The sequence below is a fragment of the Xiphophorus maculatus genome, chromosome 19, assembly GCF_002775205.1.
Source record: "Xiphophorus maculatus strain JP 163 A chromosome 19, X_maculatus-5.0-male, whole genome shotgun sequence".
In the NCBI taxonomy this organism is placed as follows: Eukaryota; Metazoa; Chordata; class Actinopteri; order Cyprinodontiformes; family Poeciliidae; genus Xiphophorus; species Xiphophorus maculatus.
Window position 1 is genome coordinate 10,328,500 of NC_036461.1, and position 114,169 is coordinate 10,442,668.

The 114,169-nt window shown below is 37.8% G+C and overlaps 4 protein-coding genes and 2 pseudogenes across 12 annotated transcripts; 5 read left to right on the forward strand and 1 right to left on the reverse strand.

Annotated features, from left to right (window-relative positions):
• The first annotated feature begins 14,097 nt into the window (after window positions 1-14,097).
• Window positions 14,098-16,842, forward strand: LOC102227350 (annotated as a pseudogene).
• A 1,229-nt stretch (window positions 16,843-18,071) lies between these two features.
• Window positions 18,072-18,662, forward strand: LOC102233513 (annotated as a pseudogene).
• A 25,053-nt stretch (window positions 18,663-43,715) lies between these two features.
• On the forward strand, window positions 43,716-47,356 carry gchfr (GTP cyclohydrolase I feedback regulator). The gene is made up of 3 exons (XM_005806149.3): window positions 43,716-43,874; window positions 46,166-46,260; window positions 46,819-47,356. The coding sequence occupies exons 1-3, from the start codon at window positions 43,839-43,841 to the stop codon at window positions 46,946-46,948; spliced, it is 261 nt and encodes an 86-aa protein (XP_005806206.2). The 5' UTR covers window positions 43,716-43,838; the 3' UTR covers window positions 46,949-47,356.
• On the reverse strand, window positions 46,919-89,198 carry dnajc17 (DnaJ heat shock protein family (Hsp40) member C17). Of its 2 annotated transcripts, none has more exons than XM_023352764.1 (11): window positions 88,973-89,198; window positions 81,484-81,553; window positions 79,110-79,168; window positions 78,927-79,014; window positions 78,724-78,800; window positions 77,222-77,339; window positions 76,417-76,460; window positions 73,199-73,276; window positions 71,461-71,541; window positions 70,029-70,148; window positions 46,919-47,958 (listed from the first exon to the last, which is right to left on the reverse strand). In XM_023352764.1, exons 1-11 carry the CDS (start codon window positions 89,051-89,053, stop codon window positions 47,893-47,895), a joined length of 882 nt encoding a protein of 293 aa, XP_023208532.1. In that variant the 5' UTR covers window positions 89,054-89,198; the 3' UTR covers window positions 46,919-47,892. The 2 variants fall into 2 exon arrangements, with proteins under 2 accessions (XP_023208532.1, XP_005806205.1); XM_005806148.3 differs by lacking the exon at window positions 46,919-47,958 and adding an exon at window positions 53,158-53,367.
• On the forward strand, window positions 60,497-66,347 carry LOC106699842 (cdc42 effector protein 3-like). 2 transcript variants are annotated; one of them, XM_023352765.1, is made up of 2 exons: window positions 60,497-61,389; window positions 63,556-66,347. In XM_023352765.1, exon 2 carries the CDS (start codon window positions 63,634-63,636, stop codon window positions 64,231-64,233), a length of 600 nt encoding a protein of 199 aa, XP_023208533.1. In that variant the 5' UTR covers window positions 60,497-61,389; window positions 63,556-63,633; the 3' UTR covers window positions 64,234-66,347. The 2 variants fall into 2 exon arrangements, with proteins under 2 accessions (XP_023208533.1, XP_023208534.1); XM_023352766.1 differs by lacking the exon at window positions 60,497-61,389 and adding an exon at window positions 61,423-61,650.
• Window positions 89,199-92,964: 3,766 nt separating the features above from the next.
• Window positions 92,965-113,823, forward strand: inf2 (inverted formin, FH2 and WH2 domain containing). Of its 7 annotated transcripts, XM_005806172.3 has the most exons (23): window positions 92,965-93,183; window positions 99,324-99,734; window positions 101,184-101,299; window positions 101,396-101,555; window positions 102,134-102,167; window positions 102,842-102,983; window positions 103,919-104,051; window positions 104,234-104,773; window positions 106,007-106,152; window positions 106,253-106,314; window positions 106,419-106,521; window positions 106,618-106,703; window positions 107,410-107,510; window positions 107,594-107,664; window positions 107,749-107,856; window positions 107,951-108,021; window positions 109,013-109,133; window positions 109,235-109,399; window positions 109,661-109,763; window positions 110,525-110,677; window positions 111,440-112,261; window positions 112,523-112,585; window positions 113,226-113,823. In XM_005806172.3, the coding sequence occupies exons 2-22, from the start codon at window positions 99,338-99,340 to the stop codon at window positions 112,582-112,584; spliced, it is 3,696 nt and encodes a 1,231-aa protein (XP_005806229.3). In that variant the 5' UTR covers window positions 92,965-93,183; window positions 99,324-99,337; the 3' UTR covers window position 112,585; window positions 113,226-113,823. The 7 variants fall into 7 exon arrangements, 6 of the variants coding, with proteins under 6 accessions (XP_005806229.3, XP_023208884.1, XP_023208883.1 ...); XR_002754506.1 differs by having other exon boundaries at window positions 111,440-112,585; window positions 113,226-113,262; XM_023353116.1 differs by lacking the exon at window positions 112,523-112,585.
• The last annotated feature ends 346 nt before the right edge of the window (window positions 113,824-114,169 follow it).

The following is a 114,169-nucleotide window of genomic DNA, read 5'->3' on the forward strand; positions in this document are numbered from 1 at the left end:
CACTGCACTTTGTTTGCTTGCATCGACCGAGCTGTTCAAGCCTTTCAACTTCACACTCATTTTCCTCACAGAAATGATGCAGACTTTCCCACAATGATAAAGAGTTTCTTGCTTGTTGACATGATGAAGCAAAATACGATAAAATCCTGGCCCTTGTTTTGTTATGTAAGTAGTGTGCACAAAAGCAATATTTATGAAGCATTTAGGCTTATTAGGACAACAGCCATTTTATCGACTGGTAATGGGGCTGGGCACTGATAAAATATTTTATAATTCGCAATCATTTAAAATAATTTGGGTAGTTTAAAATTGAATCTACTTTTATGTAACTATCAAAAACATTTTCCTCTCATTTCTTATTTCATAAAATAATAATAATCAAAGAAGGAATTGGTTTGAGATTAGGGCTTGAAATGTGATCAAAATGGTAAAAAATGTTTCCTATGCTTTTAAAAGATGTTATTTAAGCTATTTTCCCTTACAACCATGATTTGCTGTCCATGGATCAAAATACGTGTCTCAAACAGCAGTATTTTTAGGGATAAAAGCATGTGTAGCAGGACAGCACAGCAGTTCATCCATCACTTTCTTTGCTTCACCACAGAAAAATGCTTCAAATAATCCCAATGTTTCAGAACTGCATATCCAGCCTGCTTACTTTATATAACTTTGTTTCTGATGTGTTGTTGGAAACAAAGTTTGCTATTATATGCACCTTTGCTAAAAGGATGTGACATCAGTGCATTTTTGATCCACTGGCAAGAAAGGCTCAGTATTAAGACGTTCCACTTGCTTGCAAGTTTACTTTAGCATTACTGCTGCTAAACTGCTTAAACCAAGTAAATGCTAAATTCTTCATTTAACCAAGTGTTCTCATCAATAAGTCATTGGACAGTTCTTAATTTTTGCTATGTTGAGATATTATTTCATAATTTACCCTATTCAAACATATTACTCTTACCATTTTCCTGAGTAAAAAAGTATCTTTAATTTTTCACATGAGCAGAAAATAATCCATTCATGATTTAAGAGCTACTTGCATGTCTTTTGTCTCCTGGCAATATGTCCATAATGTATTTAAGTCAAAACCTAAGCCCTAGAGGTTTCATTTCATGTCAGCTATTCTTTTGCACAAACATATTAAATTTCTTCTGTTTTTTTTCAACTTGGACCCTGTAATGATCCAACAGTGATTCTCATTACACAACCAAGGGCGAGAGTATATTCTGTAAATAAATGAACTAAGATCACACAAGGAGATAAATACGGAAAGCATCCAGTCTCGTGCCAATCCCAATCAGCTCTTGTTTGCGTTTGTGTGTTTGCATTTAAGTTAGTGGCAGTTTAATGTGAGGGACCACCGGAATAGTTTGTTTCCCGGAACTGTTGTTTCTTTTATTTTATTTTTTTTCATCGTCTACAAGACTAATTTTTTTAATGTCTCTTATTTGTCATTTAAGGCAGTCTCAGTGCATAAGGATGTGGCGTTTCGAAGTAATTGTACAGTCACAGTATGTGGTCCAGGTCTTTTACAAAATGTCTTGTACAAACCACAGGATTAAAGCTTGATGAGTGTTCATTTAAAGCAAATAAATCTTCGGAACATGCTTCTTTGAAATTTGCGTTTTCATTGCATTCAATCTCAGATGCATTTTGTCCCATGAAGCAATGTGGGATAAAATGCCGTGAATGCCATGATATGAAGCAATTTAATCAATTACTTTTATATAATATGAAAAATTCACTTCTCTATGCTCAGAATCCAGGTTGGGGGTATTCCTTTTTTCGGAAAATCCCTGTTGAGCCTAGTGTTTCTGTTTACAAGATCTAAAGCATGACTTCCAGCTTCCAGAGCCAAACTGCTTCAAGTGATTCCATGTCAGGAGAGGTACTGACTGAAGTCATGTCAGAGGTTAATCTGCAACATACTTTTGATTATATGGGGTTGTGTTATTCTGCTTTCCTAACACTCTGATTTATGGGCCTCATCTTGCTGCTGGTCGCTGTAGCTGCTGCAGCTGAATCAGATGCTTCTCAATGTGCAACTGGGACTTTAACTGGTGCACGTGTTAAAAATCACCCAGGTAAATAATAATGAGGAAAGAAAACTTGCATGTGAATGCACTAAACTGTCTCACTTGGGAATTAGCTACTCGGATGGTAATAATTACACTCTTTTTTTTTCAAGGTGTAGGACCCTGAGTTAAAACTAAAACTTCAAATTTAAAGATTTATTCTAATTATCTGCACCACTGCAAAAACACAAAGTCTGAACAAATATTTGTTCTCTAGTTTCCAGTACAAATAAAACAAAACTATCTGACACATAACGTTTCATCAAGAAATGTGAGCTTCTTTTAGGCCAGTTATTTAAGAATGTTTTTTATTGGTATGCAATAGTCTAATCTTAAATGTCTTCTTGTTATTAGCTGTAAGTAGAAAATAACAAGAAACAGAATGAAACCATTAAAACATCGGTTTGTGTTTCACATAGTGAATTCAGTCCCTGAAAAATAAATTACCTTTTCAATAATATTCATATATTGTTGATGATAACTGTATGATGAACAACATTTTGAATGTGCTGGACAGCCCAGTAAATTCTAAGGACTGCACCCTGCTTTGTGAAAGCATTTTTTATTTCGTTTTTTTTTTTTTTTTTTTTCAGAACGGTTTACACTTTTTCTCCCATTACCTTTTTTACCATGATGTGCGGTGACGTCAGTATTTGTGTGAGAATTTGTTGAATAACATCAGTCTGAACAAGTGGCCTCTCCAAACACTGGCACAATCCTCTTGCACCTCTTTCTCCAGTGCGGTTTGAGATACAATAAACTCTGAATGAACCATCTTTAGATCCCGATCCGCAGCAATTACAGTTGGGCATGCTCGACTTCACTTTATGTCAGCCACGTATTCAAAGTGTCCCCATTCTTTCACTTCTAGACACCAGCTAACTCTGCTATGCACTTTTGCCATTACTGCATCTGAAGATCGCCCCTTTAGCAGTGCAGTAAAATTTGCCTTTCACACAGGCAGCTGGCCAAAGCAAATAAACCAGCCACATGCCAGCAAACGAGGGCATGAATGGGGTCAGAGGGGGCCTTGTCGAGAGGTGCCAGAAGTGACAGAGGGAGGGATATGGTCACGCAAAGAAAACAAGCTCAGCAAGAGCGAGGGCAGCTTTCTCACGCAGGGGCCCAGACATGTGTCTTGTCATGCAACAGCCACCCCGTCAACCCAAATTAGGGCTGATGGAGATAATAAACCGAGGGGGTGAAAGGAAAGGAGGGTTTCCCTGCGTGTCTTTCGAGAAAATAAAAATAAGAGGAAGGATGTGGTGGTCACCTTTTAGAGGGCTCATTACCCTCATTACAACACTGATGACCTCAGTATGCCAGAGATTATCATGCTCTCTGTAAGGTGAAACCAAATCTTCAGCTCATGCTGCCTAAAAACCTAAGAGCTTCTGATGATTTTTGGTGTAAAGTATTATAGAGGCAAATAAATCCACAAATAAATAAAATACAAAAGTCTTATGTAAGCATAAATACAACAATAAAAATTTAATTAATTTAAATGAATTTCCAGTTGATAGATATAAAAGCTCATGTCCACCCTACTCTTGACATTTTTGCTGTTGGATTGATCTGTTTCAGCCAGCTAAATCAGATGATGCAAAAATTAACTAAATTTCTTAATGACACGGAAATGTGCACACAAAAACTGTGGAGGTTCCTGACATCTGCAACATGGCTCAACAACCAGGGTGCCATTTTGCGGCGCCCCAAATTACTTTTCTATTGATTTTCTAGTTCTCTATTTTTAGTTTAGTATGAACTGGACACCATCATATGCTTAGCATAGCTTAGGTCAGCGGTTCCCAAAGATTTTCTGGGCTCCCCTATGGATTACAATAAAATCCCCCCCAAAAAATAAAAAATAAAAATCAACTGTTCACATTGTTCAACCAGACATAAACCTATACACATATTTTTTTTTTTCAAACTCCACTGAAGTTTATTTCACACTTCAGGTTGCAACCAAACACACTACAAACCATCTTTACAGTGAAACACTTTTCTGTAACTGTTTTTTTTTTTTTCATTCATCCATACCACTTCCTGCGACCCCCCCCCCCCTCCCCCCACTTGCAATGGCACTGCGCCCCCCCTACAGGGCGCGCTCCACACTTTGGGAACCACTGGCTTAGGCTTTGGCAGAAAACAATTAAGCTACATAGGCTATTAAATGAAGTTAGTTTCCAGTTAGCTGCTCCTGATTTGGTGCTAAAACTAAAGGGCTACTTTACTGTTTATAAGAACCTTGGACAGTCTTTTTTAATTTTCTCTAGTTTAAAATCTAAATGCTTAAAGATCTATTGCATATATGTATTCTGCATGGATCATATATTCTTTAAAGCACATGTTAGTAATAATTATATTAGATTTGCCATGTTAAATAAAAATATCTTAAAGTTTTATTCACCTAACCTGTAGTGTAAAGTTAATGTTTTTTTGTGTGTATAAACTTGCTCTGTTCACTCTGGAACCTTTTGCTTACATCCCCCACTTTTTATTCTCTTATGCAACTTACAGACATTTACAGATGGGCTACAACCTTCAGTATTCATTTCATAATCTTTACCTAATTAATCAAGTGCAAGAATATGACATTTACCCCATTGAAAGCTATGTTAGATCAAGAGATTCACAGTATTTTTGTGATCTGGGATTAAAAGACGAAAATAAATGATAGATACTCAATAAGGACATAATGTCAGTGTAGACATTCCTTCTTGCTGCTTGGCTTACAACTTTGTGTTTAACTTGTTCCCAAAATAACTATAGGACGCCAAGGAACGTACCTTATATAGACAAAACCCTCTGAGAGCAGCATTCAAGCAGTGCCAAGATTAAAATTACAGCACATTCATTTTCCTAACGTGACATGCCTTGTTGGCCCACCGTACACTGAAGGAGAAGCATGATGATAAGCCACTCAGTCAGACGGACAGAGCTCGTTATTTCTGTGATTGACAGCCTTAAAGCATCCTTATGTCTGCTTACTTTGCAACTAAAGATCCAGTATACACGAGAATGTTGGACTTGTCAAACAGATGGATTGTTTTTGGTTATTTCCACATTTGTTCAGCCTGACAGAGAGGATGAGGCTAAACCCAGAACAGCTGGGCCCTGCACATATGCCAAAGTGAAATAAAGTCTGGAAACTAAAAGATAATTTGTAAGAAATGATGTTACATGATTAGCTTTTAATGAGTGAACAGTTCTCTTCTCTGGCTCAGACTTGCACTTATTCTGTCCAATATTAATATTCAGATGTCAGTCCTTATTTCTCCTCATGAGTTAAACAAAGTGGCAAAAAATATCTGAGTGGAGACTTCAAGGTTGTAACAATGATGTCAACATTACCTCTAGACTGATTTCCAAATGCCTGCAAGAGAGGCACCAAAACAGGGCAGAGTAGTGAAAGCAATGTGGATTCATTTGTTTGAAAAGAGCAAGATTGGGTTTAGAAGTATATGTAGTCAACATGCGGGAATCACACAGAACTGTTTCATGAAACTAATAGGTGAACATCTGCAAGAGTGAGGACGCTATTGTGATCTGTCTCCTTCAGGGTACAATGTGGGTCTTTGTATTATTCATTAGCAGAATAATACAATCAGTCAAAACCACAAAGTCCATCTCCAGCCAGCTCCAAGGTGAGCCAGGCTAAGACAAAAATAATTAGACTACAAATAAATAACATCTTGTGAGAAGATAAAATTACTGTACATTCATTTTCCTAAGGCAGGGGTGTCAAACTCCAGTCCTCAAGGGCCGGTGTCCTGCAACTTTTAGATGTGCCTCTGCTGCACCACACCTGAATGGAATAATTAGGTCATTAGCATTCAACTTGTGTAGAACAGTTCTAGAGAACTGATCTACACAAGGAGGAGGTAATTAAGCCATTTCATTCCAGTGTTTTGTACCTGTGGCACATCTAAAAACTGCATGACACCGGCCCTTGACTGGAGGACTGGAGTTTGACACCTGTGTCCTAAGGTGATATTCCAACACAAACTGGAAGAAAGATTCTACACTGGTTGTAAATTTCAACCACATAAAATTCAGACAAAAGCTCAAGCTGATCAGGGAGACTGAATGCAGACTCTAAAAGGTTTACTGAAGGATTGGCCCTTTTTTTTTAGCTGAATCTACCTTCCTCCTCTTCCACTCCTTCTTAAAAAGCATACCCACAGCATGATACTGTCACCACCATGTTTCACCAAGGACTCAGTGTGCTCAGGCAAAACATGACGTTTTGTGTGTACTGGCCTCATATTACCATATCTGATTCTCTAACATAGTAACATGTTTGCTATGTTACTTTTTAATGAATTTTGGCAAGACATAGGGGATTTATTTTATTTTATTTAAAGAATAGTTTTCTTTCTTCAACGTGTCGTTGAAAAGATCACAAAAAAGAAAAATGTCAATGTTACAATTTCAACTGACTTTTGATTACTGGCTCATTATTCAATGTTTTCTGAAAAACTGGTGTTATTCTTTTTTGAATTTTCTTCACATGCAATTTATAAAATAATTAGTGAAAACAAATGAAAAGAATGAGGGGTCCTTTAATCTGAATACAGAAGCATTTTAAAGCTTTGAGGCATTTGTTAATGTTAATGAAAAACACATTCCAAAAGCACAAAGACGAGGCCTTGATGTCAACAGAACGTTTCTGTGAAAGAAGTCCCGACAGAAAAGGAATGCCAGCAGTCACAATTTTAAGGAAGTCAAGTGAATTCACAGCTCATGCTGAAGTTTCTGCTTGACAGTAATTACTTCAGCCATTTACAACCCCAGATACACAGAGCTGTGGTGTACAAATTGTGTGAGTGGTCTCAGGGCCACCCACAATCACATAATTAACTCAAAGCTTTGCATGCTCAGACATTCAATTCATTTGTAAATATCTTCATCATTCTTGTATATCCTGTTCTACTTTCACTTCACCGTATATGGTAGCAAACAAGATGGGCATACATTAATATTTCTCTCTTTTCTGAAAAGTTTCCAAGTCTTACAGGTCCCAGCTTGATCTCATCTGCACAAATGATGGAACAATATGTCACTTAGCCTCATTTTCAGGATTCTCAAACTACAATAGGCAGCCCAAGCAAAGTCTCAAACACAGAAGAGTGCTGCAAATTCACACAATGAGAAATGTCCATACTACATGTATTCTGTGAGCTGGTTGCTGTCTTGGATGATAATAATAATATAGTTTAAATGTAACTGTTCAGGCTGTGGGTGTTACATAAGATTTGAAAAAGAAAAAAACTAAATTAATCAGAGTGGGGCACATAATCCTAGACAAATTAGTGCATGTCTTTGCTAAATCCTACTCATTTAAATAATTGGAACAATATGTAAAAAGTAACCACTACATCTCAAATAGACTCAGAATGAAAACTTACTTTGTCAGTTCTAAACACGTTCTTTTAATAGATACCATGCAAAATATGCAATTTATTAGACAACTCCTGTTCTACTCATCGAGTTGTTCACATTCAGCTTCACTCCAAACTGTTCTGTTCATTACTTTTACCATATTTGAATTACTCTGCTAAGGCTTCGATTCAACACTGATAAATGCTCTTTATCTTCTTCATGTGCCGATAACAGAGAACATATAAATTCATAATTTTAAAACATAAAAATCTTGAACTAACCAATAAGTTGATCTTTGCACGTCATAAATATTGTAGCAAAGCTACAGAAACAGCTGTGTGTATCTGCTGTTTGTCAAATAAAAATAAACTATTGGGTTGACATTTTGCCGTATTTTCTGCAATACTAAAGAAAGTTCAGAAAACAATCATTAGCTGTTATCAGGAAACCTTTCCATCTGATAGGATTTATTATTTGAAACAAAGTCGCACCAATTTCCATCAAATGAATCAAGTCAAAATCTATTTTCAAGTCGGATAGTAGCTACTGATAGTTGTTTTGAAACAATTCCAACGTAACCAGTGAGGATTGTTAACTATGTGTATATGTGTATTGTCCAATTAATGTTGGGGTAAATTTGATTTATACAATCTAATTTGCTGAATTTATTTTTGTTTTACTAATATATATATATATATATATATATATATATATATATATATATATATATATATATATATATATATATATATATATATATATACTGTCTAGAAAAACTACTCTGGGTTTTGGTCTTCAGTTACATGAAATGAACAACAGGAAAATGTCCAAATGAGGACCGTTAACCATGTTGTAGTAAACTTGGGTTTACTTGAGGCAGGCTGATAAATATGCTAAAGCAGTTCTTATAAGGAGGTGGGAAATGTGCAACGAACCATGTCTTTAACCATGTCTTTAGCCTGTCATTGCTAAGCTCACAAATCCTGGCTCATATGGAAGTTATTTGGACTTGTGCGTTCCCCCTCGTCTCATTTTAATCACTCCCTGCAGCCTCACACCTCCTCCTCCCACCCCTTGTCCCTGCTCAACAGGGAAGCCAGAGTTCAGTGACCAACCTCCGTGCACGCTATGCCGGCATGGCACGCAAGCTCATCACCACACTGCTCCCCCTCTTGCACACGGAGTCTAATGGATTATAAATAAAATCCTTTTGCTGTACAATTTACAGTGCTCTTGTTCTGGAGCCAGTATACAGTAATGATCTGTTGGTTAGCCTTAAAGAACGGAGAAATAGTCCAATTAGCATAGAGTGCTTTCAAAGAAGAAAATGATTATATACAATTTCCAAATTAAACATTTTTAATAATTTACAGAATTTACTTTATGAGTTATGATGCAAAACAAAACACCTAAAATAAGTACTTAAAGAGCACTGCCAATTAAAACTATACTTATTTTAAGTCTCATAACACCTTTCTGCTGATTACTTATTCTGACTAAGGCATATTTAGACAATTACTACTGCTGAAATTAAATTAATGTGGCAGCAGGGAAGGAATTTCAATACATTTTTAATCAGCCACTAGTCAAGTGTTTAAAACTATTCAAAATAAGATCCAATAAAAACCATTACCTTAGAAAGTCTTCTGTTAAGGCTAAGCACTTTAAAACATGTTCCAGAAAACCAGTATCCAAATATTGCCCATACAAGTCATATTTGGACATGTTGGACACGTTGAACGATATAAAACAGTGGACATTTTTAAAATTGTAACTAATGTCAAGAAGTTAAAAGTAAACCAGTCAAATACTCCTAACAATGGTTGTAAATGGCATAATGGAGAAACACTGTCATGACACACTGAACGTAAAGTGTCGCAAAGAGTAGGAGCTATTTAAAGAGACAGAAGCATTAAATACAAAGTCAAATTTAAAATTTTTGTTATATATAACAACTGAAGGTAACATTAATACATTAATATGTCCATGGAAAGTACATCTCACCCCTTTAATAGTTTCTTGTTCCTCCATTGATGTAATTATTCACATTCATTCACCAACACATCTTTTGCATTGCTCTATTGTCAAGTAATTAAAATACTTATATCTTTCTAAAGCAGTATATTTAGAAAACCACTGACATCTACAACGACTACCTAATTAAAAGCTGCATGAATGCAATAGAAAATTGTACTTTCAGTCCAGGCTATCATTAAGTCTTTGAAAACGTAAAAAAAGACAGCAAAAAGCAACTTATTTTCTCCTGATCCATCAATATAGCATGATAAATCCCAATACATATATTATATATAAAACTTACTGTATGTGCCATCCAGCACATACTTCATGTGGTATGAAGTACGTTTTGAACATGATTTTTAGTGCCCTGTAAGGCACGCCATAATGAACAACATAAAAGAAACAAAAACAAGAAAGAGTAAAGAAATAATCAACCCCAACTTAGGTAATATGTCTGAGGCATTCGGCCGAATTATTTTATTCTTCTCTGTACTGTGTGCTCCTACTGAGGCACTCAAACCGCATGTCTCACAGGGACTTCCGTTGGCATGTCAGTACAGAAATTAATTCTGACTTTGTTGTTGTTTTTTCTCAAACTGTTTACACGCGAACAACAAGCAACTCAGACAGTGACAGTTTTCAAGTATCTCTATTTCCTCATCCTGTGGTCTGGCGCGAGAAAATGCTGTCTCTGAAACATTGCTGTCTCTAACTAGCTATGTCCGGTGGTTACCCCCCTGGCAGCTTGGGATGGAGATAGCTGAGGGGATGTTTTTGTTGGTGTGTTAACTGGTATATCTAAATTGTTCTTCGCTGCTGAAATTTTTCAGGTTCAGATCACCTTTGCTTTCTATATTCTAAAACATCCACTTTGCTTCTCTTTCTAAGTTCCAGTCGTTTCCCAATTGCCTTTTCGACCCCTGGCTTTCCTCTTCCCACTGCCTTACTTTATGTCCATAAACTCCAAACTTTACCCCCCACTCCCCCTTTCTGCCTCCCTCTTGGTGCTGTGCGTGACAGTAGCTCACTGAGAAGTGGAAATGAGACTAGTAAACAATGATTAGCTCCAGAGACGGGGCAGGCTGGTCTGCCATTGGTCCTGTCTCCACACAGTGAGCTCGCCCACCCGCCAGCACATGACATAAGGGCCTCATCTCTCATCCCCCCACCTCCCCTACAAGCCCCTTCACCTCCCTACCCTCCCGCTCAGTCAGAGTCAACACAGGGTCAGGGCTAACCTTTCACAGCCAGGTTATGGGGGGGTAATTACAGGCAAACACGGCAACCACACGCAAACTGCACACACGACACTCCCAACATCAATCCCATATGCACATACACACACAGACTTCCACCTTGCCACCCAAGTACCCCCTTCCTTTCCCACAAACCTGGCTCGAATTAGCATGACAGGGATGCAAGTAGCCACATGTGCATGATGAGGATTTGGTGGTGAGGCTTGTGGAGGTGGGGGTGATACTCGCTACAGAAACAAGGCAGAAATGAACAGTGATACATAGTGTAGCAGTGCATTCAGAGACATTACTATGTGTCTGGTTAACCAAGAAATCATTCTAGGAGCTTTGCTTCTCTGCCACATCGCATTGCTCAAGACAAACAGCTCTGGGGCAGAGCTTTGAAAAGCCTCAACATCTGTGAAGGGCTGATTTGGAGCTATTGTTAAGAAAGAAAAGCACACAACATGCAATTTAGTTGTGCCTTTATTATTTTAAACCTTATATTTTTGGGGGGCTTTTTTTACAGTTTATTTGACCTAATAATGGCACTCATCAAAATGTAATGTTTGTTACTGGTGGGTGATTGTATGATGTTTTTTATAACTTTGTATTTTTTGTTTTTATTATGTAAAGCACTTTGAGCTGCCTTGTTGCTGAAATGTGGTGTACAAATAAACTATGCAAATAAACTTGATTGATTGATGATATATAAAAAAATGTATGCCATAGATGGTAAATATGAAATAAATGTGCTGCATAAATACTGACGTGGTGGGATAGTATGCACACATATCGTCTCATGCTATTATTCCAAACCCATTGTCTTTGTCATATTAGTCATGCTACAACCGCCAACATTAATGCATTTCATCATAATTGTATGTGACATTCCAACACAAAGTAGAAACAAATGCATGTTTTTCTTTGTCTAATAAAATAATGAAAATTGTTCACTCTGATATAAAGTCAAATGCAACTAAATGTGTTCAGAATATATTTAATTAGTAAAAAAAAAAAGATCCACTTGTGTGCAAATTAGACTCTTGCTGAAAAAAATTTTATTTGTCTAATTTTAAGTGTACAAAGATATTTTCACTAGAAATCTTTCCTTTAGGAGGACATTGATTCCTTTCAGAATTGGTCAGACCACAAGGTGGATGGAGTTAACTACAAGGAAGTCCTTTAAAAGAATCTGTTAATGGATACAAAAAGAAATAGACTGGATTAAAGTTCACTGTCTAACAAAACAATTAGACTAAACATAAGCGCGAGTTACAATAGAATGGCTTAGATTACAACATATTTGTATGATAGAATGGCCCAGGTAAAATCCATACCTATAGCCACCTGAGAATATGTTGCAAGAGTTGTAAAGGAACATTCACAGATTCACAGTTAATTTATGCAAGTCACTGTTCAGCTGCAGCTGAAGCATTGATTTTTGTTAGGCAGACCTGTGAGGACACTGTTGCAGTAATCAATGCAACTAAATGTAAACATATGAGTTTGGATAAGTTTCATTTTTTTTAACAGTGGGTTTCCCTAATTTTTCTCTCTCTTTTTTGCTTTCATTCTAAGATCAAAAGTTGTTTCACATCACTTTGATAAGATCTAATATCTGCTACTACAAAAGTTTCCCACATATCAAGAGTTTTTTGTCCCATCTGAATTCTAACTTTCAACTTCGGAAATGTCTCACTGCCTTAAATTAGGGTCATTACCTCCTTGAAAAAATAAACCTTACAGTTGGTGGGAAAACAAGAACTACTTTTGTCATTCGCTGCAGGATAAAGAAAGTGTCATTGAATTGATGGGATTTTTATAGATCTTAAGTTAGGATGAACAATAAAAATATATACTGACAAAAATCTGAACTATGCATTTGTGTATGACAAAAACAGTTGAAGTGAAGCAAGATTTTTTTTTCTCATCAGAGTTGGAAATGGGGAACCTAAAGTTTGTTTTGAGCAGTGAGGTAATGCTGAGCTTCCTGCAGAACCACAGTTTATTTGTTGGCAAAAACAACATACAAGTATCAATAATTGATGGTTTGTCTGCTCTGAAGTATTTGTTACATAAACGTTCAGTCAACATAGTCTGGATTTTTTTTTTTTTTTAGGAAAATTGAATAAGGGTATTGAGTGGAAGAAGAAGAGGGAAATGGAAAAAGAGATGTAAATTCATATTTCTGAAAGTTCCCTGGAAGAGAATATTATCCATCCATCCATCCATCCATCCATCCATCCATCCATCCATCCCACCTCATTCATCCAAGGCTGGTGACTGTTTCAAGAAATGCTGGACAGGTTGTTAGTCCATAACAGTGCAGGGATTATTATGAAGAAAAAAATTCTAAAATTTTAATAGGTGAATTATGTTGGGGGAAAATATAAACATACAAAATGCTTTAGTGTATGCATTCATAGGGATGCTAATATATCAATAAAGGCATATCAATGAACCTTGATCTGGCCAAGGCCATTATAACTGGGAACCACTAAAGGCCCCCTAGAACACAAAGCATTTCGATAATTTATTGCAGTGGATCCCAAACATTTTAGCCTCTGACCCATAAAAATAGAGAAATAGAAAAACAAAGAGAATTGAGGCCCATTGAGCACCTCTGGCAAGTTTGAATTACTTTCCTTAAACCCAAAACATTTTCTGATGGGAATGTAAAATAAGTATATAATTTGAAATAATAAAAAAAAATTATATAGTTTTGCCTCATTCTACCTCGGCTGGTCTTACAAATAATAATAATAATTACTACAACCATTATATACTGCAACACAAAGCTGAATGGGAATTTTCTGTCTAAATATATCAGACTGAAAAATCTTGACATCTTCATATTTCAAGTAACTTAAATTACAATCCATTCAAAGTGTATTAATTTTTGAAAAAAAGCATAAAAAATCTTACTAAAATCTCTTGTGAGTGACTCAAACCTTTTCCAAATAGATCGAAATGTATTTATTTTGTGGTAAAGGACGCCCGCTGCGTCTTCTGTAACCAGGAAATCAATCATTTTATACGGATTTTAAATGTTCAAATTCTGCTAATCCTCAGTTTACGTGGATAAATTCATCCGACAGGACTGCATCTCAGTCTGCCACCGGCCCCTGAGAGTTTTTTCTCCCTCTCTGTGTAGCGCTGACGGCGGTCGGTCACGCTCCTCGCTCACAGAGTCCCCCGACGCTCCGTACTGCGCGCCTCTCTGAGCGACCAACAGCAGAGAGATAATGCGCTGCAGCGGTGTCTACACTGCTACCACAATGGGAGGAGTGTGAAAGTTATCCCGAGCCCTGCCCACTTACTGTACAGCATTTAAGAAGCTGGAGAGCAGCAAAACAGGCACTTAAGCCTTAAATCTTTATGATAGACTATCTGATTAGCAAAAAAAAAAAAAAAAAACTGTGATGTTTGTTTTACTGGACTTTGATTAGCAGTTTCATACTTGATATGGATCCATAGGGTGTTTTTTCTTCACAAACAAACATTATAAAAATACTTTGTTAAAAGGAAAAGAGACAGCTGATACCTTGAAACAATGGCAATTGACAGTGAGTTTGGTGTGAAGAGCAGCAGCATCATCAAGGAATGGAGCGGACAGGTCCACCCTGCCCTGGTTGCCTCTTTCGTTTTCCTCTTCTTCCTGGAAGCCTGCCTGTGGGTCAGAAACCTCAGGCTCAAGAGAAGACTGCCAGGACCCTTCGCCTGGCCTGTGGTGGGCAACGCCATGCAGCTGGGTCAGATGCCTCACATCACTCTGGCCAAGCTTGCCAAGAAGTACGGCAATGTGTACCAGATAAGACTGGGCTGCAGCGACGTGGTGGTCCTCAACGGAGACCAGGCGATACATCAGGCACTGATTCAACACAGCACAGAGTTCGCAGGCAGACCAAACTTTGTTTCTTTCCAGATGATCTCTGGAGGCAGGAGCTTGACGTTCACTAATTACAGCAAACAGTGGAAAGCACACAGGAAAGTTGCCCAGTCGACTCTCAGAGCGTTTTCTTCTGCAAACAGTCAGACCAAAAAAGCCTTTGAGCAGCATGTGCTGGCAGAGGCCACAGAACTGGTGCAGACATTCCTACGTCAGAGTACTAATGGACAGTATTTTTATCCAGCTTATGAGTTTACAGTAGCTGCTGCTAACATTATGTGTGCTCTTTGCTTTGGAAAGAGGTATGGACATGATGACCAAGAGTTCAGAACCTTGTTGCAGAGAGTAGACAAGTTTGGGGAGACAGTTGGGGCAGGTAGCTTGGTAGATGTCATGCCCTGGCTACAGTCCTTCCCTAATCCAGTCAGAAATGTCTATGAAACCTTTAAAGTCATCAACAGTGAGTTTTTTTCTTATGTTAAAGATAAAGTCATACAGCACAGAGAGTCCTTTAATCCTGAGGTGACCAGGGACATGAGTGATGCCTTCATTAAAGCGATTGAGCACGGAGAGGAGAGCAAGTTGGAAAGGGAGTTTGTTGAAGCAACTGTCACTGATCTGATTGGAGCAGGTCAAGATACTATGTCGACAGTCATGCAATGGATTCTTCTCTTGCTGGTCAAATACCCAGACTACCAAGCTAAACTGCAGCAGCTCATTGACAAAGTGGTAGGCCAAGACCGGCTGCCGTCAGTCGAGGACAGAAGCAATCTGGCTCTCCTGGACGCCTTCATCTATGAGACTATGCGCTTCACCAGCTTTGTCCCCTTCACAATCCCACACTCGACTACGGCAGATGTCACCATCGAAAGCCTCCACATTCCCAAGGACACGGTTGTCTTCATCAATCAGTGGTCTGTCAACCATGACCCCCAGAAATGGAAGGACCCCCATGTGTTTGATCCCAAGCGTTTCATAGACGAGAATGGAGCCCTCGACAGAGACAGAACCAGTAGCGTGATGATTTTCTCAACAGGTAAGAGACGCTGCATCGGCTCTCAGATTGCCAAAGTGCAGGTGTTTCTGTTTGCAGCGGTCCTGCTGCATCAGCTCACCTTTGAGAGCGATTCATCCACGTCTCCTACTCTGGACTGCGCCTACGGCCTCACGCTGAAGCCCCTTCACTTTAATGTGAGAGCGAAGCTCAGGGGAAAGTTGCTTGGTGTGGTTTCTCCAGCATAAACACAATGTCCTGACGCCGTGACTGTTAAACACATTTTTTCACCAGTGACATTCATTAGTGAGTATAATTATACTTGCACAAAATTGTTTTGATATATAACAAGAATATTTAATTCATGTATTAGATTTGCTGTTAGTGCCTAACTAAAACAGTAATTTCAAAGATGTCTGCAGCAAATGAAACAAATTCATGAACTGTTAAGATAAATGAAATATCTGCTTCTCTGAATGCTCTACACTTAACAAGATTTATCTTAGAAATATGTGCTTATTTGTTATCTATGGAGCATTAATATGTGTGCAGAAGTGACATTTAAACTACAGATGTATATTAAATACTTGTGAATCTTATGACACTTGAAGGCCCACTGTTCTCAACTGTTGTATGCAAAAATGTATTGTAACTTTGCCACATAATTCATATTTAATGCAAAAATTGTGTAAATGTAATCACTATCTACTGTATTTAAAGCATAAAAGCAAAACATAAAAGGGCAATGAGCTTGTCTGAGAAATCAGACATGAGAAAGGAATCTTTCATCTGGAAGGATCCACAGCTTTTACGAGGAGATGGATGAGACATCACTGGGGACCGCAAGCAATAACAGACTGTCTGCATCAAAGCTTCACTTTCACTGTACAAGCACTGCAGCTACAACTATGCCAAGCCCCCCTTTTTTCCCCAGTACAACAAAACACATGTGCAAGACATGTCTCTCACTCGTGAGGCATTCTTAAAACCATGTTTGTTTATGGTACAGTTTTTCAAAGCTACACGAATGTCAGGCTCCCTTTAAGCCTCTGTGTTCAAGAACTGATGTCGTAATGCCCGACGGACACTTTCTGCCTGTGTCAAGGTAAAAAATTAACACCGGTCGGCCTCACATGATGAAGCTTCCAATCTGGTACTGCTCTGACTTTTGAGGCCTACTGAGCCTTTATATATTGGAAAAAATAAGCTGTATTTAAAATAAATCAAGTGAATTGTAAATTGTTGGTGTGCCTGACTTATTTGACCTTAAATGGAAGGATGGAAGAAAGCATCTCAGTACGAAACTTGGCAAAAGAAAGGGTGCTTCTCTGACTGCAACATAAAACCACCCAAAAAAATAAAAATAAAGCCTGTTAATAGTTCCAGATTAATGAGATTAGTGGATTATTTGATTAATTAAAAACATTTTTATGTCACACAAGCATATTGATCAGTCACAAATATTTTCTGAATTCTGCTGAATTTAAATGAAAGCAGTAGAAATGAGTCTGAGATGGGACATTTTTTCTGCAGGAACACTTCATTTATGCAGTTAAAAGAGCAAACAAATGATCTTTTTTTCTTAGAGTTTAGATATCAAAATCAATTGTTAAAAACAAATAAATTGCATAACAAATTTAACACCAAATGTTTTCACATTTTGTCACATAATTACAAACTTCAGTATATTTATTGTGTAGGGAATATTTAATAAAAACAACATGAATCATTATTAAATTGTGTTGGAATATTGCAGTGCAGTTCATTGCTTTTTCCTTGAAAATAAAAAGCTCCCTTTTCATTGTGTATAATACATTTTATATAAATCTTATTTGTACTTGGTACTAAGGATAAAGTTATCACTAGTGATTCTGTAATACATATTTTTCATATAGCACATGTTATATTAACTTTCATAGTCTCTGGAGCTCTACATTTGCTATTTTGTGACACAATGAGTAATTTAGCTCCCTGCTCTGCCTTCCTTTTCCCACGCTTAACAAACACTGCTAGAGGGACTAAGGTTGGCAGGCAAAAGGTCAAAATAGGAGTGGGCAGATAGAGAAAGAGTCCCTAACCATTCCCATCAAACTGACACATATAAGTGAGGTGTTATGTGTTGAATATGTGTTTCTATAATGAGGTGAAGACAAAAGCTGCAATACTGCAGTCTTTTTAAGAAACTGGTTCTTCTTTACCAGTTTCTGAGGAGAAACGGTGGGAGAACTTTGAGCACTGCTTGGAGAGCTTTTTTTGTAGCATTCTAATTTGATATATTAATGAATAAATACTGTATATTTCAATCAGCTAAAGAGTATATTTTTACTTCACTAAGCATAATGCAGAGTTTGATTTAAAGAGCAGTGGCATCATCAGGCTTTGCAGCGGACATGTCCAGCATGCTCTCATCGCCTCAGTTGTTTTTTCTTCTCTGTCTGGAAGCCTGTCTCTAGGTCAGGAACCTTAAAATGAAGAGGAGACTGCTGGGACCTTTTGCCTGGCCAGTGGTCGGTAACGCCCTGCAGCTGGGCCAGATGCCTCATATCGCCTTCACCTAGCTTGCTAAGAAATACAGGGATGTGTATAAGATCCGCCTGGGCTGCAGCAATATCGTGGTCCTGAACGGAGCCTATGTGATCCGAGAGGCCCTGATACAGCACAGCACAGAGTCTGCAGAGAGGCCAAACTTTGTGTCCTTTCAGGCTGTATCAGGGGGGAAGAGTCTGACTTTAACTAATTACAGCAAACAGTGGAGGATACACAGGAAAATAGATCAAACCACAATCAGTGCATTCCCATCTTCCGATAGTCATACCAAAAAAGCTTTTGAGCATCAAAATGTGGCTGAGAAATTTTCCTCAAACTCAGCAGTCAGGACAAGTATTTCAACCTGAGTTGACTATAGCTGCTGCTGATGTGATTTGTGCCCAGTGCTTTAGAAAACGTCACGGACATGATGACGTGGAGTTTAGATCCTTGTTGCATCACATAGATTAGTTTGGGCAGATGGTGGGGGTGGAAGTTTGGTTGATGTCATGCCGTGGCTTCAGTCTTTCTAATCTTTTCAGCAGGGAAGAGGAGATGTATCGGGGATCAGGTTGCAAAGGTTGAGATCTTTTGTTTTTTGCAATTTTGCTTCATCAATGTAGCTTCGAAAGATGCCCAAATGAGGATTTTTCACTCAAGGGCAGGTTTCAACACTGAAGCCTTCCGATTACAAAATCACTGCCAAACTTAGAGAATTACTAAAAAAAAAACAAGTAAAAATTCTTTTAAAAAAATATGTAAACTTTGTTTTTAGGATAACGTTTTACAAACTTCGCTTTAACTAACCTTCTGAAATTAAACAGTTAAAACTGCTAGTTTAGTGACAGCTAATTTAGATTATGTGTAAACAAATTAAACAATTCAATACTCAACTCTGGAGTTAAATGTAAGTTGTAGAAAATTTCTAAAAACTCGTGTTTTCCTAATTTAATTCATGTAGCTTGTGAAAAAGCCTCTAGTTAGTGCATACTTCATCTCGTCCTTTTTAATAATGTTATTATAGTATTGAACAAATAACTGGTCAACAGAGCTAATAAATATTTGTAATAAAAACCCTAAAAAAGAGTGAGAAAATCTAAATGTGCTGTGATAAACATGATTCATTGTTTATTATCATCTTTTGTCAGCAGCAGCGACTAAATTAATATTTTGGCCTATGTTTTTGTAATTGCTTTTAAACAAATGACCCTTGTGTACTCAGTTATGGTACTTTCTTTTTTTTTAATAAATCTAACAATGTAAATCGTTTTTTTTTTGTTGTTTTTTTTAATGTCATGGGCCTTTGAAGAATACCGCAAGAACAAAGGACATTATTCTTTATTCTTTTATGAAAGGTAGGAAGAACAAGACTAAAGTTTTTATTGGCCAGAACATTTCATACTTCATAAGAACTGGAGTGCAGAACTTGTTGGAAGTCTCCACATGTCCCTTCCTCTTCAGCAAACCAGAGTTGCAAAAGTAGAAATATTTCAGTTTTGTTCTTGCAATCCCTCTGAGAAAGAATACATTCTCTCTTCTTGTAGAACATGTATCTACCTTTTTTCTATAGAAACAGTCTGAACTAAAGTATGTAAAGAGTTAAGTAAAAATCAACAAATCTGCAAATTTCTTTATTTATTTATTTATTTATTTTAACAAAATTTGGTAAACTTCAGTGAAAATTCTAATAAACCCTTTTACTAACACAGTGACTATTGTGTTTATTAAAGCTCACAAATACATATGTATTTAAAATATTATTTCAAAACTCTTAATTTGAGCTTCTTTAATAAACATCATCTGTTCTGACTGGTCAGGAAGTGAACCTTATTTTCTGCTAAATAAAGATTAAAAACTGAATGAAAGCCAATCTTTCTGGCCTGAATAGCTTTTTTTTTTTATTTAGACATAAATCATCTGGATTTACAGTTTCGGATACATAAAACAGGATTCTAAAGAGATGCTCAGGGTTTTTGAAGTGTGGTTTGGTTAAAAGATTATAAGCAGTTAATATAATCACTGCTATAGATAACTTTCTTGCTATATTCATTCAATATAAATTAAGGTTAGTTGGTTCCAGAGGCTGAAGCCAATGGACTGAGAGGGGCCAAGAACAAAATGGAGTTTCACCATTTTAAAACAACTCTAATATATAAACAATGGTAGCAGTTTATGTAAAAGTTACTTTATGAGCCTTTAAACCATCATCCCATTTGTATTGGAGAGTTTTCTTTTCTAGGAAAGCTATTTATGATTCACATGAGGTATGGAAGTGGGAAATAATATTCCCGTGTGTAACATAAGCTGAGCATTTCTGGTCAAAGTTACTGTCCTATGTAAAAGTAAAATGGTACAAAATATTTATAAAATATTGGTCACTTAAACTGCTGAAACATTTTATATTTTTTATTTTCACGTCAGTTTACTTTGTATTAGTCACCCAATCTGGGAAGGTTTTACATGTGCATGGAACATGCAAAGCTATGTTTCACACTAGAATATCACTGGTGGTGTACCACATCCTACATTTATTTCCTGCGTAAATAATAAATACATTCTGTTTAAATAGCCATCCACTACAAACATCATAGCAGCTTAAAGATTCATAATCTGGCATTCACATAAGCCACCATTACGCTGGATAACCTCAATTTATTTGTTTATTTGTTCCTTTATTAAGAAAACCTGATGCTGTTCTACAAGTATGGCTAATAAATATTAGTTAAAGTGTTATAAAGTGTAAATCCTCCTACTCCATTTCCTATGGGACCATTCCTTCTATGAGTGGTTTGGGTATATCTGTGTTGTATTCTCACAGGAGCAATGCTCTAGGTAGCCTTAACATTTATTTGGCTTAGAACTGAGCAGAGTGAAGACATTTAGTACTTTTACTGGCTCTGACGCACAGACCCCTGAGGATGGATTGAGCTTCCTGACCTCCCCCGTTTCCAGAAATGCTTCCCAAAAACTCCATGAAATGTCTGCAACTAAAAGACTCCCTTATACCCCCAACTCACCCACACTGCTTGACCTGAGGAGTTTTACTACTGAAAGGAAAACAAAAAAGTGTCTGTTCAACAATTTTTTGGCTCTGAGAATATTCACATTTTGCACGTACGTGCCTCTGTAGGGTCATGTCTAAGCACTGGTTGAGTCAGACAAAATTCCAATAAAACTCAATAATACCAGAACTTTATCCAACAGTGCCTTGGAAATGAATCCCTACACTTTGGATTTTATTTAAAAAGGAATAATTGTTCAGTGGAAGGATTAGGAAGTATGATTTTTTTTTCCATATATTTTTTACTAATAAAAATCTGAATTGTATTTGTTTTCAGCCCACTTGAATCTATTCTGTGCCAAATAACTCAAACTCAGTAGAGTTTCTGTGAACAGCAACTTTCGCAGTTTTTCCACGAATTTTTGATTGAACAGAAATTTGATCTTTGACTGGGCCATCCTAACCTTTCCACTGTAGCTCTCAGTGAAGGCTTACAAATTTTCTTTCAGGATCCCATTGCATTTTGCTCCATCCATCTACTCCTCGACTGTCATGAAAAAAGCATCTTCCTGGCATGATGCTGCAAACACCATGTTGTAGTGGTTTATAATATGCAGTGATAGGTTAGGCAGACGGCCATGTCCTGATGGGTTTGTAGCTGTGCAAAAACCCTTCTATTTTTGATGATGATTAAACAATGCTCTTAAAGATGTTCAGAGGTTTTCCTTGGTTTTTATTATGCTATTTTTGGGGGTCAGGGTTTATCAATATTCTCTACCAAACCTTTAGGTCTTCACATTACTGTAATCATCTTAAATTATTTGAGATTAACTCTGTGTACTAATTAGGTAACTTCTGAAGTCCAGAACAATCCATTTTAGTGATATCAAAGTAAAGGAATGGATGCAAATGTAATGCAATGTAATACAATGAATCTTATTTTTAAAAATCTTTGGAAAACCCTTTGTCATTTTACTTCAACTTCAAAATTATGGCCCATCAAATCCTTCTAAAATACCTCCAAGTTTGTGGCAGCATGACAAAGTGGTTGAAATTACATAAAAAGTAATTAAGCTGCAATTAAAAGTAGCTCAGAAACAACTTAGTAACACTGTTACAACACAAATCCAATCACAGCTGGGCATTGATTCTCTGTTTACAAAAGCTTCAATGCTTTTACTACAACTTTCCTAGCTGTTTTCTAAACCAACCCTCAGCTCATTCCTGAATTGCTTTACTAGAATAAGAGCCTGTGTTTTATTCAATGGTTTTGCTTCAGGTTTGGAAAGCTTTTCCATTATTTGGAATCTCCGCACAGAATTATTTCATCAGTATAAACACTGAGCAGAACATATAATGATGTTCCATTTAGAATTCAGTTTGTGTCACCTTTACATTACACACCCTGCCAAAGGCACAATTTTTTTTAACAGACCATAGAAAACAACAACTAACAATTAGTGACTGTTCTCTGTTGTGTCATGCAACAATTAAAGAGACATGTGAAGCAATGCATTTTGGTAAACATTTGCCCAATTCCCTTTTATAGGGTGGGATAGCTGGCTCTTCGACCCTTGTGCGCATCGTGTTTTTTGGAAAAGTGGCAAGGAAAGGACCTTTGATACAAAATACAACAGGAGTTCCATTTGTGTACACCGTTTGTTTTCCATATAACAATTATTTTCAGGGAGTGCAGGAGGAGGTGATCTGCACTGGTCGGGGTGAACAAATGACTGTTTTTTGTTAATAGAGGGGAGTTCACGCTACGGTCCGAAGTGCGCAGTCCTATTTTATGTGGAAATTGCACAACCCAGTCAGCCAAAACACTTTTCAATAGCTGTTAATGAAGAAAAGAACATGAGAAGTTTTTGCTGGACTTCATGCAGCTATAGTATATGAGGTCAACTAATCCCATTTTTACAGCTTATATTTTTTAAAATGCCTTAACAGTTATTATTTATTTATTTATATATATATATATATATATATATTTTTTTTTTTTTTTTTTTTTTTTTGCTTTTGATGAAGGTCAATTGATTTTGGCAACATTTCACTAAAACACACCAAGAAATTCTTCCTGAATTTGCCAAACCTCGAAAGCAAATAACCACAAAAAGTCAGAAGTCTTGTTAATCTCCTGATGAATCAGTGCTAGTTCGTAATCAGATTAGGTGTCTGAGATTTCCAGAGGTCCAGCATCTACAATGGGCCATCAATCAACTGCAATGTCAGAGACAGCAGTCTCTGCTACAAACCACTGGCACCAACCATTATTGTGCAACTGAGACTGAAACGCTGCTCAAGAGAAGCACATGGAAGTGTCTCACAGAGGCAGACGTATCTGATTTGCTTTGAAAAGGAAAATAAAACAGATTATTGCTGTGTGTATTTTTTCAAGTAACACGAGAACATTGGAAAGGCTTGACTTGGTGATATCTCATGGATGGGTAGGAATGAAGCGCTGGAGGATAAATGGAAGACATGCAGATAAGTGCTTGTTAAAAGATGTTTAAACAGAAAAGACTTTGACAAATTTAGCCTGTTGTAAAGAGCAAATACGGTTAGGGGGAAATAATGTTGGAAAAAACTCAAACTAAGCACATTCTCCCTGCTTTTGTTCAGTAGCTATTTTTTTCTTCAAAGTAACAAAGAAAGTAACTAAGTTACCAGCTGTTAAGTTCAGTTCTGCTAAATATAACGCATAAACTTAAATGCATTTAATAAGAGTTTTCATGTAAAAATGGACAGGAAATAACGTGTTCAGTTAAAAAAAATTGTCTTCATGAATCACTTAATTGGTAAAGAGAATTCAGCTGTGTAAGCAAATCTCTGTATAAATACAGCTGTTCTGGGAAGGCCTCAGAGGTTTTCAGAGAACATTACTGAAAAAAAAAACAAATTAAACAATAAACAGCATTATGAAGATCACTGAATATAGGAAACAGGCCAGGGATTTAGTTGTGGAAGAGTTTAAATTAGTGTTAAGGCAGGCAAAAAACAATTTAAAATTTTGAACAATTGAATCCATCATACAAAATGCTAAGAGCATAGCACAACTAATCTACCAAGACATGGGAGTCCATTAAAACTGACGGGTTGGGTGATTAGAGCCTTGGCTGGAAAAGCAGGTTGAAAGACTCTTGATAACTCTGGAGGAGCTGCAAAGATTCACATCTCAGGTGGGAGTATTTGTGGACAGGCTTACTATTAGTTTTGCACCAAATGAATACATTTCTTACAGAACAGTGAAAATAAGGAAGCCGTTGTTGAATGAAAACTATTAAAAGTCCAACTGGCAGTTTGCCGTAAGCTTTTACTGTACATAGCAACATAATGGAAAAAGGCTCTTGCCAAATTATGAACTTTTTTTTTTAGCTCACTAACATCCAAGTAGCTAATTGTCATGTAGATAGTGGTTGTCAGTGACCCCAAGATGTCACTCTTTTCAGCAGCTCCCTAAAAATAATGGTGAAAAACATTCGCAATGTTTGTTTGTTTGTTTTCCCCTGAGATTCTGCCCACCATTTCTTTTCCACAGTTCCAGTTGTCCAAAAGTTTGAATTATTGCACTGACTGTTAATACAAGCAAGTTTAGGGGAGTAGCTATTTTCTGGTAGCTATTTTTGTACATTTGTCTTACCTTAATGGCATCTTATCTAATATTTCTAAATATGATAAGCAACTAAAAAAAGTATGTTTCTGTGGCACATCATGTTTATGTTTCAATGAAGCAAAACATCCTGGATTAATAATTAAATGTTACAAGAACCTGATGTACAAAAGCAACTTAAAATATATTTATATAAGCTCTTCAGTCATATTTATTATATGGAAATTGTTAGAAAGCTGCTTTTTATATTGAGGGATTTCGAGTAAAGGAGAAAAAAAAACACATAAAATTAAATAAGATCTTACAATGAAATAACTAAAAACTGGTGCAACGCTATGACTACAGATCAATATTAAGAGCCAAAACAAAATGAAATGCAAAAATGATATCTGCATAGTTAGTCCAAGTACACAAGTACTTGTGTGGTCACAAGTACACACAAATTGCGCCCAGTAAAACAATTATTCTTATTTATATGCGATAGATTTCTCATTTTTGACCCAAGTGACAAAAAGTCAACACTTCCTGACCAAAGTATCCTAATAACACACTGTAGATGTCATGAAGCGTGGTGATGGATGTGGCGAGTCAGCAAGCAGTAGACCCAGGATGAGATAAATAAATTACTTTAATCCAGAATGTCCAGAGAAACTCAGTCCAACATAGTCCAGAACACCGGGCAGCACGGCCAGCGGAAGCCAGGGCTCGACGCCGGCAGCAACCGGTTACACAAAAGACGAGACGACAGACTGGGCACACAGAACGACAGACACTAGACGCCAAATGAGACGAGGACCCAACGAAGACACAGAGACACAGGTGATATTAAATACACAGGAGGTAATCAGGGAATGAGACACACCTGGGAACAATCGATGGGTAAACAGGACAGCACAGCGACTCAAAGACACAGAAACTCAAAATAAACACACAAAGAACTCAAATCACAACAGCAGAGGCAACACAGCCAGAGCCCTACAAAGAGGACTTGATGCAAAATGTATTTGGACTATGATTTATCCTTGCAGAAAAAAAAAAAACAGTTACTCTGGAAGGCTTTCAGTGAACAATAAAATGTTTTACACCAGAAAGCAGGCTGGATGAACCCACATGCTGAGGTAACATAAAAAAACAGCATATCCTATCTTTGAATGTGGAGTTTTACAGTTTTCTCCTAAACAAAAGTATTAGAAACTTAGGAATAAGACAACTAGTAAAAATGCTCCTAGAGAATTACACACTAACTTTACAGCCAATATTTAGAAAATACTTTCATTGTTGTTTTAATGTGTCCATTTAACATTTTAATATCAAAATATGCTGATAATTTGGGTTTATTGTCCCTCCAACAATTTAACTTACTGGAAGAATAATAGTACACTAAACATGTTTCTGGAACCGAAATTAAGAAAAACATTTTTATCAGGGTCAGGACAATTCCACATGCATAATAACTACCCACAGATGGCTTGCAGTGACAAACACTAGAATCAGCAATTCTCAGACAGGCACAGAGCAGTCGTTAGAAGACTACACAACACGTATTAGGCTGCATGAAGAATTGGTCTTTTTGAAGGGTAAGGAGAAGAAGTACAGGAAGACAATTTGAACTGGAGCGGCAGTCTGGATCACAAGGAATAACAAAGTGGGGATAAAAAGCGCTTATGGAAATGCTGGGGCTAAGTGAGGTTCCGGAGACACGGTTTACACAGCCTGCCAGCATTAGTGGACTTGGCTTCTTTCCCTCCTGCAACACACATAACTGTGATTTTCAGTCCTGCTAAGGAGACACTGCTTATGTAGTGACATAGCTTTCACACAGTATAATTGAGAAAAAAAAAATTATCTCAGATCTTCTTCAAATTGATTGGCAATATGTCAGATATGATAGAAACAGGACAGTTTTCTGCATCATCGCTAGGTCACACTTCATATTCAGAGAAAGCTGTGAAGTTTACAGGAGTGTGAAGACACACATAGTGACTTATTACAACAAACACAGTATTAAATATTTGTTGGATGATGATCTCATAGTCTTATGTAAGACAGCTGGGCCCTGCCAGATCATGAGACAGAGAGCAGAGGAGGCATTCAGGTACATGCAGCTAAGCACGCAGTTTCTCTCATCCCAAACCCTTACTTGGAAATAGCTGGTTGAACTCCAGTAACCACCACCCTAATTCAAGCACTTTAAAGATGCAGGCTGCAAAACAGCTTTTAAAGAATGGAGATCTTTCACGTGTACAATATAGCATAGAGAAAATGCGAGACATATTACTAACATTTCTTGAACCTCTAGAATGTTATGTAATCATAGCAGGAACAATACACTAATGCAGCTGCAGTGGGCTGCCTCTGTGTGAACCACACAGTTCTGTGGTTGTGGGGTCTCTCAGCTTTCAACTGCAATTATGTTTGCGTGCAAATTATGCCTTTCTGCCACAAGCTGATTCTTGGTAAAATAAGTTTAGAAATTGGCAATCCTAATAATATGTTTTGAGATTTTTTTCCTGATTTTTGTGGGGGGATTTTTTTCTAATCGTAAAATAGCATGCATCCAATAACAAATGGGATTTTCTTGCCCAAGAATATTTGGAGTAATTGTTGAAGACTGTTGGCGTTTCCATCATACTATTTTTGAGGTTTAAAGACCTTTCAATCAGATGCAAGAGGTAGTAGAGTTTTCTTCAGCTATATGGAGCCCATTGGCACATAACAATGACTCTCCCCCCACTTGTTGCTGCACGATTTCTAACCCACAATACCAAAAAGTACTACATTCATATTATTTCAACGACTGAATGAAAAAGAGAGGAAAGTGAATATTTGGATGAGTTGCAACAGTTTTATCAATATGAATACATTCTTGTTTCTGTTTCATAGTGACAAATTTTTATTGTGTGTTTCACTTAATCACTCAAAAAATCGTACAAAAACTATGATACCATGAAACTGTGGTATTGTTACGCCTCATGCCTAACTGAGAAACTAAACATAGTCAGTATATTGCCTGCAGTAGCTAACTCTTTTGAAGTTCTTTATTATGAATCTAGGTTAGTTGGTCCTGGAGGTGGAAGCTAACAGCAAAAGCAAAATGGGCCAAGACCAAAGCGAACTTCTGTAAAACAGCTCAGATCTCACAGATTTATCTACTACATGTCAGACAATAATTGCTTACAACCTTTTAACATGATACAAAAAAACAAATCGCTGATTCAACAGCTCTTAAAAACTATCTAGTACACACCCTTGGAATTCCTTTGTTATTTCAGAGGAAATATATTTCAGAGTAATCTGATGACTCAGAGGAAGAGAGAGTTTTAGCATAAATGACAGGCTGAGGTGCGTCTGCACAGGTGCATTTAATTGTGTTGCTGAGTTCCTATTCTGTGACTGAAATGCACAGAAATATCTGCAACGTCTCACGTTATGCCTCACCACTGGTGCAGGGGAGTCAAGATTCAGAGTGTCTGATCCAATCCCCCAAACTGAGATCACTCAGTTGAGGAGAATCCATTAGGCAAGTCTGGACTTTGGATGACTCTCCAGCAGCATGGACCCCTCATCATATAGCCACCCACCCGCCCATCACTCCCAGCCATGCTTTTTCTTGTCTCCTCTCTTTCTCTCCCCTCCTATCCAACCCTGCACCCCAACCCCCACCAGCTCAGCTGCCAGGAACTGGGATGTTTAGTCCTCTGCTGAAAGCTGCCTCCAAGGTAGCACTTCTCTTAACTGCCAGCAAAAATAAGACATTCTGCTCTCTTGCTGACTCCAACTCCCACCTCCCCTCATCCTATTCTTTGCCAGGAGCTGCAGCCAACAGCTACAATCTGCTACTCTCCCATTTTACCCCTCTGGTTTGAAAAGAAGATTGCTTCACCGGAGACAATGCATATAGATACCGACATGTCAGAAATTCAAGATGGAATCCAAAAAGTATGGTGTAAATTTGTGTTCAGCCCTTTTTACTTGGATTCCTCTAAATAAAATTCAGTGCAACCAACTACCATTAAGGATTACTTAATTATTCATCAGAATCCACCTGGGTGTTTTGGTTAGGAACAAGGGAACAAAGCAGAAGATCACAGATAAAGGTGTGGAAAAATTTAAAGCAGGGCTGGGTTGTAAAAGAAGATCCCAATCTTTGAACATCTCATAAAAGAACTGTTCAATCCATCAGCTGAAAATAAAAAGAATACAAGACAACTGCAAAGCTACCAAGACATGTCCATCCACCTAAACTAATGGACAAGCAAATCACTATTAGAAGTGCATTCTACAAATCTGGACTTTATGGTGACTTTATGGTGGCAAAGTAATTGTTGAACCATTTAGGTTTTGCCACATTAGCCACATAGGCACTTAACAAACAGAAGCTGCTTTGGTCAGATGAGACCAAAACTTAACTTTTAGTCAAACTGAATGGCAGAAAAATAACACTACATGTCACCTTGAACACACCATCGTGCGTTGGGGATGGTGAGTTTATAATAAGATGCAGGAATTATCCTGTATTTAGCTTAATTTGACAATGAACTGTAACTGGTTTTCCTCCGTGCTGAACAAATGTGTCACCACAAAGCATCATGATGATGGCATCTTCATGAAGTGAACAAGCTTTTCTTCAGTAAAGGCAGGGAAACTGGCCCAATCTAATCCTAAAATGGATGGAGTTAAACCCTAGAAGAAATCCTTTTGTATGCCTTAAAAGATGCCTTAAGAGCGCTTACAATCTGACTGAGTTTGAGATATCTTGGAAAGATTTAATGGTAAAAATGTCTGTGAAAAGCTACAGCTCTGATGGCATGCACCTGATTCCTAATGGTTCTGCTTAGAAAGAAAGTTCAGGATGTCCTGCAATCCAAATAGTTTACCCGAATTGTTAAATTACCATGACAACCTGAAGTAACCCATAATTAACTCAGCATTATGTCATTAAAATGTCTGCAGATTTTAATAGGGATAGTTTTAGCGCAATGTTCAAGTGCACTTACAAATTAAACAACTTCCATGTCTTCAGAGCAAGCTAAAAAGAAAAGCAGAGCTGACTATCACACATGTAATAATATTTGACATCTGTCTTTGCACTTGTGGCAAGTCACCAATACTGGAGCATGAATGTCCACTGAGATCATGGATACATCTGCAATTTAGGTCCAGAGCAAACAGTTTAATGGACATGTCAGAGCAAAGAGACGGCTGACTGTATCCTCCTGAGTGGGCAGCTGGGAAAACATGACACTCTCCTCAACTTTAAAAACCTGCCCCCCCGAGAAAAAAAATCCCAAAGTTCACATCCCACAGCAGCCATCTGGCGAGTCTTCTGGTCGACATCACACCTTTTAATTACATAATGCGTTGCGAGGCAACCACGAAGAACATATCAGTCAAATTTAAACTCCAAATTTGGAAAAGTCCAAGGTAAAACAAATTACAACACTTCTTATATTTAAAATTTAAAACACATTCCAAGAACAAAGCTGGAACAAGGTAATTTATTGTTTTCATATTGTTTTAAGGGAATATAAACAGGTAAAGATGATGTTGTACGAAAAGTCTTTTGCATTCAATTTTAACTGTCAAACGTAATATTTGAACATTTGCTGCACACTCTCTTTAACCTTAGAAGTTACCTTTCATCCATACATTTTGGATTAGTCATTTAGCCAGTTTTTTTATTGGAATTGTAAAATAAAAGAAAAATAGTTTTAGTTGCGCCTGCTTGAGTCAATATTTTGTAGACGCAGCCGTCCATTCATTTAGTACACTGGGTTACAAAAAATATTTTTTGGAAGTTGTCAACTTTTTTTTCAACTGAATTAGGACTATTTTGCACCGCTGAATCCAAAAGTGACATCCATTTTTCTCAATCGGGTCAAGTTTTTATTCTAATTTGATTTAAAGAAATCCGATCTTCTGACTAAATTGATTCGATTTTTGTGACGTCAGTTCACTTCTGTTAATACTTCTCATCCAAAAAACGTTTTAGGGGGGAAAAAAATTTCTAACAGAGTGCACTAATTAAATGTTACAAACTTAGATTTCTGTAAATTGAATAATAAACACTGAAACAGTTGAAAACCCCAGACAATTTTTGGATGTTATCTAACACGTTTGTCCTTGCAGGGTCACAAGTGGGGCTGGTGCCTTCCTCCTTTCAGGGGGCGTGGTACATCCTGGACAGGCAGCCAGTCCATGTAGAAGCACCTTTTGCTGCATCTACAGCAGTATGTCTCTACCAGCTTTGTACCTCCAGATTACATTTTTTCCCATTCTTCTTTGCAAAATTGATCCGGATCAGTTAGACCAGATGGTTTTGTTGAGGACAAATTTTTAAGTTTTGCCCCTTGAAGGCCTTGATCTACACTAGGCCATTTTAGCATACATTTGCTTTGGCCTACACATTTCCACTGTTGCTCTGACTGTATGTTTAAGATTGCTGTTCTGGGCGTGTCGTGGTGGCGTAGGAGATAGCGCAACCCATGTTTGGAGGCCCTGAGTCCTCGACGCGGCCGTCGCGGGTTCGACTCCCGGACCCGACGATATTTGCCACATGTCTTCTCTCTTCTCCTTCCCCCTTTCCTGTCAGCCTACTTTTACTGTATATAAGGGACACGAGAGCCCACAAAAAGACCCCCCGGAGGGGTAAAAAAAAAAGATTTCTGTTCTGTTTTTTCTCACAATATTGACCTTCTATTTGTCTCCATCCATCGTCCCTTTGGATCTTATCAGCTTCCTGCACTGTGCTAAAGGGAAGCGTCCCCACAGCATGATGCTACCACCACATTTCACAGTCAGAATGGCAAGTTCAATGTGAACTTTGGCCATAAAGCTCAGTTTTGGACTCATCTGAGCAGAGAATCTCCTTCCATATGTACATTTTCTTTCAACAATGGCTGTTATCTCATGAAAATACAAATTTGTGAAAAATACGAGTGGCAGTTGAGAGATTCTTTCATCTGAACTGTGGATTTCTGCAGCTCCTCCAGAGTTACCATGGGTCCAATGACTGATTCCTTTGCCATGTGTGTCTGTTTTTGTGGGTTTTCTGTTGTACCATACCATGTGTTTCATTGTTCTGATGATGGATTGAACAATCCTGCATAGAATGTTTACTGATGAGCTCTAACATGAGTTTGTCACAGAGTAGCTGTATTTATACTGAAGTTATACTACATTTAGGTGGACTCTAATCACTCATCAAATTTGTCCTGAAGGCAATTGGTTGTGCTACATTATATTAAGTTATCACAATTAAACAGGGAACAATACAAATTCATGTCACATTTTTAAGATTTTCATTTGGAAATCATAAACCTTGTATAATTTTCCTTGTAATTTACAAGTAGGCACTACTTTGTTTCAGTCTACTGATAAAAGGTATTGAAGTTTATGCTTTTAACACTTCAAAATCTGGAAAAGTTCCTTTGGAAAAGCCTTGTAAAGGCTTTAGCAAAGAGCAGGATTAAATGAGGAATCAATCAGGAAAATACAAATATCCAGGACAGAAGAGCATAACTATTGTTGAGGTTGGACAAGGATTGTTAATTTGTCTGTGCACTAATGAAATGTGAGCAGACCTTGATGGTCAGGATGCCAGCTATAATACCTGAGAAATGGTATGATCATCGCGAGGAAATATCCGAAAAGGAAAATTTGAATTCCGCAAAAGCCGAAGGTATCTAACACCGGATTTAGAAACAACTAACATAAGCCGCAGCTTAGTGCCAGAACCCTGTGCAGCCAAACCACTGTTTAATAAATCAGCAGGAGCTCGTGGAATAAAATTCATTGTGGAAAAAGAACATCCTGAGGCATATCTTGGACCTAGTCTCAGTAACACAAGAACTGAGAATTAGTATTGAGTTTGGAAACAAACATATTTTTTTCTGGAGTATTTAACATGCCCAATAATGTCTATATAGAGCTCGACATGCAAAAATCAGTCTTGGGTGTGAATATCTGATGTCTTAAAGAGAAAAGAAGATACAGCCAGTTCTTGAGAAAATTACTTCATGTGTCACTGATGTGGGATGAGAGGGGAGGAGGCAGAGCATCAGTTCTTACCAAATTTTTTTGATAAGCCTTGTGACAACTCTGTTAGATAAGTGGTGGAAGGAAACAGAAAAAGCTTTCCATGTGGTATTTTCTTTTTCTGGCTCATTCCTTTGCCCGGCTGCCAGAGACGTATCTTTAATGGATGTACATAGAGGACAAGGAGTGAGGGAGGAATGAAGGGTGAAGCACTCAACATGCATGAGGGAAAATAGTCCTCCCAAATGGTTTTGATGGTTGTGGACCACAACGCATATTAATCTGGGCCAGCAGCCAAGCTAAACAACCCAATGGGGCAAAGGGAAAGCTGTAATTAGGAAAGGGGACTTTTAAGTGAAGTATCTGGGGTTGGGATAAAACAAGGCGAGACAAATGCCATTTCAGTGTACAAATAAAAGTCTGAGAAGCCAAGAGGCAACCTGGGAGTTGTAGAAGGGTTTCCTCTGAACAGGGGTTGCACATTGATGTGAAGCCACCTGTTTAATGATGCCGAACACACACATACAGCACACCCCTCATGAGAAAACATTCTCTAGTCTACACTCTGCACACACTGTCACCTTTCTCTTCTGCCTGTACAGTAGACACACACTGAATGAATTCCTGAGTATGTTCTGCCAAGTCACACGGCTTGTGGAGCACGACGGTCCACAAACCAGATGGAGATGATACGTGACAAGGAGCAGGTTACGCGTTTAAGAGTGTGGGCGTGTGCGGGCGTGTGTATGTGTGTGTGGTTAGAAGAGTCTATGTGGCTCTTTATTAACACAGGAAACTTGCTTATAGGTGTAACTTAAAATAGTAAGATTTGAAGGTTACAAATGAGTGATTTTCTTGGAATAGAAAAAAAAGAAAAGAACATTGAAATAATCAAAAAATATTTTATATACATGTTTTAATTTCCTTAATGCCCTTTCACTCCAGCTTGTGGTTTCAGTTGGATGAAAGTAGCTGCCAGTAAAATGACTATAACATTAGCTTTCACTGTGCAAGCTAACGTGTACAATGCCTTGCAGAAAAAGTCCTATCTATTGAACTTTTACACATTATATCCTGCTACAACCATAAATATCAAACAGTTTTATTAAGATTTTATGTGAAAGAACAGCACAAAGCTGTGCATAACTGCAAAGTGGAAGGAAAATAATGCCTTTAAAAATGCCTTATTTATTTAATGTTCATAAAAATCCAGCATTTCTGTAAAGGCCTCAGAGGTTTATAAGGGAACATTAAAGAACAAATTAGCTTGATGAGGACAAAGGAACACAGCAGAAAAGTCAGGGGTAAAGCTGTGAAGAGCTATGTTATAATATCCAAGCTTTGAACATCACATGTGGTGCTATTCAATGCATTATCCAAACATACAAACACAATGCCAAAGGTGCAAATCCACCAATGACCTCCATACGACTGCTGAATTTTACAGTGCACATGGTAGAATCAGTGTGAGATTCTACAAATCTGAAATTCATATAAAAATAACAACAGGCAAGGTGTTTAATCAATCTGTGGTAAGACTACATCCAGTGTTTGAGCTTGAGATATTTTGCAAAACAGAATAGCCAAAAGCTTCAAATTGTAGAAGTTCAAAACTGCAAGAAGCATATCCCTGTAATTGCGGTGAAAGAGAATTTTACTAATTATTGACTTTACCACTGATGAGAAATCAATATGCACACTTTTGAGATCATTATTCATAAAACATTTTAAAAACCATGTATTATTTTCATTTCACCTTGCAATAATGCCTTACTTTATGTTGACCTACCACATGGAGTCCTAATAAATTAATTTAGGGTCTGTAATTGTAATGTGAAAAAACATTGGAAGGGTATGAATACACTGCACATGTTGGTGAGTTTGCTCACTGTGGCTGGAGAACAGAAAGGAGGGCATGTGAGATGCGTGCTGCATCGATTGTTCTCCCAGAACTCTGAAAGTGATTTTCTCACTATATCTCACAGGAAATGATTCATTAGGCTGCAGCCCAGTTGGGATCCGTCTGACAGGGAATAAGAAACAGCTCCTCACCCCAGGCGGCTACATTTGGAGTGCGCGTTGAGACACAAAGGGGGAAGATAGAAAGCAGCCCACAAAGCCACCGACATAGGAGGAAGGAGTGGATTTAATATGGCAGTGAAGGACACAAGCAGAAGGTTAGAGGATGGAGATGGAGGAGGGTGAGGATGTAATAAAGGAGGGAGGGGAAAAAGCTGGAGAGGGGTACAAAGAGGGAGTCTCTGTGGCTTTGAGTAAACGGAACAACATCTCCCAGACAAACTCAGCTTTCCTGGAAGGAACACAAATGGGCGGAAACATAGGAAACATAGGAAACCAGAAAAACGCAATGTTCTGATCCTTCTGAGGTCTTCTACATGCTGCTTCTCTCACTGCTCTGTGTCACCCACTGTCACACTAGGGAGACAAAAACCAAAAATGAATCATTAAGTGGTCCAAATGAAAGAAGGTCACACAAGAATTACAGCATGAAAAGGGCTATGTTACATATTTTCCAGCCATGTAGTGCCACTTTATAGCACAGTCAAGTAACTATGTACCTTCTGTTCTCATACAAATGCTGTATTTGTATCAACTAGAAATTTGATTTCACAATTGGAAATTGGTCCCTGTCTCTTATAGAGGATCTTGCTCTTTCTGACACTTTGCCTTCAGCACATCCTTACAGTGCCTTTCCATGATGCTGTTTACAGCCATTCTTTTGGAGTTTTGGACTGAAAAGTAGTTTATTTGATGAGATCAGCAGACTTGCAGTCCCACCAGGTGTTTACTAATTGCTGCTGTCGCTAGTCTGATGGAGCTGAATGGTGAAGGAGCGGGAAAGGGGAGCTCTGTGTGGCAGAAGTTCAGCAACTCAAAAGAAGAGCTTTGAGTAAAGAAGCAGCATTTTGTAGGCAGATTCAAATTGACGGCACAGCAAATTCAAGGGTTTCTCAAACATGCATGAAAGAATCAAATAGCATAAAACTGAAAAAAGTCAATTTTACATAAGCCTCCCATCCCTTCAAGAAGAACCTAAGGTATAACTTTTCCCATTAATGTAAAACCACATGTCTGCACACAGTTATGCTTTTTTTATACACTTGCAACTTTATACACTCGTCTCATGTTTTAATGACCATCCAGCTACCAATAGCAAATGAATATACTTAAAAAAAAGACAAATGTCAGTTGGATAGACATAAACTTTGAATTCTGGCATTTAAAGCTCATTGGTATTGTTACTAAGCTCTTATAGCAGTAATCTCAAGAATTTTGGTGTACAATAAACATCCATGAGATGCTAAGCAGTTGTGCTTCATGACCCAGTTACTGTCAAAGATTGAAGTATGAGTAAGTATGATTATACATACTTTTCATTATTGTTATAAACCAAACTTAAATCAGTAGATCCCTTCTACTGTGTCACATCTAGATGGCCATTAGTCTAGCAGTGAACTTGCCTGAACTTTGATCCTGCATCCAAAATTCATCTCCTTACTAATCCACTACACCCTTTCCGTTAAACACAAAACATTTCATCTAAGCGGGCTGCAAATAGAGCGTTCAAATGCTTACATGTCAAGATGTCGGCCTGCTGACCTGAGCGGTTACATTTTGTAATTGTGTCAACTCTTTCCACTGTAATACATTCATTTGTTAACTCAGAGTTTACACTTTTACATAAAATATGTTCATCCTTGCAGGATTCCACCTACATGAGTGATGGTAAAAAGATAAAGAGGATCTTCAAGAGGGAAGGCAGTAAAGTTAAAATGACCAGAGGAGAGCTGGAGATAAACCAGACCTGAAACGGAGAACAGTGGGGTGAAGGAAGAAGAACAGAGAAGAAGAGAAGAAACAAAGCTAAAAGACACCTGGGCTGGATCCTAAGATTCATTGCTGAACCTCCAAACCAGTTTGACAAAGTGAGAAACTGAGAAATATATCAAACATGCAACAATAAAGCATTCACAGAATATAAGTGTGCATCTAGTGTGAATATATGCATGTGTATATGCAGAGCTCCATGTGTGAGCTCACGCTTCAGTTGAAGCTTCACAATAAAGCAGCATATTATGAATAAGTGTCAGTAAACTGTTGGTCTGGGAACACAGCGACCACCAGCAACCACATTACATTTCAAAAATGAGACTCCTCTCCCTCATCTTCATCTATCATCTCATAAAAACCATAACAGCATTTGTGTGTGAATACAAGGCAGTGCTCCAAGAATTTGCTCTAAGTTGCTCACAGCAGTCAGGCAATCTGTCGACGCAGTCTGAAAGCCAGAAAACGTGTAAACCATGCAAACTCTGGGTGCATTTTCTTGAGCGATTTAAAACCAAGATGATAATTTTCATGTCTTCTGTCACAAAAAGTCAATAAAATCTTACATTACATTGATAATTTACTGCCCCCCTGCACTGAAGTGGTGTTCTTTGATGAATCTGGTCAGGGTTATCATTTCTCCAATTTCTCTTTCAGACATGTTTGTGTTTGTATGTTTATGTAACCCGGTACAGGAATATCCAACAAAGCAAAACAATTTAGTATAAAATTTCCTCTTTTATGTCAATAAACATGAAAGTTAGGGATATAAACTTAAAGTGAGGGGTTTGCAGCTGGTCAACAATCCCTATTCTGTGGTCAATAGTTACCAGAACAAAGTTCAGAAATACAGATTCATAAATGTCAAGAAATTAACTAAACAAATTCAAATACAATAAATACAAAATAAAATTTCCTCAATGTAATTTTTGGTTTATGACTTAAAGCATAGTCACTTTACTTTTGAAAACCTTGTCATTCTGATTAAATGTAGTGGGGATAAATTTAAGAAGATTTTATTTTACAAAAATATTTGTTGCATTGCTTTCAATTAAACATATGAGCTGCTTCTTTTTATTAAAATACTTATAGAAAATGGACAGGCTGAAGAGCTTTACCAAAAATATCAAAATTAATATTCTGCCATATTGTTGTGCAATGGCAATGGTTTTGCATGAACCACTGTAAATCTCAGTCCTTGAAGAACTTCTTCTGTTTGACTAAATTCAGGTTTCTACAGCCGCTTTCTACTGCTTTTAAGACAATGACTGCTAATTGATACATCACAGAACCCCAATACAAAGCAAGCAAAGAGTTAAAACTTTAAATAGTGATGTGTGTCTCACACTCCATGGTCGTTTCTCAGTTTGATGCTTAGAAGACTATTATTGAAGAATCTATTGACTGCTAAAGGTGAATTAAACATAGATTTAATACTTTATTCTACAAAGTAGAAATATTTATAAGGTAATTTTGTAGACCCCATAAACTCCCAGCACAGGCATCCATTTTTTGTGTGTGTTTCTAGAATCAAACACTTAAACAGCCACTTCCCAGACCGTCATCACAACACACATCACATTATGCTCCACATCTGCTTAGACGATGTTTCGGTAAAACAAAGAAAGCCCCATGTGCAATGAAGACCAACCTAGGGAAGCTTTTGTGCCTCTTCTCTGCTTTTGCTATGCCTTTAACAAAGTCAAGCTGTCCCTTTGCTTCTGCCAAGCTTTGTGCTGCAGCCATTTTCCCAAAAAGAAGCCATCTCTTGGGCAAAGATGCTGTGCTGATATTCAGAGCAGATTACCTCTGCTGGACATGTTCATAAACAGCAACCACATGGTGCAACAAATAATGAGAGCCATGATGACAACCACAGGCCTGATGAGAATCTTAATTTGACTCAGTCCTATGACAGTGGACATTCATGTCATTCCTCCCTCTCCTTCCCTTGATCCACCTCTCTAAAGTCCTCTCAGTCCTTATATCTTTCTTTACAGACATGCAGTAATAACACTTAGGCAAGTCTAAGTCAGAAAGAAATGAAGGACACTTCGTAAAACATCAAGTCCTGTCACGATATGAAGCATTTGTACCTTGGATTTGTATATCGTAAGTATATTGGAGTGAAGGATGTGAACTTTTCAATCTGCTACTGTCTCAAAAATGAGTAAACTACTTGTTTCTATGGTGACACTGTCTTGTTTATTTTTTTCAGCAATGACCTGACAGCAAAATTATTTTCGACCCCCAAATTTCATCCTTCTGACCCGACTAAGGAGGTTGCCACAGATTCATAACAACTAGGAGTATAAAACAGGACTGTGGAAATAATATGATGATTCATTACTATTCTCAAAACATATTTGAGGTTCATATTTGGGAGAGTTTGTTTTACTAATTTCTCTAACTTAAGGAAATAGCAAAACAAACTTTTGTCTGAAGTTATCAGACATGAACATGTATTTCAGAGAAGTCAAATCACAAGTAAAATCCAACTACTGCATTTGTTATCAGGGGAAAAAGAGATTGTCAGCATGACTAAGTTTTGCTATTCCAGGAATTTGTGCTGTACAAATTCTGCATCTGTACAAAAAGTTCACAATGAATCATTCTGGGAAAAGAGGAAATGGTCCATTAAGGCACCTGATTTTCAAATTATACAGTTCAGAGCCACTGAGTTATTAAAATCCTAAAAGATTTCCATCTCTGACAACTGTTACAGGAATTTTTGGGCTCAGCAAATTTAGTTCCAGGTTGATATGACTCACATTGAACAAAGAGAATGGTTATTCTCTTTATTTAAAGCCACCTTAGTCTGTTACTGAAAATGTGCTGTCATTACATGCCAATTATTGTGACAAATCTACAGAATGCAGCCGAAAGCAAGCAGGGAATGCAGAGAAGCAGCCCATGTTTTAAAGCTGTCACATTAAAGCTTTACTGAAAACTCTCCTCTGCCTCTGTTTATCTCACATTTTGCTGATTTCCTGTTACTAATAGACCAGCCACGCCGGATTGTGGTATCCGACGGGGACGTTCTCTGTGCACAAACTTAAGATCCCAACTGAAGTGACGAGAGAAAAGACGCAGTGGGTAAGTGAATGTCATTCCAAATATGTAATGACATTATTCTTAATCACTGTCTCCCCAAACAAATCTCCTTTCCAACTTGTGGAACCGCTGAAACCACATCCTGGTGTTTTTCAACAAAATGCTAACCTGGTGACAGCTCTCGAAATGTTTCGTGGCATTATATACCACTGTGATATGTTGAGCAATTGCTAAGCCCGGCGGTATCGTCTGTCTGACAGTAAGCACAGCACGATAGAGTGCAGGAGGCAAGACGAAGTAACCAAGAAAGAAAAACGGAGGGAGGGAGGCATCTCTACTTTGAGACACTTTATGTAATCTAGACAATAGAAAACAGGAAAAGAGGTCATGGGTATGTCTCCTCGCAAAAGACGAGTGCAAAACTCTTCAGATGGGAGTCACACTGCACACCCACATGCAGACATAGGTATGAATTCACAAGCATAAAAAGTGAGCAGAAGGATTGTGAGCAACGACAGAGATCCATCAGCGTTGAACCCATGTAAACCTATATGCTGTGTAACCCTAACACCAGATCTATCACACAGCTGCCTGCTGTCTGTGCTCTCTCACTGTCTAAAACCCACCAACTGAATACTGCAAGACCTTTCCAAAACACCTACAGTAAATCACTGACTACACAAACAGGCCTGCTGTATAATTTATGCCTATTCAGCTCCTACTTTTGTGATTTAAAGCGATTGCTTCAGCAGAGCAGCCTCCAGGTGCATCTCTTCTCCCACGCATTTTCACAGCAAGTAAATCCATCGCATACACACTGATCACAGGAAGCGTGATGTTGGGTTTCAGGATATCTGACACACCGGGAATTAGACTTTAGGAGACATAACTTTTTTGTCCAAGGATAATTTTTATGTGGCAAATGGCATGTGGAGGGCAGTTTTTCTCTTTTCCCTCCTGAAACTTTCACTTCAGCAGAATTTTCTGTTTCTGTATGTTCAGTTGGAGCTGCAGTCAAAACTCTTCTTATGGTTCAGCAACTAATATGATAGAAATCTACTGATTTTGGAAAACATAATTGTGCTGGAGGAAGGGACATTACAGTTGAACAAAATAGGTTTTGTCTAATCTTGAATTGAAAAAATATTCATTCGCCATCAACTTTCTCACATTTAGTCCAGCCACAAACTTCAATTCGTTGTAATGTCAATGTTTATGCAGTAGTGGATTGGTTATATATATTTTTTTTCATAAATAACAACCTAATATATTTGTTGTACACTTGAATTCAGACACACAAAATACGCCTTTCGTAGAATCACCTTCTGGGGCCACTTTAACTGTAAGTTTGCTCCCATGTCTCTACCAAATTTATATATCTAGATTTATATATCTAGATCAAATTTATACATCTAGATTTGAAATTTCCAACCATCTGTTTTGTTGTTCTTGAAAGCTCTCTGGAGCTCTATCCAAGCTCAATGAGATTGGATAGAGAGCATCAGTAAAGTGATCATTTACCTTCAAGTCAGATTCTGCATTCAGACTGGGTCAATTCAATCCACTGAACATGCTTTGATATAGACCGTCAATACTCTGACAGGATGTTTAGGGTTGTTCTGGTTGAAGCCCAACCTCTTTTTTGCAGGGTTTCCCTTTATTAAGCTCCAGATGTTCCGCAGCTCCTCCAGAATTTCATTGTGCCTCTTTCTTGGCTGCTTCTCTAATTTTTTATTTTTTGGGGGGGAGGAGTTCAGGTAGATGGCTATGTCTTGAAGTTGTGCCATGCTAAATTTTCAAAAAATGGATTGAACAGTGCTCTCTGGGATGTTTAGTGCCTGGGATATTGATTTATAACCTAATGATGCTTTAAACCACTCCATAATTTCCCAGTTACTGTGTCTGCTGTGTTCCTTGGCCTTGATGATGCAGTTTGCTCACTAATGTTCCCTAATAAACCTCTGAGGCCTTCACAGATAAATTGGGGGGAAAAAATTGCCCACATAACAATCAGATGACTTTTGAAGAAATCTGGTTGTGTTGAACACTATGACGATGTTTTCACAGCAGATGGGCCTTAATTTATTCCACAATTTTTCTATCCTTATTTGCAAAATAAAAAACGTTTGAAGATCATTCATGATTTTTCTCCTACTTCACAATTCAATGAGTCAACAGAATGAAAAGAAATACAACGAAAGCAGCAATATGACCTCTTTTCTAAGCCTCAATTTTTATTTGATAACAAAAATTGCTCTTCTTGGTAAAGAAGAAATTGTATTTATGTATGTAAAAATTAAAAAATGCTATAAACCACAAGAACTAAGATGCTATTTAGCCTACAGAGATTGAGGGTCGGGTCAATTGCAGCTGATTGCAAGATTATTGCAGGGAACCAAAGTAAAATAGAATTATAATAAATTATATTAAACAAAATCATAAAAACAGTTAGGCACAGTGACGGAGAGCTGATAATCTAGACTTATTTTGTAGATGTATGACCCTTCCTCCATGTATAGTAAGGTTCTAGAGTTAAATTTGAAGCCATCTGTTCCTTAACTGAAGCGTCGCCAAAACTGGGTCATCCAGCAGGACAATGACCGCAAAAATAAATCACGACTGAATGCTTGAAAAACAAAAGATTGATAAATTTTAGTCCAAATTACTTAAAATGTATAATTTGTTTCTTATTATGTTCTCTTCAGACTTGATGAAAGTGTTACTACGACCACACTCCAGCTGAGAAGTCGAACACCAAGATCCAGTCAAAAGGTCAAAGTGTTTTGTGTGAACCCACCAGGGAAGTTTCACCACAGGTTACAGAGGAGCTGACCTCAGACTCTAATCACCAGCAGCAGATGAACAAGTGCAGGAAGACACAGCAGGAGTCCAGGAAACAGGAAGAGACTGCTTACAGAGAGCAGTCTGTTTTGAACGGCGTGGGAGGCTCTCTGAAGAAGTGGACATCTGTTTGAAAAGAACTGATAAAAACATGAGACTGCTTCCAGAGAGTTGCTTTTTCTCTGTAAATAATCCAGAGTAGCTAATTCATCTGACAGAAGGGCAAGTCACAAAAGATCATTGCTAAAAAAGTATATTCATAAAAAGCTTAATGGAAGAAAAAAGTGTGGTAGGAAAAATGGGCAACAGAGATAACCACAGCCTTCAGAATTTGTCTCGCCCGTAAACTATAATCACAAAAGATTACAAGAAAATAAAGACTTGAAATATCAAAGTCCATGTGAACAAATTATCAGCATAAACACCCAAAAGCCTGGATTTTAATCTAAACGTTACGCTATCATGGCTTTGTTATTGTTTCCAAGATAAAAGCAGTTGCCCCTCACAAATTTCTTCAAATAAATACATCTAAAAATGAGCCACTCTTCTGAATATCTCATTGAAAGAAGTTGATCTACGCCTTTGATCTTTTTTTTTTTTTTTTGTCTGACTAGTGGCTTTATTTTTTTTTCTAGATATGGCAATTGAGGCATAAATAAAAATTAATCTACCTCTTTTGGCATTCCCAAGACATTACTTTTGCATTCGGCAAACGTATGTTTTCAGACATTCCACCAGCTGTTGCTTTGATCAACATAATCCATTACTCTCTGAGTCCCCAGAATTCAAATTATTAATGCTCTAGCAGGAAAATAATCAAACAAAATGCAAACAAAGCATGGGCAAATATATTCACAAACATGCTGCAATTTCAGATTAAATGTTCGGACATACAAAATATATGGTGTACAATATTCCATAAAACGTGTGTGTTATGCGTCTTGGTGAAAAAATGGGAAGTTTGTTCCTGATTCCCGGTCGATATTTGTAAAGAAAATATTTGCAGAGAAGAGGTAAAAATACACAACTTTAATTAAACCGAATGAAAACTGGTCTTAAGAAAACATTTGTTCTATGTGCACACGCTGGCCAGCATTTCTCATTCTCGTGTCAATAAACTAGCGGTGGTGTTGAGTAACATGCCGTGTCTGCAGAGCTGGCTGAGGGTGAGCCGTGATTGGCCAGTCACGGTGGGTGTTTCCGCATTCCGTACGGAGCTGACAGCAGGAGCGCAAGTTGTGCAGAGGTAGTCGCGTCTTTGAAGGCATCTCTCGAGTCATTCCCAGGGGATAACAAGACCAAAGCCAAGGGGCAGGAATGCCTTACATTTTCATCAGCACGCAGATCCGACTGGTGTGTATATATCCCACATAAATAACTCGTGCCTTGCTTTTACAGAAGCATTGCTTGGATTGGAGATTGCAGGATTTGTTTATTTAGCCTCTGCGGCACCCAGTGTTTTACTTATCAATCATAGTTGTCACTTGAACCTAATATTTATCTGGAGGCCTCTTATTTTCTGCATGCAGAGGAAAACAGACAAGCCTCCCTAGGGTATGGAGCTCCAACAGTGGCACAATTCAAACCATAGTCAAATTGTTAAGTTAAATTTGAAAACAAATAACTGTTAATTCATTAAATACACTGCTGGTGAATTATTAGTTTTATTTTTGAAATTGACATGCAGCTATTTCTGTATTTAAATAGTTATATAGTTACTTTCTGGATGAATGGATCAGCACACATACATTTTCCCATCACAGTCATAGAGCAAGTCTCCTGTGAATATAATTGGTCAAGCTCTGCAGGGTAACCAATGAAATGTAATGTGGGTTTTTTATTGGGCGAGACAAAAGTTTTAATTTTTCACAGTGCACTGCAGGGTACAAATGGCAAAATAATTGTTCTTTTATACAGTTTTACTGACTTAAAATTTTAATGAGTATTAAAATTCATTTCAATGAATTAGAGTATCATATAAAGGTTAATTTATTCTGTTAATCAGTCCAAAAAGTGAAACTCATTTATTAAATAAATTCATCGTACCTAGATGGATGTAATTTCAAGTCATATTCTTAAAAACAAATGAAAACCCAAAATGTAATTTTCTAAAAATGTTTTCAAATTACATAAGACCAGTAAAAATTATTTCTAATGTCTTGCTCTTGACAAAATCAAACAAATTATCTGCAGGGTTTAGGTAAGGCCAGCTTACTGACCAATCAGCACAGTAAACACCTGATTATCAAATCAGGTGTTTGTACTTTTGCCTGTGTGCTCGGCTGCTGAGTCAGCTAGAAAATGAATGCAACAACTCCATTAAGCTTGTCAACAGAGGGAAGTCCTCTGAAAAGTCTCCCCAAATCGTCACCGACTGTGGAAATCTCATACTAGAAATCAAAAAACTCCTGTGTGGCTCTCCACTCTTCCACCAGACTCTGGGACCTTAATCTACAAATAATATGTAAAGTGAACTCTAATTTGAGGAGAGGTCTTTGGACCACTGAGCAGTAAGTTCTTTAGTCAAGCTCAAAGTCTTTTTATCTGTCTCCCTTGGGGAACAAATGCCTTGGACAGAGGGATACACCATGCAGACATATTGTACACTTCCACAACATCCATGCATAGATTAATAAAGACATTAAAAGCCTAGCCCATGAAGAACTCTTTCCACACTCTCTCTGACTCATGTGTAGCTTAAGTAAAATAATGGAACACTTTTAGTTTGAGGTTTTGCTTTAGGTACTGACTCCAACTTCAGTCAATGCCTCATGTGCGTCTCCCCCAAACTCCTGAATTGGTTTTGCTTCACCGTCCTCTCATGGCCATCAGTTGTATTTGTGCACCTTTTTCTGCCACACGTTTTCCTTTTGTTAGAGTTTTTCTTAACAAGTTTGAAAAAGGCACTCTGTAAACAGGAGTTTAACAGTGACTCTCTTTGTAGAAGGTCTCAGTGACTGTCTGCAGGACAAAATCAAGGTTGCCCACTGAGGTGTGGGCCATAACGTGACCAGATCATACCATTTCTGTATTAAATCTAGTTTTTTATAAATGGTTATCAGAGAAATTGAAATTTTGGTCTGTGACAGACTGACAATCTGTTAAAGTCCTCATCAGTCCATGCCCACATGAAAAGGTAAGCTGGTGTAGTGAGTGGATGAATTTTTTCTTTTCATTAGCTGTAAGTTACAGAAATTATTTAGATGATGTGATTTATGACAATACATTTAGCTATTCATCAAATAAGTGTATTCAGTTCCAATTTAATTTTATTTGTAGTACATGTAAAAGCAAATTGATTTTATTTACTGTCCTTTTGCACATTTGGCACCTTACGCAGCTTGAAAAAGAAGCCTTTTTTAATGTATTTCTTGCCATTGTCTTAAATACTGTTACACATATTGCATCTGTCTCTGTTTTTTTTGTTATGCATGTTCATTTCCCAGCCTGCTCAGCTCCAGCAACCTAATTCTCTAGCCTCTGAGTATTAGATCATCTATTTTTAGCCTGCCCTGATATTATTACTGTTTATTATCCTGTACCTGCCAGAGGTCTGCATCGGAGCTATGGTTGCATAAATAATAGCCAGAGACATTCATTTAGAAAATCAAACTGTTGATGGATATCAAATCATTGTTTTTCAGGAGTCTGGTCCAACGAATGTAGGAGACGAATTTTCTGATCCATCTATCATGAGTTACCTGGGGGCGAGAAAAACAACCATGCTGGGAAACAATTTGTGAGTGGCTGCAAATGGAAACACTTGTGATGCTTTGTGACATGCTGCAGATAAATTTGGGGTTAAAACTATCCTGTGAAACTTCGTATATCTCCGCCATCATCTGACAAAATGAAAAGAGTAATCTCTAAAGGCAATGTTCTAATGCTGACCTCCACAGACATGCAGAGCTGAGCTGGATTGGTGAAAATCTGCTCTCACAGGGCCATATTTCTCAATTTTGACAGTTAAAAGTGGGTGTTTCTTTCTTTTTGGCTGCTAAAGCGCACATATTGACAGCAGAGCTGAGATCAAGTCAATTGGCTGGAACAAAAAAAGTGTGGTTGAGGAAAGCTTCTGCTCTGAGAGTAAACCATTCAAGGTGATGGGTTACAGAACAGGGAAGTGTTGTCATTGGCAATCTGATTCAGATCCTTCTGGGAAATGAACCAAGGTGTGGAAGGAAGTGAATGAGCACCAGAACACTTAGCAGCCATGCACTTTCCAAGCAGAGTTTACTGAAAGAGAGAAATCCCACATCTGTGGAAGGCAGAATTACTTTGTTTATGCTTATTTTAGTTCTGAATACCATGTGGACGACCCACCTCGCCTGGTGCTGGACAAGCTGGAGAAGATTGGCTTCCGCTTGCTGTCGATGACGGGAGTGGGACAGACGCTGGTGTGGTGTCTCCACAAAGAGTCGGAGTGATTTATCACCTTATAACCTTTTCTACTTTATGTTATGATGTATTTACTACCACAGATGAGAGAAAGCAACTTTAGAGCTGAGGAAATCTTTTCTATAAGGTTTCCGATTGAACAGGTTGCCGGGTTGACGGTATGGTGGAACCACATTCCAGAGATTTTATTGGACCATTTGTTAGTAATGTTGTTTACTGCAGGTGTGTTGAAGTTATTTGTCCATACGAGGTCAGAGAACCTTTCTGTCATGCAGGGAAAAAACTGTGATGAAAGATGTTTGTATATTAAATTAGCATTTTGTTTATGAATAAATAATGTGGAGATCTGAAATGTTTTTAACAATAAATAATAAATACATGCATTTTAACAATAAGCAATTCATTGTTATCGAACAATAAAAACATTCGTTGCTTCACCTTGTGTAGCAAAAGCATTTACTTTGTAACATCTTGTTACATCACAATCCCAAATTTCAGTGTCATTCATTAGGATTTCATGTTATGCCCTCATACAAAGAAAAATGTCAACATAAAAACTATGGTTTGCTTATGTATTCAACCCCCTTTATCCTGATGCTTCTAAGTAACGTCAGTAAGAAGTAGGATGGAGTCCACCCATGTAATTTAATCTCAGAAATGCGTAAATGTAGAGAGTAAAGCACACCTATTTTTCTTAAGTAACAGATTATAAGGAAGAACATTAATAAGAGAAGCAGCAACAGATTTCTGGTAACTCTGGAGGAGCTGTAGATGTTACACAGCCCAGCTGAAATAATTTGTCAATATAACTTTTTAGAATGAGTTTACAGTTGACTACAAGTTACTTAGGGGAAAACAAACCTGTAGAAGAGATGTGACCATAACTGAACGTTCTATCTTGCATACAAAGTGTAATCTGTGAAAGAAAATAAGCACTGTACATCACCCAGATCAACATCTGGTGGTGGTAGCGTCATGCTGCAAGCAAACAGCTAATCAGGCCCAAAAGCTGTGTGTAGTGATGAACTTTGATGTGAATCTGCAGACATAAAGACAGTTACAAAGTCAGTCTTTTATTATCTCCAGAGCATTTCCAGGTTTTAAAGACTAATGTCTCAACAAGACCTTGAAAAACTCATCCATGCCTTTATCTTCACGTCTGCCTAAAAAGTCAACCATACAGCTGCGGTTGATTCAGAACGCTGCCGAATATGTTCTCACTGAAGCCAGGAAGACAGAGTCCTTATTCTGACCTCCTGCAGGTCAGAGAATAGACTTTAAAATACTTTTGCTGATTTATAAATCACTAAATGGCTCAGCACAAAAATACATTAAAAAGCTGCTGTTGTTGATTCAACTTTCCACATCACTCGTTTCTTCTGGTTCAAGTCTGTTCTGCACCATCAGAATCATATCCAAACACGGAGAAGCAAGATTTCGTTTTTATGCTATTCTAATCTGGAACAAACCTCCAGAAAACTGCATTGACGACTTGATTTGAAAAAGCTTTTCTTCAGCCGGGACAGAAACGCTGGCAGAGGTTCACCTTCAAGCAGGATGACAACAACGTCCAGATCAAAGCAGATTGATTAGAATGACCCAATAAAAATCCAAACATAAACCCACTTGTGGCAAAATATGAAAATTATTCTCTTATTCTTCTGCTGTATTTGAGCTTGAACTGTTTTGTAAAGAATAGTAAAAGGTGAAATGATAATTGTCAACAGTTTCAGATTTATTTTTTTAATTTGGAAAACCATGTGTATGATTTCATTTTCACAAAAATTATAAACCACCTTATCACATGACCCTGTCACTCAGAATCATAATAAAATAGATCACAGCTTGTCATTTTAATATGACAAAACTTAAACTTTAAAGGATATGGATGCTTTTGTTAGGATCAGCGAGATCAGCATCTTGTAAGCCACCCGTCATGCACAGAACTTGATAAACATACATCACACCCTGAAAATATCCTTCATAATTTAGGATAAGACACTTGCATGTCAGGCATGAAAAAGCCTGCCTACGGCAGCCAAAAAACACTGGGTGGTTTCATTTGAGCCCCGGGTCTGCCAGCGTGTGTTTGGGGCCAGCCCAGATCATTAACCTGAAGCCCAGATTCGTTGCCAGACAAACTCTAACAAGATCTGCTGCCTAATACATGATATAGCTACCTTCTCCAAGTTGAAGATGAAGCAGAGAACTGTCATCCTCAGCTAGGATGGCTATGATGCTATGAAGACATTAAATCTTTCCTGAGAAGGATGCTGTAACAAGGTCATCCTCCCCTGCTGGTTTGCATGTAGCAGCAGAAACCACTGTTGGCTTTGGGCAGTTTTGGTGGTGAATGTGTTTCCTGTGATTGTATTTCTTCTGTTGTCATTCAGACAGAGGTGGTGTGTTTCAGATTTTTTTTTTATCACATTGCTGGGGTAGAGGAGAAGGATACACATAAACAAAACCATGTTGTGAGGGGATTTTGCGGGAGGAGAGGAGCAGATGTCTCCCACCCCTAACAGCTGGACGTTGTGTAACAGAGCTATGGAGAAGCAGCGCAGGAGTGGCAGGGGGATGCATGACTGGATTGGTTGTTGCAAAGCTTCCATGTGGCTCCTAAATAACACAATGACAGGACAAAGAGGAGTAGACACACCATTACGCCAGAGAGACAAGGAAAACAGACTGTACTGGCAAGTATGTATGTTCCCAAGCAAGAAGATTCTATTACAAAACTCATGGTGACCACAACAAGGACTAACCGAATGTGTGTCAAAGAATGGTAGCGTGTCACTTAGCAGAGCATAAATAAGCAAAACCTCTGCAGGATTTTGTATGTTGCATAAGATTATTGTGAAATATGTAGGAACAACAAATCAAAATTTGTCAGGGTCAATATCAAGGGGCAGAACACATATTTCAAAATGTGTTCTTTAATTTAGCATGCTCTGCGGCCCGTTTCATGATCCAGCAAAAGCGGAGTTGGAGTGAAAGTGTGCGAATGGCAACCCAGAAGTGCAAAAACCCAAATGTTATTGCAGAAAGTTGGCTTTACATCCTGTAAAAACAGAAAATATCAAAAAGTAGGGGCCTATGTCCTGAGTAGTACAGGGAGTACTGAGCCTGAGGTGAACATCAATCAACAATGCAAGACTCCCAACAAAAACAGTTTTTAAATAATCCTGAAACAACAATTGAATGGTTATAGAAAGGATGTGCAGTCCTCTTGTTAAGAGTGTGATGAATGCACAAGAAAAGTGTTTTTGTAAAAGTCTAAACTGCAGTGCTGGTCAGCAATTTACACATACTTGTCATAGGCATGAAAATGCCATCCCTAAAATATAGATTTTTTTTATATATATACAGGCTTCTGCCATACCCCCAGTGCAAACCCTATCAAAAATAGAGGAACTTGACACCAATGGAAATCATAACTGTACCATTTTGGATGATAATGGTAACCAAATGTGCTGCCAGAATTATGATAGAAGCTTGTTGATGGGTGTAAAAAGCTCATGGAGTCATTGCATCTTACTAGGGAAAATGTATCCAAATATTAGTGGAGGTGTCTGTATATATTTGGACCTATATGTACAGATTAGTTTAGAGAAAATCCATGACATATTCAAACTTAAAATTTATGAAGCTGAAGAATTAAACCCCAAAAACTATGACACATATCCATCCATGCATCATCTATATGCCTCACTGAGTGATAGGCTCTCACTTTTAAGGACAATTTAAAAAGACCAATTCAACTACTATGCATATTTTGGACTGTGGGAGGAAGCTTGCAAACACTGCAGAAAGACTTCAGGCCAGGATTTGAACCTAGAACTTTAGTACAGTGTGATAATAAAAGAAGAATATGCAGGGTGCATGGGCACACAGACATACCAAAAGTGAAGCAAAAAAAGTAACATTTAACTATGATTGAAATAACACAACTGTTTTGTAATGTTTTACAGAGATTAGCAGCAATTGCCTAATAACATGAGATTAATATGACACAAAATTGGAAAACTCAAACTTAACAATGCATCAAGTCTTACCTGTAAAGATATTTTTAATTTTGTATTTCACAATTTGTTTTCGTTCCTGGAAGATTGTCTCATATGTCTATTGGTCACCAGCAATAGTATTTTTGTAACCTGCAAAAATTTGTTTTGATAATGAAATAGCCTAAAATGAATCAGTAAAAGATACTGAACCATGTTCAGCATGAAAACAACATGTGTACAACAAAGGATTAATAAAAGCAGCAAACATAATGTCTAAAGTATCAAGCGCCAAAGTTACCGTACATTTTTAGTTAAGGGCTTTGTTGATCATAAGCCCTAATTCAGAGCATATTTTCAAGAAACATTCAAAAATAAATGTTTTGCAGATATCACATGCAAATATTAAAGCAATTAAAGTAGAGCAAGTACTGGGAGCTCAATAAACAGCAACATAAATAACTAAAAGCCAAGGCCTCCTCAGTGAGGCGAGGATATTTGGAAATAGAAAACCAAGAGGAACTATCATCCCAAGCATCAGATGTAAAATGGAGAGCCTCCAGAGTGAGCTTGCTTTTCATCACAATGAACCCACAAGAATTCCATAAAAGCGTACCTAGTGTTCCAATCACAGCCTGATTACTGGTTTAACATGGGGCAGAAATGATTTCCACACAGTCACATCACACAGTCTGTGGTTTGGACTCCCCCCCAACTTACCCTAAAGTAGCTGATAAAGTATGCAAGCTACAGGGAAGAAAGATTTGTATATCAAAACTTGTTTGGTACAAGTAATGAGGTAATAACTTGTCACATTTGGCCACATAATGGTTGACTGATGAACATTACATCATGGAGCTATTTTCACAGCTGGTTTTGTTGCAAAGCCAGGCAAATCTGGCATTTTTAAAGCCCAACAAGAAAAGACTAATTGATTCATGGCATCATGATTCATGGCACCAGGATGTGCCATGAATTAATGCTTGTTGGTGTTGCACAGAAAAATAACCAAAACCAAAAGATTTATCTCTGTATGATATGGATGGGATTTGAACGAAAAGTCAACATTTTTGTGACATCTGACAATCTAAGATACTGAGTATGGTGATATTAGTAAATTTACATATTGTCAAATATTGTAGGTATCTGCTAAAGTTGTGAGGAAAAAAATCTGAATGTAATAGTGAATTTAAATACATTAAAATATTATTGGAAAATTAACTACGTTCAGTAATTCAGTCCAGAAAGTGACACACAAAGTGATAGATTTTAATTACTTATTTCTGTTCATTCTTAGGGCTATGGCTTTTGCCACATAAGCATTTGTAGAAAAACTTGATCTGTCAGTCTTCATGTTTTGAACTGAATTACAAAAAGGAAAATAACTTTAAGATACACAAGACCACTGAAAAATGGATTTTTAAGTCAGAAATTGTCATCATGGGAAAAGATGCTGACTTGACATTTTCCCAGTGGAAAGTCATCGAATCTCTCCATAAGGAACCAATGGAAGGTAATAACTAAAGAAGCTAGGTGATCACAGTTTTGTTTACAAGCATATTACTGGAAAATTGAGTGGAAGGAAAACTGTGAAAAAAAAGTGCACAAGCTGCCAGCAGAACTGAGAGGATTGTGAAGCATATCCAGCAGTGCCAGAGTTGTCGCGTCCTTACCGTAATGATGCAGTAATTTGCCCAACATTTCTGGATTAAATATAACTTTTTAATACAGAAATGAACATTTATGTAATGTTCCAACTTTATGAGAAACAATTTATTTTTGTTTTCTTTAGTTATGATCATCAACATAATTTCAAGCACCATCTCAATGATGCTTGACATGTATCATTGTTTTTAATTAATCATTCTCATATGAGTTTCCCTTTTTGAATTCTTGAAATAAACTTTTCGATTACATTTTACTTGAGATTCACCTATGTGATGATAAAATTAATCCACAGGTCAAAGACCACCCACAAATCATGCTTAATAGATATTAAAAATAAAGAAATCATTATTGGCTAATCTCAGTTTTAAAGCAAGACAAAAAACTGAATTAATAGAAGTTTTATCATTTCAAACTAACAATTACAGAGTTCTCTCTGGCCTTTCTGATAAGCTTTGTGTCAGTAGCTGTGTAGTGTGGCACTACATACAGCAGGTCTAACTTCTCTACATTGCACCTAGTCATACGTTATCAATATACAGGCGAAAACAAGACAAATGAGAATACTGCTTTATTTTATCAAAAGGGTTTATTTTCCACACTATGTTACAATAAAACAATAAAAGAAAAATACAAGAAGCTTTATGAAACTAAAGCTACGACTTTGCAGCCTCCTCATCATCTTCTCGCTGCATCTGCTCGATGAGCCTCTGACGTTCGGCAGCCTGCCTCATCCTCATCATCACTACCGTCTCATAGTCGCGCTCATTTGAAAGGGAACTCTACAGAAAACACAGATGACGTATTAGCAAATCAGAGTTTATTCTAGTTTAGTAGACAGAGTTAAAGAGACAGTTTTTGGTTTGGAATCTCAAAAATCCAAATGAAAAAATATTAAAGGACACAAAGAAAGAAGCATCGTTAGGGTTCAATGGCTGATTTTACAAATGGATGAACAATGGGTGAAGAGGAAAGAGACACTCATCGTAGTTACCAGCATCATGACACTGAGATCAAGTATGAGAAAGTTGCCTAGCAATGGCAATTCTGCAGCCTGTAGTCATCTTACCTAAACATCTGGGCTGGAAAGAGCTGCCCTAATTTTATTGAGTTGAATAAATTTCTTTAAGGGTCAAAATCTGCTTGAGAACGGAGAAATAATCTCATACTGGGATGAATAAAATAATGCATCCACAGGCATTAAATGGATATGAATGGACAGAAACACAAAAATCATAAAATCAGTACACTGGCAACAAATGCGAAACAGAAGTGTTTGCATCTTCACAAAGAAAAGAACAACTTTAATTCAGGAAGGAAACCATGTATTAAAGCATTTGTTTGATCCTGATGTGGCACAGATTAAAATCACATTTTGAAAGGAAAGAGTGGCTATTTCTCTGCAGCGTGAGACATCCTTTAGAAGGATTATATAAAAAATATTTTTTGTGCCAAGAAAATGTCTCCTTACCAAGACAGTGAAATGCAGGACAGAGTAGGCGTGTGGGTGCATGCGTTTTTTAGAGGACATGAATGAAAACAACTTAAAGAGAAGATGTAGAGTTTTGTCAATCTGGTTGCTGAGCTGAGACATCTGGAAAGCATCATGGGGACTCCACTATCCATGTGCAGAGAAAGGCATAGGGTAAAATTGAGAAGGAGGAAGAGAGCGGAGGGTCCGTGAAGTTAAGCTGCCCTCCACCCCACCCCTGGGCTGAGGAAAGCTGCTATTATCATTCCAATAATGTGAACTCAAGTCCTTGTCTGGCACGCAACTATGAAATATCACGCGAACGCCATTAGATAAATAAACAACTCCTGCATCTTCAAGCTAAATAAACCATAAACAAGTATAAAAGAGCCAACTTGTCAACATAATACATTCCTCCTCTATCATGCTCTCTACTGGAGACAGCACCAAACTGCGCCCTGAAAGACTGAAGGTCTATAATATTTTACCAACATACAGTCCATTAGCGTTAAAGGAATTCTGATCACTAACAGGTGCTATATGGGAAACGTGATGCATCCTTTTCTTAAGATGACCGATGTTTCCTTGCCTGGGGAGTTAACTTGCTATTTAGATGCTCAGCCAGTGCATCACCCTGTAACTAAACACTGATACAGCTTCAATGCTTGCGTGTGTGGGTGTCTGGTGCCGTAATGCCGGAACCCTGCGTGACTTGGAAACCATAAAACACCACCCAAAACCAGGATTTCTAACTCAGAGATGTGTGTTATGACAAACACAACCACAGAGAGGACTGTGGACTTGACAGCAGAAATTTCTTAACAGTCTTAGAAAGTCATGCCTAAATGAGCAATACTAACGGAAGATTTTGTGGAAGGAAAAAGTGTGGTAGAAAACAAGTGTGCAAGGAAGAGACTGTGGCTGGAGTCAGTGTTTCACACAGACATGTCAAGGTTATGGGCTGCATGAGCAACAGTCTATCGGGAAGTTTTAGACCACTAATTGTTCCCCTTTCCTGATAACCTTGGCACCTGTCCTAGTCAGTATGATAAAGTGGCCCTTTTTATAAGTTTTATGTAATATTAACATTTTTTGAGACACTATATTTTGTAGGTTTTCAACAGCAGTAAGCCATAAACATCAAAATGAACAAATGTAAACACTTGAAATACACTATTCTGTGTAAAAACAAACCTACACAATTTTCACTTATCTATAAAATCATCTTTTCATTCAAATTCAAATCTTGTGATATGTTCTTATACAAAGAAACAACATGAAGATTAGCTATATGACACCAGCACAGCTGATTTCCCCTAATAGCCCAACTCCTGCCTGACCCCAGAACAGTTATGACATCCCGAACAGCATCAGCTCAGTGAGTCAGCCAATGTAACACACAGCAGAAAGTCGCTCACACAGCAGGTGGCCACCTTGTTCCCCCAGCACAACTTGTCAGATCCACTTCCCATTACATCACTCCTTTTGGTACGTGTGAAGTACAGGCGACTGCATGTGTATGTGATAAAAACAACAAGTTACAGCATGAGTACGATGAGCGCTTCTTGTTAAAATACTTGTCATTCCATGCTGTGAGCACTGCAGCCCGACAGATTACAGAATAATGGATTACTCATTGATACCAGTAGTCATTGGAGAACTTTATGTAGACATTAGCTGAGCCAAGAAGCAACTGGACAGATGTCCAAGACAAGAATGGGGGTTTTCTCCTCTCCAAAGCCTTTTCTGCGTTTCAGGCTAACATTTCAGTCTGTAATGCAGTGTGGTCAGGTTAATCACGGTACTAATTATCTGGAGTGTGTGTGTGGTGGCATAGTGTGTGTTTCTGTTTGTCACAACCTTTGGGTTATGTGATTTATGGGAGTCGAACTCTTGTACACTTAAAATTTAGAAATCTTTTCAGTGTGTGTGTGCCAAATGCTGGAGCAACACAAGAAAGGCCAAAGTGGCATTCCTGCGCAGACGAAACGTAAGCGTCGCTCTCAGCAGTGAATTAATCATCACTCATTATAAAACACAGAAGATGTAAAACACTATCCAGTTTCTGTTGGGGAAAAACAACAGAAACACTTGCTCATAATTGTCTCTTGTCTTTATGTGCATCTTGCAAACATTTGACTGTGACAGTCCAACATCTTTTTTTTTTTTTTTTTTTACTGTGCAAGCCGTGTAGCCAAAGAGAAGGACAAATAGAATTCAAATACTTCAACATAGCACTTATGAAAAATATTATTTGAAGAACAGAATGGCACAAATAGCAAAAAATTAAGGAGACTTCCTCCTGATCTTCTCACGGTACTTGTACCTAATTTTCAGACTAAATGATGATATCAGAGTAAGGGATAATGCATAAATTAAAATTTGATTGTAGCATGACAAAATGTGAATTTTTCCTCCAGAGTAAAACAGGCTGGTTTGTAGACCTTTGTTTATAGATTTCAGAAGGCATAAACAGATTATAAATTCAAAAGGTAAATCTTTCAGAGCTTCTAAGCTTTTATGTATGAGCAACAGTGCTTGTGCTCAGCATGTGGTTGTCAGTGGTCAATGTTTTAATCTGAACAGACTTTTGCTATATGGAGTCAGAGATTTCCTTTGGAATCTGTAGAAGTAGAAGAAATAAACAGTGAAATGAAAAATGGCTACAAAGACCTTACCTCCTGGCATATCTCTATTTGATGGATGGGCTTTAAAAAAAAATCATAGAAAAATGAAAAGAAGGGCCTCTGCCTCGCTTGATTTCCAACAATGTATTTTTGCAAAATTACGTCTCACATACTTGGGTTCCTGGAAAAGCTCTCTGATTGCAAGATATTCTTTAGTAAAACAAATGAGTTTGTGCAACTGTTAGGCTTCAAATCTTTAACCTGAAGACTGTCAAAAAGGCTGAAATTACAAAAATTCAAAATGTTTCATTGGATTGAAGATTTCTGCTTTTTGTTAACTTGATTCCCTCTTTTAAGCATTTGAATGTGTTGAAGCCAAAATGCCATGATTTAAATGTGGGTTTGTATCCAATAATGACTGCTGAAACATGATATATTATTACACCTGCTTTCCTGATTCTTCTTAAGTAGGGAAAAAAGTTGCAGCATATATGCAATTGACATTTTTATTTAGTCCCAAAGGAATAAAGGTTTTCAGAAAAACTGCTACGGGGTCGCAAAAATCACAAGTCTGATTTCTGTTGCCAACGTCTTAGAAGTTCAATCTAATACATCAGACTGTGTGTAAATAAAGCCAGGAAGTGAAATGGTTTTTTTGATCTAATTCTGATTAAAAGAAAACACATGATTCAATCTTTGGTCCTATCATAAAAAAACATGACTTTAATGTTGTGATTGTAGAAGGATTGTCTCAACTTGCCTTTTCATCTGAACCAGGATGACTAAGGTGTGTATCATTCAAGTAAGTTCAAAAGTAAAATACCTCAAGATTACAATCTAAACAGAAACTGGGTCAAGCAGCAATGCATTAAATCAGTATAAATAAAGTGCTTTGAATTACATGATTACTAAATGTAACTAGTGATACAAAATTTTTGGTAACTGTTTTCAGAAATTCTAGGGTGTTTTTCTGTTTTCTCTATTTGCATTCTTTATTTTTGTCTCCCACTTTCATGTCTTGGCTTGTCTGGATACACTTCTTTCACCTGGAAAATATTGACAAAATTAACAATATCCTGCCCAAGAAACTAGTTCCCTCATGATTAGACTACTGTAATTCTTTATCATCAAAAACTCCCCATCCTCCCCAAAAAATAAAAATATCATCCTAAATCCTGCAGTCAGAAAGATAGATGATATGTATATTAATTTAAGCTTCTCGATTTTGGCTATTTCTCAATTCAGAAAGAAAGTTACATAAAGCTCTGAAAAACCAAGCACCATCCTATTTTAAATAATTATTTTGTAGCACCTCTCTGCCTTGCTCTGCGGTTTCAAGGCATAATCAGAGGGAGACCTGATGACTAAAAGGGAGACCTTTTAGTCATCTCTAAAAGGGACCTTTAAGTCATCAGGCTCCTCTCCCATGGAGAAAGCTATCTTTATTTTGTCCTTTCGGAGTAGATTTAGGTGTACTGTAGAACGAAGCTTTCAGTTAGAGTTGCTGAATATTCATGAGCTAAGCCTAAAGTTTTATTGCTGGACAAAATACGAAACACTCTTCTTCACTATTATTTTCTTCTTGCTCTAATTTATAAATTACAGTGCAAATGTATTCATGCTCAATATTATCTCAGCATTTTTCAACTTTGGTATATTAAAATCAAAAACTTAAAAAGTCTTAATTGGAGTTTATGTCAAGAAAATTTCCACACAATTCTTTTAAGTAGTCACCTTTATGTAATTTTACCTTGGTGTAAATGCAGCAATTCCATGAAAACCTCAAAGGCTTGCCATAAGTGATCAACTGAATCTGACTGCATTTTATTAGATATTCTGATTAAATGTCTGCACTGCAAAAAACTGAATTTGATTGATTTTAATTAAATTTAGTCTAAATTCCCATCTATTTTGGGTACCATGTGTGTCTTATATAGTGCCATAAGTTGACTTTCGTTGTGAGATGATTCTATTTAAATAAGGAGAACTGAACTGAAGGTGAAGGTGTAGGTCAGTGCTGGACTGTATCCCTCATTAAATGTTTAAATTGATTGCACATTCACTGACACAAACAAAATAAGCAGAAAACCTGCTTTTACCATTTAGAATTTTTGCAATGATCAAAACACTGTGACACTGCAACATTTCTCTATAAACACCTTGAAACGTCAGGTTTAAGCTGTTCCAAGAAGTGAAAAAAGACTAACCTTATCTTCTGCTTAACACTTAATCCCAATCTGAGCATTATATAGTCTAGAAGAACCATCAGTGAAATACAGGCCGACTGATTTCAGTTAAGCTATGTGTGCCATCTTTGACATGATTTAACAATGTCTTAGTTAAAAGAGATCAGACAAAGCAAGCAGTAAATCCTGTTTAACAGCAGCCCTTCTAGGAGCCTTAGCACAGAGGGAGCTGAAGAACACACAATAAAGGGCTTGGGGAGGATCCACCAAAGCCTCAGTTTGGGCTTCTAGCACCAGTCAAAGCAATATCTGGAAACACTTTTTATTTTGCAGAAAGAAGAAAAAGCACGATTTCAGGCCCAGCATAGCTGCATCAAACCACACTGCCCACCATGGTCAGGCCATAGAAAAGAAGTTTATACTGAAATGAAGTTCAGGCTAAACCTAGCAGTCTGGAGGCTACATAGAATGAGAACACCATCACCGGAATAAGCCCAGCCTCTGTCAGCCTGCAGGTCTTCTGAACTCACTTCCAAATACTGCGGATAATACAGACTCTTCAACCTGAGTGTCTGCTAGCATAAAAGCAGCTTTGTGGCAGTAAGTGGAGGACGGAAGTTTTTCTCATAAGGGAGATGCTGTAAAATGTTCTTTCCGACTTGGCTAGAGGTTCTAGTTTCATTTGCGTGAGTAATTGTGTCTGGTCTAGGAGACTGTCCTGGCACTGGAGCATGGAGCGGGAGAAGAGGAGAGGAAAAGCCGGCACGCCTATTTATTGGATGAATTTAAAAGAAATGCTGAAAAAAAGGGATTTCTCCTTCATAACATGCACATTTAAAATCAAAAAACAAGACAAAGCTATGTACAAAGCTCTCCTCCTTTAAGACCTGAACGCATTGGAAATATTTTGACAAAATTACAGTTGAAACCAGATGTTTACATACACTATATAAAAAGTCACCTGTCCTTTTTATTCTCATTGTTTGCTATTGAATCCGGCTAAAATTTTCCTGTTTTAAGTCAGTTAGGATTACCAAAATGATTTATATCCATGAAATTCAAGAATAAAGAAAGATAATTTTTAATAATTTGAACTTGAATTACTTTCTACAGAGGTCTACAATGTAGAATTTACCTTCTACACTGTATGACTGGGGTCAAACGTTTTGAGTTTTTTTCCCAAGCTTCTCACAATAGCTTGGTGGAATTTTGGCCCATATCTCCTGACATGGTTGTCGGATTTGTAATACGCCCTTTCAGCTGTTTTCACAGAGTTTCTATGCGACTAAGATCGGAAAGCTGTCATGGTCACTCCAAAACATAATTTTCTTTTTTTCTTAAGTCACTTTGTTACTATGTTGGTGATTTGCCTATGGTGATTGTCCCCCCCAAAAAAAACATTTGTGCAGAAAATTTAGTTTCCTGGCTCATGTTTTGAGATGTTTCAATATTTCCAGATTATATTCTTTCATATCGTCATTGATTTTGTGCTATGAATCAGTCCCTCATGAACCAAAATACCCCAGAAGATGACCCTGCAACCCACATACTGCACAGTTTCATGCATCTCACATAAAAACTTCATGTTTAATTCCAGCTGGGGGGGTTTTAACCACAAGTTGTACAGTTGATAAGCAAATGCCATTTACTACTAGTAATCAGTACAGCAGAGCAGAAAACATGCTGTTTTGAGACGGTTTACAGTTCGTTACAACCTACCCATACGAGGGCAAAGGCAACATGTTGGAGGCGTGAGAATTGGAAACAGCCGGTTATTTCTGTTGTGAAACCCAGGGTGTCTGTTCAGACATGTCTGTTGTTTGATTATACAGAAAAGCCAAAGGCCTCCATTCAGGCAGAAGAGCCTGTGGAGTGGGGTTGACTGTGGGGCTTTACACAAGCCAACAGCAGACGGGAAATCAGGAAATCAGCAGAGAAAAGGGACAATAGCATGGAGATTAGAGATCTTTTAACCCCCTCCTCTTTATGGTCAACCTGTTTGCTCACCAACTACAACTTTCTTTAATAAGCACGCAATCAGTGGAGGCTAAAACAAATTTTTTTCTCACCCCTCTCTTTCAAGCATATTCTCTGGAACTAAACCATCCAGTAAAGTTTCAATCTTTACTAATAACATGGAACATGGAAAAAATGAGCAGCTCCAATTTACCACCTACTTCCCCCACAGGTGAAGGGTGCAGCAAATCAAACAGCAAAACTCAACTGTAACACCTATGCCTGCAGGGCAGACTTGTTCTGCAGTCACGATGGTGTGTTCTGATGACTTGCAGACTTCCTGAAATAGGCTGACTTCACAAAAGCTGACATAAAAATAAAAAAAGCAATGCCTCCACCTGGATGCCCTTGTACTCTGACCTCCTCTGGTTTATCATTTACGCAAGGAGGCCGTTCACAAGCAACACACCTGGAGGTGATTTTGCAGCGCAATCCGGATTTTATGCTGACTGAAAAAAAGATTAATTGCCCACAAACTAACAGCGCTCGCTCCAGCTGAAAACGGTAAGAACTGTTTTTTTGCAGTTAAAGTAATTAATCCTAAATGAAATCTTCTTTAACCTTCTTCGGGACTAGGCTACACCTTTGTGTCAGTGTTTCAAAGCTGGGAAATAAGCATTGCTCTCTGATGAATGACAAGTCTTATCTTGTCGATGAATAGCTTGTCAGAGGTGCAGTTAGAAGCAGCATAGATTCCTGGCTGAGGCGGGTGTGCATGTGTGGGCTTATAATATCCCGGATTTTATTTTTAAACCACCAAGACTGGTAAGTTTATATAGTCATCCATTTTTATCTGTTTTACTGTTTTTAGTCATTACAGACAAGGTGCTTGGAGAGAAAACCCATTTAATTACTTATTATTATCCTGGAGCTGAAAAAAGCATTTAGAAAGAGAAGCAATAGCCAAAAGGTCTCTCTTGTAAAAGATATCTTGGATCTCAATGAGACAACCGGTATAAATAAAGGTCAAATAAATAAAACAACTGTGTTATTTTGGTCAATCTGTTTTATTGAGCTGAACTTCTACTTAGCCATGAGGTGTTCCCTCACAGCTGAATCATAACACTCCTCTTTGGTTGACCTGACATGTTTGGAAAGGAATGCTGTTGTGTCCACACTCTTCAACCTCCTGCTGCTGCTAAAGTGCCGATAAAATGTTTTACAGCCCGACAAAGCGTGTTTGTTGAAGTGGCTTACAAATTTACAGAGTTAGTGTTTCAAGTCACGAATGTAGAGCTAATGTGGGCAAAGCTGTAAAAATCATTTACGGCGAGGAGATTATCTAATCGACATGCCAGAGTTGATGAACAAGGTTCTGGTTTTGGAAATAAAATGCTTACTAGTCACGAAATGCAAAGGCTCTTCCTCTGTTAGACGCTATATAATTACCGTTTATACAAAGTGTTGCCTAATATGAAGAATTAAAGACGGTCTTGGATTTGAAAGATATCATGGTTGCTATAGATTTTGTTTTACAATACAATTCTTTTCCAAACTCAGTATTTTAGATTTTTCCCAGAAAATTATGGACATTTGAGAAAAAGGTATTAATTTAAAACTTGCTTAAATGGTCGAGTGGTACAATCTGCCCAAAATGGCTTTCGGTTTTTGTATAACATGCGCAATAGCTCCACAGCCTGGGATGCATCTGAACTTAAATCCCATTCATTTTTAAAATCTATAATTAAAAAAGCCTCCTGGACTAAATGCAGACTCTTTAAAATCTGATTTATCACTTCCAGTAATTTTATCCTTTTATAAACATTTCCAAAAATAGAGGTTGTAGTGCTTTGTTTGGCATTTACAGTCAGTTTTGAATCAGAGTCCACTCGGTTCATGAGTAAAAGAGCAAAATGGTGATGGATAAAATGATATCAATCAAGATAACGCATGTGCATTGACATTTAATGTAAAAATCAATATAAAATTGAAAAAATAGACTTTCATCAGTTAGGATAATTAAAGAAAGAAAAACATATGGAAAAACAAAATGGTTTTTTCCACACTGAATTTAATTTTATTTTTACTATTCTTACTGGAATAAATTACAAAAGCTAATTATTGACTTTCCAGTCTGCACAGCAAACCTGAGATTTTGCCAAAATAGTGACATTAAGGAATAACTGCATCTAATTTAACTTTACTTCACCATCTGAGGTGATTACAAAAAGCGTCTTCATTCATTCCACCACTTTGATTTCCACATCAAATTTATTTTGATTTCTGACAGTTAAAGAGAGAAAAATACATCCTTCTTTAAAAACTGTTTGAAGAGATCCAAAACACTAAGCAATTACTCTTCTGGTGTTTGCAGTGTTTTGCTTTTCTTACTGGAATTCTTAAGTAGATTAATAGACTTCCTCTGGAGGTTATGTAGAAGACCACACCTGCACTTATGGGAAGAACATAGGATTTGGAAAATAAATATTTATAAACAAAGGCTTCAAAGCATTGCTGGGTCATCCTTCTGCTGCCAAATAATACTAAATTTCACTGCGCTACGATCAAGTCCAACAGGTGCAGTCTCTAAACAATGGCTGTCAATTCTCATTAAATCCGAGAACAGACCTCTGCACTTACATCTGGTGCTGAATACCAGGACAAGCACAAGCTCAGACTTGCTTCAAACTATCATTTGCTAAATCCTAATTGTCTTTTTTGCTGTTGCAGATGGCACTATGTATTTAGGCTGCATCATTTCCTGAGGATTCACAGAGATCAAAGTCTAACTCCAGTAAATCCATCAGGATGCCACTTAAAACGTCGCTGTACAGAAATCCATCCTCCAGTCGCTGGTCTAGCAGGAACTCAAAGAGGAGAGAAGTGCTATCTGTCGAAATGATCAGTCTACCCCTAGGTGATTTTCGGCATGTCTCTCACATTGGGAGCGACAGCCAAGACGACAGCTTTGGAGATTTATCCTTCCTCAAAATGGGTCACGGCCTGCTCCGACAAAGTTCCAAGAGCGAACAGAACCTCTTCCTGAGCTGCAAGCCACCACCAAAGCCCCCACGTCTGAACCTGGATGGAAAGGAGGGCATGCAGAGCCCCGAGTGGTCTGTGGACAAGAAGAGAAAGAAGTGCAACTCTTTGCCTCTTCTGGACAGTGAAGAAGAAGATAAGTGCGAAAACGAGGAAGTTAATGAAACGAGGAATGACTTTGCTTCTAATCAGACTTGCCGGCCCGGAAGTGGCAGCGTGGGTTCTGATAGAGATCGAGAGTTCACAGGGAGTTGTGAACACATTGATGAATTTAAGGATGAGGACAGTGGCTTTTCATTCAGTCTGGACCTGGGCCCTTCAATCCTGGAGGATGTTCTTCGGGTGATGGACAAACTGCACAACTGAAAAACCTTGAACAACTTGGTAAGACACTGGCTGTTGGAGAAGAAATTTAACTTAATATTCTTCTCGGGACACAACTTTGCATAACCATGAGGACATGATAAATTATCCAGTGTAGCAAAGACTGGATAATTTTGCCATTAATTCAATTTGCCACCCTGGTCCTGGTCTGCACAAAGAGTCTGCAGAGAGCTGTGACCAAACTGGAGATCAATTTACGAGGACAGTAGCTCTTTATTCAGCCTGGATCTGGACAAACTAATTTGTGAACAATGTTCTCCAGATCATCGACAAACTGCGCAACTATGCAAAATACTGATGTCATCACTTCTTTGGAAGACCCAACACTATTTTATTAACAAGGATACTTAATAAAGTAGAAACTTATATTTGCTGCTTCCTAAGATCTTTACATTCTCAAACAAACAAATGAACATCTTGTTACTCTAAAGAAGACATGATGTTGTTTATAGAACATTATGATAACCAGCATTTGCCAAAAACAGAATGGTAAAGATAAGACAGGAACGTTTTTTTTTATGTCTGGGCATTTCTAACTTCATCTACATTTCCTCTTTACTATTATAACCTCCCAGCCCACACTCAAAGCAGCTGTTAGGATTTAAGGGTGTTGTGTTTAAGAAAAGAAAAGCTGAGGCTGAAATCCAAGGTCCTTGAGCTGTGATGTCTTGAGTCTTGGCGTGCTTGCCCGTCTATTGTGTGCACAGGGCAATTTTTCCTCCGCACGCATCCTGGCGGCCCCACTCGAAGGTAGAGCAAGGTACCCCCCATTTCTCATTCCCAGCAGTACAGTGAAAACAAACATTTCGCTCTGCTTCCAATAAAAGCCACCCAGTGGTGGCAGGTTGGGCAGCATACCAAGGTGGGCCACAGGTCCAAGACCTTATAAGAAGAAAGAAATGGCAGAGCATGCTGTTTTGTTGGCTGCAAATCAGAGTGCGATGATCTGGCGGATGGCGCTCAAGAAAGAAAGTGGCGGTGAGTAACACTATACATCTACACATGCAGGGAGGTTGGAGAGGAAGAGGGAGACAGACTCTGCTTCAGCAGAGGTCCTGATGAGGACTTAAACACAACCTTCTGAGCAAATACATGCTGCGTCTCATGTATATGTATTGCATTTCTTCTCACGTCATCCAAGTGGGAATTTGTGCAGACAATTGAGGTCTACTAATAGGGGGTTGAGAGGATGATATGTGGGACAAGCCCGGAAAATGTTAAATTCCTTTGCACCCTAAAAGGTCAAACTGGGAAATACAAAAACCACAAATGTCCTGCTTCAAGCAAAAGACTCAGTATTCTATGCATGTCCAAACAAAAACAGCGTTATTTCTGGATACATCTGCATTGTATGTCTGTTTTGGTGCCTGATGTTTTAAACTGGATACCTCTGTTTCTTGTATATGTTATGACAAAAGTTATTGTGAAAGCATTTTTTGCATTGTAAAATCTACCGGTTTGTACTTTGGTTTGGTAGGCAAAAAATGTACACCATTCAAATCCCATCATTGGTGGTTTTGTGGATAAACTGAACGGGACTGTTTACACAACAATGGACCGACATGTACTTGGCTTCTCAGCAAAAGAAGCCAAAATGGATGGATTATGTTTTAAATCTCACTGATGTCCAACCTTTTTTTTTTTTTTTTTTCAGCAATCATTGTCTTGGGTACAAATAATTAAATGTGGAAATGGACAGTAATATATATTAAAACATGTCTCTGGCATTGCATTACAATTAATTTAAGAAAACCACTGCCTTAAATGATTTCCATTGCTCTGAAGAATGCCTAAATCAACATAATAAAGGTGGATATTGCCAGATGTAAGGCTGGAGCCTTGTTCGTGACAATGACTCATAATGATTAAAGCTCAATTTCTTCACAAATGAAAAAAAAGAAGTGCTAAGTAGGGCAGCCGCAATGAGACGAAATTGTAGACCAAATAAGAAGAGTTAAATTTTCAAATGTACATTTGTTTTCTGTTTATATAAAACAAGTAAGCTCCATTTAATAAAGATTAGTAGTCTGGGAGCAAATGGATGTACCGGAGGATTTTAGGGGCATCAGATTAAAATGAACAGATGCTACAAACAATACCTGATTATGCTACATTTTGTGTTGGTCTATCACATGAAATCTCATTTAAATTAATTGAGGTTTGTGGTGTAAAGTGATAAAATGTGACTCAAGTTCACAAACATTACTAAATGTACCTATGTCAAAGTGAAACTTATGAACTCATCTCACAGCTTTAATGGTAACTGAAATTCATATAGTTTTGGAAAAACAACCTAAAATTAAGTCAAACGTTTTGACTTAATTTTCAGGGCCATAAGAACTAAATAACAATACAATTATTAAAATTTTTAAAATTCAAAACATTTTTTTGTTAAAGTTTTGTTCAGGGTAAGATATGAAGCGTATCTTTTTCTTACACAATCATGTCCAAACAGAAAAGGGTTCAAGCTAGAGTTCAGTATAGACAACCAATGGCTGGGCCACACGCTACGCATCTATTCCAGACAGAAGGGATATTTTCTCAGAATACACTTTTCAGGCACTAGGAAACCACCACACTGGGGAAAAAGTCCAGGAATAGCTCATCTGATGCATCTGGTTCTGTCGTGACAACCCCGAGTTGACTCTGGGTCTAGATGGAAGAGGCAGGCATCTGATTTAAATGCTGTGTGATATATTAACTTTAAATAATACGATATTCTAAATTGAACCATGAACACAGTGATTAATGATGAGATCATCTCCCAGGAGACCCAAGCATATGTCTTGGCAGACATCTGTGGAAGTACTGCAGTTACAGTCAATCAGTTATTAGACTGTAAGCTATACGCTTGGCCACATGTGTAAATCCTCTTTCTAAAGCTGCAAGCATGAGCCCATCTTAGAAGAGATTTAATTTATAGGTACAGTGGCGTTTGGCTTGAATTTGTTTGATCTGATCACCAATATGTTGAAGGAGACAATTTTATAAAACATAATTTGGGGATTCTTACAGGCAAGCAGAGCCACAAAACTGCTGAAATTACACATTTCCACCACCTGCTTGTTGACTCTGGCAGTTCATATGATATTTTACTCTTTTATTCCAACTTACAAGGCAGAAAATTACAGGAAAAAAAGTGAACTATAAACATGATTTCCTGACAGGAATTAATGAGATGAATCATGCCATGGCATCTCTTCTCTTTTGTGAATTTAAACAAGTTTTAACACTGTTATTAAAATAAAGGAAAGCGGTCTAGAGATTTACAAAATGTGTTGCCTGGCGAACTGAAAAAAACTAATTAATTAAAAACCAGCTTTTTGGGGAGGAGTTTGACCTTTTTATGAGTTCAGGTAAAACAGAGCCAGTATTCGTGAGATTATTCTGTAAACCTCTTCTGTATCCAGGAGTTTATGGAAATCCATTGTAGAGTTATGGCTTTTCCTTCTTCAGACCACTGATTAATACGTCTACATTCATATCCTTGAATAAGCATGATACATTGCATGAATTTCACTTCTTTTGTGCTTCACTTAAAAATTTCAACAGGTCTAACATATTATTTAAATTGATGCTTTGCAAATTGTTTTATCCAAAGTGAAGCCAAAAAGATTGAACCTAACGTACCTTCTTTTTTCCAAGTAATGCAATGAGAATGAGGTTTTTTTTTATTGTTAGACAAATATTAAGATTTTATTTAGTTTGTACGTGTTAAACATTATTAGAAAGGGATCATGATGGAGAGTATGACACAGCTCCCTTTTTTATTAGAAAAGCCCCATTGACTCCAGATGCATTTATTGAGCCAAGAAGCAAAGTAATGAGAACTGGGGTGAAGTCATCTGTGTCTTTAAGCTCTCTTTAGTCCCACCGTGACCTGCCGAGCACTGTGTTTGGACTGATGAGGTTAAAGAAGCAAGACTTCACCCATTTTGACCCTATGTAGTTACAGATGGCCAAAGCTGGGGAACTAGGGAGAGATCAGATGTTTAGATCACAAATAGATTTTTTTTCCCCAGAATCCACCCAATGTCCACTACCTCCAGACAAATTCTACAATAGCTAAAGTGTTTACTGTTACTGTCTGGCATCTCTTAACGGACAAGTATTGCATTGAGGGCCAAATGAAAAATTACCCAATCAAAATAACATTTTCATACTTGGTTGCAGAGAAAGAAATGGTTAAAAAAAAGAATCAGCTTTGGATGTCAGTAAAGCAAACTGAGTTAGTATAATAGCATTTAAAAAGATTAGAATGACAAGTCCCAGTGTGCAGGCTGAGTCTCGGATTCTAACCCCATGTAGGAGGTCTGACACCCCTCACTGGGCTGAGGGTTGAAATACAGTTCACCAGAAACCAGAGACACAGATAAGTACATAAGTGCAGAGAAAAAGTCCACTGATGGAAAAACATTTAGACATTTTTGACAGAGAAGCTGAAGAATTTAGGAAATAAATTATGCAGACTGAATCAATCTTAAAATGCTTTAAAAAATCTCAGTTGAATTAGGAAATGTCATTTCTGGAAGCTGTAATGCACACCCACACATGAGATGTGAACTCCTTTTCTCGAGGGCTTTTTGAGACAACCTTGCCAGACCAAAGGTGCAGCTAACGAAACCTGTTTTATCTGCAAGTGGCATTCTGTGGTTGTTTTGGTCTCAGTGGGTGATGTCTCCATCACTACCTCAAGCCCTCTTCTGATTGGTTTATCATCTCACCCCCTGAAAGATCATTAGGCATATTTCACCATATGCTTTGCTACATTTGGAAAAATAAATAAATAAAACAAAGTTCCTTAAAAAGTTTTAAGTCTTGGCCAGGTGTCACTTTGTAACTTACTTTAAGCTCTTATTGAAAAACTTTTAAGATATCCAAGAAACTGTTGTTTCTTAGCAGCAAGAAACACCAGTACCATCTGCCCATTTTTATAGTAATGTGTGACAGACTGAACCAATCTTGGAGTTAAAGTCAACCGTCCCTCCAGCTGAAACAGGGAGAGGCAGAGATGGCAGAACCACCAGGGCAGAGAAAAGAGTTATCTTTGTTCCTTATATTTGTTTCTATTTGTTACTTAATAATAACTAACGACTGATTTGAAATCATTATTATAATTTATCATATCCCGTTCATGCTGCAACAAGAAATTATTTAATAGATATTTGCCTGACTATTTTACAGTGATTTGAAAAAGATATTCCAAAATATTACAAAAGGTCAGTATAAGAAGTTGCACATCTTTAAAGGACCTGAGTAAAAAGACAAAAAAAAAACTAAACTTGAGGATAAAAAGCTAAGGATTAAAGTTCACAAACGCCAGTATGAATACACAAAAGCTTTTCTTAAAATAATCCCGACAGTCAGGCTGACATGTTAGGGTGTCATTATTGCACAGTGCCTCCCCTTGGCTGCCGTGTGAAGTGAAGCATTCCTGGACTCTCCCAGGTCAGTTACATTAATGAGCGCCCAACCAGTCTCTCTGAACCAGTAAGAGGCCACCGCCTCACCACTCCAAAACAAATAAACTGAGGTCCACTTACCCGACCACACTGATTGTGGCCAAAAAGAACAAAAGTGCAAACTCTGGGGCAACATTTGAACCGTTGATATGGAAGAAAAAAAAAAATCTGAACATTTACATAACTCTTTCTACAGAGAGGTTAATATTTTTATTGGAGAAACAGCAACTGGCAATACTTTGTAAGACGGGGGAGGCATGTCCTATGAGAGCAGAAGGAAATTTAAAAGAATACATTTCTGTGTTATAAGAGTACCTGTGAAGACACAAAATGGCCAGTTTGAGATGCTGCAGCAACATCCTCAGGTTGTCCTTCCAGCCATGTAATCTTCAAGGGGTTACCACTCAGCCCACTTTCATTCTTAACAGCCAGTTCCTAAAATTAGATATTTAAATATTATTAGCATTAAATAAGCTACTTGATCTCTACGTTTTGCATGAAGTTGTAATAATCTTCGCTAAACGTTGGTTAGAACTAAAGTTCCTAACCAGAACAGATGCACAAATAGAAATATTCTGTTGCAGTTAAAGTTTCCTATATAATGTGCCCCTTTTTTCAGATTTTCTGATGTTATAAACCATAAACTTCAATGTCTTTCATGAGGTTTTTGGGATAAGATTACCACTAAGTGGGGTACAAGTGGAAGGAGAAGGAAAAGAATCCAGGATTTAAAAAAGAAAAAAAATCGGTTATAACATAAAAATCTAAAACGTTTGATGTGAATCGTCCCATCAACAGATTCAGCGGCAGATTTTTGGAATGGGCCATACAGGGTGTTACCAAAAACACCATAAGAAAGGGGGAGGAGAATGAACTCACATCCACCTGTTGGTGGTAGCATCATGCTGTGGAGATGTTTAACTGTATCAGGGCTAGTACTGTACTTAGCTTCCCGACAGTTAATGAGTCAAGCTAAGTACAGGGCAATCTTGGAAGAATTCCTGCAAAAGCACTGAGATTGGATTGAAATGAGGTTCACTTCCCAGCACAACAATCCTAAACATACAGCAAGAGCAAAAGTTGTACAGTTTAAATAAAGTGATTTTAATTTGCTAGAATTGCCCAGTTAAAGTAAAGACCTAAAACCAATTAAGAATCTGAGATATTAAAATGTATGTTCACACCTGCTTTCAACAAAGTCTCAGTGAATTTGAGCAGTGTTGTTGATGCACAAGGGCTTAGTACAATTGCAGATTTTTATTTGCTAAAAAAAAAAATGTGCATGCAATTGTGCAGCTCTGTTTGCACAAAATCCCAATAAAAACACATTGAAGTTTGTGGTTCAACGGGTATAAATACATTCACAAGGTTCTGTAGCCACGGAAATGCCTCGATCACTGCCTAAATCCAGTAGACTGACAGAAATGTTGTGTAGAGAGGAAACGACAAACAAAGGAACACCAAAACTAAAAAGAGCCTGCGGAGCCAGACGATGGGGAACAATGACTCAAGTGCTTCAGTTCGATGGTTCCAATCAGTGCAACAATTTCGAAAGCACGGGATTATTTTAGGTCAAAGACAACTTCTTGCGGTCCGGACGTCTGTCAGATGCTATTCCTAGTAATAATCTAACTCAAAACTCGTTCTAAGACTGTGTGGCAAGTGATGAACTAAAGTGGTTCAATTCAAAAAGTCTCCTAAGGAGATCCTAACCAGAACAGCAAATGTGAAGGCCTCGGGTACTTACAGCTGCTCTCACAGATGCAAACTCCACAACAGCACTTCCTTTCTTCTTACTCGATACAATCACATTTAAAACATCCCCATACTAGATGTCACAGCAGCAGGATAAAAGCATGAGGTGGAAGGGAAAGAAAGATGCAGAACATTTGAATTAGTATTTTCTTTCACAGTATAATCCATAACCATGAAAACAAAAACATATGTAGAGTCAAGATTCAAAACAGTGCTGAATATCACACATTTGAGAAATACAAGTTAGAAATTTACTGAATTCGAGAAAAGTTTTTTTTTGGGTCACATGTATTCACAAGAAAAAAAAGTATAAAGTACAAAATTTACACACCTAAGACAACGGCAAGTTTAGGTGATGTAAAAAAATAAATCCAACACACAGAATCCAGTACCACATGAAGAAAACTATACGATTTGGAACAACAGCTAGGAAAACCGTTCACCTTTGTTTCAACACACCATTACATATTTAGCCACCATTTTTCTTGAAGTTGAAAAGGGGTAGTACTGTACTTAGCTTGCCTACAGTTAATGAGTCAAGTTATGTCTAAAGTTTTGGAAATTGAACTACACTGAAATTAAAGTGTAAGTAGTACTGGAAAAATTTTGTTGCAATTAACTCCTAGCTACATATCTAAGAGAGTAAAAAAGGAATAGGTCAGAAATGGATATTTTATCCTGTGGGAGAAAATATCCATTTCCAATATCCAAAGAAATAAAGACAGTAAACCTGTCTTAATGGAAATAAAAACAGGTTATGATACAATTGCTTTTTAAGGCAGTATTAGAGAATAGAAAAGATTTCTTCTTGGTTAGTTTAGCTCTGTCAGCTTTACGGAAAGGCCATTTGGCATTAACCTGTTCCCTCTTTAGCCTTTCATGGGAGCAAAGAGAAAGAGGGAAAATTCAGCTTTCTGGGAAATCGAAACTCTAGGAATGCAAATGCTCACTGAGGACACTCTAAAGCCAGCCAACAGTGACAAAGGAGAGTCTCAAAAGGCTTCTATTTCACGAAATATAAATATCTTAACATATTTTTTTGCCCCTTTAAACAAAGATTTATTATTGCAGGCAGCCAAAGTACACAAGTCCACTCACGTACGCATACATGCACACTGATTTTCCCACAGAGTGTTGGCTATTTCTGCTTATCCAAACCATTAACTGTCACTCACTCATGGTTGCCATTAAAAACATTACACATTTTCTTTGCCTAAAAATTCGAACGGGAACAACACTTTTTTAAGACCATACTGGATGCATTCGTGAACAGAGCAAATTCAGCTGTATTACTTTGAGCAACTTGACGTCACTGACACTAGCCTCATCCTAGTTTGAGGACAACCTGCACCCCACCAAAAACCTTCATGAAAGATTGTGGCAGAAGGTGGTGGTGGGTTGCATGAGAACAGCACATTTCCTAAAGCCTCCTTTGGAACTGTTTAATCACCTGGTAAGAGGGGCACAAACAATGCCGTGCGTGGCTTTTAAAGGGCACTACAACATTGCCCTCAGCACTTTCACTGCTACAAAACTTAATAGGCCTTGTTTAAGGGGAAGTGTAAACAATCTAGAGCACTGATGTCATGCAGGCCTCAAATAAGGGTGGACTTTTGCGTGCAGGTTTGTTCAAAGTTAGCTCTTGAAGCCCTAAGAGCATGAAAAAAAGGATTTCAATAAATTATTGCTTTTATAGCAGATCAGCACAAGTGAAATTTCAGGACACCCACCTTATGAAGTAGCTTAAGCAGAATGTCTTGAGAATAACCTCCATTCAGCTCGTCATCTTTCTTGCATTTCCATTTTAACTGCAAAAAAAAAAAAAGAGGCCAATATTAGTCATAATCACTTTCAAGAAATAAAGAAGTGCATGATAATGGATAATCCTTAAAGCACAATTGATTAAAGTCAGCTGCAGAGGAGGCGAACCGTGCCAGACAAGTTTGGCTCTGATGAGAAACAGAGAGCTGAAAAACATCAGGACAGGCTGAAGCTACGGGAGAAAGAACTCGTTACGCTCTTGGAACATCGGCATTGAATCACCTGCAGGACCTGCAGTCAATTTCCATTCATAACAGTGGGTGCTGTACGAATGGAGAGAAGCTTCTATCATGGGCATCAGAGACTGCATAGAAACTCACCTTCAAAACTGTAACTTAACAATCCTCTACAGGTTGATGCCTGAGCTTGTCGATCATTACATTAATCTTTTGATACAGGTAGTCAAAGATAATCCACCAGCCCTCGTTGCTCTCCTACCTCTAAAAAAAATCCCAAACACTAAACTGCCTTCAGAAGTCAGGAAATCAAAAAAGAGAGTCCAGGTGTGAGTAAAATAGTGTTTGTATAAAACTTGGAATAATTTAGGTGGCACCAGAGATGCTCGTAGCAGAGCTCTGGTGGAAGAATCTGTTGCCATGATAACTATTAGATGTCCCCTTCATAGATTGGGGGCGGAGAGGAATGAAGAAGTCTATTCTTAAAAGACAGTCAAAAAAGTCAAATTTGCAGTGCGCCATAAGCACACATGTGGAAGAAGGTGCTCTAGACAGAATTTAACTTTTCTGGCCTTTGCAAAACTCTATGTGGCAAATAACTAACACATCATATCACCTTGAATACATCATCTCCATGTTGAGATGATGCCAGAAGTATCATGCTGTGGGACCCTTTTCTTCAATAAGACATTGTGTCAGCCACGCCTCTATAAAAAAACATCTAGAAAAGCATCAGCTACAGGAGGAAGAATCTTTTAAGCTCTGAAAAACCTGTAGCCAATTTCCATCCATACCTGTTGGTACACAAATGAGCAATCTCCTAAGGATATGTGCATCAAAAACTGGTGAGTCACCTGCTAGACTAAATCTCACCAGGACACTGATTATTCACTATTCACTCCTACACAGTCTGATACCCATGCGTGTCTTTTAACATATGGGAAATTTCTACTGCTGCGGAATCTTCATGAAAATTCAATTCGGCATGAAAGCGACCACAGAAGGCAACATAATCTATTAGGATACTTTTTTCCTTTTTTATTCTGCTCTCAGGTCCCGTCACTAAATGCTGAAATGTATTCCCGTACTCCTAAAAAAAAAAAAGTGATATTGTACAATCTCATGTTCACAGACAAACCACAGCAGAAAACTGGCCAGTTTTATGGCAACTGCTGAGAGCAGCATAATGAATGGCAAGCACAGGGGGTTGATTCAGTTCCAGCAATCTGCTCACTGTCAAAGATACACATTTTCTGGGAATTTTCAAATCCATGTAGCATTTTTACAATAATTATCGCTGAAAATGTACATTCCCTCTTCCAGCAGAACTTTCTCCTTACTTAATAATAACTGTCCTAACCATTAATCTTTAAATTAGATGCTCAAATATTTGTGTGATGTGATGTTTCCAGCCCACAAAACTGCTGTTTTTGATCATGACTTATATAAATTTACAAACAGTAAAGATATTAGTGGAAAAGATCCAAATAGCAAGTTAATGGAAAGGCCTGGGAAATAGTAATGTTTTAAAGCCAATGATGAATTGTTCAAATTTGCTGAAAGATTAATGATATTTTTCAATAAAAATGGAAATAAACATTGGACACTAATGGGTGGTTTCAACAGGATATTGAAATACGCAACCCTAGTTTTAGACAAAATTGTTCTAGATATTTGGTGCAGGTGCAAATTTAAAGATAATTACATAAAGACTGAAAAAAACCTATGATCTCTACTCTTCTTCACAAATAGTTCAAGCTACGATTGGATGGAGAACATTTATTAACATCAAGTTTTAAGTCTTGCCACAGATTCTACATCTACACTGGCTTTAGGTCTGGACCTTGAGTCTTCCTAATAATTAATATGCTTTGAACTGAAACCATTCCATTGGAGCTTTGTATATTTATTGCTAATGTCTTGGCCAAAGGTGAAGGTGAAGCTCCTTCAAGGACCACTGGATTCATACAGAGACTAAGTTCCACTCATTCTGACTATATTTACTGATTGACATTTGAAGACACCAGATTTTTGGGGCATCTGAAGAAGAGAAGTGAATATTAAGGCTGAACTATATAATAAATATTATAATATTGGTGACTGCCATGATCAAGAGCTGATTGGTATGAAATAAAACAATTATTTATGATGAATAACTTGCACACCTTACCAACGCTTTAGTTTTTTAAAACTTTTTTTATCTTGCATGAATAAAAATATTATAGACATATTTATTGCAGTTCATGAAATTTATTACAAATATATCGTGATATATTTGCAATATTTGAAATTATATTGCAAATATACCTTTACAATATATTAGCAATACATTCTGCACACTACAGTTTTTATTGGTAAAAGTGAAAAACTTTACTTTCCTTCCACTTCTTGTTATATGATGCTTTGTTTTAGTCCAAAGAAAATCCCCAAATCCATTGGAGTAAATGGGATAAAGGTCACAAAATGTGGAAAAGCTCAAGAACACTTTTGCAAGAAGTCTAAACTGAGAAAAGAACATTTAACATTTGCTGCAACTTTCTTGTGTTTGCGACTGTGGTTTGGGATCTTGTCAGTATAGCTTTTGTTTGTTTTTTGAGCTGAATATACAAACATCTGGGGATATTGCCACTGCTTTAGATGGCTTTCAATTACTAGGACCAGGTTTAGGGTGTAAACACATTATCTAACGTTCCTTGCATTCGTTAATACACACAGAATCAGGCCATTTCCAGGAGGAAATATAATAAGCCTTCTTTTGGCATAAATATTGGTCCCCTGACAGAATCGTGCCTAATCGGGAGGAAGTGGTGTGAGAGCAACATATGTGCTAAGTGATGAGAAAGCATTCGTGGTCTCTGAATAATAAATTACAAACAGCTAAAGGTTGTATAAAATGTATACCAAGCCCCCATTCTGATTTCCACGAACTGCCCTTAGATGTTGAGTCTTACCTTCAGTTTTGGGGTTGCGTTGCTCTGGGAATATCTCTCCCCTCCTGAGTGTGAGAAAAAGCATTAGTGACGGTTGAGACAGTGAGGTAAAAAGACAAAGGAGCAACTGTTTAATTGAAATATGGTACTCAAGAGGCTTGTGCCGAAAGACAGCAACTTAGAAATGGCTCCCATGTGGTACATTTTTTTGACTTTTGGAGACATGGCTCTGATCAGGGGAGGGCTGAGTGCGTGCAAACAGAGGGGACTCAAAATATGTACAGACGATGAACGAGTAATTGCACACCCACAAAAGAGGGTCAGGTTTACATCCCCAGAAGACTCCGCCGCTTAAAACAACGAATGAAAAGGAACAAGGTCTGACGGACAGCTCTGTGTGTGTGTGTGTGTGTGTGTGTGTGTGTGTGTGTGTGTGTGTGTGTGTGTGTGTGTGTGTGTGTGTGTGTGTGTGTGTGTGTGTGTGTGTGTGTGTGTGTGTGTGTGTGTGTGTGTGTGTGTGTGTTTAGCACTTTGCATTCCTATGATACTTTGCCAAGACGTCTGACTGCCAAATGAACTAAAATAGACCTCTTCTCATATAAGTTCAGCTCTTGTTATTGTTCGTTGCTTGAATAATATTTGGTGAACCACAGGCAGAACGGTGGCTAGTGTGGTTAGACAGGCTGGATGATTGCTTGGAAACAAAAAAACATCAACTAACTGATCAAACTGAATTTATAACATCAGAACATGAAAACACTGATACATTTATGATAACATGGACAAGCACAGACGGCTGATGGTTAAATCCAAGAAGAAATCAAACCTATCTGAATGTAGTTTCCTGGTTGTTGCTGTGCTTCTCTTTCTCTCTGGATCTGCTCCCTTATGAGCCTCTGCTCTTCTTCAAGTTGTCTGGATCCCTCCTCCCTCAAGCGGGCGATCTTTTAGGTTCAGACACACAAATAATACGGTGTTAATCACAAACCTGCATGAACATTTTGTAGACGGAATTTCTTTAAATTATGATCTTTTGCAATTTTAATGCCGAGCTAGTTTTCTGTCCTCGTCTGTGTTTTTATGAACTTAAAGAAAAATAGATTTTACACTTTAATGCCACTCCTCGTCATGAACAAAAACGCATCTTTCTCATTTATATCTTCCAGTTAGAAAAAAGTTATGCAAAATGTTCTAGTGGTTTTAGTGATAAATATAACCAAAGATTATAAAAACTATTGTTTCAGACTGAACCTTTGATCTTTCCCCAAGTGGTTGGATGACTCAACTAGAAAATGAACCAGGAACACATATTTGACAAAGAACAGAATAAAGCACCTGCTTGTGTTTCAGACTTTCCTGGACACGTTAGAATAAGTCATTTCCAGTAAGCATCTGTGGTCAGTCCCATTTCTAAATTACAAAGTTTTCTCCTTCTGCAACCTCTCCCGAATGTCGAGCAACTAACTCTCTCAAGGTTTCTGTACAAACTAATTCATAATTTGTGACAATCAAACCAGAGACTTCAGTGTAACTGGTTTGTAAATCCATACAAATCTAGATCCTACTAGTGTCTTTTGCATTTACATTCAGGCAAAATACGTTACAGAACCAAATTTTACCTCATTCACAGCTGACAGCATTATGTCAAATGTCTACCAGATTTGCACAACTTAATAACTTGCCCGATACTACTCATTAACACAAAACATTAAAACACTGTTAACAGTTTTAACAACTTAAAATATGTCATAAAAATAATGTATCATTTTGTGTGTGCTTGTATTAATGAATATAGATATTGCACTTTGTGTGATTTAAGTAGGAGTATCATAGTACACAAAACAAAGTAGATGGCATTTTAATTTAATGAATATGTTTATATATGCATGACAAATCAAATATTTCCCTATCTTAAACTAAAGACTGTGGATCTTTAAAAGTAATGGAAAATGGAATGCTATTTAATACATCATGTACCTATATCTGCTTTAAACTTTCTCCCTGGTTGCTCTGCTGTGTTTTTGCCTCCATCATGTCTTCACAGAACAGCAGGATTCATATTAACAATAAATTACACACAGATGTACTATATATAGTAAATTAGGAGACTTCTTACTGCAGCTACCCATATTGGATGTTGTCAAAATAAAGGGGGGTAAATAAAAATGGATGCCACAATGTTTTGATTTATATGTGAGAAACAATTTAAACACCATGCATAACTTTTCTTCCACTTTCCAATTATGAACATGATCGTGTTGGTCTTGATTGTGTGGTTTTAATGTGACAAAATATTCTTACTGTTCAACACACTTTAGATATTCTTACCTCTTCTTCAAGTGTTCTTGTGATTTGAACTTCTTCCTGGCTCTGAACCTCTGCTCGCCGTTCTCTGGCCTCCAAGTCTGAAACAAATAGACTCATGTTCATCCCTTATATTTTCGAAATGAGGTTTCTGCAAGTTGTTTTAAAACTTTGTTTCATTAACCCTGTAGTACCTTTAATATAACAGGTTAACAGCAACTACTCACCAAGTTTAATTTTCTTCCTTTTATCATCTAATTTCTTGTTTCGTTCTTCAGCTTGTTTCTTGGCAGCACGAATCTTGTCATAGGCAGCCTAGAAAGAGCATCAGTCACAGGTACGAACTGTCTGATGATGTGGGAGTGAATCAGGAGGATTTTTACAGGTTAAAAATATATTGTTGGTCTCACCTTGGCTGCAGCATCAGTGAGAACTTCAAGAGCCTGGGACAATTGGTGGAAGAGCTCCGCTGTAAGAAAGAGACGATGGCAAATATGTGAGCTTTACAGTAAAAATTTAAAAAAAAAATTAAAAAATTAGGCTAATAAGCTATCAAATTGTTGACATACAAGTCAATGTTTTACAACTAAGGAGAGAAAAGAAAACAGAATAAATCTACACACAATACCAACTTAATTTATGGACAAAGCATTGAAAATTTATGTAAAGAAACCAGAGGTTTTCTCTTATAAAACCTGCTTCCTCCAATGAGAAATGACGAATTGTCTTCACCTCTCTCCATCCATCCTCAGTTTCCCTCCACTCCAGCTGTCACTTAACACAAACCCACAGTTATAAATGTACACACTAGGAGACCACATTCCCCGGGCTCATCCTACACCACTGACCATCCTGCCCAACCTTAATCAGTCACGTATGGACGGCCTAACAGGCTGATATTGTTACTTCCTGTGGGGACTGGCAATACACACAAACAGATGATAGTGCTAGCAAAGGCGGTCAGATTACCTCCATGGATATAACTGGCTCAAATAAAATGCAGTCAGATTACCTCCATGGATATAACTGGCTCAAATAAAATCCAACTGGGGGCGGAGGGGTTAGGTGGAATCTGCCATGTCTAAAATGCAACTCAAGTGTCACAACATGGTTGGTAGGGAAAAATGAGGGATTTCATGAGGGGTATCTTCAATCAGTGAAGTATGATAAGCTTTAAGTCTCCTTTTCCATGCATACAGCTGCCCCCTTAGGGGGTGACAAGTTCCAAGTCAAGTTCTGCTTGCGTGTGTTAGAGGCCAAGTCTGTCTATGTGTGAGTTCAAATGTTGAGGCCCTCCAAACCACTTCTTTTCCATTTCTGGGAAACCGACCCCCTGCTTTTGTACTATTCCTCTCAACCTCCTAACCGTACCAATTTCCAATTTTTTTTTTCCTGTCACGATCAGAAATCATCTAAACCATCCAGGAACCACAGTAACCTCCCTTGAAAACATACCTCATTACCAGCCTTTTGTGCAAGTTGCTTCAACCCCCCCTACTGACAGAAAGCTACAGTGAAATTCTTTGCTTCTTGCTGCAGAGAGCAGACCGACTCATCAATTAGGAAGAGGATGGAAACAGAGCCAACTGTGGTGCTGATGAGGTTTTTCCAAGCTTGTCTGTCTGATTAGAAATACTCCAGCAGGAAAGAATCTGGTTATCTACAATTCCTGTCAGGAGTTTAAATACACGCCTGATAAATCATCTCCCTTTCTTTTTAACCATAAAATATCTCCTTTAAATATTCTGATTTATTAGAACTGTTCCTTTGTTGAGGGTAGAAAAATCACAGAACATATATTTTTTATTGACTTTCAAATACAATTTAATTACAACATATTGTTATTTTGTGTAGCCATTTACAGGGTCCTGGTATAATGCTGGCTTACTTTTTGACCATGTTTTGTGACACTGTTTTTCTAACATCTCTTCTAAAGTTTTGATCATCACCCTGTTGAAGGCCCAAATTGCATCTAATGCTGCATTCCAGTTGTATTTGAAACTGAAAAGAATCAACCAAAATGCCCTCCTAAGTCAGATTTCTCACTGGGAAACTGGAAGAAACTACTACCCCCAGTTATAGGCTTGCATTTCAGAATGGTTGCTATTCACATCAACAGTAATAAGATGTGGAGAAAAAATTTATTTTTCAAGACAGAGGAGAGTACGTCTAAATCAGTGTTACATGTGGCGCCTGTAACTCTAAACTGAACAAGTGATGTTTTTTTATGGAAAGTAAAGCTTACAATGATGTTTGCATCACTATGTTAGAATTTCTACTTCTTAACTAGAACACTGTTACCTCAGATATCAGCAAAACCGACCCCTGAGTGAAGCTTCCACCACCATGCTTGAAACTTGGTACGTTATTATTTGGTCTAAAAGTTATTTTTGACTGCTCAGAACATTCTCAGGATTGAGGACAAAGATCTCAATATTGGCCTACTGTGACCATAAAATTTTTCTTCAGATGATATTTAGCTTTTAAGGTGTTCACTAGTCAGGGAAACAATGACGATGCTGTTTCAGTATATCTTCCAGTTTATGATAGGCTTCAGCCATGACGATTTATGAGTTGTTCACAAATACAATAATGAATTCCATCTAGGGTTAAAGATCAAAGCTATTGAACACAAAACAAGTTTTGTGGTAGCTCCGGTGTGCATTTAAAACACTTATATTCATTAAAAGTCAGATAATTCAGAATAATGATAGAAGTTTGTGCATAAAATGCAGCAAAGGCAAAAACAGACTAAATGAAACAATAAAAAAAGTTTTCCCTCACCTGCTTTGGGGTTGTCTGGGTTCTTGTCTGGATGACAGGTCAGTGCCTTCTGTCTGTAGGCTTTCTTGATCTGGTTAAAAGGAGAATACATTAATCTCTTCATCTGTGTTGCTTTCAAAAAATGATTGCCACATTACAAAGTTAGCTGATCTTACATTTACCTGCAACATTGGTATTTATAAACGTTTTGCTCCATTTGTTTTGGCTCATGTACATAAAATAAATCAATCATTCATAATTTATTAAAATCTGTGAGGGACAATGGTTTCCTTTCCTGTGATTAAAAGAAGCACAGTAAATTCCTCGGGATTTAGAAATTATTTAAAATCAATGCAAATATTAACATGTCAAACAAAAAAGGTAAACTTAATGAGAGCTGATCATCAATACAACCAAGAAAATGCTATCAATACAGATTAACTAGACAAACCAACCAAGTAAACAAGCAAAAGAATATTACAAATAAACTAATACACATAGTTAACACAAAAGAAAATCACTCAAAAATATAATAATTAAAACAGATTAAAAGGATTAGAATTACCAAAAGTTTATTGAGTTCTCAGAAGAAGCAGCAAATGGGATTTTGTTGGCTAATTATGAATAATAATGCTAAACTTAAGAGGGATTATGGGTGGGAAAGAGGAGAATTCAAGGTTCTCAGGATGAGACAACTTCAAGTAAAAGTTGAAAGACAATGGAAAGTATGGAGCATTGCAACTTTAAGTTAGAATTTTACAGCTTTTCTTCTAAATGAGTCATGGTTCTTTTGAGATGATGATGATGGGTAAACTGGGTGACTGCTTATAATGTTTTCCCTTCACTTGTCCAGTTAGGGGGGGTTCCATTAGACACCTCCTCCATTGGTGAAATAAAAGAAAGCAGGAAAAGCTTCTGTGAAGACCACAGGGGCTCTGACTTTCTGCACGCAACTCCAAAAACACATGCTCAGATGTGTACCGTGCATTGCATGCTAAAGATCTGCCTCATACATTCCTTCATACATGTGAGCACAGCCTAAATACACAAATCCTAATCAGACGTTCTGATGTACCGCATGTTTTCACGTATTCCGACTCCCCGGCCCGCTCCGTCCCAACTTTCACATAAATCAATCTCCTGCCAGTATGCTACAGGCCATGAAAAAAGTGGAAGCACCTTTCTTTATGTCTGGGAAACATTTACATTTGTCTTCTTGCATATGCAGTGTTTATGTAGGTTATTTAGCACAATTTGACCTTTACAGTACAAACCAAGCTCCAATGTTGACCAAACAAAGCAGAATGTGGTAAGATGCAGCATTTTTAGCAACAACCTAAATGAGTCCCTGTGTTATACACATTAAGACAGATACGGACTGTACAAAGCACAAGACCTTAAGTTTCAATGATATCAACAGGTCTCTCTCTTTTTTTCCTTCTTTACTTCAAAGCGTAAGTGATTATTTGCGTCCAGGATGTTCAAGTACTAGGAATCATAAAAGAATACCAAGTATTTTCTGTTTGGTACAAATAATCATCATAAAGTTAAAACTGGCAGACCAGTGCTTCAGTTCTGGCTCCAGTCTTTGGCTTTAGCCTCTCTCCATCTGTCTCTCCTTGCTCTTTGCTTTATAATTCCAATTATAGCTCTTTCTAAAATGTTCCAAACACTTTTAGGAAGATATGAGCAAGTTAAACACTAAAGTCTGTGCTCTGAATGCATTCGCCACACCCTACAAAAAATAAACAGTTTTTTCCATCAACAAAAATAATGATTGAAGGCAATCTGTGGTCCTAAAATTTGTAAAGACTTTGAAATAAAGAATTCAAATGTATTCATAACTTGCTCTATTTTCCTTTAATCATTGTCAGAAGTCTGTCTTGCAAACGCATTCATTGTCTTTTGAGGTTTTTCACATTTTGTGACGTGACAAAATAAAATCTACTTTGGGATTTTTTGTGACAGACCAACATAAAGTAGGGCAGAACTCTAAAGTGGATGAAACACTACACAGTTTACCCCCACCTATTTGTGGTTCAGTATTTGCAGATTATTCATAGAAAACTTCCATAATTTACAGATTTTCCTGTAAATCGAACTAAATTATTCGAGGCAAAAAGCAGTTCGAGAAGCTGAAATATCTGCAGGCCTTTGGCGGGCATTTGCAATGCAGCCAATCAAGAGGTGCCATTAATTTTTCTTATTGCTTATTTGCTATAACCCCAAGAGGGGAAATAACGAAGAATGTGGATGTTTGTTTCTGTGGAATTGCTAAGATGGTTGCGTATTAATACATAGTAAGTTATGTTTGGTATTTGAAATATTAAAATAGGCAGTTATTAGAATATCTGGGGACTTGACATTTATCAGCAGTGACAGATAAGCTGTTCAAAGTTGATTGCAAGATGTATGGAGATGAACATAGTGTAATCCTGGCTGCAAAGGCTACAAAACACCAGAAACTGGTGTGCAGGTTCACATTCCAGCAGGGCTCTAACCCAAAAAATACAGCTGGAGATATGATGGAATGGATAAACTGAAGCATATTAATTTGTTGGAAGGGTCCAGACAAAGTACACACCTAAATTCAACTGGGAAGCATCTCACGATTTGAGATGCTCTCCATCCAGTCTGACTGATTTTGAGGAATTATGCAGAGAAATTGACAAAAATGCTCTGTCTTATTAGAATACCATGCATTATTTTCCTTCCACTTTATATTTGTGCTGTACTTTGTGTTTGAATCAGCTTCATATTTTTCACACTCCAGTAACATTTAAGAAATATGTTCCTTGGTTTTGTTATCATGAAACAATTGATGTTTAAATAAAAAACATAAACTTTTTAATCCTTAATTTTTCCTGAGCTTATTTTCCCTAGCTAACTTGCAGAATAAACAAAGTTTTCAACACAAAATATCAATTACGTATGCATTAAAGAAAATATTTGCACATTTCTGAACATAATATTTAAGATCAGCTCTAAATGTAGTAAAGAAAACCAGTGTAAAGCTATTGTTTTATGAGCAAAGGAAAACTGCTGCGAACTTCTCGTGTTCAATGAACATCTTACTGAAATTTCTAGCTCATCACATGGGCAGTTGTGCTAATTCAGCATAACAACAAAGATCAAAGTTAGTAATAGGCACAATAATCAAATATGCCTTAATCAGGGTTGCAATTGTTTGCTACATTCAGGATTTAGAAAGCCAGGCTGTTCAATTATAGTTGTGATAATTTTACAATTTTAACATATTTCCAAATCATTGTCTGATTTTATTCATTTGCATTCTAAATACTTATCATATTTTGCCATTTTCTCCCCCCTCCTCCCATTTCTTTTTCTCTAAAATATCATTTCATATTTCATCAAGCCACTGTAGCTCCCATTAGTGCCATAACCAGCAGGATTGAACTCAAGACTGAACCCCATTGGCTCAAAAACCTAGAAATCAATAATCAGCTCAGACATAATTGCATCTTCATGGTCATCTTTTGGCAGATTTTGCTGATCGTTAAAGGACAAAAAAATCCTGATAGCATGCAAACAAAACAAGAAAAATAATAAGAAGAAACTCCATATTGATTATAATTTTACATTCTGCTACTACTACCACTCCTTGTAACATCCCAATGTTCTAGGTTTCAAATGCGAGAAACTAAATGAAGGAAATTGCTGAACTATTTCCCACGCTTGAGTTTGTGGAAGGACAAGTCACAAGATTAAGAGAAGACAACAATCCTGCAGCAGCAAGCCAACAGTAGCCAAATGGTTTGAGTCTCCACCGCACTGATTCCTCCGTACATCTTGTCCTCATTACCCGTCTCCAGGGCCAAATGATTGCTGACAAACTGCTGCTGAGTGTCCTAGCCGCATCGCAGCCACAGCAGAACCTCTGAGGCTGATAAGCTGCCTCACTGCCATGGGACTCTCCCTGTTAATTGCTATACTCCACTATTTAGAGGCAATTATTTGCTGAAGGAAGATAGCAGCCAGAAGAAGAACATAGTAGAGAAGAAAGAGTAATTGTGAAAGGAGTATTGCTGAACAAAATGAGGATGAATGCATACACGTTTCTTATATAAATGTTGATCATTTCTCTTTTATGACATGAAGTAAATGTCCTAAACCACACAAAATTACCTTGTGTTTATAAAAGTAACTCTGCAACTTCTTGACAAGTTTTAGTCATCTTTTCAACACTAATATCCTGTTAAGTTTTAGAAACCCTGTGGAAGAGGAAAATTAAATATGTTGAAGACTATTGCAGCAAGATACTATGATGTGCAAGCAAAATAGTAAAACTTCAAGTAAAACTCTGACACTAGGAATTATTTCAGGCTAGGAATTATTTCAGGCACAGAGAGTTTTTCTGAAATATGTCCAAAAAATTGTGAAAGCATTACATAGTGTTCTGCTAAATCAAATTATGGTAGCGATAGGGAGGATAACTCTTCTTTAGTTCACTTGAGCATTTTAGGAGAATATGCACATTTAAAAGTGTCCTTTTGAAATTGAGTATTAGTCACAGATTATATTTCATAGCAATCCTTATCCATTTACAAAAAACAGACAATCTATAAAAGATCTACAGTCCGTTCCACATATTCATAAGCTTTGAAGATTCTGGCACATTAAAGCAACAAAATTCAATGTATTCTATTGGTATTTTATGTAGTAGAACACAAAATATTTTATAATTGTGTAATAAAAGGAAAGAATACAAACAGACAAGATGAAAGATTGGAAGCAGCTTTGGATTTCTGTTCACAATTCTGTTCTGCTTGGATATTTGATTCAATGCATAATCAGACTTTGCTTTCATTGATATGTACAGTTTTCCTTAATCAAGCAGTAGATGTGCACCCATGCTACCAGACTATAGCTGAATAAACCTTTATAAAGAAAAAGAAAGCTTAATTCTTTTTGCAAATGTCACAACTTCAGTGCAAAAGTACAAAACAAAGAACTAATCACAGTCTGCACAATTCAAGTAGAAATGTACTCTTCTAAATGTCACAAACAGGTTTATTTTATTGCTAAGAACACAGATCAAGCAATAATTTTTTTTCAGACAAATTTCTCCAAAACCTTCTAAAATATCTGAAGGTGTAGTGAGCATTAATATTCAGCCCCAGGAGTAAATACTTTGAAAAAGAATCTTTCTCTGCAAAGAAAACTGCAAGTATTTGGAAGAACAGTATGTCTTTACTAGCTTTATGCATTCAGAAACTGTAAATTGATGCTCATTTTTCTTTTCCAAAAAGCTTGGGTTTTTTCAGATTGTTAGAGAACATCTATGGACATCAATTTTCAAGTTTTACCATACATTCTCAATTGAATTTAGGTCTGGACTTTTACTGGGCCATTCTAATATATAAATATGCTCTAATTGATCTGTTCCATTGTTTCAAATCTATTGCAGCCTCGAGCCAGTTTGACCAGCTTTCTTGTCTTTCACCACAGCATGATGCCATCATCACCATGTTTAACTGTGGGGAATGTGTGCTCATGGTGATGCACACCATGCGTTTTCTACAACAGAACACTTTGCTGCCTTTTATATATACCAACACTAAAGGAAGATGTCCAGTAATAGACTTTATGGCACTCTGCGTTCCAATGATTTAGTAAGATGCAAACTGTAAGAAAAACCTTGTACCTTTAACTTTCATTGCGTCTATCCCCATGAAAGTGTGGCAATGGATGAAAGTTGGCGACATCCAACTTTCATGATCAGAATTTCCAGTTTAGGCACGATTGCTGTTTTATTTTCTACAAGCTTCCAAGGACAAAGAGAATACAAAATAATGTTTTATATCCTGGCTAAAAAGGTTTTGGTCCAACATATAAAATCCTAATTAAATTCACTGAAATTCATGGCCACATTGTGGAAAAGTTTTAAGGGTGGGATTACTTTTGCAAGTCACTGTATCAGGAACAGCCTTGTACAGGAACAGCCTTGCTATAAGCTAGAATTGTGCACCTAAACGGTCTGTCAAAGAGTAAGTTATATGAGCATGTTCTTGCTTCATACTGCAATTCATTAGGTAAAAGGTTTATTAATATTATAGAAGCAGAATAAACCACAAAAGCATCTGTGTGGTCCCACTTGTTGACATGTCTTTACCTTGCAATCTGCGGTAGGTACAACTCTGGTGGTTTTTCCTCACCACCACCCAAACCCCCAAGCCCAGTTATTTACAGCTGTTAAATCATAAGATTTTATAAGTTTCACTAGCTTTTTTAAATATCAAAGAACATCACAAATTCAGCTACAGTGATATAAGAGATGGATTAAAAAATAGGTTTTGCAGACATACACTCAATGCAATACTCCTGCGTCAAAGCAATATTTTACAGTCTGTAAAACATGGCTTTTATGTAATGCCTGTTTATGTGACAACCCATGTTGGGATGAGCTTCTTCCCTTTCTCCCTGATTAACAGCCTGACTAGAGAGAGATGAGGCCACAGGCCAAACAACTGGAATAAGTGTCTGATGACATCCGTCGTCACACATTTGATTGATTTTTGTACAAGTCCTCTGATTTTATTCAGCGCACGTACTCACAATCCCACTATCTCTCTGAACCATCAACAGACCGCAGAGAGTCACTGCTCTCAATTTTGGAGCTTCAGCTCTGCCCAAGCCACAACCACGGACTTCCTCAAGGATAATCCTCTGGGAATGAGAACACTTTGAAATCCAATTAAGAAATTAACTACTTCCCTTCTTTTGGCAGTAATTTTAATTCCTCCTTGTTTAGGCCAGTGGATTTTGGAGAGATGTGGCGGTGGATGGAAAAAGAAGTATTAAGGACATTGTGGTCAACATCTCTGAGACCGTGATTAAAGTTTAAGCAAATCATGGCAAAAGAGGGAAGCTTAATGACCTCAAATCCATTCTTGAACTAATAATTTATATTATCAAGAATAAAAGCAAGCTTATGATATGCAAGAGTGAGAAGACTTTTAAAACTCTTTTATACTCTGAGCAAAACGATGTCTATCAATTATCTGAATAACCTTAATTGCATTAGATTATCTTACTATTTGTTTTGTTTTTACTATTTTATTTTCTCATATCCTAAATTTGCCAACAATTTCAACCCGTTACACGCAGAAGTTACCTGCCGCGACGTCTCCATCTAGTGGCCATTCTAGATTAGTACAGCTGCGAGGTTCGGCATTTAGCTGGTTTGTATGTTTACTGGCTGTTTGTTTAATTTTTATTTTGTCGGGTCATTCTTGAGCTAATAACCTCATGCTGTCTGCATGACATTTATCTTAATTGGTAAGATGCATTGTAACTGTGCTATTTTTACAGCGATAAACCAAATTAATACATTCAGTCAGGCACATAAACAGAGTCTTCCTACCTGCTTCATAGGAATACGCTTTTATAGTTTACCCTTTAAGTTAAAAATAGTAAAAGCACCTTTCACACATGTTTTGTCATCTGCTAGTAGAATTGGTTTGTTTTAAAAGCTTCCTTATTTACGTACCTCTTTCGTTGTAGCTGAGCTCCCAATGCCGAGTAATCCATACAGGTCCATTTGTAAGATTTCCTTCGCCTTTCCAGACATTTTTAATTTGAAACAAACTAGAGCAACTATACAGAGTAAACAAAACGCTTTTAATACCGTTTGCGCTGGTTCCGAAGTGGTAACGTTTGGCTAATTTAGCATTTGTTTTAGTTTTTCAGGCAGCATGAGTTTGACGTCGACGACCTTTTAACCTGGATGTACTTTGCATGCTGGGAAATGTAGTTTGTTACTAAGCAAATTCTGGCTTCCTGGATTTTATATATATATATATATATATATATATATATATATATATATATATATATATATATATATATATATATATATATATATATATATATATATATATATATATATATATATATTCGTTTTTTAGAGTTTTACTCTTGACAGAAATTTTCGGGCTTTACTTTATCTTGTTTTATATTACATTTCACTAAAATAAGCACAACAAATGACAGTTTCCAAACTGCTTTGTATGAAACGGTGAAAAGGGAGACGTTCACTTGATTACCACTGCACATAACTTTTATTTTTTCTCATTAAAATTTTTTATCCATCTTTTTAACTTCCTTGAAATTATTATTGCTGCATTAAATAAGCTAATGGTATAATGTAAAAACATCTTTCTACTAAATTTCTCTGGGGATGAGGATGTACTTGTTTGAATGGTGTCCAAGTGAGTCCTTCTTTCTGTGCCTTGTGACTTTTTTGTAACTTTAGTTATTTTCCTCTTCATGATAGATGACGTTACATAAAAATACCCAGAACACAATTTCTAGAAACTGTTTTGCAGCTAAGACACTGACATGTGTAACACTGAATGCACATAAATCATTCAATCTTATTTGACTCATTATTTATCAAACTCACTTTGAGTTTGATAACTCAAAGTGAGTACTCAAAGAGGAATGGATTTTAGACTTCATACTGAACAAATTCTAAAACAAATTTAAAGAAGCAAAGAGTATCCTAGATTTTTCTCAGGTTTAAAATTAATTTTACTGCAGTCAAGACATTTTTTACTATTTCATTGAAATTCACAAGAATATGAGGAAAAAACAATAATAATTTTTAAATGATCAAGAATTTTGTTGTTAATCACCCCAAGGTCTATTTACTGATAATTTAATTGAGTAAAACAAATGCACAAACAAGCATAGATAGCCCAAAGTTTCCAATACGTATTTTATTCTTCAAACTATTATTAAAAGGATAATATCAAAACTTTTTTTTTTCTTTTTTTTTTGAATGGCAAAGACACAAATTCTGATAAGTGAACCTGTCTGCATCTCTGAGATCATTACACAGCAAACATGAATGAGAATCAATGGTCCAATTATGCCTTACACACTTGACAGGCTGTTGGATGGTGCCAAAATAAGGCTAAAATTATTAGCAATCCGAAAACGATGGGAGGGAGGTACCTACACCACATTGATTTGTTATGCATTATATATCTTCTAAAGTTAGCCGAAAGATTTCTTTTTTTTTCCCCAAGTCCCTCAGTGGAAAGTCAGGGACTTTAAATCTTACAAAATTACTGCTTGAGACCAAACTCTTGTGTATATCAAGGTGAAATACTCAGATCAGGCTACTTTTTTTTTTTTTTTACAAAAAGTGGCAAAATTACTGCCAATTTGGACATTTATAGCAACAAAAAGAAACACAACAAAGATATTGACTTTGAAGATTACATATTGGATCACAGCGTGTCTCACAATCCAGTTCCACAAGCTGAATTAGCAGTCTATTCACGATGACTTAATAATATTTACTTTCTAGTCTGTGGTTAAACATGGGAATGTGCAGCGACTATTTTGCTGAGGCTGGAAACACAGCTATACACCAATAATCTTGTTAGAAGTTCAGAACTTATTCTCCTTTTTATGTCTTGCTAATAGTCCCCAGGATAGAAGCTTCATTCTTCAATGTAACAATGGGGCTTATTGTGAAGGTGCCTTTGTTTTGGATCTGCAAAGCAGGATGACAGCTCAGATCATTTCTGTCTTTTGTCTGGTGAAGTGAAATTCTTTCAAGTCACAAAGACGAGCATAATCTGATCCGCTAAAACGCAGAAACACATTTCTTAACACTTTTGATTCCCACGGAATCGAAAGTGCAGGCATTGTTGACTTTTTCAATTGCAGGAAGAACTTCCCCCTTCTCTTGAGTTTTATAAAATCTGCATCAGCATCTACTTTCAAGGGTCTGATTTAGTGAATCTGGTAACTCTTTTTATCTGTTTCTCTCTTCCTGCTTTCATCCGGAGGTCAGGTTCAGCTCATTGGATGGTGCGTTTGTGTGGAGGAGGAGAGGAGGGGGGGGTCCGACAACTGCCTCTATTCAGCATCACATGGAGAGCTTAAAGTTACACAACTATGCACACATAGGGAGAGGAAACTCTGCAATTCTGTTTTCAAAATAAAAGCACAAGCATCAGAGCGTCTGTAAAAGTAAAAACTTTCACCCAGTGAAACCGAAACCCAGATTATGTAAAAATCTGATGATTTCAAAAGAATTGAAGCTATTGCACAAAACACTATATTAAGGGGAACAGCTTGTCCCAGATAAGTAACCATCTAAATTACAGCCAGTTTCTTACTGACTGACCCTTGCTATTATTCATTGCCATTCTTATTACATTTATGATTTTTTTCTAAATTACACTGTACACAGGACGTAAAAATCTGTTTTATATATCTAAATCATTATTCCATTATATGTGCTGCACTTTGGCACAGATACCCTTGTTACGTTAGACCTGGGGTGTTTCTACATACATGGTATTATTTCCCAAACTTCCTCCACAATCCAAACCCATGCATGTTAGGTTGAACAAATTTTCCAGATTGTTTTTTTGGTCTAATACTGAACAGCCATTCAGTCAGATAGCTTTACACCAAGGAAAGGACTCAATGGGAAGTAATGATTCTTTTTTCTCTCTCTCTCTTGAAGGAGTGTCCTATTTCTCCGTGAGATATTTTATCACTAACTGAACAGAGTGATGACAGACTGTCAACCTTACGATTTTTTTAGAAAGTATCTGTTAGTGGAATTTTAGAAAGCAGCATTTCTCAAACATTTCAGCTATGAAGATTTTCATTCCGCCTGCTCAAGCTACTCTTGTGTATTTACAAAGTCCCAGCGATGTCAGGAGGGAGCAGACAAGAATGGAGTACTCTCCTATAGGTTCAAGACATTCTAACTGAAGAGTCGCAATGTAGTTAGAACAGACTGAATAGACTCTGAGTACATGTGACAAGAATGAATAAAGTGACAAAATTCCTTAGGAGATGGCTGAGCTGACTATGACCTTGGGAAAGCAGAATGGGTAGAGCAGATGACATGCCTCTACAAATCATCAAGGTCTGAGAACCAGGACTCTATGTAATTTGTATTCTTCATCTCTCCACTCTTGTTTCAGACACTAGAACCTTTACTTCCAAATTAAATGCTAAATTTACGTTATCTAGAAAGTAGAGTATGCAACTCTGACCTAAAGCCAGTCTTTTTTTTTTTTTTTTGCTTTGCCCAGACGAGATGCTTCTGACACTATCTCTGGTTCATGAGTAGTTTAATACCATAGTTCTAGTCAAATTCCATTTTCTACCACACCTTTTCCTTTCACTTAACTTTACATTATTATGCTTGAATTGTATGGTGGCATATCCTCCATTTGGATAGTGTTAACTGGACAACTGGACAGTCGTGATCAAAATGTAACATTTATTTATTTATTTATTTATTTATTTATTTATTTATTTATTTATTTATTTATTTAGTAGCTTCTTTGTAATATTCTAATTTTAAGTATGTTCTGATTCATTGAGATAATCCCGGAAATGCCTACTTTTTTCATATCGTACTTGCTTGATTCAAACCAAATTATTCTGAAAAGTCTAACAGGATGTTGTAGTACATCGCTTGTACTGTGACTCCTTTGCAAGTGAGTAAAGGGGCCGTGGTGACTGGAGAGCGGCAGGCTGCGGTCCGCATTCCACGGGAAGGGGTCTGTCCTGCCAAGCACAACCCAAACCATCAGGGGTCATCATCTCGTCTATTGTCTGGAAGAGGAAGAAAAACGCCTGCAACGCGCGCCGCTATGTAAAAGTCTAAAGAAGAAGCGATTTTTCCAAACTGAGAGAGTATTTACGGAATAAAACCAGGTATGGCATTGCATTTAATCTGTGATCTGCAATGTGATAACATTTAATTTTTCTTATCTTTCTCGTTTACGGACTGCCATGTTATGTCCCGTGTTATGTGTAAATGTCGCAAACTGAAAACAAAGATGTGCTAATTCTAACAATGTGCCAGAGCTGAATGCAGACTGAGTCTGTGACAGGATGCAACAGTCCTGTCGATCCATCTTGGAGGTAATAAGCGACCAAATTGTAGCGAGCTATATTTACCTATAGGCAGGAGGAAGGGAGGAAGGACGTGGTGATCAAATAAACAAGAATCCACGCAGAGGAATGTTGTTTTGAGGGTGTTTCTGAATCAAATGTGTAGTAACACATGGTTTTGGATGTCCCATCAGTTGCTAAAATATGCAGTCTGAAAGGGGAAAATGTGTAAAAAAAAATTTTTTTTTTTAAAGAAGAAAAAAAAGGAAACTTAAACACTACATGATGTTTTATCTTAACACAGAATATGTGCCTGTAGACTAAAACTGGTCACTCCCTTTAAAAACACAGAGGGGAGGAGATGACTTAAAGAAGCCCCAGATGTTTTCTCTGGCATTTTTGAGCTCCACTTATTGTTTATATTCACTCCAAGGACTCCCTAGAAGTTTAAAAGACAGTTTTGATGTCAAATCTTCTTTCCTTAGTGTTGCATGTTCATGTAGACAAAACAAAATGGCTTGTTGAAAATACTGCAAACACCCCCTCTTATTTAGTTCAATCAAAATCTTTGACTTTCTTGAATTAGTTTAGCAGACAAACGAGGAAGAAATAACATCCAAGTGTAAAAAGAATCCCTCAGCATATGCTTTAGAGGAAATAAAGCCGTGGAGATGTTTCTGCACATTCACAAGTGTTGATGCCGCCACAGTGGCAGTGGGCTGCTGTGTGGGCGCTGGAAGCAGAGGATCTGTGAGGAGGCATGTCTTGTGTGCAGTGAATCAGCCTGCTATTAGCAGTACACGTGGGAGCTCTGGCAGACAAGGTCGACAAATTAAAGGTGCCAATATCTACCTGAAGAGAAAATGCAAATGCAGGGTTTGATTGCTGACAGTTTGGTGCATTACAGGTTCAGTTCAGTAAATTAGAATATCATCAAAATGGACGTTTGTTTCAGTAGTTCAGTTCAAACAGATTCATTATATACAGAGTGATATATTTCAAGTGTCTATTTTGGTTTATTTAGATGTTTAAAATCCACAATTTAGTTTCTCAGAAAATGAAACTATTACATAAACCAGTTCAACATCTTATGACTTAGACAGTGATGTTGTAGGGGATTACCTGGCTTCAACACCCTTCACAGGGAGGCTAAGCCACAAAAGATAATAGCTAATGAGATATCCAAGTAGAGTAAGTGAAAGTTGAGAGGAAGGATAACGCATGGTAAAAGAAAAAGTGCGCATGTGAAAGGGGTAACCTGCTGCTGACTTGACATTTGTCCAACAGATTGTCATTGCCACTTTACAATGACCATCTGTCAAGGTTAAGCAATAAATGTTTATTGCTAAAGAAGCTGGGTTTTGATAGAATGTGGGGTCCATTTATATTAATGGAAAGTTAAGTGGAAGGAAAACATTGCACAGGCAACTACCTTAATTTCCTTGTGAAGCAAAGTTAATTTAACCTTCCGGTGTGACTCACAAGGGATGGACTTTGGCTGCAATCAGTGCGTTAAGAGCAAACATTCACAGATGTATGCCGAACATGTGCTACAACTATGACGTTTCTTGTTTTAGGCCACTTCTGAATAAGAGACACCAGAAATTATTTACCTCAACTATATCCACTCCTAAGGAGAAGGATATAAGGGACTAAAAGAGCAGACAAAATTTGAATAACAACCACCATACTATAAGGGTAACCAAAGACTTTACTGAATACTGTCAACCGAAGTGACCAAAATGCCGGCAGCCAAGAAAGACAACTTCTGACCTAATCCCTCCAGAGAAAATATGTAGCATTGCCAAGAGAAAGATTAGAGATTAGAAACACCAGACTCAACAATGCAGACAAGCTGAAGGCTGCCATTAAAGCAACCTCTGCCTCCTTAACACACCCGCGTTTAATATATTGACCTACATTGGTCCACATTTCTGCTTTTAAAAATCTTTTTATTTCTCTTTTTTTGTCTTTTCTTAGAAACAGAATTTTTAGTTTTTACAAGCTATGAGCTGTAAGTATGTAAATTAACTGATGTTGACTTATGCAAACAATATAACACAAAGTTTTTTTTCTTTTTGAATCAAATTACTGAAATAAATGAAGTCTTAATGATCCTCAAATTCATTAACCTTCACTTACAAATCTGAATCCTTGTGAAGAAAGTCATGTCATACAAAAAAGGGAACTTCTACTGTTAGGCTAACATGTTTCTCAAGTGCCAAGTTTCCTGTCCTGGGAAAGGACTTTCCTTCCTTTTGAAAATTGTTGTGGAAAAAATTACTTTAACAAGAGTGTGGATGAGAAGAAAATAAGAAATTTATTAAAGGCTTGCAAGGTAAGAACTAAAGTCAAAGGAGTCTGTCAAGTCTGCTCTGACTAACAGTGAATTCTGGCTTCCTTTTATAGGTTCTGGTCAGTCGATAATATAACAGCAGGTTGTCACCGTCTCTGGGTATTTCCCAACAAAGAGAAGAGAAGCTTGATTGGATTTTAGGTGACTTCTAGGCAAACTTGAAGAGAAGACATGCAAGAATTTCAATGTGATTAATTACTAAGATATACAGTACAGAGGATGAGATGACAAGTGGCAGGATGCAGCTGTTTTCCATGAGTTGTCTATCCAGGAATAAGGATATTGATTGTTATGCACCAAGGATTCCGTGGAGCCCAACAGAGATGGTCTTGCCATTTGTCTATTGTTAATGAAAGGGAGTTGTTATTTGATTCATAAAAGGCAGCCTCACTTCTGGGTTGGGGAAGTAAAACTTAAATGGTCTCCAGGATCAAAGACATCCCCTCCTTATATGACACTGTAGAAGTCTTTAGGAGAGCATCATGCTCTCAAACATGTCGTTATAGGAGAGCATCTCATGATAACATCATCCAGACACAATGTAAAGCACAAGAGGGGTGAGGAGCACATTATAAAATTTTCCATTACAAAAGTTCCCAAGCCAACCTTGGAAGTTCTGCTCAAAGTTCACACTCCAGCCTGCCTGACGTGTCTTAGTCATAACAGAACCAGAATCCATTTAGCACAACTCTCCAAACTGTTAAAATTCCCCTAAATTTCAGGCGTCAACTTGGGACTTTTGCTCCTCAGCTCCTAATCATTAGAAAAGTGTGATGAACTGAAAGTGAAAGAAGAAACAAGATCACAGAGCATAACTGCTTTTAGCCTGAACAGTGCAGGGAACATTCCATCCTTCTTTTGTGTCAGAGATGAACACAGCTCTTTGAAGGGTATTCAGAAGGCCTTTTGTGAACAGCCATTGTCTGCCTGCTTGCTGCCACGGTAACACTCTTCACAGTGGCAGCAGGACTAAAATGCTGCAGTCAGAATTGACAAATGTCTCACCAGAAAATGTGAGAAAATAATTCCAATTTTTACCTTAACACCACGCAGCGATTTAAAATCTGATGTCGCTTTTTTTTTTTTCTCCACAATTCCTCGCTTTTTTTCTTTCTGCCAAACACTTTCAGAAAAGCGACTCATCCAAGCAATATGCAAGCTGCTTGTTTCTGTAGTTAAATAGCAGTAACGGCTCTCAGGGAAGGCACTCTTACTGCAGGGTAAAAGAGAGCACTCCAGGATTGTTTTTGCATGACCTTTCATAGAGCGCTGGGTTTTTTTTTTTTTTTTCATGTTTATAACTTAGTGCCACATCTGTATATGTGATGCATTCCAAGTGTGAAACCATCAGCAGAGCACATTCAACAACCCAATTTTAAAACCGACGCTCCTACAAAGTCTATGGTTTAAACATTTATATTGATGTTTTTAGGGAAAGAGATTCCCTTTTTTAGCTTGAATGTGACTGTGGGAATGCGCTTTTTCAGGAGCCCAGGCCGGAGTTTATGGCAGTTATTAAGAAGAAGGGGACTTTGCTTTCTGGCACAACTGGCCAGAAAAGGCCAGTTGTGCTGTACATGTGTCCATCTGTGCCTGCACTAGATGTTTTTTTTGTTTGTTTTCTGTTTTCTGTTTCTGCACAGTTTTGTAAATGCATTAATTTTCAACGGGTGTGCCATATTCACATAAATGTTTAGCCTTGTTTGAACTGAATACCTTTGCAGAGAGTTTATTAGTTTTTCATCTTGTGAATCTCTATGCCACTAAAAGGTCACTGAATTTCCAGCAGCCAATGCTAAAGATGAAGCACAAATCCCAGTAAATAAAAATAGAATTAAAAGTTAGTTTTTTTTAGTTGTTTGATTTAAAATGTGAAGCAATATATAGATTTATTTTACGTTATAATCATCCAGAAGATTTTTGGTTTGACAGTTGTCCAAGAGATATTTCGTCAAAAGGAGGGTAAACCACAAAAGACCATTGCTAAAGAAGCTGACAGTGTAAATCATGCTGTATACAAGCATACTAATGGAAAGTTCAGTGGAAGAAAAAGGTGTGGTAAAAAATGAGACAAGTGACGCCACATCTAGCAATGTCAAAATTTACGAATGTTATGTCCATGTACTCTACAATATGTGGGATCAATGCTTGGCATCATGGTATATAAGTAATCAGCACATGGAACTACTGAGTGGTAAAGGAAGCCCACATTGTTTTAATGGTAGGCCTCAACTTCTCTGAATTCATGGGTCTGTAGTATCACATCTTCATCTTTATTACCACATTCCTTTCACTTAACTTCCTGTTAATATGTTTGGATAAAGCACTCTGAACATCCACCTTTTTTAGCAGAAACTGTTGTTTGTGTATGTTTTTCTGCCACATGTTTTCTTTCTGCTCAACTTTTCATATATCATATGACCTTTTGTGGACTTTTATGTCTCTGGAAGGGCAACGACTGTTTGCAGGCCAACTGTCAAGTCTTCTGTTCTGCATTATTTTGGCAAAACATAACATAAGAGGAATGTCTTTAAAAAAAATACGCAAAAATGAAATGTAGACGCTTAAAATATAACAGTGTGTAAATAAATCTAGATATTGTATGCGTTTTGAATTGCATAATAAAACAAAGCATTTTCATAATATCAAAATTCATTGTGGACCAATTGTAAATTTACATTTTTAGAAATCATCTTCATGCCCCTTTTGCATGGTCGACAGTAACATCTTCAGAAAGCACAGTTTATAAGCACTTCATTTAAGGTTGGCTTGTTTGTGGGGCTTTCCAGCCTTTTCATATAGCAGAAGAAGTTTAGTTTACAGCAAAGTTTTTCCTTCAGATGATTTATCCTTGAAGATGATGTTTGTGCTGTTGGGAATAACAGAGCAACCCCAGTTCACAGCTCTTCTCAACAATCCTGAAGGTGTTCTACAGGCAGTCATGGGTTTCAGGATGCTTTGGGGCTCCATTCATCATGACCTTCCTGTTCCTGTTCACTGCCATTTCCTTCTTACTAACAGATAGTAAAACTTTAGGAAAAACTTCAGTTTAATTTCACCCTTTGTTTGCTTTGCCTGGTGTTCCGTTGAGTTGTTTATTTTAATCATACAAAAGAAGAATAACATGTACTCATCTTTGTTAAAATGTTGAAAGGTTTGATTTCTCTCTTTCTTTCTCCTTTAGTTTATAAACTATCCCTGTTTTCTCATAGATTATTTAAAGTGACAGAAGTCTTGTTCCAAAGGGACCAAATTGTTGCGTGCCGCTTTCTTTTATAGATAAAAACACAAACTGTCTGAGTTGAGCTTACTGTGAGAGTAAGCTGGAATGTTTGGCAGAGCTTCTGATGACCGGACTGCTGACATATCTGTTGCTCTTCTACAAAGTGCAGACTTGCCGTTTCCCATTCTCTATTCCCTCCGATAAGGCTGTCTGTCAGTCTGCTTCCTCTAGTTTAGATAGATGTGACTGCACTGTATATATAGCAGCCATAATTCTTGGATATCAGTCACTGGCAGGCCCTTTTAGCAGTCTAAAATAATCTGATTTTCATCCTCTTTTACTGACAAAACCTTTAATGCTTTTCATCGCTCTGCCCTGTAGGTCTACCAAGCACCATGTCAGGGATATCCGATGGGAAAAAGAAGTGGGCAGCAGTCAGGGATCGCCTGGGCTCCTCTCAGGACTCCGACACGCAGCAGGAGGCCAACTTGGAGAGCGCCGACCCCGAGCTGTGCATCAGACTGCTGCAGGTTCCCACCGTGGTAAACTACTCGGGCCTGAAGCGACGCCTGGAAGGCAGCGACCAGACATGGATGGTCCAGTTTCTGGAGCTGTGCGGGCTGGATCTGCTCCTGGAGGCCCTGGACCGGCTCTCGGGCCGCGGGTGCTCCCGCATCGCCGACGCCTTGCTGCAGCTCACGTGCGTCAGCTGCGTCCGAGCCGTAATGAACTCATCAGCAGGGATCCACTTCATCATAGAGAATGAGGGCTACATTAGAAAGCTCTCGCAAGGTGGGTTCAACAAGCTTTCTTGTTAACATGTCTTCATATTTCAGACGCCTCGTTCAGCACATGCTCCACTTCATAGTTTTGTGTTAATTTAAAAAAAGAAAGTGAGGCACGGTTAATCACCCTTTTCCGATATTATGTAATATTTGTTGTGTTGGTCCTAACCCACAAAATGAAGGGATTTTCTGTGACTCATCATGCTGAGCTGAAGTTTCCTGTCATGCACTCACTGCCTTGCAAAAATGTTCAGACCCCTTGAACGCTTCCTCTTTTTGTCACGCTGAAACCATAAACTCCAATGTGTTTTACAGAGATTTCCCATGGTGCCATAAATCCTGATATTTATTTAGGATTTCTGAATCTTTATTGACAAAATAGCTGAAAAGATTTGTGTGCATTTTTACTGAACAACTTTAGACATTCTACTCTGGACTTTCTATGAAATAGCTAATGGTCGAGGAATGTCCTGTTTATCTCCATCCATCTTCCCTTCAACTTTAACTTTGTTATCCTGGCTGATGAAAAGTATCTGAACAGCATTTGCTGCCATCACCATGTTTCACCATGGTAACCGTCTGTTCAGAGTACATATTATTTTGCATTTATTCTTCAAAATTTTGTTTTGTTATGTGACCAGAGAAGATTCTTTCACACATCTGCCTCGGCCATCCACCTACACATGGCTTGAGCCAAACTGCACAAAGTACCTCTTCTGATTTTCTTTCAACAGTAACAGAGTTAGTCAGATTTATGGAGTAAATCATGAACAGCTGTATTTTGTCCCCTGAGCCATGAATCTCCCCAGCTCCTTCATAGTTACCATCTTGGCTTGCAGTTGTACCAATCTCTTTACATTTTCAGATGATAAATTAAACAGTCCATGAGATGTTCAAAGCTTGAGGTACTGCTTTCTACTTTGTTCCTGCTTTAAATCTATGTTTAAGCAATTTTCAATGTCCCTTGGTCTCCACAATGCTGTAATATTCTCTAGCAACCCTTTAAGGTCTTCACACAACAGCTGTTTTTTTCCCCCCCCGATAAGAAAATATTACACAAGTGGACCCAATTTTCTAATGAAATGACTTCTGGACACACTTATAAATAAGTTTCTTATAAATAAGATCAAAAATGGGTTAGTATTTATTTTTTATTTTGCAAGGGAACTGGAAGGGAACAATTGTTCCCTTCCAGTATACTGAAGTTGGAAGACACTATACAGAGCAATGTTTCAGAACATCCTCAGAGCACTGTAAATATTGGATTTTCTTTGTTTTTATCTAAAGCAAAATGCCACATGGGTTGCAAAGTTCAGTTTGAGTAATCTCAAAGACAGCAAGACAAAGCATCCTGCTTGGACTTAAGACAATAATTAAAGTAAAGAGGCAGAAAAATATATATATTTACCAAACCAAAATTGTGAGAACTTAACGTGACAATACAAATATTCTGCAGCCTTGGACACCTCGAACATCATGGTGAAGAAGCAGGTGTTTGAGCTCCTCGCCGCCCTAAGCATCTTCTCTGCAGAAGGTCACCGCCTGGCTCTGGATGCTCTGGATCATTACAAGGCAAGCAAAACAAATACATCTTCCACATGCTCACCTGCTTTGGAGCTCGCCCAAATTAACTGGTTTCTCACTCATCTCTGATTCTCCCTCCTGCAGGGCTTGAAGACACAGCAGTATCGCTTCAGCGTCATTATGAACGAGCTGCAGGGCACAGATAACATCCCATACATGGTCACACTCCTCAGTGTCATCAATGCACTCATCTTTAGCACAGATGACCTGAGACAGAGAGATAAAATCAGAAAGGAGTTCATTGGTAAGTCATTCAGTTTACAAACAAGGTGATCGCAATATTTGTCGGTGGACGCAGAAGGTCAGCAGCGTTAGCTTTGTAACACATTTCTTTGTCACTGGGTCTCCGCTAAGAATAGGTCCAATGGCCTAATTCTCACACAAAACGCCTGGGAACTAAGTGTGTGCAACATTCTGTTTTCACAAGTTTAGCAGCACAGCTCGTGCCTGAGAAACTGCCATCAGTCTTGGATGGATCAAACTAATTTAAGAGTTTTATCTTTTCTTTAAGATGAGGTGCCATCTGGAAATCTGAACCTTAAGAAACACATAGTGCTCCCTATAGAAGCAGCACCCAGAAATCATTGTGGCAGACAAGGGAGCTGCAGCTAAACAAACATGTCAGCTCCCACCACATCAAAGCAATTAGCCACCTGGTTGACCCCTCCTACTATATGATTGCTCACCTGGGATCTCTGGACATCAATTCCGAACTAACAGCACTTAAGTGCTGAAGGATTGTTAAGATAACCTTAGAAAAAATCTAAGACGTGAATGTTGTGATAGTTTGAGCTTCTTTTTTTATTGTTTCTGGTTTTGCAGGCCTCCAGTTACTTGACATTCTGCCAAAATTAAGGTAAGCCTGCTGTGGCCGAGTCTTGTCCTCTTTCTCTCTATCTCTCTGTTAATAAAATTCATGCAGTTTCTTTTATCAAAGTGATTAACAGGCTGCATGTACCTGCAGGTCTGCCTTTAATGGTACTCGGAGAAATACTGGCATAGTAATTTGTAGGATAAATATGGAGGAAAAAAAGGTTAGCTGCAGAGGCTTTAGCAGTCAAGAAGGCTGTTTAAACACTTTCACCTCTGCCTCATTAAAACTTTAACTGATTCCCTGCAGAGGTATAGAAGATATGGAATATTATTATTATTTTTTTTTTTTACAGGATACGTCTTGAAAATAATTGTATGAAATTGTATGTGTTATCAGAATGTATTTGCTGTCCTATTTTCTAAAAATTAGTCATCTGTCTGAAATATTTTTTTATTTTTAAGTGAAAATCATAAATGTAAACCTTTAGCTAATCACATACACTCATAATCCAACAAGACCCTTTTTATACAGTTCTCTTTATGTGTTAATTTCTTTTAACATACCTGTCCTTACGGTAGTATTTGGTAAAACGAAGAATAATAAAGTTGAACCATGTTTTTATTGAGATATTTAAAATTTTAGCATTGGATTGGAGACAGAAATTTAGAGCTTGAATTAAACCGATTTCATTCTATTATATAATATTTGGTTTTCAGAGATCAAGAGGACGAAGACTTGATTATTCAATGTGAAGCTTTTGAGGAGGCAATGGCTGAAGATGAGGAGGAGCTGCTGCGAGTGTACGGAGGCATTGATATGAGTAATCACCAAGAAGTGTTCACTGCACTCTTCAACAAGGTGAGTCCAGCGAACAGTTGGCATTATTCAATTAAGTAAGTGAATAAATGCATGCTTTTGTTTCATTCAGGGCAGTGTAGACGAGGGGGCGACAAACCTCCGGCCACCTTTTTATTAACGCCCACACATCAAAATAATTTTTTAACTAGACAGTACCAGGCACGAAGTTTGTATGGTTCAAAAACTCTTCTGTACCTTCATGTTTCGAACCAGTGGATCCTTGTTTTTGTTTTTACCAGACAGCTGTCTGTCTATGACGCACAAATAGCTGAGATTATGTATTAAAGTACCGCTTGTAAACCCAATTATTAATCGAATATTGAACTCTTATTCTTAGAGACATTGCAGCTTTGAAGGACAAACTTTATATCAGTTTCTAATTGGTGCAGAACGGCAGACAGAAAACATGGAGATATGAAAAGAAAAAACTGATTTGGGAGCAAAATATCTATATTTTTTTCCTTTTTTAAAAAAAAACTTAAAGACCAATAATCTTTTTCTAGGAAACAATCTGTCATGATTACATCAAAATATTCATTATGGCGATGTCATATTTTCAAACAAAATACAACTTTTTTGCAATGGGTACAAAAACACTTGGATTAATGGAACAAGAGCAATTGTGTCCTTTCCATATTTAGAGGAATAAAATGAAGGCATAGTTCACTTGAAAAAATAATAAAGCACATAATTTAACTGTAAATAATTATGTGGCAGTTGGTGTAATGGGGCAGTTGGTGTCGTCTTGTTTTTAGAATGCTAATTCTAATATGGGGTGGGGGGACATGCAAAAGAACTCAAACCAGCAAAAAAAAAAACTTTCTGTATTCCTTTATCATTAAGAATCACAGAGAAGTACAGTAGATGCAAAGTTACAGGTTTCAGATTTTGTCCTGAGGATTTTTCTTCCATGCCTAACTCTAATGTGTGTGCAGGTGAGCAGCTCTCCAGCCTCCCTCCAGCTGCTCTCCATCCTGCAGTCCGCACTATTGCTCGGGCCGAGCCGAACCGATATCTGGCTGGCTCTGGAGTCCATCACCAACAGAGCTATACTCCTCGCTCAGGATTGTGAGTCAGCACTGCAACAGCAACGCATTCACTAAAGACAACACTCAAAAGAGGCCAATAGCATGATTAGCGAGCATTTACCCAGGAAGGCTGATTTAAGTGCATCATTAAAGCGAGGCTGAAAGCTTTGTTACGTGAGAAATGTTAAGTGTCGTTCATTGCCATGTGCGTTTGTTCTCCAGCCCAGATGGAGTCCTGTGAGAAGATCATGCAGCGACTGATGTTCTTCAAGGGGAGGAGCTGCGAAGGCCATCATGAAATAGATGGGCTTGTGCTGAAGGTGGACAAGGCTGTGCAGACCGGTCTGGATCAGGAGGATGGAGACAAACAGGACATCAACACAGCATCCACTCAGAAGCCTCTGTGTGCCTCTCCTCCCCCACCTCCACCTCCTCCACCACCACCACCACCACCACCACTACCTGGAGGGCTGGGTGGACCTCCTCCACCGCCACCCCCTCCACTGCCTGGAATGCCTCCACCACCCCCACCACTACCATGTGGTCCAGGGATGCCTCCCCCTCCACCACCATTACCAGGAATGGGTGGTGCACCACCTCCACCTCCTTTACCTGGGATGCCCCCTCCTCCTCCTCCTCCACCGGGGATGATTGTGCCTCAGAGTAGCCAGATCCTGGGCTCCACTACCCCATCAAAGCCAAGCAGATGTCCCACTCTGAAGATGAAAAAGCTCAACTGGCAGAAACTTCGCTCTGTCGCAGGCAAGTCCTCATTGCTTTCCCATACATCTTAAGATTAACTTGGACTTGGGTATTTAATGTCAATGTGAACATTTTCAAAAATAAACTCCTTCTAAATGCAATGGAACTGCAAGACTTGTTTATATGGCATTTGCAAGCTTAGAGGCTTCCTTCAAAGGGTTTTCCTTTGACACTAACCAACAACCTAAGGGTTGCTGCTGACATGCTGTACCCCTGTTCAGCTAAAAGTATTCCCTGATGACTGCTGTCTCTTACTTGAGTAATGCCACTGCCAAAAGGCACAACATGTTGCTTGGGTGGTTCCCCACATTTCAGTTCTTTAAAGCATCCGTGGGATGTGGTGGACAAACGAGTTGGATGCAACGAGACCCCACTTCCCAGTGCAATGGACTTCAGACCTTTGCTGCCACAGGACACCATCAGAGGTCTAACGGAGTCTCTGCCTCAACTGGTCAGGGCTGTATTGACATCAGTAACAGAGATTACACACTGCTAGGCAGGGGGCATAAGGTTAGGCCTAATCAGTGTATCTTTGACTTGTTCCATCATGCCCAGAACCTCGGGGAAATCACCAAAACAATTTGAATTCCTTATTTTGACAAACTCCCAAACTCTTTGGTTTGGGAGATTGTTCCCTCTGGCTTTTCCTCCCCAGGTAAAATGCATTTGTCTTTGTACTTTCATGATTGTTTTGCAGTGCAATATAATGGAAACGCATACTTTTTTTTTTTACTTTATTCCAGACTTCACTGTTTTCACAGATAAAATTCTGATAGTTTCCAAAAAGGCTTCTTAAGGATTTTGTGATTAAAATTATTGGAAATTCAATTGAAGATATAGACATTTGTCTCTGTTATTTGAGTCAAGTTTATTTGTACAGCACATTTCAAAATGCTTTGTACCATTAAAAACATAATACTGTAACAAATTATGAAACGAGCAGTAAATATTACATTTTGTAATGGAAACAGGTGGGTTATTAGACTTGATTTAAAGTAATTCAGCATCGTTGTAGTTTTCTGAGAGTTTGTTCCAGACTTGTGGTGCATAGAAACTGCACGTCACCCCAAGCTGATATCAGTGAAAGATTCATCAAAATAAACAGTTTCTTCTTTAATCATTATTTAATTTACAGACAGGCTGCATTTTTGCTTACTAATGTTTGGATATAACATTAATCCTAATGATCCTAAATCAGGTTCCCTTTCTTTTTTTTCCCCTCCATGAGCGCAGATGGTCAGTCCATGTGGGCGTCGGTTCAGAAAGAACCGCCTCCTCATGAGCCAGACTACGGCAGCATCGAGGAGCTCTTCTGTCTGCCAGTCACTGAGCCCAAAGACAAGGGAGCAGCTGCTCCTGTGAAGAAGGAGCCCAAAGAGGTGAACACTTCAGAAACATTATTTCAGACAAAACGCATGTGTGCTTTTGTCAGCATTGATGATAACACATTGATCTTTGTTTCTTCTATGTGTTCTATAGATAACATTCATTGATCCAAAGAAAAACTTGAATATGAACATATTCCTGAAGCAGTTTAAATGGTAAGATTTTACTCTCCATCATCTTAAAAACCTATTGTGCATCATGCTATATTTCTATAAGTATCTTTTTTTGTTGTTTTTTTTTTTTTTTTTTTTATGCTCAGCACAAATGAGGAGTTTGTAGCCATGATCCAGAACGGAGACCGAAGCAGGTTTGATGTAGAGGCGCTAAAACAGCTTATGAAGCTCCTACCAGAGAAGCATGAGGTTTGTTGCAATCTTTACTCAAATAGTCTTGGCACACCTGTCTGCTAACTCATTACCTATTTTTGAAGTTTTATTGCTTATGTATTTTTGGCGTAGATTGAGAATTTGAAGTCCTTCCAAGGAGAAAAAGACAAGCTGGCGAATGTTGATCGCTTTTACACCTCTCTACTTAATATACCATGGTAAATTTCAGCTTTATTTCTAGCTTTATTGCATATTTTTAGTTTGCCTCAGCTCAATTTCAAACATTCTACATGGTGGTATATGTGCACATCTTAATGTCGTCAATAAATAAACAATTTTTGTAATTTTTTTTTCCTCCTTTTTTGCCAACATGCAACTACATTTTACACTGCTCAATGATATATTGTGTGTGTTTTTTGGGGAAGGGGTTATGTAGAAGATTAACATGTAAATAGCAATAAGACTTGCTGCATAGCTGTGGCCCTACTTCCTTTTGAAATTATGGGAAAGGCAAAATATAAGAAATACTTTTACTTTTGTAATATTTTAATTTGTCTATAATTTTGCCCTAGTCAAAAATAAAATCTCCTTCTGTGTTGGTGGGTAAAATTTTAATCATTCTTGAATTGCAGTTCAGGGCTGCAAAACAATAAGTTCAGAGGTGGCAAATGGCCCCCAGAAAACTCTTTGCACACCAAGGCTGTACACCATATCTCATTAAAATAATTTTTTTTAATTGCACTTATGTAATCAAATTGTCAGAGACAAAATTTATTGTTTTTATCAGCTGCAAGATAGGATTAATATACTGATGTACAGGAGTTTCCCTGTTTGAATTCAGTTGCTGAAATGGATAAATGTTTTGGTCATTTCAATGATTGTGATGCACCTCTACTTTACAAATTTTTCTATCCATGTCCTCAGTTATCAGCTCAGAATTGAATGCATGTTGCTGTGTGAGGAGACGGCATCACTGCTGGAGATACTCAGGCCTAAAGTGAAGCTTGTCGAGGAGGCCTGCCAGTGTAGGAAACTGCACGTCAGTTGAAATGCGCCTTAAATGCTTCAACTGTATGTAACACTTTTTTTTTTTTTTTTTTTTTCCCAGCTCTCCAGATGAGCACATTGCTGCCCAGTTTCTGCAGACTCATCCTTGATGTTGGAAATTTTCTCAACTATGTAACAACCCCCTACACTCTTATGCATTTACTTGAGGTGGTATTTAGTCATCTTGTGCATTTTTAATTGCCAATCTACTTTCAGGGAAGTCACACAGGAAATGCTGAGGGGTTTAAGATCAGCTCTCTGCTCAAGTTAACAGAGACGAAAGCCAACAAGAGCCGTATCACGCTGCTTCATCACATCCTGGAGGTATACAGACAGGCCAACAGCTGTCCAGACTTATTTCCCTCTCAATCAGTCATGAATATGTTTAATTACCCACTTTGTGTCTTGTTTTCCAAAGGAAGCAGAGGCGAACCACCAGGAGCTGTTGGCTCTGCCGGATGACATAGAGATATGTCAGAAAGCAGCAGGGTACAGAGATATTTACTCATTATCATGACTTTTTCTTTTGGTGCTTGTAGTTATATTCATTTTAATGATGATTGGGAACAAGATAGTTGAGACCACAGCAGAGGACTGCAGAAGACTGATCCTGGGCGGCAGTGCATAATGCAGTGTTTACAGAAGATGCATTGTGATACAGTTAAAGTCCTCAGCTTGACTTTTAGTTTTTGAAATTAAATTTTGAAATTTCTTTTGTGAGGAGGAAGAAGGTAAGATCAGAGATCATAAAACTCAGTGGAAAAATGTAGGCTTTGTTTACATACATAAAACCGCTGTCTGGAAACTGTCAGTACTTTTGGATGTCGATTGGGAAAAGGTTCCACGTTTATTATGCACTGCATCCGCTGTAGTTGCCATTCCAGGGCACTATATGGCTCTGTGACTTTTTGTTTTATCGCAATTCTTCTTACCCTTGCAAGTCCATCCAGTATCTAAAGTGCAAAGTGGCTCAGACACTGAGCAAAATTTGTTTAAGCTAATTATTGTGGCTTAACATGTAGAGGGATAAATTGGTGAGAGTGGTTACTGATTATCACCATTTGTAGATTTACAGATGTTTAATAGTGATGGAACCCACATAAAAAGTGCTCACTCCATCTTTTTTTCTGTCTTGAAATTGATTGGTCACACATCAATTTGATGAATGCTTTGTAAAATTAGCAATTGTTTAACTATGACAGTCATCTGTCATAATTAAGAAGTAGTCTGTCAGACATTGCAAACCTAAATGGCTCATCTATATATAGTATGTACTTCCTGTGTGTGTTTTTTTGTTTGTTTAAAAACTGGTTTATCTGCCTTGGGATAAAAATTGAAAACACAACATGGAATGTATTTTTTAACTTCAATATTTAGAGTTTTTTGTGGCTCTATTGTACAGATGTTTTCATGTCAATTTACTCTTGATTCCCAGATCTGTTAGAGATGTGTAACAAAGGGCTTTCTGGCTTCTTCCTAGGGCCAATGTGGAGTCCATGCAGTCAGAAACTGGTGCTTTGCTCAAACAGCTCAATGACTCTGCCAAGAAAGTGTCAAACTCTGTGGATGAGGTGAAGGAGCAATATACAAAAATACTTGAGGTAAGAGGACATGCTGAAGGAAAAAAATGGTTGCTTCTTTTATGTTTTGTTTTCCTGCAGTTGGATCACATCCTAAGAGGTGGACTTGCTTTTAACTGCAGGAAAACCTAAAGGCGTGCCAAAGTTTAAATGAAAGATTCACAGAGATCGAGAAGAAGAGGAGTGACCTGGCTGTCTACTTGTGTGAAGATGTGAGTCAGCTGTCGCTCGAGGAGCTCTTCGGAACCATCAGAACTTTCAGAGAACTTTTTATCAAGGCACTAAAGGTGAGGAAAAATATGTCAATGCTAATTATCTCAAATAATATCAGACTTACTTTAAAACCGCTTTTTTGTGTGGAGTCTGTATGACACTCCACAGCTGAGGCTGACTTGCATGTGTGGGAGTTCAGTTAGGAATATATGTATCAGTTGACTCAAGGTTGAATGAAGGCTGTTATTGTTTCCACCTAAATGATTCAAAGACAAATTGCGGTGTATATTTGGTACTCGTCAGTGATGGTGACACTCTTTGTTTCCTGATGAAAGGAGAACAAAATGAGGAAAGAACAAGCTGCCAAGGCTGAGAAGAGAAAGAAGCAGCTGGCAGAAGAAGAATCCAAGAGACGGAAGGGAGAGAATGGAAAAATAAGTGAGTTTTGCTCTGGAAATCTAAAATGCTGACCTAAAAATATAGATTTTTTTAAATCGAGATGGAGAAAATTTCCAGGGCAAAAGAATAACTTTCAGTCACCTACTTCAGCTTTTATGATTTTGTTTCTTTTAGTTTGGCGAATAAACACTTATGAAAATCACTGCTCCTCATCAGTTGGGTTTACACAACCTGTGTAGAAACTGACAGGTCAGCTTTGCAACATTGGGCCTTTTAATTCAACATTCAGTTGCTGCACATCAACTTTTTGGCTAAATTGAGCTCCTGACAATTTTATGACATTAATTTACTTTTCCTGACAAGAAGGTTGACTGCTTTTTATTCAAAGGCAAGCTGCATTCTCAACAAAACAAAGAATTTCTTCAGCAAACTTACTTTTGACTGATTGGAATGAGAAAATTGCCTAAAGTTTTCCCCTTTGCATTTATCAAAGAGGTAATGAGCACCATGAGCCCACTTAATGTGCAACCCAAATCCTTGGTGAATGTAGTTTTGAGTTTCTGCCCTGGTGCTTTGAAATCTTCCCAAAAATTCAACATAAAGGCATACTGTAAATATTTACTCAGCGAGTGGTTCCTTATACTTCTGATGTCCAAATAACCACAAAAATGTATGTTTTATGCAACACCAGTGCTACAACGTAAATTTGTCCTATGAGCAGTAATTCTATATTTCTCACCAGAAGTTGTACCTAAGTGTTTCTAATATTTTCATCATTTTAATGACCTTATTTGTTGCAGTAAAGAAAGGCATTATGCCACAAAACGATGGCTGCATCATCGACCACCTCTTGGCAGACATCAGGAAAGGTTTCAGCCTGAGAAAGACCCGGCCAAGGTGCGATTCGGAAAGCCTCTCCTCTAGTGAAATGCGTAGAGATACATGCCCACCTGGTAAGGACAAGAGATGGTGGTCTCCATCCTCAGCTCCTTGCTCCATCCCTGAATGCATTAACCACAAACCACCAACCTGTCTTATAAGATTATATGTGCTTCTCTGCCCTGCCCCCTCCTGCATTTAGCTAAGCTAGTGTTGTTGCAACTGCTTTGTGAAGCTACTATAGAGTTTCTTTGCTTGATGAGCTCTTTGTCATGCCTGCTGTGTGCTTTTGCTTATTGTGATTCGCCAGTGAAGGACAGTAATTCAGCTAATATGTGCCGCTCAGGAGTTTACATGCTCTCATTGACATGGCTGTCTTTTCTTTCTGGCTTTAGAGGAAATATTTGAACCGATCTTTATTTGAAATGGTTATACAGCAAACGGTTTCAATGAATTTACAAGAAAAAGTATGTCATGTCTAAAAGTAACATTTATGTTAAAAAAAATAAATCAGCTCTGCCAATTCTGCTGACTGATCATTAATATGCTTAAAGGTGATTAGGAATGGTTATAAAAATATTAGTAGGCACAAAAACATAGATTTTGTCTTTATAATTTTGCCTCTGTTAAAATACTTTGGCTTTTCTTTAATCCTGACATTATACTGTCTTCCTTTAAAAATTATCGGTGGGGTAGTTTTTAGTCATTCCTTCCCTGAAAAAATTTTATAAATCAGTCATTAAAAGTTAAAACCTATTGAAACTCGTGCTTCGTGGATGCAAACTTCTGACCGGCACAGTGTATCTCCATCAGTACAACCTGCATCTCTCCTTCAGGTTCAAGTGTGAAGTCTGCAGACGAAGGAGCCGCCCCTTCCACTCCCTCCAAACCTCACTCAGAGGATCACCAGCGCCTCGAAGGCGAAGTGAACGGCTTCATCAGCCCGTCAGAAGACACTGCACAAGCTCCACAGCTGAGTGCAGCCCAAGATGGGACAGCAGTGCCTCCCAATCCAACCCCTGGACAGCCATCCACGACGACGCATATTCCTCTGGAAAGGCCGGCATCGCTACAGGATGGTAAAGGCCAAGAGAAACCCACTGCCTCTGTACTGGACACAACACCACCACCTGAGGCTGAAGTTCAACCAGGTCTGCATACAAACAGCTTTTCTTTAGATTCAACGGAGACTAGCGTCCTCAGTCCATCATCCCTGTCCGATTCAGACCTGCTTGAAGCCGTGCTGGACAGCGCATCGAGCCTGGTGCATGACGTCTCAGACGAGTCGGGTATTAGCAAAAGCCTCGATAACCAAGAAGGTTCATCTGTTACAGACACTAATAGGAAATGTGGTGAACTTCCCGAAGGAGATCACAAAACAAGCCATTTACCAAAAGCAAGGGGAGAAGATGAAGGTGAAGACAAGGAATATGTAACTGTGAGGACATGCGGGGAGGATGAAGTTTGGAGTAAGAAACTCTCAGAACCTGAAGCAAGTGTAGTTGCACTCGATGAGGGCATCAGCGGGTGCGACGTCCCAGATGGGCAGGAACCGGAAGATGTGCCGTCGGTCTCTGAGGAAGTGTCCACCTCTGTTGCACCTGAACCAAAGAAACAGCTGAAGCTCTTTAAGCGAAGCAAAAAAAGGAGTAGTCAAGGTAAACCATTCATTCATTACAATAAAGGTCACACTTTGAAAGCTAGCTTCTCAAGATTTCTTAAAAGGGAAGCTATCTTTTCTGTTGCGTTTGTCAGTTTATTTTTTATGTTATATCTCTTGGTGAATTTATATGAGCAGTTTTACATGAACTCATTCATTTTTACGGTACAAATGCAAATGTTAAATACTGAATGGATTTAACTCTCTGGTCAGTTTGTTTTGAATCTTCTGTTTTCCGTTTGACTCTCTGAAACACAAGGTAACAGTGGGAAAAGTGGGAAACGACACACTAAACATAAATCAGGCTGTGTGTTGCAGTGAGGTAGGTCAAATCGACCCGGTGCCAGACTGTAATCAGGATTATCCTAACGAACTCAATCATCGTCAGAGCTCTGTGCCAATAACACGTCATCTGTCGGTCTAACTGGAATCAGGATATTTTTCATCTGTCTGTGTCGTCTGACCCTTCTTAATGCTTGCTCTCCCTTAACACTCTTCAGACTCAGTGTTTGGTCATGCTGAAAACTTTCCTTGAGCTGATTCTAATGCCAATCAAAGCTGGTGGAAGCAAAAACCTGCCGCCGCACTACCATGCGCAGCAATTAATCCAGTACTGATCTCGGTCGGACTTGCAGTGTGAAAGTCGCTGTGGTGTCATTGTTGACTTTCCCCATGAAATCTCACTTTTGTGTCCTCTGTCCATATTTAACTGTCCATTCTCTGGAACTACAAGTGGGACTGTCTACCAACAGTCTCCATAAGCTTTCTGTAAACTTGGCTCTGTGCTTTTAACTCAATGAAAACAAATGTTAATGCATTCAAATGTTTCATCACTTAAATGTGTATTTTTTATTTATTTAGATGCATCTTAATCTGTACATTTATATATTTTTAAATATATTAAAGTGTTTCTGGAAAAATGTATCTCTCCTGTATTCATTTCAATATTTGTTTCCCTACAGGTGATTCCAGAAAAAGGAAATCGAGAGGAAAAAGAAAGTGTTAATTTCCTGCTAGATTTATAAGCTGAAGAAAAGATTTTTAATGATCTAAAATGAGAATATTTACTGCAAGAACTCTCTGAAGATGTTGAAGTTGTCATCAGTCGTCTACAGAATCTCCCCTTGACCAAGAAGTAAAACATCCAGGTCTGATTTTTCACAGCATGGGTGTTGGTGTCACTTTATGTAAATTAGAGTTTGTTGTTTATATGAATGCAGAGCAGTCCTAAGATAAATATGAATGTGCTTTATATGTTTGTATATTTTGTAATAATTAGTGAAATGTGTTTTGCTATGAGTTGTGGTTACCCTGCAGCACCTTTTGAGAAGATATTGTTGGTGCAAGATGTCTAATTTATCAAAACAAAAAAACAGCCTTTGTCTGAATTTATTTATATATTCTAGCAATCTCTAAAATAAATAAATGTAACTTTTAATGTTGAATATATTTTAATAAAATTTACTGTATTTTTTTTTCTCAAAGTGTTTTCCCCCAGCCCTTTCTGTTTTTTTGTTTTTTTGCTGGGTGCTTCATAACAATAAAATTTGCCATGATATACATTCCTGGCCACATTTATTGACAGTTGATGAAAACAAGTAAAACGTCTCCAAATAATTTCATCTTATAACATGATCTCACCTTAAACAACTGTGCAGTTTTGTATGTACTTTCTTTTTGAACATCTATCTGTTGACATACACTGTTCAGTGCAGAGGGTAGTGCTGGTGGCTATTTCCATTGCTCACAGAGCAACAGCCATGCATTAGCACACTTAGTCCAAAGAGCAATATACATACCAATTAACAGTTGCTTTAGGAGCAAGCTGGGTTCCCTGGAGAGAATTCCTACAAGAACAGAAAAAAACTCAAAATTCCAATCAGAAAGACACCATCCTGGGATTCAC

Excerpts from the sequence above, each read along its gene's own strand:
- dnajc17 (XM_005806148.3), bottom strand. The coding sequence starts at position 89,053 with ATGTCTGGAAAGGCGAAGGAAATCTTACAAATGGACCTGTATGGATTA. Across the intron at positions 79,169-81,483 it reads CCCAGACAACCCCAAAGCAG|CGGAGCTCTTCCACCAATTG; the intron begins GTGAGGGAAAAC and ends TCTTTCTTACAG. Across the intron at positions 79,015-79,109 it reads TCACTGATGCTGCAGCCAAG|GCTGCCTATGACAAGATTCG; the intron begins GTGAGACCAACA and ends TGCTCTTTCTAG.
- LOC106699842 (XM_023352765.1), top strand. The coding sequence starts at position 63,634 with ATGCCACTTAAAACGTCGCTGTACAGAAATCCATCCTCCAGTCGCTGG.
- gchfr (XM_005806149.3), top strand. The coding sequence starts at position 43,839 with ATGCCTTACATTTTCATCAGCACGCAGATCCGACTG. Across the intron at positions 43,875-46,165 it reads TCAGCACGCAGATCCGACTG|GAGTCTGGTCCAACGAATGT; the intron begins GTGTGTATATAT and ends ATTGTTTTTCAG. Across the intron at positions 46,261-46,818 it reads ACCATGCTGGGAAACAATTT|TTCTGAATACCATGTGGACG; the intron begins GTGAGTGGCTGC and ends TGCTTATTTTAG.
- inf2 (XM_023353114.1), top strand. The coding sequence starts at position 99,338 with ATGTCAGGGATATCCGATGGGAAAAAGAAGTGGGCAGCAGTCAGGGAT. Across the intron at positions 108,022-109,012 it reads ATATGTCAGAAAGCAGCAGG|GGCCAATGTGGAGTCCATGC; the intron begins GTACAGAGATAT and ends GCTTCTTCCTAG. Across the intron at positions 109,764-110,524 it reads GGGAGAGAATGGAAAAATAA|TAAAGAAAGGCATTATGCCA; the intron begins GTGAGTTTTGCT and ends TATTTGTTGCAG.